The 144179-nt window shown below is 37.8% G+C and overlaps 2 protein-coding genes across 20 annotated transcripts; one reads left to right on the plus strand and one right to left on the minus strand.

The window, feature by feature from the left end:
• The first annotated feature begins 1212 nt into the window (after window positions 1-1212).
• Window positions 1213-107956, plus strand: EPB41L2 (erythrocyte membrane protein band 4.1 like 2). Of its 19 annotated transcripts, none has more exons than XM_088052885.1 (24): window positions 1213-1295; window positions 4966-5047; window positions 51198-51673; window positions 52610-52816; window positions 65605-65709; window positions 70144-70186; window positions 76039-76114; window positions 77583-77801; window positions 78253-78340; window positions 79580-79732; window positions 80782-80879; window positions 85395-85567; window positions 86951-87132; window positions 88644-89291; window positions 91229-91261; window positions 94345-94491; window positions 95851-95955; window positions 98677-98820; window positions 99753-99806; window positions 100009-100569; window positions 102403-102525; window positions 103003-103101; window positions 105150-105230; window positions 107818-107956. In XM_088052885.1, exons 3-24 carry the CDS (start codon window positions 51212-51214, stop codon window positions 107923-107925), a joined length of 3909 nt encoding a protein of 1302 aa, XP_087909011.1. In that variant the 5' UTR covers window positions 1213-1295; window positions 4966-5047; window positions 51198-51211; the 3' UTR covers window positions 107926-107956. The 19 variants fall into 19 exon arrangements, with proteins under 19 accessions (XP_087909011.1, XP_087909013.1, XP_087909018.1 ...); XM_088052887.1 differs by having other exon boundaries at window positions 86969-87132; XM_088052892.1 differs by lacking the exon at window positions 100009-100569.
• An 8867-nt stretch (window positions 107957-116823) lies between these two features.
• On the minus strand, window positions 116824-121200 carry SMLR1 (small leucine rich protein 1). The gene is made up of 2 exons (XM_088053214.1): window positions 120988-121200; window positions 116824-117604 (listed from the first exon to the last, which is right to left on the minus strand). Exons 1-2 carry the CDS (start codon window positions 121124-121126, stop codon window positions 117450-117452), a joined length of 294 nt encoding a protein of 97 aa, XP_087909340.1. The 5' UTR covers window positions 121127-121200; the 3' UTR covers window positions 116824-117449.
• Window positions 121201-144179: the final 22979 nt, after the last annotated feature.

Below are 144179 nucleotides of genomic sequence, written 5' to 3' on the forward strand. Positions count from 1 at the left end.
ATGCCTCATTTTATTACACAGCTCTGCTCTGAAGCAGAAAAATCTATTCTGTGCACTACAAAAAAAACGCATGGCCTGGTACGCACCAAGGTTAAGGAAAGGAGTTTGTAGTTGACTTTAGGATATAAAGCACCAATGGGATGAACTTGTACAGGCAACAATTATGTGCTCGATTTTGCAAAATCAGTATGACTGCGCACAATGTAAATAATTTTCTGTTTCCATAGCACTCGCAGGGCCCGCAGCCTGTGCAGCACAGCAGTTGCCATGAGTTTTTTATATCCAGGCCTTTTAGCAGTCAGCATCCACGCACACATCCTTAGGCAAGTGCAAGTCAACCCCCATTAGAAAATTCAGGTTGTAAGGAGGGCTCTCACTTAACGTGCTGCTCAACAGCAAGGCCAGCTGCGTGGTCAGTCCAGATTACTCGGGACTGCGCCTGCTTGGGAGTGGAAATCCCTGAGGAACCCACTCCCACGGCCCAGCTGTCCGCAGCATGAGTAACTTTTTCCTTACACCCAGCCTGACGCTCTCATTTCACCTCACCCCCGTGGTCCCTCAGCAGGACACTGAAGCCCCTGGCTGCCTCTTCTCGACCAGGTCCCCACGAGCGCTGATCCCATCCGCAGGACAGCCCTGACCCTTCGTTTCCCCGCACGGGAGGGTCGCTCCGGCCCCGCCACCTCGGGGTCCCGCCGGGCTCCCGGTGGTGTGTCCGTTCCAACCGAGCGCGGGGGCCCGGCTGGAGGCGGCACCGGCCGAGGGCTGCGGAGAGCCGGGAGGGGTCACCGCCTCCGCTCCGCGCCCGCGCAGCCCGCGGTGCCGCACGGGCTCATTCCGCTCGGAGACACCGCGGGACAGCGGCACCGCACCGCGCGTACGGCCGGCGCCACGCCCGGACTCGCCCGGGGCCACGGCTCGGCAGCGGCGCTGTCGGAGAGCATCTCTCCGGTGCGATGCCCACGCTGAGACGACGCTCCCGAAGCCCGTCCCGGCTCCAGGATAGAACCGCACCCCCGACGGGCAGCGGCCGCTGGAAAGGGCCCAGGAAGAGCGGGCGGGGGCGAAGCTCTATCAGCGGAGATTGACGGCCGCGCCACCCAATGGCGGCGCAGCGAGTGCGGCAGCGGGGCCCGGGCTGCCGGGCCGGGGCGGGCCCGGGGCGGGGCGCGGGGGCGGGCGGGGCACGGATTGGCCGGGGGGCGGGGCCGGCGGGGTTTTCTCCCGGGCTGGGCTGACGGCCGCGGCTGGGAACTTCGGGAGCGTGCGGGCGCCAGCGGCCGTTCCGGCGGCAGGTACCGGCGGGAGCGGTCCCGAGGGAGCGCGGCTTACCGCGGCAGTGGGGAGGGGGAGATGGCGGGAGGAGGGGGTCTGGCGACCGGAGCGTTGCGGGGAACTGGGGGCCGGGGGCCGCTTTGCCGCGTATCCGTCGCCGTTTTACTTGCTTCGCTCCGCTTGCCGCGGGATGCGGAGGCTGCGGGCGGGGCCGGCCCGGCTGATCGGGTAGAGCTGCCCCCTCCCTTCTTCCTTCCCTCCTGTGCCGGCCCCGAGCGGCGGCGGCGGGGCGGGCGGACGGGGGGCTGTCAGCGCCGCGGCCGGCAGGGGGCGGCAGCGGCCCCGAGGACGCGCGTCCGGGGGCGGCGGGGGTGAGCTCCGAGCCGCAGCCCCTCGGCCCCGGGCGAACAGCGGAGCGGCTGCGGGGGCTGGCTCCTCCCTCCCTCCTCTTCCCGCAGCCACGGGCGCTGGGCCCGGCGAGGCGAGCCGTTCGTGGCCGCTCCTCGCCGCTCGGTTCCGAGCCTCCTCGCGGGGCTGCTGGCGCGGGCAGTGCCGCGCCCGCCGCCTCCGGCCGCGGCTCGAGGCACCCCGGCCGGCGCTGCGCGGGCTCCCGCGGTCGCTGCCCTGCCCGCAGCTACCGTGCTCTTAAGTCGCCCGCCTCTGTTCTGGGGCCAGAAGGAGAGGGGTATTTTTCTCCGAAAGCCTGTCCCTATGGGTGTAGGTGTCTTTCCCTCACACGTCGTGTGAATGCTGAGTGAAGAGAGGCGGTTGGTTTCCTAATTTCCTTCCTCCCAGAGCACCACTCCTCTCGTCCTGATAACTTCATCTGTTTGCATCTTGGGCTGTTCCTTTCTTTCATTTGTGAGTTAGCAATTGCAGGAAAATGAGCTATATAGGCCTCTGCACTGAGGCTGTTTATCAAGAATCAGGTAGGGGGTGAAATCGAGGAAGACTTTGTATCCCTAATTTCCCTTCTCTTCAGGATTAGGGTAAAAATAAGTGTAGAATCCTCTTATATGGTTTGTGTCTACTGTTTTAAAATAAGTCCCCCTTTCAAGATGTGATGACCTAACCTCTGAGCATTATGCACCGAGATCTTAAAAGAAAGATATTTGTTATTTTTAAATTTAGGTCCAAATTTAGGTTCTTTTCCTATTATTGTGCTTTTGTAAGGCTTTGATTACAGTAGTCTGAAGCCTGAATACACTCAAAAGAGCTATTAACACTGTGGTAACATTTTTTTAGTGCAGCGTTCTTCCACAGGTAAAGGTCCTACTGCGTTGAACTTAATCTCTTTTGATGTTAATGGTATTGTGCACACATATGTATGCCTAGAAGGATTGCTGATTGACATAAAGGGAGTTGTTGTGAGGGTTTATCAGCTTAATGATTATGATTTCCACCTCATTGCCAAAGAACAAGTAATAGCCAGCTAAAGTAAACTTAGGTTAAGGTGCTTTGATACCAGTAATAACTAGCAAGCAGTTGAATCGCTGTGTTTTTTACTTCTTGTAAAGCTCTCCAAGACCTGTTTTAATTAAAATTATATATTCTATATTTTTTTTATAGCACATGTATTGGTTTTCTTAGCTTTACAACCTCCTGGTCTGTCTGCTGTCATGGGTGGCTCCAGTGTATTAGAGGAATGCAATGATCACAGTTCTGCGGAACTTAGCCTTCAGTAAATTCTCATAAAATTGTGTGTCCAGTCCTGCAGAGGTTGAAATGAGAAAATGCTTCATTGAGAGACTATATAAAAGAAAAGCTGTGTCCTTGAGCATCACATTTTGTACAGCAGAAAAATTGAGTCCCTAAGCTACGGAGCCAACCAGTTACAGAACAGAAGCAGTTTCGTGGCACGCTGGGTTACATAGCAATGGCCCTGGAAGGGTGTTCAGCAGAAGCACTCTGCTTCAGCTGCTGCTCCTCTCCCTTACAAGTTTCCATTTCTGCTGGCCATGCTGCTTTCTGTCTGCTGTTGACTTCTTGGAAGTTGAGCTGCTTTCTCTTGCCTAAGTTGCAACATTTTGCTGAGTTTCATTACCTTTGGGCTTAGAAAATGACCTTCCCTTCAGTGTTTTCCAAGGTTATGAATCTCAGAAATTTATATCAACAGTTTGTACCTGTGGCAGATGAGCTTGCATTGTAAAAATATAATTTAAATGGCCTAGACAAGACTTTCAAAAATATGCATATTCTCTCTGCACATTTGTTGATAGTGGAGAAGAGGGAGAGTTCCAACTTCTTAATATCCAAGTCTGTGTGGAATAAGCTTCCAGGCTTCATTCATCTGGAAACAGACCTTTTGTTCCACTTCTACTTGGATAATTTTCCAGCAACTGCAGTCAATTTATAATTTGTTTTCAGATTCAAGGAGCAACAAAGGTAACATTCTGAAGCTAGTTTAGCTTCCTGATGTCTTAATGGGGTTTCAGTGACAACACCAAAAAGCTCTCTTTTAGAGAAGGTAACCTGAAGAATAGTTGTATTACTTCTAGTAGCCAAAATTATCTGAATCAGTTTGTGAGTGTGGATATAGGCAGAATATTAATTTTTCATGGGACTAGCTCCCAAGTCATGCCTTTAAAGATGAAGAATGTGGGTCATAGGTGGAGAATAGTAGAGTAGTCTGGGAAGTACAGACAGGTAAAGAAGGTATTGTGGGTTGTGATAAATAATTTGGATATATGTTCTCTTTAAGTCGATTTTCAAATAATTGTACTAGGTTTACAAACAACATTTAAAAGATATGACAAGGTAAAAAAAAATTCAGTGGATGTGGGGTTCCTTTTTGAATTGGCATTTCCTTTTGGCATTAATCTGGGAAGCGTGTTTTAGTACAGAATATTGATCTGTTTTAGGATTAAAAAGGGAGGGAACAAATTAAAATGATGGTAGGTATACCTGTTACATGGATGAGAGCTATGAAAGTATTTGTTGGCAGAGAAATGATCTAAATGGTTTACATTTTTAATAGTTGTGTCTGTAATGTGTAGCTTGACTCTTTTGAAAGAGGAAGCTTTCTACATTTTAGTTTACTCTGTGTAAGTTTCAGTAGGTTAAAAGTGATTTTACTAAAAATTGTGGTGTATAGCAAACATTTTTGCTGCTACGTATTTCTAAAGCAAGGTTGAATGCTTTCCTGAGGAAGGTGTACTAAGTCAAACAGGTTTCATTCTGGAATTGGTCTTAAGTAGGGAGGAGTGAGAAGAGGGAAGGTGGTCTGTCTTCCTCATTGCAAGCAAAATTAAATCAAGGAAAAGCAGTGTTGGAAAACTGTTCATTGTGTACTCACACAATGGGTGGACACAAGAAAGAGGATGGGAGCAAGAAAAGGGGATGTGGAAGCATCTGGTTGTAGTCTGAGCTATATAAGAAGTCAAACTGCATTGTAAGGGGTTATTTCTGGCCTTCTATTTTGGAAGCAAGGACTACTTTAAACTTTAAGGGTGTCAGACTTTAAAATAAGTTGCCACACTTCTATTTTTTTAAGAGATGAAAATCAAAGTGCAAGTTTAATGACTGGGTGTGGTGTTTCTTTCTCTTCCTATTTGTCAGGGTGCTCACATTTTTAATCATTTAAGCGCTGTTTATCATTTTAGCACTGTTCAATTTCACTTCTCTGGTTTTCTAATTTATTTGGTGGGTTGATTTTTTGGTGTAATGTGATGCTGAATGATTCCCTTACAGGCAAGGAAGATATTGTGCTGTTATCCAGTTGTCATAGTTGATTTCACTGTGCAAATCTTCAAGATTCCTACTGGAGTGAAAGGTAATTTGTGGTTTATTTTTTTAGATCAGAAGATTTATTGTATGAATTTACTAAATAGGCAAAATTTTGTGTTCTGTTTCAAATTTTCATTTATTTTGGCTGTTGATGTGATAAATCTACATGGCTTAAGTTGTCGGTTTTGTAATATTATATAAAAAGGAATGTCTTGATGATACAGTAAATATTTGACTTGTACTTACGAATTTTGTGGTTAGACTCTTTTGTGAAGGTAATTTTACCAGTAACTTATTTCTTCCATAGACTTCCAAGACCTTGTCTTTGAGAACTTTGTAAAGATTTACAGACTAAGTGAAGGCCATATTGACAGAATATTGATTAATTACTATTGGGTGATCCAAAAATAGCTGTTCTGTTTGTCTAGTGAAATGAGTAAAGTATGTTCCATGTATAGTATAAAATTATAGACTTATGTGTACTGCAGGTGGGACAGCTTAGCAAGAATGCAGGTTTATTTATTTTAACAGACTTGGATGGGAAGAAAGGTTTTTTCACTTGCAGTAGCACCTGATGTCTTAGGGGCACTACACAAACACTGCATTACAACAACTCTGTGGTGCTGTAGAGGAGAAAGTCAGGTGCCAACCCTTTGCTGTGCACATCACAGGTGCCTTTGGTAGCGTAATGTTTAATGACTGCTCTAAAGGATGGGATGCTTTCAAAACCTGACTTCAGTGAAGATGGCCTCTTGTGTAAAAACTGTCTCTGCAGATTCTCAGAAGCAGGTAGTAGTATTTTGCTTATGTGTTTCTTTGATTGGATGTTTTTTCTGAAGGAGATAAGGTACTACTTCTACTGTTTATCTCCGTAGTGCTTTTATTAATAGTAGCATGGTTCTTCAGAGAGTTCTTGTGAAGAAGAATTGCAGGAAAAGCCTCTCTTAAAACTGGTGACTTTTATCAATGTCTGGGGGGTTAACTGGGTGTTTTACTTGATACTGTATCTACCATGGGTCTCATATTTGTCAGTATCTTGGTTTTTCTTGTGTTCTTTCTGAGGGGTGTGATAAAGCCTCTCTTTTAGCTTACCTTGCTATTACTGAGTCATGCAGCCTGTGTGCTCTGTAAGGTCATTGTTAGAAGATCTTGCCATTGAGTAGTAAAATGGGGTTAGCTAAGGACAGTTTAAAAGAGAACTGTGGATTGCCGTGGTCCTCTAGGCTTGAATCTTCCCTTTTACTTCTAACATTGTCTATGTGATTTTCTATTTGCAAAGCAGTAGTTCTGGAAAACTGTTTTGTAGGAAAAGATGTTCAGTAACCAGAAAATAAAAATAGACTAAAAAAAAAAAATTAAAAAAAATTCTAAAAAAAAGCATGGACTCTGAAAGATCAGTGTCATCTTCAATTGCTTGTGCTGATGACAAAGCGGAGTTTAACCAAATATTTATTGTTGAAGTTACTCTCTAATTAGTAGTGCTGTACAGCTAAATGTAACACTGGATTTTACTGTAATTTGCTGCTATCCCATTTCTGTGGGTAGAGAAGTATAGACTATAACTGTGGTATTCTTTATAGTGGCCTGGATAAGAATTTGACTACAATGTTTTAAGAACATAAAATGTTATTAAGAGCATGAAAAGCTTCAGTATGTATTTAAAATGCTTGATGTGCTCTCTTACCATGATGAAAAAGTAGTACAGCTTTTTCTAATTTAAAATACTCAGTTATGCTGTATATGGGATTTAAAAGATGTATTCTTAACTCAAGTTTTTGAATTCATACTAGGCAGACCTTTGAATTCTAACTGATTCAGCATGTATGCTCCTACTTCTGAAAATCAAACCAGAATTAAAATCTGGTGATAAAAATATGCTTGCAAGTGTTTCACATTTGTTGAAACACTTTTATTGCTTCCACTTACTCAGAAAAGCAGGGATTCATCAATTAAAATTTGCCATAATATATTAAGTATATACTGCAAACTTCTTTGAACACTTCTGTTTTGGATCTGAAAGTTTCACTTTCCAAATACAGCGTTTTGTTCTTTGTAGACATTATTTGTAAACAATCTATTTGCTGTTTCCTTAGCTGAAAGAAGCAGTTTTATCCCATTTAGCTTCTCGTTTTGAAGTTGTACTTAAAAGCTGTGTTTAAATAATACTGTAACTGCTGCTGTTTCATCATCAAGGAATTAAAGAAATATGTCCTGTATATCATTAGTCTGCTCTTAGCAGACTGAATCCTTTTTCTTGTATGGCTTTTTGGATACTTTTCCTGGTAGAGTATTTAATTATTTGACCACAAGTCTGAAATAAATCCAGTGTCTGGGAGGGAAGGAGGTGGAGGGACGGAGGGCAGGCAGAGTGGGGAACCCACAACCAGAACCAAAGAATGCTGTAGCATTAAATTAATTCTTGAGTCCATGGCTGCCTTGTCTCTTCTATAAGACAACATTTGTCAAAGATCATGGTGTATTATGGTTAGAGGCAGCTGTGTGTATCAAGGCTGGGATTGCTACATATCAATGTTACTGCTTCTTCTTTACAAGCCTCAGTTGTAAGTGATTTTAGTATTAAATCTGTTTTGGACCTCCAGTTATCTCATTAGTTAACTTAAGCTGTTGGGTATTTGGCCTCACTCTCCCAGTGTGCTTTCTTGACTGTGTGTGTGCTTGAGGATATATTACAGAGAGCAATTAATGTATCATGAAATTTGTGCACTTAGAGATTTATTTTTTGTTTCCCACCCTTCCCTGCCACCTTGCAGTATAATGACTTAGTGTTGAGACTGAATAGTTGAAGGTTTTTAGGGGAAAAGTTTACACTATTACCAGCACGTTTTTCTTGTACTGTGGAAGAAATTAAACTATGTAAAAGTGAAGTTAAGGAATACTACCACCCTGTGTTGTAGGTGAGAAAATTCTTTGAGGAAAGGTGCCTTCTCCATAGAAACACTCTGTAAAATGAGCTCTGTTGCAAGAGAATTGTTTAAAAACTTAATCCAAATCAAAAAAGAAATTGTGCTACAGAACACTGTTACAAATGACAGTGCTCCAACTTGGAGAGAGTGGCAGGGTAACATGGTCAAACTAGTTTTAAGAAGCCACACATATTGCTGCCCCCTTCATATTCCCTCATATGTCCACTAGTTTTAGCAAATTTAGTAAAAGGTACATGACCCTACATTCTACTTTTGTCCTTAGACCGTTACAAGATCAGGAATCAAAACAGTATTTGCAGTCATAACTAGAGACCAGGTATTACATGTGAGGCAGCTACCACTTAAGGAAGAATTTTTAAAATTTTAGCCCTGATATGAAAGGTTGACTCTAGAAAATGCTTTAATTGTCTCTCGTGTATTCTGGACTTCTGTTCCTTTTGTTTCAAAAAGCGTAATGAAATTCTATAAAAACACCCACACATTAGCTGAAGTATATTTTGCCTGAGCTGATTTGTTTGAAAAGCTAAGAAATCCAGCTCTTTGTCTTGAGGCATCATGAGATTTGATATATTGGGCTAAGAATTGAGGCTTTTATTTACTGCTTGCAATTGGATTTTTAAAGGCTAGTGTGAGAAAGGCAAAATATGCTCCCAGTATATTGGGAACAAGTTTGCTTCAATTATTTTTTTACCTTCATTAAAAAATGCAGCTTCTTTGTGTTTTTCAGACCTTCTGCTCAGTTTCCCTGATTTTTAATTTAAAAAAAAAAATTCTTAAGTTGTATTCCAAGGCAACACATAATATGAAACTGGTTGACTTAGCATAAAATTTCCCAGTGGTGGTACATTATGTATTGGGTAAAGGGCAAGACATGTGCTGTATGTAGCATGTTCACACTTCAGAATGGGACCAGATGAGAACAGTTTTTATTGGTTGAACTGTTTAGCCCTTGTCATGAGCCTAAATTTTCTGTTTTGAAACATCTTGTCTCTATAACTGTTGAATGATGTGGGAAGATTAATTTGCCTGGTGGATTTACTTGAAATAAAAGAGAGATGAAAAGGCTGGTATGTTGCTGTCCACATGTTAAGCCTATTGAAGTCAAAATCAACCTGTTTCGTTCTTTTACTGCTGTATGATTTTTGCTTGCTCATAAAGGATACTTACGAAAAATAAATCTATGGATCCTTCCTGTTCAAAAGCTCATGAGTGTGTTCTTGTTTTACTCATATTTAAAACATGTTTTACTAATATTTAAAATGTTTTCATAAAACATAAGTCAGTTTTTCTTTAATGGCTTTGGTTAAATGTTTTAAGACTTGAAGTAGTTATGCTGCAGAGATTTTTCTGCAAGTGTTGTTTTTAAAATTGAGTGGCTTTTCATGTTATATTATTCCCAAGGTTAACAACAGTACATGACTCTTGCTAGGAGGCTCAGTATGTAAGCAGTTAAACTAACAGCTTAAGACACAACAAGTGATTTTATATTCTGTGACTATTTTTAGATCCTTGGTGTTATACCAAGAAGGTGAAAGCATAAGCACTTATTTTGGGAAAAATGTGGTTTTTCTCTGCTGGTTCATTTTGGGTGTTTGATGATGTTTTGGGTGTTTTGTTTGTTTGTTGCTTTTATTTTTTTTTTAACCTTCCTCCATGCTGTCAAATGCTTTGTTTCAGGTATCTCGGGCAGTATGTTTGTATTTGTGCCCTGGTAAGTTGATCATGAAGGAAGCAAATTAAAGGAAATCAATGTTAATATTATCGGAGATCCTATTTAATGTAACTTTATTAATTGCTTAAAAGTGGTTTCTGTAGCTTGCCAAATCTTGCTTGTTCATTAATCATACTCCTGTTTTTCAGTATTAAATGGAATAAAGATGATCCCTCTGTTTTTAAGAAACAGAGTTGGTTTGTGTGGAGTTTTTTTTGGGGGGTATGGAATTTTTGATTTCTTTCAGAGAAGAGCAGCTTCTGCTGAGTGGTTTCAGATTATGCCTCCCACCAGTTTGTTGTAACCAGTCATTTATCTCCTGTTATCTCTATTGGCAGTATATGTGGTTGTGGGCAGACTGTGGTACAGCACTGAGGCATCCTAAAGAAGGTTTAGGAAGGAAATTCCCCAATTTAGTGTTCCCATTGGAAAACTCCAAACCATGTGCTGCTCGCTTCCCCATCCCCCCTTCCTTTCCCCTTCGGTTGGATAGAGAATTGGAAGCACAAAAGGTAGAGATTGTGGGTTGAGGTAAGAGCAATTTACTGGAAATAGCAATGAAATAAGAAAAGGAGCAGTAAGAGCAACAATATTAATTACAGAGTTTGAGGGAGGTGAATGAGTCACATGTGAGTGTTCTCACACAGGGCCTGGTGAACACCTGACTGCACCACCACACTACATGATGGAGAAGGGACTCCTTTTCTTGTCCCTAGAAAATGATATAGAGGTACTATAGAATAATCTCTGCCTCCTGGCCAGGCCCCCCCTTGGCTACTGTACAAATAAACCCTGTCCTTGCTCGAACCAGGATATTATCCTCCCTTTAGTCTATTCATGTCATTCATTCATGTCATGCAAAAATCCTACACTTACCAGCTATATATATATATACATATATATGTATACACACACAAGCATAGGTGTTGTTTCAGCAGTCAATGGCTATCCCTCCAAGATCAGTGTTGAGTTAATTTGGTCCCTGACTTTGGGCTCTGTCAATCCTGGATGTCTTCATACCCGCAAGAAGGGTGGTGTGCTGCCAGGTGGTTGTGAACAGGAACCTCCTGTATCTGGAGCAGACCATATTTATTGCCCATGGTAGTTATGGCATACATAATGGCTGTGTCATTCAGCAGCCAGTATTATAAAATTCAACATTACAGACTGTTCTAACCCAAAAATCAAATCCCTTTGAGGTACACATTGTTTCCCCATTCCTCTGCATTACCCACCAACTGCCCCCAGGTCCTCGAACAAAAACAGTTGTGCGGATAGGTTCGCCTTTGCTTTAGGCAGGACCAATGCAAAGTGACACTCCTCAAATGCACCACGGAGACTTTATCCCTTTCTACGGTATGTGGCCATTTTCACTGGGCAGGGCCAGCTTGGTTGGTGGAGCCTCTGCTGATAACTAAACCAGGCAGCGTTTGCTTAGTGTAGATTCCAGTGTTTGAAGGCCTCATCACCCACTGCTCTCAATGTGCTTTCTAATGGTCCATTGTACTGTTCAATTTTCCCAGAGGCTGGCACACAATAGGGAAGAGGGTACACCCACTGAATCCTGTGCTCTGTGGCCCAGGTCTCTATGAGTTTATTTTTGAAATGGGTCCTGTTGTTGGACTCGGTTATCTCAGAGGTGCCATGTTGCCACAGGATGAGCTTTTCAAGGCCCAAGATGGTGTTTTGGCAGTAGCATCAGACCCAGGGTATGTATCTAGCCATCCAGGGATTGTTTCCACTGCTGTAAGCATGTAGCACTTGCCCTGGTGGGTTTCAGCAGTGTGATGAAATTGATATGTAGGGCCTACCCATATTTGTATTTCAGCCATAGCCCACCATACCACAGAGGCCTTACCCGCTTGGCCTGCTTGATCACAGCCTGTATTTCACATTTAGGGATAACTTGAGACATAGTGCCATGGTTGAGTCCCCTCGATCACAAGCCCATCTGTGTGCTGCATTGCTTCCCTGATGACGCAAGGTATGATGGGCCCATCGAGCCAGAAATTACTTACCTGTATCTTGCCAGTCCATATCTACCTGAGACACTTTAATCTTGGCAGCGTGATCCACCTGTCCATTGTTGCAGTGTTCTTTGGTAGCCCAGCCCTTGGCTATGTGTACATCTATGAGACATACTTTTACAGCCAGTTTCTCTACCTAGGCAGTGATATCTTGCCACATTTCAGCAGGCCAGGTACATTTCCCTCTGTGCTGACAGTTGACCTTTTTCCATCAGTCCAGCCACCCCCAGATCATTTGCTGCCATCCATGAGTTAGTGTAGAGGTAGAGCACTGGCCATTTCTTTTTCAACAACCTCTAAAGCTGGGTGTCTTTTAGTTCTGCACTCTTGCTTGATCCACTCAATAGCTTCTGCAGCTCGTTGTGTAGGACTTCATATGGCAGCTTTCCATTTTCTAAGTGTGGCAGGAGCTGTCAGTAAAGAGGGTGTGTGTTGCTTTCATTTTCTGTTAGGTGATTGATACATGGTGTATGGTAGGGCCTCTTCAGCATATGTTACCTTCTTCTTTGATGATGATCTGAAATTTTTGCCTTTATGTCAGTTCTTGCTGACTTCCAAGATCCCTGGGTGATTGGGGTTTCCTGTTTGAGCTTGCTGTGTGATCAACACAACCTGCCCACTCCACGTAGTGTCAGTGGTGTGATGCATGGCAGGGACTTTCTCTTTGAACATCTAGCCCAGTATTAGCAGTCAGGGTGTCAGAAGAAGCTGTGCTTCAGTGCCAGTCACTTCTGAGACACCTCAAACTTCTTCATAAGCTGCTGGTATCTCAGTTGGGGTGTAACAGCTTTGGGATCCTTTGCATCCCTGACTTTGTTGAATTTGTTCAAAAGCTTGTTGTTGTTCAGGACCTCGCTTGATTGAGAGGATTTGCAGTCTGACTGTAATCTGGAATATGAATCCTCCAAAAACCCACAGCACCTAGGAAAGCTTGTGTTTCCTTCTTGATGCTTGGTGGGGATGTGGGTACTATTTTGTTGACCACATCCATTAGAATCTTACAATGTCTATATTGCTGCTATACTCTTAAAAATGACTTTCCCAGATGCTTCAGGTATAGTACTAGTTGATAGTTCAGGTACATAACTGGTACTTGAAAAGCTGAGTGGAAATTCTTTCTTAAGTTTTTGGGTGTTGTAGAGGCTAGAGTAACTTTCTTGCATGACAGAACATTTAGCTTGGTTTTAATCCAGAAACAAAGTTGGAAAGTTTTGCAGTGTATATGTCTTTAATAAAATTAAAAGAGAAACAAAATCATAGAATAGCAAATTTGTCATCTGTCAAAGCAAAGCTTCATGAATTTTAAATACACTTACTAGAACAGCAAGATTCTGCTATAATGGGGATTCCACCTGTACTGTTTTCCTAGTTGTTTGCTATTCTTAGGGTATTAGCACTTTTTATAAAAAAGACAAATCTGCCAGTGTATTTTTGCAAGCCTTTTTGAAGTTATATTTTTTTCAATTTTTCAGTAACATAAAGTAGAATTACAGAATTTTTTCTTTACAAATATGTTTGCAGCACATTATTAGCCTGAAATCATATGTAAATTATGATAGCACAGAGGGAAGATGTGCCACTGTGTAGGAGTGAATTGGAACTGGAGATATTTGGGATGTTTCTGACTGATTCATTATTTCTTTGTCTGGTTTGGAGAGCTTAGGGTGTGGCTTTTGTATCTTTGATCATTTCTATCTTATATGTGCAGACATTTGAATAGCAAATTTGGTCGCTAACTAGATAGTAATTCTTTTTTGTTCAATACTAACTTTGAGCTAATTGAATTTAAGTGAATCAGCAAGATGTCAGCAAGCAGCTCTGTGTCCATGGATCATGCAAGGCTGATGCTTTTGAACTATTTACTCCTATTATGGAACCTTTAAAAAGAAGAATGCACTTAGGAGGCTGAGTATCTCTAGTCAGTATGGAGGTTGTGTTAAACAGCAGAAGCTGGTTTTCATTTTCAGCAGTAGTTGTTCTGTTGTAGGGCTTTTCCCCTCTCCTCCACTTCAGTTTATGCTCTAAAGGTGTGGTTCACTGTATTTTCTCCCCTTCATCCTTTCAGCTCCAAACAAGCCCTTTGTAACCTCTTCTCCACACTTCTTTTTCTTCTCTTTTCCTTTGGTCTTCTCTTGAATTAAAGTAAACACTGCTGTTGTTTACAAAGTTCTGTGCTGCTGAAGAATTGAAGAAGGCTTTTGCTCTGCTAGTCATTGCTAAAGAAACATTTGTAGTGAGTTGAGAGTGCCCTGATGGTTACATGCTGTGAAGTTATGCAAAACTTTTTGTCTCTGATGTAGGCAGTAAATTGTTACTTGATCCACAGCTGTATTTTTAAAATGCTACACTGTTTTAGTATGGAAGGCTTCTTGTTGCTTTATGTGAAAGTGATCACATTCAGGGCTTTAGCTGGAATTGAAGCAATCACCTCAGAATACTTTTATTAAAAATAGGCAGCATAACTATTGCTACAATGAAATAATCTAATACTGGCCTCATATCAACATGATTGCAATATAAACAACCTTATGTAGAATCAAGCTGAGCCAAAAATGCTCCCATATTCAGTCAGTGCTTCTGACCTTTTCTTCTGAAAACAGCTGTTGTTCCTTTCACCTCCCCTAGACTGCCGGAGATGCCTGGTTGGCTATTAAGGTGTATCTTCCTTTGCATGAAAAACCTTTCAATTTACTGACCTGTCTTTGTATTTGAAAAGCGCTGCCAAAGGCTACACTTACTTTTCAATAGTATGCATCAATTCACATGACAGAACTGTCTTTGCTGATACCCTGAAGGCTGGTAATTCTGCAAAGGGCTTGAACAGTCTGCAAAAGTTTTACAAGTAATGCAGTGCTTTTCAGCCAAGAGGGTGTACTACTGTATTCAGTTCTCAAGTTTATCCACTGATTCATTTGTAGTTACTTTTTGGAATTATTTTTATGCTTTGTTGCATTGCTGGTCTTCTGCAAAATACACTTGAAAATTTTAGCATAGAAGTTTTGAAGAATTGAACAGAAAGACCAAACTTCAAACTCGTAGCTTGCTGCTGCACTGGGAGAAGTGATAGCAAGGGAAAAGTCACTACATGTAGAGTGCATTGTTACAGAGATTCTGGGCTTTGACTTCCACTAACTTTTCGTTTCTGGTTGCTAAATAGATCTTAACTTTTGGGATGAGAAGTATGAGAAAAGGAGGAATCTAAAGTAGCCTTTTTTTCCCCTTGGGTCACCCTGTTTTTTTGTTCTGCAGCCTTTTATGGCCTGTTAGGATCAGCTGTACTTATTTCACATAATGGATTAATGCCCATAGTCTTTTTCTCTCACAGCTGGTGGGGTTTTGTGGCTGTTTTTTGAGCTTCATAGTGCAAGTGATGACACTTAAAAGTCTGACTGGGGGCTAGTTACCCATAGAATAGCATAGAGAAACTGAGAAGTAATCAGACTTGCAGTCTGAGGTAAGGCAGCATTGCTGTGGGTTTCCGCTTGCAAGATGTTTGAGGTAGCATAGCAATGTGTGATCAGTAAAATATTTGTTACCTCTAAATTGATTTGTTAGCTCTAAATGGTTTTTATTTCCTCTTTAATATCAGGATATTTTGACTTAAGCATTTAACTTGGTCTGTAAAGGTAAAACATTTCCAAAAGATCTTCACTAATTGTTGTTGATGTTGACTTAATGCTCCTGCTTTTCTTATACAGTATGTAATTAGAAGAATTAATCTCTTCTGATTATGATAATATCATTGCCTACAGTAATACTGTATTTTTTAACTGACCTCTCAGTTAAAGAAGTTCTTGCATCAAAATGGTTAGAGTGAATTTCTGGAATCATTACTAGTGGCTCACGCGAGGGAGGATGCTGAAATAAAGTGGTGCATGGGCATCTGGAACATAACTTTTTGAGAGGAATTTAATGTAATGAAAATTATGATTCCTTTATCCTCAAAATGTACAGGTGGATACAATGTGAGATTTTTGAATGTTTTATAATTATTTTATTTTTGGTGGTCTTGTGATTGTATTATCTATGTTTGCTCTGTAGTTTACATAAGCTCAGGAGACTAGAATGTTGTTAAGTGTGAGGCATCTCCTGGCCTTTCAGGAAAGGTTGAGATGCCATTGAGAGTTCTAAATCAGATCTGCAAATCTTGTAACAAGATGTCAAAGACCCTTGATATTTTTCTCTTCTCCATAGAGTCTGAAAGATATAATTTATTTGATTTATATTTTTATTTTCTCCCAAGTTAAGAAACTTAATTAAGCAACTTAAGTTCTACAAAGCCTGCAGGTGAACTTGTCCGATGTATTTTGCCATAGATACTTCTAACATAGCCTTCTGAACTTGGTATGTTCTTCAAAAAAATATATATGGAATTTAGCATAGTCAGTTTCCTGCGTGACACCAAAGTGCATAATATATTGTTTATATTTGAAGGTGTTTTGAAACGGTCCATTAGTGCACAGATTGGAAGTAGATGGACTACCCAGCTGTGAGTAAAGGTTATCTTTTGATTTAGGACATGATACTTATATTTCCATGCACAGCTGATGTGCTTCTTGCTTCCAGGCTTAAGAGGTCACTATGCCCAGTAAACTGCCACAAATTCTCTTTGTGACAGGACTACAGAAATGATGCTATAAGTTACTTGTAATCTTAGGAATTGTTGCTGCCAAAATTTCAAGGTGACTCTCTAAAGTTCTGTGTTAAGTTTCATTCATAACCAGTGTAAGCAGACTCAGTTTGAATACTTTCAAAACCAGCATAAACATTTGACCAAAATTGTCAAACTAGTAATTCAGGAGACAGAGTTGGTTTTGTTGTTTTGTTTTTTTTTAAAAACTACATTATCCTCTGCATTATTAGTTCATACACCTGCATCAGACTTTGCATCTCTATCTTATCTCTGCTTTTATGTTCAGCTAATTATTCACATATTTGAGTTGCAGATTCTTTGGGTTAAAAGCACAAATTAGTTGGCATTCTGTAATATTGGTGGATGGGGAGGAGATGGAAGAAACCAAGTCCTGCAAGATTAATAAACTGGATTTAGAGAGCCCATCTAAATAACCACTAAAACTGGCTTACATGGTTAGATTTTCTTCTGTTAACGTAATTCAAAGGCTTTCTAGTAAATATAATAGTGTGGTAAAAGCAGGAGACAAACAGTAGAATTTTTAGGTAATGATAATGTTTTCATGTATTTGAAATACTGTTCTACTGATGTTCTTTCTCCTTTTTTCATACTCTTATGGTCCACTATACAATATTCAGTAATAGTTAGAAGTAGTGATATGGGAATAATGGCTTTAAATTGAAAGAGGATAGGCATAGCTTAGATGTTAGGAAGAAGTTATTTACTGTGAGTATGGTGAGGCACTGGAACTGGTGGTTGTTGCCCGAATATGTTGTGCATGTCCCATCCCTAGAAGTGTTCAGGGCCAGGTTGGATGGTGCCCTGAGTGACATGGTCTAGTGGGAGGTGTCCTTGCCCATGGCAGGGGTTTGAAACTAGATGACCTTCCAACCCAAATAATTCTGTGAATGGTGGAATACTAGCCTCTCATTGGTAGTGATAACAAATATGTTGTTGACCTTCTTGTAATCCTCCTCGGCATTCATTTCAGGTTTACCTAAAGAATGAAATCTTTCAATATTTAAAATTGAGTTGCAGTGGAAGAATTTATGGGACATGTTCTTTCATGACTTTTTCATGCTCTCCTTTATAACAAAGTATCATCTTTTTTTCATATTATTTTTCATATCATACTTTTTTTAAGTATCACTTAAAAATTTTTGTTCTGTCAGTACTTCTTTTCTTTGTTTGCTTATATTATTCCCTAAGTATACTTGATGTAGAACCATCCAAATTACCACTAGATAAGTATTTATTTTGTATTTTTGTAGCTGGTAGGTGCTGACAGTAAAGCTAGTAAGGCAAATAAAATAAGTTTACTTATGGGTTTATACTAGACACTCTTCAATATTTGGGACTTCTTTCCTAGCAAACTTGCTTTGCATGTCCTATATAAATTAAGTATTATTGAGACCTCTGGACCATTGCTAAATTCAGTTCAAATTGACCATTGAACTTAAACATTACTAAAGAAAAATAACAAACAGATGAACAGGCAGTATGATTGCATAGATCTTATTTCTGTAGGAAACCAGGCCAACAACTGTAAAGTTTCAAACAGCATTCTTACTGGAGTTCAAAATAACCTTTTCCATCCTTTTCTGACACATGTGGTGATGGTTGATATTTCTTGTTCTCAGTTTGATTAGGTTAATAGCTGGTTTTCTGAAATCTTTAGCCTTTTTGCCTTTTTTTTACTTTTAAGAATGCTTAATACTTTTGGTAAAAATTTTTGTAGACTGCCTTTTGCTGTCAGGCAAAGTTTTTCTGCTATATAAGCTCTTGTTCATTGGATCATATAATTGTTCGGGTTGGAAAAGACCTTTCAGATGATTGAATCCAACTGTTAGGTTAACACTGCCAAGTCTGCCATGTCCCCAAACACCACATCTCCAAGTCTTTTCAAATACTTCCAGAGATGACAACCACTTCCCTAGGCAGCCTGTTTCAGTGCCTGACCATCCTTTCAGCGAAGAGATTATCCCTTCTATCCAATCTAAACCTCCCCTGGTGCAACCTGGGGCTGTTTTCCTCTTGTCTTGCCTGTTGTTACTTGGGAGGCAGACACTCATCTTGCTTACAACCTCTGTTCCAAAAACCGTGTCAACTGTTTTGCTATATCCTCTCTAAGCTTTTATGTTCATACTGCTGAATACAATTTAGCAACTGAAGTCCCTGACAGCTTGTCATGAGTGAAAGGTCTTATTTCCTCCTTTTTTGCAAATAGGAAAAGATGTCAACTAGCAGAAGGATGTTGCAAGTTAGGGATAATACAGTTGTGATTGTTACCTTAGTAACACTTAAGTAATTTGCTGGGTACTTTCAGTGCTTAGAAACTCAACTCTTTTGGTCAACTCTGTTGGACCAAAATGACAACTGTTTCTTCTTTGAAATCCTTATGAAAGTAAGAGTTTTCTTAAGTGTATTAAGATTATTTTTGATGCAGAGTTTCAATGCAGCTATCAGTATCTCCTTCACATTGTTTTTTGCAACAGATCTATTCATTGTATTGTTAGCTACCTTTACTTTTTCCTTTATGAGGAGTTTCTTTTGCAATTCTAGCCTTGGTTTGTGTAGTATTTTAGAAGTATCACTCATGGTAATATACCAAATAAATTACTGAACATTGACACGCTACAGTAATGAAGTAAGTTTGAGTTCTCAGCCCTGTACTGTTGTCTGTTACTTCATGCCCTGATCCACAAATTTGCTTTTCTGCTTTGGCTTTTTTAAGCAACAGAAGCTATCCCTCAACTTACATATATCCAGCATCTAGTTAACCTTTCTGACTGGAAAGATTGTAGCAAAATTCTGTACTGCCATGATTCTAATATACAGGTACTCCCAAGTATTCCCTTGCTCTTTCCACCCCGGAGAGAAACTAGTAGCACAGCTCGCTGTGGAGTGAGCCCAGCAACAACTGGGACTATGTCCACCAACAAATCCAGCCCTCCAACATGTTTTGAAGTGTTTCATTAGTAACAGGAGGCAGAGACTTTTTAGATTCCAAAACTTGTCCAGGTGATTGTTATCCAAGTTGCGAAGAAAATACAGAATATGTTTGATCAAAAGAACCTGAGTATTCCAGTCAGAGAATTAACTGAGCTTCTTTTAAATGTGAAAGGCATGGTGTTTCTTTTTCTCTGGCCTTAAGCATGTGGGAAAGAAGATCATTTCTAAGCAAAGGGAAAAGGAAATTGTCTCATATTTATTAAATCCTTTTCCTATCAGGAAGTATGCATCAGGATTATATGCTTGGCAAGCAAGAGTACATATTTTGGCACATTTTTCTCTTTGTAACTTTAACAGCCTGCCAGCATTGCAGGCAGCACTAGCAGCAGTCTGTGTCCCAGACAGTTTTGATTATAAATCCCAGTCTCTGCAGCGGGGCAGAAAGCTCTATGGGGATGGGTACTGTTGTTCTCCTTGGCTCCTTTTCCCTTCCAAAGTGCACTTGGGAAAGAGAATTTAGAGGATAGATGGAGAAGGAAAGACTATGGTCATGCTTCTGGTAACTCCCTTTGCATGCTAGTTAAATATCCCGTGAATAAGTATCCTGTGTAAATTTGAGGAGAGTCCAGGCTTGTTGTGATGGAACCGATGGTCTGCGGTCTAATTGTATCTGAAAGATCTCCAATAAGCCATTGTTTGAGTGCACCAACCCCCAGAATTACAAATGGCATTGCCCACACAGGCATTCCAGAAATTGTGGACACAGTCTTTTTTTGCTTATCAAATGAAAACTTAAAGGTTAAATATCATTTAAAGTTATGTTGGGACGAAACATAATGTTGTGAACTTTAATCCTCTGTCTGTGCTCAGATGATATTGCTAATTGTGCCATTTGAGGTGGCAGTGGCTTCCCCCATTTACTCAAGAATGAGGAAAAAATAGCTGAGCATCGTTATGTTTGCTGTGAAGATTTTCTGTGAGAGGGATGACCATGCTGCTGAAATAACTTAGGTTAAATAAAACTGAAATGGGGAGGGAGTCAAATAAGGAGAGTCCTCACACGGGAAAGATTCTGAGGAAAAGGCTGGATGTCCAGCTCTCCTTTGGTTTTCAAGAAGAATTCATTACCTTTAGTGTTTGTTTCTTTCAGATACTCAAATTGCTTACATAAAGCATGCTTTAGAAGGTAGCTAAAGTGTTATGTTAATACAGTTTATGTTATGCCAACTTCTTGTTCTTCTAAGTCATTTGAATAGAATACAATTCTGAAATTTTATGGGAATGTTCCATCTACAAATTCATTTTATCATCATTCTGTGGAATGAATATGGAGAGTAGCAAGCCATGGAATTTCATGTCTTTCCAACTTACGCCTTCAAGCAGCTTTTATTGCATTTGAAACTTGCTTTAAAAAGTGTAAAGCTTGCATATTAAAATCTAGGATATTGCCTTGAATATTGAAGTTTGTTTTTAGCAGGTGGGAGAGAAATGGATATGGAATATTTTGACTAATTTTTGAGTTGTAAACTGATTTTATGGAGCAATTAAGTTACATATTTGGGTTTTGGTTAAGATGGGATTCTTTTCTGGAAAGATTTTTTTCAAAGCCAGCCAGTTTGTTCTAACACTAAGGAGATTTAAAGTTAGCATCTTAACAAAAAATGGAAGCTTATCTATTTGCATTCTTTTTAACCTCATATAAGCTATATATTGGGGTCTGTTTTTATGGTATGTAAATTTCCTGTATATTTGGTTGTGTGAAATGCCTGACACAAATTGTTAGTGCTTTTAGCTTGATTTTATCATATCTGTTGATCTGTGGCTTGATCTCAAATGTAGCTTTTTAAGTCTGTATCAAGGAAAGCTGAAGTTTCAAAAAGTGAAAACTTTGGTTACCATGTATATAGAAGCTACTCTTTGTAATGCAAAGGAATTGTATTAGCAAAGAAAATTATTTCTTTTTCCTCAAGGGCAAACTGAAGTTCTGCCAATAGAAGGACTCCTGAAATAACTGTAGTCTTCCACATTTCCTTGTATCAGCCATATGTGTTTTGTATCTTTTTAGAATCTCCTTTATACTGAAGGAGACTTTGCCATGAAGATAAAGGAGGGTTGTTTGGTTTTTTAATCTAGCATGGAATCTGAAATTGAGTTCATAACATCACAAATGTGTCAAAACTGTTTCCTGGAGATATTTTACTAGACTATATTTCCCTGTACAGAGATTGAGGAAATGGATTCCCAAAGGCAGTACCACAACTTGTCAAGATGCACCTCTAGGTATCTATCTTGAATCAAGGATCCTGAATCTCATTTCTGAGGACTTGGTATTTCACAAGAGATTGTAACCATAGGCAAGGAAAGAAATTAATTGTTACTATTTGACTTAATTGTATCATATAGATCATTCAATGAGTTGGTATTAATTAGCAGAAAAGTGCTATTGTTGATTTCCCAGATGAAGTTTCTCTTGTGTGTATGACATGAAAAGAAACAGAAATGTTTGATTACTTGTTACAATTCCTTTGGCAGCAATTCTTCATTTAGGAAACTTCTGCCACTGTACATAATTCTGTATTCTGTCTTTTCCTTACCACATTAACAGACTGCTGCTTCAACTTTCTTCACACATCCTACAGAAAGACTGTCCCTTGTTTATTTCCATTTTCTGTTTAGGTGGCTTCTCCTTAAACCACATACCTGAAATAGTTCGTTTTAGATATCAGCTGGGGAGTCACATATTAAACCAAAATTGTAATGAGCAGTTGTAGCCTTACTAGGTGGTACTCAACATCCTTCTTCTAGGTAGGGAATTGCTATTCATTTGGTTTGTTAAAAATGATCTTGTTTAGGAATGGGTATGCTTGATGTGCACTGCAATGAAAAATTTAATGAAAGAGCATTGTAAATGGTTTTTTAGGGGAGTACCAAATGGGACTAGATTTAACTGGATGAATACCATAGTTTAAAAAATGGTGCTATCCTATCTACCAATTCAGTCATACACTTGTTTGGTATTCCTGAATGAAAGTAACAATACTTACTGCTATAATAATGCACAAAAATAACTCTTTGAAATTATTACTGAAAATGCTTTATGCCTATGACATAATTCTGGCTAAGCTGCAAAGCTTTTAATGACTGACAGATTGTGGAGAATAGTGGAGTACAGTCTTTAAACACTTAAAGAATGAGCCTACGTCTGAGAAGTACTGGCAAGTTGTAGATATTGCAGATATCAAAAAGGGTGTTGAAGGGAAGTGCAGATGTTATACAATAGTTTTTAAAATATTCAGTATGCCCTGAGTCTCTGTAAAATGCAGGTAGCTGATGGCAACAGTTTAGTTAAGTATAGCTGTAAACAGAGGGACAGCTGTAAAGGGATGAAAAATTTATAGTATAGCTTTGTAGTGTAATTGCGAACTTAATGCAGAAGAATGTCTCCTGAGGCACTTCAGGAGGTTCAAGTGAAATAATTCACAGTGAATTTAGCAGTAGCTGGAAAAAAACTAACTTCTTGTTTTGTTTCAGTAGTAGTAGTAGCAATCTGCTTTCCTTCTCTACCCACCCCCCCTCCCCCCCACCCCCGCCAAAGAATGAAGTTTGACTGAAATGCTTAGTTTAAACCCCTGTGAGGGCTCATTGGAATGATTATACAAATGTTTGCCAGACAGCTGGAGTTTTATAACCAAAAGTTAATGTTGAGGGCAAAGTCATAGTTTTAAAGTTTTTGGAAGGAGGAGGTGTAAACAAAATTTGCTTTTGTTATATGCTTTGCTTAACAGTTTTTGTCACTGAATTGATCTGTAGGTGGGGCAGATAAGGGTGGAAAAACCTCAGTCTAAAACCGAAGGATAAGATTCTCTGGGTGGAGACTCTTTTTTTGTCTGCATGAATGGCTGAGGGTGCTAATGCTGAGTGTACCCACTCCTCTGCCTCTGCATCCTGCCCTGTCCTGTCCTGGCATTTGTGGTGGTGAGGGAGGGTAAGATAACTGCATGTGCTGTTGCAATAGCTCTGTGTTGTGAAAGGCAGGGGCAAGCTAGAGCAAAACCTAATTCCTACAGTATCCTTAGCTCTGTTTCTGTCCTGATTGAAGGTGGTCAGCTTCCTGGGAAGCTGTCAAAGGTTGGCAATTTGGACAGAGAGAAGTCGGGAGTACAATATCAGCAGTAAGGGTGGGGTTGTCACTGGGACTCCTAAACTATGGAGAAAGGATGGAAGTTGGTGCTGGTACTTCTGCTGCACCAAAAATGAATTAAATTGGAAAAAGCTAGTTTTGTCAGTACTCCTGAGGAGCCTTTAATTTGTGCTGCTTTGTCCCCAAACTTTCAAATGAATGGTGTTAGTCATGTGACTGGTGCCTCTTAACAGAACAGAGAAAAAACTAAATATCAGCTATGCTTAAAAGTGTCTTTGTGATTTGCTTTTGAAAATGCATTCATAATAAGTGATATCATGCATCTCCTCTGATAGCTTTTCTTAAAATAAGCTTCCTTTTTATTCTTTGGCTTATCAGGATGTTAGAAATAGGATAAAGGGTTGAATGAACCTTGAAAAACTTCAGTGTTTCAACAATGTGTACAAAACTTAAAGCTAAGGTAATTTGAGAAATGTGGTGCTTGACCTCTGGTGCTGTTCTAGTTTGCTGTTAGAATTGGAGGAACTAGCCAAACCAGTAAATCCACTGTGTAGAAAACAGTATTCTGGGAAAAAAAACTTAAAGAAATCCTTTATAAATCAAGTAAATATGTTAACAACCATTAAAGTCTTCAGTTTCTCAAAAGAAAGTTAATGCAGAGTAACTAGTCTAATACTGGAATAAAGATAGTTGTGTCATGGCAATAGAAACATTTTACTACTAAAGATTTCACTTCTCGAATTTGCTTCTTTTTGGAATTTCTAGAGGTATGAAATGTTCACCTTTAATACTGTTTTCTACTTACTTTATAGTACATCCATTTGAAGAGAATTTATCATTAATATTTGTTGTACCTGACATATTACTTGGATGCCAGTCTTGGAGTTGCCCTGACGTTGAGTTCTGAGATCATCAAATATATCTCCTATGACTTCTAATGCATGTAGAGCCATTGAAGGATATTTCTCAGTTTCTGCAATACACCATGCTTCAAATTAGAACTGATTATATATCCATATTATATTCCAAATGCAGCCACAGGTTAGAGATATTGACAAGTCAGTCATTGCAAAATAAGGTGCTGTGTGTCCTCAGATGAAACAAATTTTCCTTGAAAATTTTATTTCTATGGAATAACTCTCTCATTATGTGTAGTCAGATGCAAACCATTGTATTATGTCAGTCTATGCAAATTTTCAAAAGAGTAGGAGAATCTCTCTTGAATACAGATTTACTCACTTTTTTTTCCTTGTAGCAAGTATCCCTTTAATTATCTTGAAATTTTCAGCAATAGTCATTCTTTTAAATGGACATTGAAACAGACCTGGTTTAATCAGTAGGAAACTGAACTGTCTGTAGTTGTTTAGTGCTATCCTAAAACACCACTGCTGTTAAAGTGACAGTAAACTTCAGTGTCCCATGATTTCGCACCAAAATTTTTGTTTGCTGAGAATCCAGGAGCTGCAGACTCTAGAGAGGGAAGCATCAGCAGCAATTCCTGAGTGGGACTGCTGAGTGCAGTGTGTCTACATTCACTGTTACCTCAGGATGATCCTGTGATGTCCCTGTAGCTGGTGGTGATTTAGGTGACCTTGTCTGACATTGTGATAGCCTGATACTGATAATTAATTTAGAAGGGGACTCTAGGCTGCCAGAAGATCCATTTACTGTAGTTGTGGACTGTCTGGGACCACACTGTTGCTCAAGGGTAAAAGTTAGTTAGCTTCTGTAAGTCTTGTTTATATATATACATTTGTCTTATGCTGAAGCCAATAGAGAATATTTGAAAAACACATTACTTCAGACTTAATTCTGAAACTGAAGACTTCTGTAAAAGTGACAACTGGCAGTTTCTGTGAATTTATAGGTAGCCTGTAATAAGTATCTGTATAAGGTGTATATAGTGAGGGACATTGCCGTCAGTGCTTTCTGACAGGAAACAGCTTGGATTGGGGAGGTAGTAGGGACACACAGTTAAACAGCTAACAAACCAATGATTAAAACCCACCTTTTTTTTTTTTTTTAAGAAAAGCCTGATGGCCTGATTTTGTGGATGAGATTGCTGGAGTGAACTTTTGTCTTGCTTTTTTTTTTATTTAGAATTTACATCTATTAATTGACGAGTGGCAGGATTATATTTTCAGTGCATGAGTCCCAAATGTGAACATTGCTGAGTTAGGTGTTCTAACCATGGCAGACTTGATGTATTTGCTTATTGAGGCACTGGTGTGTCTGACCTAATTGGGTCATAAATTCCAGCTTTTGTTCTCAGCCTTTTTTTAAGGGCTTGTCAGACTTTAATACAGATCACTGCATGAAAAATGGCTTCTCACCGAGTACTCTGGAAAATTCAGCGGTGGTAACCTTTGGAGCCTGAAAAGGTCCTGAAAGGTATTGGTTTGAGTTAGTTACTTCAGTTTTTTCAGGTAGTTGCAGTGCTGCTCTATCACTTTACTGTTTTGACACCTACAAATTGAATGGTATAGTGATTTGTAGCTTAGTGGGAAAGTAACCAGAAGTTTTGCAATACCAATATTTTTGTTCTTCTAAAGAAATAGCTCAAAATGTATAATTTTAATTTAACTGGAAAAAGTCATATTTCATGATACAACATATTTCTAGAGGATAAATTTCTGTAAATGGGGCAATAGGCATGGTGCTCTTCATACCAGTTTTTATGTGTATATAGACTTTCTTAGACAACTCTGATATACTGTGGGTTTCTTATGGAAGTCACTTATTAACTTTCATTATAAAAGTAGTTGCATTCAAAGCAGATTTGCTTCTAGCAGCCAAAAATTCACTTCAAGACAAGTAACTGCCTAATACATTGACTCTGTTAATTAGCTGGAGTGCATGGTATTACATGATGGAATGTCCGTGTGAAGAATTAATTATACTCTGAATCGTAGGTAAATCTTGCTGTAATAAAAAAGAAATTATCTATGATTTGTCTGGAAATCTTTTCTGTCAGAGTTAAAGAAATATCTAATCTCTGTATGCTGTGAGAATTGCAATGCTGGCTTGGTCAGGTAAATTGCAAAACACAGCGTAATGCAAATCAGAGCATTCCAAATTGTCAGCATATGCAGTACTTCCACAGTTTTTCTCATGATAAATGTGTGAGGCTCTGGCAGACTGTACAGGGATGTCTGCCATGTCTCCCACATAGGTTGTTGCCCTGTAGCATCCTACTGCTGCCAAAAGGATGGGTGGGTGAGGCTTCTGTACCTTGCCAAGGAACTTAATGGCTGATTGCTTGAAGCGATGCTTCTTTGCTTGGGTCTCTTTTTAAGCTTAGTAGTAGATAATTTCTAGGTTTTACTGTATATCCTGACTGAAAATGTTAAGACTGGAAATCTGGACTTTTCTAGCCACTAAATTTTTAATTGTATTCTATTTTTAAAGAGATGAGAGAACTGTAAGGCTGGGTACTGTGCAAGTGTTCTGCATATGACATACAAAAAAGCAGGATTCATTGAGTTTCTCTGATTTAAAAAAAAATCCATTTCAGCAATTACCATTTGAAAATTCTTAAAAGGCTTTATCATTTATGATAATTTAAGTAATTTTCTGGTCAATCTTTATTATAGTAGCAATTTAAATGACATCACATGTAGGAGGGTATTTCCTGAGGAATCCTTGGCTGGGTGGCAGATGAGACTAGTATACAGAACTACAGAATGGCTGGGATTGAAAGGGACTCTTGTTGATCACGTAGTCCAACCCCCCTGCTAAAACAGGTTCACCTACAGCAGATTGTACAGGATCATGCTCAGGCAGGTTTTGAATGTCTCCAGATAGGACTCCACAATCTTTCCAGTGCCCTGTCACCATCACAGTAAAGAAGTTTTTCCTCATACTCTAATGGAACTTCCTGTGTTTGAGTTTGTGTCCCTTGTCCTATTACTGGGCACCACTGAAAAGTCTGGCACCATCTTGTTGACACCTGTCCTTAAGATATTTGTACGCATTGATAAGATCACTTCAGTCTCTAGGCCAAGCAGTCACAGCTCTGAGAGAAATGCTTTTGTCCCCTAGTCGCCTTCATAGGCCTCACTTTAACGCTATCCAGTAGTTCCTTGTCTTTTGGACTGGGAAGCTCAGAACTGGACACAGAACTCCTTAAGGATGAGAAGAGGGACAGGATCACCTCCCTCCACCTTCTGGCAATGCTCTTTCTAATGCAAGCCATGATACCATTGGTCTTGTTGGCCACAAGGGCACACTGCTGGTTCATGGACAGCTTGCTGTCCACCAGGATCCCCAGGTCCTTCTCTGCAGAGCTGCTGCAGGTCACCTCCTAACTTTTACCGGTGCATGGGGTTGGTTATTCTTTGCTCAGCTTCATTGGGTTCCCCTCTGCCCAGCTCTCAAGCCTGTTCAGGTCTTGCTGAGTGGCACATACATTTGTGTGCAAGTGTTTGAAAAATGTGTGTACTAACACCTAGCTCCTCCATCTTGTAACTGCTAATGCACAGTGACCATTCTTGGATTAGCAGTGCCTGGATCTCTTAGAGCTCATAGATGTTACTTGCATGACTTCATTAACCTGGCAGTGTGAGCAGGGCTTGTTAAATACATGCAGGTGTATTGTTCTGGCTGCTATTTGGGAACTCCTGATTGTCCTACAGCCTGGTAGCTCCCAAGCCTTTTAGTGTTCCTTCTACAGCTCCTGCACTTTCAGTGGCAGCTGTGCTTTTGGTCAGCACAAAGAGCTGATTCTGTCAGATGTGAGCTATGATGGGATTGAAATGATGTTTTCTTCCATAAGCACCTTATTTAGATGAGATATTAGTGTAATTTAATATTAAAATTCAAAATTTTAATTAGCCTGCTGTGTGAGCATGTTTTGAGGTAAATACTAGCACTATTGTTTCAAGGCTTTATTTTGCTTCTCCTGTGAGACTACGGTGATGAATGAATGAGACTTTTAGATTGATCCTATGGATAATCAGAGGAAAGCAATTTGTTTGTCCGCAAACTTTCCAGCAGCACTGTAATGGATCTCTCGTGGCTGATGCATGTGACTATGTTGCTTGTAAATTGACCATGCTTGAGTGCACTGATGATAAAATAAATGAGTGGATTATTTTTCACAATAGGCTGTTATGACTGACAGTGATTAAATTATGATAGAGTGCAGAACACATTCTTTGAGTGGTTAAAAAGAGAATTGTCTCTTCAAAGCAGCAGAGAAAGGACACCGGGTTTCTGTGTTCCTATTCTGAGAGATTAAAGTGGTGCATAAAGGAGATGCTGAGCACTATGACAGCAATGTAAACTGATGAAGTCCTACTTTCAGTTTTGGTAAGTGTTAGGTTTGAATTGTTAGATACTAAGGACTCAGAGTAGGTCTCCTGGGTCCTCAAGAATTGAAAACAAATGACACCTATTTCAAGACCTTGCAAGTACCATTTGGTTTGTTAATCCTGTTCATTTAGGAAAACTGGTCCCAAAAATATTGTTGGTTGTATGAAAGAAACCCAAACCATTTAACTTGTATTTTACATAGTTAGTCCAGAAATTTATAGCCATTCATTTTTACATCAGATTTTCTCAATTAAATTGTTTACAATTTCTTTCCACTGCAGTGTTACTATGTAGTTCAGATGTCCTCATCCAGTGGTAGAACTCTGAAAGCTGTTGTAGCTTTTGCATTACAACAAACAAGTGAGCATAATAAGTGTGTGCTTACAACATGTGTTCCTTACTCTTATCAATTTTATTCATAAGTAATGTGATACAGAATAATCGGTAGGTCAAGCATATTTAGATAAGAATTGCAGTTAATCACCTTAAACTTCTTGAGCTCTTTTGATCTGTGTTGCTCAGCATCTTGCCTTTCTGATGTTCCTGAGAAGTGGGGGTTTGTGGCACTCCAGCAAAATGCTTGGAGCAGAGAGGCTGCCAGCCTTGTGTAGTAGGGCTGTGCTGGAGTCAGTATCTTATGGTACTGTGGTGTTAATGGAAGAAGGGATTACAGTAAGGAGAAGAACACTTACCTAACTCCTTTTGTCTAAAATGTTTAATGTTATTGATAGATCTGATGGTTTAAAAATCTAGGTTGATATTCATGTTGGGAAAAATTAAAATTCTATTGCACATTGCCAGTAAAGATGGATTAATCTGGGTGGTCCCTCTGCATTGTGCAGAGCACTAAGCCAGCTAGATTGTTGATTCATTTAGCTGTAACTATTTCATCTGCAAAAACCACCAAATAATCTTAATGGGTAGTGAGAGGTCAAGAAAATAGAAGTTTAAAATAAAAGGTTGCTAATGTTCAGTCTTAAATTCATCAAGTAGTTACACAGCTTCAATACAAAGGGAGTAATTTGTTTGAAGTATTTTGGCAAAGTGGAACTACCATACACAGTTGTGGACAAAGTTGTTAATTTTGGTTTTATGCTATTCAGTTGCAGAGTTTCCTTGGAAAGTTTCCTTGGAGGGCTCATGATCCTGAAGTAGAAAAATACCTTGGATATTCACTTGCATGAAGAGTCCTAACTGGGAAATCAGTTTACAGTTCTTTTGAAACTCAACCCTGTTTATTGAGACACTTCAAGAATGGAAAGTTTAGTTCCATAATAATTTAGTAATTATTTTTTCTTTAATGTTTCATTCACCAAGAGTACTTACATGATTTCAAGCATGAAAAGAAATCCCTATGTTTAGGGAAAAAATTATGGTACTATTCAATTTATTAAGCTTAGCTAAGATATTAGTAGAATAATAGAATATGAGTAGTATTAGAGCCTTGTTCTGTTAAAGTTTGGGTTAGAACAGTATGGAGATTTGGTAATATATTCTGTAGGGATTAGAACTTGCTGTATCTTTTTTGGCACTGGTGATATCTAGGTTAAAGCTAGGGAGGGTGTGTTATTTATATAGTAGTCATGCTTCTTGTTCATACTGGAAATAAGTCTCCTGGCTCACTAAGACCACCTTTGAGTCAAGATTTCAGTCAAAATACTCTTACTTCTGCCTAGAATTAGTCTTTTGCCTGCTCGCTGATTATGTATTTGTAGTTTCACAAAGGTAAGGAATAGTTTAATAAGGGAAATTAAATTTGACAGACTTTCTTTACAATGGCTTTGTCTACACTCTTTTTTGTACGTTTTCAGAATTCGTGCTTGCCTTAGGGTCAAAAATGGGACTGCAGCTACTGTTAATGTAGTTAAGTGAATTGGATGAGGTACCAAAAATGCTGCAGCTTGGGGTACCAGCCCCAAAATGTAATGTGTATGTGCCAAACCAGTACACTGAGTTTTAGTTATTCTGTTTAACTGCGGTTAGTTGCTGAAGTAGTCTGGGTGCATACAGACACGTACTTACTGCTTTGAGACACTGGAGAAAAGCAGCTACGAGAACATACATTTTCTAGAGATTTGTGATTTTAAAAAAGGAAATATGCTGGATAAGAAATATGTTTTTCAGCAGTACCATTTTTTGTGATATGGTTAGATCAGCAGAAGTATGTCAAGTACTGATACTCCTAGTAGTTACCAATCTAACAACAAGTTTATGTGCTGATGTGTCCAGAATAGCGCTGTGAATTGTGATATAGCATCTTTCTTAAGTTGTATGTAGTTTGATTTGGGAATTAAATGCTGCCTGTTAAGAATTGATGTGAATATAGATATTTGGACACCAAACTTAAATTCTGAAGAGGGATAGCTGAAACATCAGTTGGATACATTTGTAATATTAAAGTAACCCACTGTGAGTTTCTACCACCCCTGGAAAACCTTATGATACATCTTCTTACTCTTCAGAATAGAACGACAGACTGTTAGTGCCATGGCAGAGCTGTAAAGGACCATTGGAATTTTCTGGTAGGTGTACAAGAGGTTAGGGAGTAGGGAAAAGGCCTTGCTGCTTCGTATACTGGAAGTGACTGTATGGATCAACCATACATGTAATTGAGTATCACGACAGCAGTGCCAAATAACAGATTACATTACTGCTGAAATAAATCCATTTTAACAACTACTGAACAAAAAGGAATAGAGGATTTTTGAGCAAAATCCCTGTATTCAGGCATATGCACACAGTTTGGCAGAGCAGTAAGTACTGCCAGCCAATTGAAATCAGAGGATGTATTCTTTAAGATAGATAGATAGTTTTATCATCAAATCAGTACAACCCGTGAATTCAGAAATCCTCAGAAATAATGCCCTTCTGCAGACTGTGCTGACATTTTGACATAAAAGGGTTTTCACCCCCTTATTTATGGTCTTGGTCAATGAATACTTTCTACAGGGCAACTGATTTAAGAGTAGAATATGTAACGCAGTGGGATACTTGTTCTAGTTGTTTAAGAAATACAACTTCTCTGTTTCAGTACATAGCCAGTTCTAGCTCTATTTAGAACATTGCTAAAAGTTAGCATCTAACCTTGAGAGCTTTTGTTGCTTTGCCATATACAGAACTTAGGATTCTTGTTACTCTTTTCAGAAAAAAACTGTTCATTTATGAAAGAGTAAACTGAATACTTTAGAAGGACTTCACTGATGTCTCAAAAACTTGAAATGTTTTTAGAAATTGGCTTTATGAAGTCTTGCAGTCCCTTCACTAATGAACTTGAAGATTTTAACATTTTCAAACTAGTTGTCAGATCTGTTTGAGCATCTATAATTAAAGCAGCCTAAAAGAATTTGTAAAACACAGCAATACAAATTTCTTTACAAAACAGCCTATTTTTTTTTTCCTCTGAAAGTCTTATAAATGTTAGCCTTTTTCATGAACTCAGTTTTTAAATGTTAAAAACTTTCCTTGGATCATTCTCAAAGTGCTCAGAGCTAGAAGAAGAAAAACTTGCTGTAACAGAGCTGCTTAAAATTTGTTTGCATTCCTTTTATTCTTGCTGTGTTTCCTGAAGGGATTAAACACTAAGTAGAAGAAATATTGCACAGCTTCCAAGAAACTTCAGTGTTCTTTCTTTTTCAGCAGGCCTGTAATGCTAGGAATTAATGAAAAGACAAATGGCATCTTTCCCTCTTACAGTTTTTCTTTTGATAATTGATTTTTGTTCCTGCTGGGTTTATTTTCATTTACTCAAGGATGTATTTATTTTCATATACCAAAGGATTACTAGGGATTAGTTAGAGCCAATTCTCAGAGTAGTGTCATGGTCAAACTTGAGAGAATAAAAAGACTGATGTTTCTGCCACCTTTGCAGGAGGTCTGCAAGCAGTAAAACCTGCTCCAAGTTGAATAATGAAGAATATATATTTTTGCTAAAACTTTTTATTTATTCTTTGAACTGGAAGATTTACTCCTTAAAAAAACAGTCCTCCTTTAGAGGGAAGATGAGGGCTATTCTTTGTCTACCGGGCAGATTGCAGCTCTCCATATATCTTAACGTGTACTGAGATTAACGTAGGCTGTGCAGCACAGCATGCGTTTAAACCCTGGCTCAGATTGAGCAGTCATAAAATGGATTGGTGACTTAGGCTATTCATCCCTGCCATGACAGTTTAAAGGAGGTCGCTGACAACGTCAACAGAGCATACAATCCTTTTCTTCTACGCCGGCTTTGCCTTGCGGTTTTTGTCAGGCAGAATCAGAACTATTTAGGTCTGCCACTTTCATCTCCATTACTCAGGGGCTGTTCTGGAAGAGATTCCATATGAAAGGAAGTCTGGTGTTCGTTTTTGATACCTGTAATCCCTTCAGTTAGGGAACACAAAGGTCTTCATGGGCTACGGATCAAGAATACGATCAATCCGTGCTTTTCAGAACAAGATACTTTGGGAGATGTGAACAGAAAAATCTGGTGATTTATAACATTCTCAGATTTTATTACCACTTGGTTTAAAGAATATTTCTGTGACTTCCCCAATTATTTGGGATGTTGAAAACACTCACTGGAATGTATGTTGTGTTGCACAGAAGAAGAAAAACCGAATATCTTCAATGTCCCAGGATATCTTTGTGGTGTGTTGGCTGAACTGGTTTCCAGTTACTTTGGGCTGAAGGAAAATCCCAATACTAGATAATACTAGATAATAGTATGGTTTTCATTAAAAAATTTGCTGCAGAAAAGCATTCTTTATTTCTGAAGCTTTTTCATTCATATGATGTCTTTGCCTGTGGGTTAATTTGTCATTACTTGAATGGCTTTTAAGTACTGCATTTGAAATATTTTTTTGTTTTGTTCAGTTGGCAAATAAGGAGCTTCACCTAATTTTGTGAACAGCTTATTTCTGTTCTTCTGTGGATAAGATTTGAAAGAAAAATCCAGTTTGCATATTAAATTGTTTATAATATTTTTGTTCAGGTGAGGCACCAAACTATCTGGATGTAAGCCAGTCTCTTGACACAGTTTGGCACCCTGGCTTTCTAGCAATAGTGATGGAATTAAGAGTGGAAGACATAGTACTTAATTGATAATCAGAAAGATTCTAAAAAAAGCAAGCAAGATTAAGTGAAGGTACTAGAGGGGAGGGAGAAGAAAAGAGGATGAAAGAGATGGTTATATGTGAAACTAATATGAAGTAAGAAGGGTTTCAGCATGTTACAAATGGTGAAGCCCACACATTGTATCTGAAAACAGCCTTGTTGCTATGTCTTGGCAATTTTAACGGATCTGTTTCCCATTACAGGATTGTGGAACTGTGTGCTCCAACATAGTTCTTTCTTCACTGTTTTCATCCAAACGTCTCTTGATTGTATGACTATAAGTATACTTAAAAGGCTTAAATATTCATTTTGGCATTGGGTAACAAGCTGGTAATACATTTTCAGAATAAGAAATACATAAATAATTTTGTTGAAATATTTTTGGATAGTTTAGCATACTTGCCATTTTATGTGAAGTATTGTATAATATTTTGTATATTTCACATAATCTTTGTGGGATAAAAAAATATCTTTTTCTTTAACAATTTTAAACTTCTACTTGGAAGTCATACCAAATATGCTGTATTACTTATCTGTGTATCTTAAAAGGAATGTCTTCAGCTTCATTCTCTATTTCCCTTTTCCAGTAAGTTTAATATTTAAAATTTTTATCTCAAGTGTTACAGTGTATTCTGTAGACATGTGCAGTCTAAAATTCATTCTCCTTTGTTGAAGAAGACAATGAAACATTGTTTTAATTGGCATGAGAAATGCTGCAGTTACTCTGTGCGGAAAGAAGACTGCATATTCATTTTGCTTCAAGTATTGAGTTGTTTCTGTGCAAATGTGGTCATGGTGATTAATGAAGTTTCAGGGAATCATGTGATGACAGCAGTACCTCATAGGAGGAATCTGCCAACACAGAATTCTTCACCTGATGAGGATTTGGTTCATTTTGTACATAAATGTGGTGAAATCTAGTTCTGTTGAATTGGAATGTATAGTTAATGTTATCTGTTTCCTCCAGACTTGAATTGGACTTCAGATTTTCATACAGCATGAATTAGCTTGGATATTCAACATGAAAATGTTGTATCTCTTGATGTGCACAAACTTTTAGCTTGTGTGATAGTTTTCAGTAGAAATTAACCTGGGAATACTTCTGCTCTTGTTTATAATTTTAAAAAGTAAAAAAAGCTCATTCCATAACTTTTTGTAGGATTAGTAACTCCCATGTAAACCGGTTCTGACACTCTGTACATGTAATGCAATTTTTGTGCCTGTTTAGACAACTTCAAAATGTAAATAGATCAAAAAGTCTTGTCTCCACTTTTTCTCTTTTATGTGCAGTTAGGAAGATGGCTTTTGTCTAAGGAAGACTAAACTTCCCCTGTGGACCATCACCACCATATTTTTGGAGAGAAGTGACCTCTGAGTTTCGACTGAAAATAAGTGAAAGGCTATGATTTTGTCTCCTTATCTGGAACAATTAGACGTACTTTATGTCAGTGTTTAAGAACACAGGCCTTGAGAATTATTTTTGTTTTGGTTCTACTACTATCATAGTAAGCATTCCTTGTATATCACTTTCTCCTCATAGTGTTCAAGTTTGTCTATCTCTAAAATTATTTTTTGCTAAAATCAGAAATACTTCTTTAGATGGGTCAATTTTATAACTGCTGCGAAGCTCATCTTCAGATTTACATTTTACACAGGTGTTTGGTCTTGGAGCTCTTCAACAGAAATGGAGATATAATTCATGATCTGTTTTTAAATCAGAAAGAAGCTTACTCTTTCTGAGTAAGAAAGTTGAATGATGAACCAAATATGTAGTTGAATTGTTGCAGCAGCGTGCTTCTAATCTTGATGTTGAGTGGAACTTAAGGATATGTAGATAAGCCAAAAAACCAGAAGGGAAGTAATCAGAATTCTGTAATTTTATGGATTTGAAGATACGGTAACACAGTTTTTCAAGGAAGTACAACTTTCCACTTAATTAATTAGGCAATCCAAAGCAAACATTTGCTGCTGAAAAATAAATACACAAAATAATTACGAGTGCAAAGGAAGGAGTACTTCGGTTTAAATCTTACAACAGAGGAGCAAGTCTTGAGACTTGTCACAAAATATGTGTACAAAAGTGAAGAAGCTACTCGGGAAGAGCCTTAAAAGTGATGTGTCTATAGATGCTGGATCTCCTGCAGACAAGCACTTGAAGGACCAATGCTTGGAGATCTTGTGGGCTGACCAGTAGCATCTATGATATAGCTTAGCCAGTACTGGAATTCTGGTGTCTTCCCACCCTGCCCCCTCTTTGGCCTCACTGCAGCTTTTTGGCTGTTAGACAAATCATGACCTTCTTTCCTGTTTTGTCTTCAGTGTCTGTTTCCTGTTTTTTCCTTCCCTCCCCCACCCCATTTTTTTTTTTTTTTTTACTCTTGACTTTCTTTCCAGTGGTGTCTACTTTTTCATTGCAAGATTGCTTTTACCCATTTCTGTCTTTATAAAGGAGAGTGAGAAAGAGTTGAGAGCTATAGCATCAATCCTCCCTTTTAGTGAGTTTTTGTATCCACTTTTTAGTAAATTTATTAAATGTTAATTTTTACAGTATTCATACTCTCTTCCAAAACTCAGGTCTATCACATGGATGTTATTTCTCCCAGCCAGATATATTTTCTAAGTGCTAGAAATTTTCACAGTTTTGTTGAGGTTCTTAAGTTTAAGCGGAATTCTGAGACTAGCACACCTCAGACCTCATCCAGACCGGAGTTCCAGTTCTTGATCTCTGACGTTTGGTCTTTGAGAACTTATCAAGTATTCCTGATTTGTGAAAGCACATGATGCCATTTTAAACAGGGATGTGACTCTTGTCCTTTTGGTTGATATATGCTCTCTACTGCTTCCGCACACAGGAGTATGGTCTTGCCAAAAACCCCAGTTGTTAACCAGTATACCATGGTAAAAAAAAAAAAGAAATTAGTTTTGTCTGTGCACTTCACCAATTTTCATCTTCTCAGTGCTTTATATTTCAAAGTACTTAGGAATTTAAAAATCTACATAGGACAAGGGAAGTCAATGACTGTGAGCCCAAACATGGTTTTGGATTTAACATTAAATGCATAAGGAGCATACCCATAGAGAACAGCTGGGTAAATACGCTTTCAAGCATTTCTTCAGTCAGCATGTAAAATGATGAGCCCAAAAGCAAGCAAGAAACCCATAAGCCAATGCAGACTGGGTGTGTCACTCAAAGGCTTTTCAGTGCAGAGTTCATAATATCGTGCTGTATGTGTTAAAATAATAAAATTGTAAGATGATAAATTACTGTCATCTTGGAGCTATGTTTGATTTGGTCTGTTTCAAAGCACTGAAACTTTTCTGCATGTACGGAATAAGCACTGAAAGTACAGCCCAAGAAGGCAGAATAATGCCTCTACTTGGCCTGAAAGCTTACTGTGACAACACACCATCCCCATTTGTATGTGATCATTAAAAAGCTTTTCTGCAATGGGTGAGGCTGCTTTGGTAAACTGCAGTTTGTGATGTATATTCTTATATTTATATGGGAGTGTAATTATATTTGTGGTTTGGCAGGACATTTTTTTCCTTTTCTACAGGACAGTTCTAAATACTCCTCCCCACCTTGTTCTTGGTGTTCACAAATGAATTATTCTTTTAAATCTTCGTTATCTATTGCCATTCCCTAACTCTCCAAAGAAAACTTTGTTTAAATAGTTACTCCCTTGGGACTTCCATGCATATCCTGTTATCTGTTTTATATTACACTCTTTCATGCTGGGAATGTCCTTCCAAAAAGCACAAAACAGCTAAAGCACTTAGATGATTAATAAACATATTAAGTGCTGAAGTCCAGGCACAAAACCAGCATTATTAGCATTGTCTTTTGCCTTGTTTCTTCATTAAACTTGTTTCTGACATCTAGATTCAGAAATGAACTAGGCTCCTTTCACTTTGTCTCGCCCATAGATGTTGCTGTGTTGTTAGTTGTGAAGCCACTGCCATGAAAAGTGGGAAACTTCTATAAAGTTGCTCATGTTTTCACTCTTCTAATCAAATACCAGCGTTCAGAAGAGCCCAAGGGAGTGATGAAATTTTGGCTGCCAGTTTTATTTGCTCAGCTAAGAGGCATCTCCACTGCTTTTTGTTGCTTGGGATTGTCAGAGTGAACTCCCACAGGAGCAATAGATCCATACTTTTTAGAAGAGCAGTGTTATCTCTAGTTTCAGTACTTCTTATCTATTCAGCAAACATATGTAGGAAATAGTTTACAGTGTTGTGCTTTACATATATCATTTGACGTGCATTATAATTATTTTGTGTAGGTGGGAAACACTGAGCAAATTGGCCCTGCTCTTTCAAGGAAATATTTCTGTTCCAGTAGCACATGAAAGACTCAGTTAGCTTGTGCTAGCTGCAAACATAAAAACTAAAGTACCAAAACACACCCTTTTAGGAGGCAAACCTCTGAGGTTTGGGGAATGTGGGAGAACAGTCAGGGAATATTGGATAGCTTTTATTCATTGCAGCAGGAAGTGAGAATTATCCTGGTTTCCTGGTTTTAACTATTGTACTTTTAATTTGTGGTAGTTGTTTTTGGTTTGGTTTGGGATATTTTTTTGTAAATTGTTAGACAATTAATAGCCTGGGTTTGCTTTCTTGCATGAGCATTAAGCTCTCCACATTCTTCAGCAGATGATTCACGTACTGGTAACAACTTACCAGCAAAGACACAGCTGCAGCTTTCTAGCAGAAGTCCAAAAATACTTAACCATATACCTTGAGACATTGCGCTTACTTAAAATTTGGACTAAGCTTGTTTAAGATGAATTGGCAGGGATGTCATTTAATCAAGTATTTGAAACTGAATTTATTATTGGTGGAAAGCGTAGCAGTATCAAATTTCTGTATCACAACTCGAATCCTGATTCAGGAAAACAGACACTAAAAGAATAGTGGCAGGAGATGATTCTCCTGTCACCTGCATAAAAGGCTTTATAATGTTATTGTAACACTTTTTCTGTTTCCCTCAGTAATGGCAAAAATCTACCACTAGTGTTCAAGAGGCTTGCCTAAGAGAACTGTGTCCTCTGTGGTGCTTATATTTGGCAATAGGAAAAATGAAATGCCCTTTAAAGTGGAAATATAGAACTGATGTTGCTGCCAAAGAAGTCACTTTTGTGGCTATGTTTAGACCCTAAAGCTTTGTAAACATTTGTCGATTGAACTCTGGTCTTGTACATGCCAGAGCAAACTGTCTTAATGCATTTGTCAGTTGTGTTTTGGCTATGGTTCCTAAGTTTGATGAGCTGAAATAAAAAGCTAGCAGGCATTTTGAATGTGATCTCAGTAGCATCCATATCTGTATGACATTCAGCCTTGATGTGCTTGTGAAAAAAATTTAATGGTTGCATCTGCTTATGAAAATTACTTTTAAATGTGTGTGTACTGGTCTCTCACTACTGAAAGCACAGACTAGTTGCTTCTCTTTTTTTTTTTTTTTTTTTTTTTTTTTTTGTCCTGACATTGAATCGTGGTGTTGCAGAGATTTCTCTTTTTGCATGCTGTTGTACACTTCCTGAACATGAGAGGGTAATAATTCTCTATATGACTTCCACTGAAGAGGAAATGGATACTTGTCAAAACAATGATGTGCATCTGGAATTCCACCATTCAGGAACTTAATTATGCTGGGGCCTTCCAGTGTGTAGTACAAAAAATTCTCAGGTACTAGTACATAATTTTTCAGCAAGTTGGCAAGTGTTTTGATTAACTATGTTATTGTGAGTGCCTTGTAAGCATACTGCATGCAAGAGTGAACGTGATGTTGTCACTATAAAATGAATCTGTGTTTAATCTTGCCAATACATTATAAATAGAAAGAATGATAGCTGGAAATGGAATTTTTTATTGTGGCATCTACAATTCAATCATCTCCAAATCAGAACAAGGCAAATAATTTACAGAACCCAAATGGGGTTGTCACTGTTCACCCCCACCCCCCCCACAGCGTCTTTATTAAGAACTGGAAAAATTTAAACGTTTGCCTGTGCTTCGGTGAAATTGTATGACTGTCATAGAACCAGCTACTTGGCAAGGTGGGATAGAGTGGGAAGGATAGGAATTGAGATCAGAGGGACAGCATTGCTCGGAACAAATGAATACTTACTGCTGGTTTTAATCTTTTAAAATTGTGGTTATCATGAGGGTTTAATGTGAACAGCCAAAACCCACTGTAAACTTGCAAAGTTGATTTTAAAAACAGGGCAGAGATTTTTCTCAAAATCTCTGTTGTTCTTAGTTTGTTGGACAGATAACAGGAAAACAGAGCTGTCTCTTGACCCATGTTCATTTTCTGTCTGCTGGAATGCATTTGGAGCTAAATCCCGTTTTTCCACTTGAGCATGTCCTTCTCTAGCAGTGTCAGGGCCTGGGTGGGGTCACTTGTTCAATACAGCTTTTCAAAACGACTGTTGGATTCTCATCAGATTACAACATTTTTTTCAGTGCTGGGGAAGAGCACAAAGCTATCTTGACAAACAGATTGTATTTGTGTATATGTACTCTGGCAAAGACAAAGTTCTTGATTCAAATTACTTTGCTGTTTGAGACTTATTTTTTGCCTTGATATAGCAGCATATTTATAGACTGAAAATACAGAAGGAACAGATTTGTTATTTCTGGGCATGGCAGAGATAGCACCAAGAGAGCTGCAGGATGTATATTTGCTTAAATGTGACCTCAATTTCCAATGTGGGCATTGCAACTTGGCTACATGTGGTATTTATGTTCTGATTTTCTTGAAAGCCTTGGGGTTCTATTTCACATGTTCTACAGCTGCTGTTACAAAGATAATGCAGTATTCAGTGAATTTCATCTAGTTTGGGAAACAGCACTTTCCAACATTATTTTCTTTGTTTTATTACACATATTTAGACTGCTGCACATTGTCAGGAGATAAATTTTAAAAAAATAGCTTTTAAAGAATTCTCACTGGTTTTCATGTCTTGTAGTATTATCTTTCCTTTCTGGAGTTTTCCTTCAACTGGCTTATCCATTAAAACTAAACCTTTAAAGTAGTAGCTGGATTTCAGTAACCAACTTATTTACCAGGCAAAATGGAGATGGCCTCCAGCAGGTGTTTTATGAGAAGCTGAGGCACTTGGGTGCTAAGTATGTGTTGTGCTGCTTTAAAAGGAAAAAGGATTTTAAGAAATAGTAATTTTCCAAACAAAGAAGCCTACAGTTGAGGTAACAAAGAGTTGAGGTGACTTCCCCAGAGTTGCTTTACAGAAATTTGTCAGCCCAATAGTTTTATTGTGAAAATATTCTATCTAAACTTTACTTCTGTCTAAATTTTAATTTTTTGTCATGTTCACTTTGCTGTCTGTAGCCTTGATTTTTTTTCTTTGTCTTCACAGCAGTCTTCAGAATTACACCAGTACTTGTCTTACGTTGTTGTTTCAGAACTACTTTATAAATTCTCGCCAGCCTATGAAGGAACTTGACAGTGCTTTTATGATGAGTCGTCAATGTTCTGTGCATTGCAATGAATGGTTACACAACTACAATCATTTTCTCACAGTATAAAAATGAGTTCTAAAAAATTCAATATTTAAATAAGGACAAGAACATGTTTGGAAGGGAAATATTGCATGTTTGCATGTTATCAAGTGTATGATGACATGGATATAAACATGAAGGCTAATAAAATAACTGTTATTTTTAATAGTGATTTCATTATCTAGATGAAAGGATGCTTATAAGTACAGTTTCTATTGGCTCAGGGGCTGCTAGTCACTGTGACATGCCTGTAATTCCCTGGCAACTAGATTTGATAGGCATAAGATTCTTTGGGAGGACACCATTGTGTGCCATTTCTACTCTTGGAGACAAGCTTCAATATGTGTATGTATTTAGACACACATGTGTTCATGTACATGTGTAACTAATTTATATTGTCATGAGTCATGATTCATTGTCTGGCTCTGAAGTTATATTTTTTAAAATATGTTATGTTAATACTTCCATGAAAGCATTCCATCACTTGTAAACTGGGAATTACACTTGAAATTGGAATGTTGTTGCTGTTTAAAGTTTGACCTTTGAAATGTGCTACTGACTTTCAGAACAATTATGGCACCATCTGCTGACCAACACACAGACTGGCAATGTCAGTTTGCTCACCTGGTTACCTCCTTGAGAATAAGCTCTCAGTTAGGAAGCTGAAGGACAGTCATGATGAGAAAGGGCAATTCTTTTACGAGCTTACATTTGGGAAATTATTTTTACTTGGAGATATTATTACAAAGACACAAGTCTGAATCAATACAGATTTTGTTGTCTACTCACCTGAATCATTGAATAAGCTTCTTCCATGAACTGTGAAGCTTTAAAAGAAGGAATATGGGGTTTTTTTTGCTAAATATGGAATAGGATTGTTCTTGGTAGTCTGGTTTTCCATGTGTTACCTTCTTAGCCTGCAATGAAGAGCCATGACAGTGAGAGATCTGTCCAGGCCCCAGCTCTGGTGGTCTTGTCACAGCCTGAGAAAACAATGGGCTCTGACAGGATTCTGCCCTGTGGCTACTACAGAGACTCACAGAAAAGCTGAGTCTGCAGTCTGTCTCTTCAGCCTCTGCTGCTAACCTTGATTTTTGTGGACAGTGTTCATTGGGGAAGGAGCAGACTGGAACAATCTTTGTCATGTTCAGTGTGTAAAGGCTTAGGTTGGGGTTCAATTGCTAGAGATCTCTTTGATTAATCATTTAAAAATAGGTAATTGGATTTTATATGTATAAAACATGTACCCATTCCTTCTGCTTTTTCTGTTGTAGCTTTATCATACCAGTTTGCTCAACTTGATCTTTGACTTTTGTATGATCTATTTTGTTTTAGGAATATGCTTAAAAATTAATGTAATCCAAATTATTAGATTCAGCTTTCAAAGCATGTTTGTATTTACAAACACTTGGGTGTATTTATACATCCAGAGAAGAATACATGTTCCTATGGGAGAACTGGGGTGTGTTTGGGTTGATATGACTGCAGAACAATGTTTAATTGGGAACTGTATGATGTAAATGTTGCAGATTGATCTAAGCCAACTTTATAGATGTTTTTGTTCTCTTAACTATCTCAAAATTGATAACTTCATTCTTTAGTAGAATTTATTGCTTGGTGTTCAGAGCACTCCATCTCTTTAAAGAGGACTTTAAACTAGGTTTGAAAGGGGAAGGGGATACAGCTGGGCTGTCTAGAAGCAGGCCCAAGGGTGGAAAGCCTGAGAGGTGAAATCAGTAGCCCAGCTGAGGTATGTGTACACCAATGCATGCAGCATGGGTAACATACAAGAAGAGCTGGAGGCCATGGTGGAACAGCAAAACTATGATACAGTCGCCATCGTGGAAACGTGGTGGGATGACTCACATAGATGGAACACTGCTCTGGATGGCTACAAGCTCTTCAGAAGAGACAGGATGGGGAGAAAAGGTGGAGGGGTGGCCCTTTATATTAGGGAGGCTTTTGTCGCCATAGGTATTGAAACTAATGATGATGAAGTTGAATGCCTGTGGGTAAGAATTAAGGGGAAGGCAGACAAGGCTGACATCCTACTGGGAGGCTGTATTGTCCACCCAACCAGGAAGAGGAGATGGACAACTTATTCTATAAGCAGCTGGAGAACGTTTCAGGATCACCAGCCCTTGTTCTTGTAGGTGACTTCAACCTGCCGGACATCTGCTGGGAACGTAATGCAGCAGAAAAGAGACCGTCCAGGGAGTTCTTAGTGTGTGGAGGACAGCTTTTTGTCACAGCTGGTGGGTGAGCCCACCAGGGGAAGGACTATGTTAGATCTGCTCCTTTGCAAATAGAGATGGGCTGGTGGGAGATGTGGTAGTTGGAGGCCACTTGGGGCATAGTGATCATGAAATCATAGTTCTCGATATTTGGTGAAATCAGGAGGAACACCAATAAGACTTTTACACTGGACTTGTGGAGGGCAGACTTTGGCCTGTTTAGGAGACTTATTCAGAGAGTTCCTTGGGAAGCAGCCCTTAAAAACCAGGGAGTTCAGGAAAGGTGGCCGTGCTTTAAAACAGATCTTGAGGGCACAGGAACAGACTGTCCCTGTGTGCTGAAAGATAAGTCAAGAAGGCAAATGTCCAGCCTGGATGGGCAATGAGGTTTTAAAGGAACGTAGGAATGAAAAGAGGATGGATCATCTTTGGAAGGAGGGTCAGGTCTCTCAGGAAGTATTTAAGGGAGTTACTAGAGGATGTAGGAAAAAAATTTGGGGGGGCTAAAGCTCAGTTTGAACTTAAAATGGCTACTTCTGTTAAGGATAATAAATGTTCTTACAAATATATAAATGGTAAAAGGAAAAGCAACTGTTCTCTACTGTATGCAGGAGGGAACTTAGTAACTGCAGATGAGAAGGCAGAAGTGCTCAATGCCTTCTTTGCCTCAGTCTTCAGTGGAAAAACAACTTGCCCTCAGAACAACTGTCCTCTAGGTTGGTTGATGGTGTCAGGGAGCAGAATGGTCCCCCTGCTATGCAGGATGGGGCAGTCAGAGAACTCCTGAGACGCTTGGATATTCATAAATCTATGGGACCAGGTGGGATCTATCCCAGGGTGATGAGGGAGCTGGCAGATGAGCTTGCAAAGCCACTCTCCATCATTTACCAAGAGTCCTGGCTCACTGGGGAGGTTCCAGATGACTGGAAGCTGGCCAATGTGACACCATTCACAAAAAGGGAGGGAAGAAGGATCCTGGTAATTATAGACCAGTTAACCTGACCTCAGTACCTGGTAATGGAGCAGTTTATACTGAGTGTCATCACACAGCACACCCAGGATGGCCAGGGTATCAGACCCAGCCAGCATGGGTTTAGGAGGGGTAGGTCATGTTTGACCTGATCTCCTTTTATGACCAGTGACCTGCCTGGTGGATGTGGGAAGGGCTGTGGATGTTGTTTGTCTGTGTGGACTTCAGCAAGGCCTTTGACACTGTCTCCCACAGCATTCCCTGGAAAAGCTGCAGCCCAGGCTTGGACAGGAGCACTCTGTGCTGGGTTAGGAACTGGCTGGATGGCCAGGCCCAGGGAGTGGTGGTGAATGGTGCTGCATCCAGCTGGGGGCCAGTGACCAGTGGTGTCCCTCAGGGGTCTGTGCTGGGGCCAGAGCTGTTCAATATTTTTATTGATGACATGGATGAGGGAATTGAGTCTTTCATTAGTAAACTTGCAGATGACACTAAGCTGGGAGCATGTGCTGATCTGTTGGAAGGTAGGAGGGCTCTGCAGAGAGACCTGGAACAGTGGGGTGGATGGGTGGAATCCAATGGGATGAAGTTTAATAGGTCCAAGTGCTGAGTGCTGCATTTTGGCCACAATAACCCTGTGCAGTGTCACAGGCTGGGGATGGTGTGGCTGGACAGTGCCCAGGCAGAAAGGGACCTGGGGGTGCTGGTGACAGCAGCTGGACATGAGCCAGCAGTGTGCCCTGGGGCCAAGAAGGCCAAGGGCATTGTGGCCTGGATCAGGAATGGTGTGGCCATCAGGAGCAGGGAGGTCATTCTTCACCTGTACTGAGCACTGGTGAGGCCACACCTGGAGTGCTGTGTCCAGTTCTGGCCCCTCAGTTTGGGAAGGACATTGAGATGCTTGAGCGTGTCCAGAGGAGGCAACGAGGCTGGTGAGGGGCCAGGAACACAAACCCTGTGAGAAACAGCTGAGGGAGCTGGGGGTGTTTAGCCTGGAGAAAAGGAGACTCAGAGGTGACCTCATCACTCTCTACAACTCCCTGAAAAGTGGCTGTAGTCAGGTGGGGTCGGTCTCTTTCTCCAGGCAGGAACTGACAGAACAAGAGGACACAGTGTTAAGCTGTGCCAAGGGAAATTTAGGTTGGATATCAGGAAAAAGTTTTTTAGGGAAAGGGTGATAAAGTACTGGAATGGTCTGTCCAGGGAGGTGGTGGAGTCACCATCCCTGGGTGTGTTTAAAAACAGACTGAATATGGCATTTGGTGCCATGGTTTAGTTGAGGTTTTAGGGCATGGGTTGGACTTGATGGTCTTGGAGGTCTCTTCCAACCTAGTCATTCTGTGAATTTTCAATTGTAGTAATCTATTTAAATAATGACTAAAAGGAGACAGTGGATTTAGTTTTTGCATTGTCTGCTAATAGAACGTGTATAGGTTATATTGGCACCTTCAGCAAAACGATGTTACACAGAATCATGGTATACCATGAGTTTTCTTGTGAACCAGTGATAAAATACAGGTCTTAAAGTTAGCAGAAATCCAAAATAAAGTTATTTAGTTAGTACTTTCAGCCAAATTTGAAGTAAAAATTACTGTACTCCACAGAAAAGAACTGATTTATATTTTTGAAAAAATCTAGTTGTAGTACCAGCTTCCTCAGATCTTACCTAGTTTTTAAGCCAGATTCTTTTACAATCTAAATCCTGTTCCAGCTAGGAACTTACTTCTTTATAGCTTTTATATCAACTAGTCTTACATGTTGAAAAAGCAGCAAGCATGAATGATGTGTCCTAACCAACTGTGAAATGCAGATCAGGCTTCTGCTGCCTTCAGATTAATAATATGACAAGAAATAAACAACTTCATTTGGGAGTTTTTTGCTTTGTTTTAGGCAGCTGAAATACACCTGACCTTGTTTCAGATTTTAATGTATATTTTTGAGATGTTAGAAATTTTCTTTGGTCTTTTTTTGGATTTCTTTTTATGTGTAGCCCATGTGAAATAGATATTTGGAATATTTATGAAGGTAGTGATTTAAAAAATAAATTATTAATACTATGGTGTCCAGAAAATTACATGACTTGCACAGACACACATTGGCTTTTAGTGCACTGAGCTGTAATTTATTTCTGTAGAAGTAGGTTATTTTTTTTTCCTTTTGTTTCCATGACATGATGGTTTCTTGGTGAATCCTAGTAGACTGATGGAGATACAACTATCAAAGTGATTTTTATTTCCTGAGTTTGCTATGAATTTCAGTGACAAACTGAAAAAAATAAAAGAAGAAACAAATTTAGGACTGCATTTTCTACTTTTATATACTCAGAAAATAAGTAAAATGAGATCCAGAAATGTATCGAAAAAAGATCTGAATTTGTTCCTCTGTGCTGATAAATAAGAAATATTCTAACAGAAGCAGTGAATTAAAGCATGCATCACCAAAGAAAACTTCATTTCATTGCAGCTGGTTTTAATATTGTCTTTGAGCTATATTATTTTCTTTTCCTCTCTCTCTTTTTTTTTAAATTTTTTTTTATTTTTTAAACTTCATCCTGTCTTCTCTTTCTAGTTTATCTATGGTGGCAGTAATCCTTTTGGTCATAAGATTACATTTCAAGAATTTATGCTAGAAACTGGAAGAAAGGTACCAACCAGCTGACCAATCTACATCCCAGAGAAGAAAGAGTGTAAAGAGAGAATGTAGCATCCTTTTCGGCTTTCAGCTGTGAACTCCAGCCAGCACTGTTTCTTCTCTGTGCAATAAACAGAGAGAGGAAGGGATGAATGGAGGGGAGTGAGAATATCTGTTCACTTCAGTTGCTTCCTGGTCTGCATCCTTCCTTGGGGAAGCTGGTGGAGTTATAAATGGGGCAGGTCATCTGCTTCCTGTAAAAGTGCGATCTGTTTTAACAAACTCACCTTCTCTTCAGAAACCGTGAAGTGTTTTACAGCACTTTTTGCCATCCCACCCCCACCTTCATCCTTGCAGTATAGGTAGTCATTCAGTTGGCATGAGCCAAGTTTTCTGGAGGATTACAAAAGATACAGCTGTTACCACTGTGGTTTAATGTCCATAGGCTGAATGGCAATTGCAATATCTAAGATTTTTCTTTCTAGTTCAGACAACGTAATCCTTTATTTGAGCATCACTCCGAAATTCCTTCTCTTTAGTCTACTCTTGCTGCAGTATTGTTATTCTCTGCAATATTGTTATTCTTCTTTCTTCATTCAAAATGAAACATAGATTTAATGTTACCTTGCAATACAAAAAAGTTGAGAGAAGGAGAACCCTATCCTGCTACAGTTGTTACAGAGCATACAAAAGATGATAGGGTCAAAAATATGTAGTGTGCTGATGCTATAGTAGTAAGTATAAATGAGAGTTTACTTGAAGACAGGAAAGCAAGAAAACATACAGTTCAAGTTGGAAATTCTAAATTTTCAGTCTGATTCATTTCTTCCCGATATAACTTCTAAGACAAATGCTGTCTGTTGCTTGTTTCCATTTGCTTTCTGGCACACTGTTGGCTGTTAGGCCAGAGGCATGTGAGATCATGTGAGGTCTTCCATACCAGGACAGGGGGGAATCAGGAAAAAGTCACTTTGAGAAAACCTAGTTTCTTGATTGCTTGACTATAGTGAAGGTAACACCTGAGGCTTTACAATCTGCAGTAGACTGATGGCAGAGCCTCCAGTGTTTTGTCCCTCCCAATCTCTTGTTTTTATTGTGAACTACAAAACTGGAGGATCTGACAGAGCTTTGAGACAGGGAGTGTGAGACCATATTCTGTGTTTCTTAAGGGATAGCTAATATTTGTAACAACATGGAGCTCTGGAAAAAAGAAATGTATCAAGCTAATGTGGTAGAGAAGGTAGGTGTTTAGGAATACTGTTACTTACACTCTTGGTCAGTACTCTTGTTTAGTTAGCTCATCCCCTTCACAGTTAATTCAGACTGCTGGGAGTATACAGAAATATACAGGCTCAGCAGAGATGTGTGCTTCCTTGTGTAGGATTCTCTTGTCTGTTCCTCTTCTTTCCCTCTCTTCTCCCTGCCCCAGAAAGCACTGAAATTACAAGCTTATAGGAAATTGAGCTCATGAAAGAAATCCCTCCTGCTGTGTGCATCAAATAAAGTCATTAAGTGAACATGGACAGATCTCTTCAGAGAGGGGCTGTAACAAGTTTCCCTTGCTTCTGCAGTGAAAAGCCAAGTTCTCCTTGTAACTATGATTATGAAAACCTGGGCACTTGGAGATGCAAAACCTTTCTTGTTTCACACTGAGCAAGTTTGTACCACACACTGCTATTCTGTCTAAATTTAATCTGTTAAGATGTGTGACTTCGTATCCTCAGTTTCTTTTATTGTTAGAACAATATCATAGGGATGTGTTTACAGGGTGACTTATTTTGCTTAGTTCTAAGGAATTTTTTGGATATGTCTCCTTTTCAATTGTATAATCAAATTGTGATTAATTTTGAAAGTGGCATATAATGTTTTTTTATTAGTTTGTACATGTATTTCATGCATTTCTGCATATTTTGAAAAGTAAAACAAGTGCAGGAGATATAGTGGCTTCCCTATAACTTCTTTGAAGATTTGTATATCAAGTCTTATAAAATTGTTTTAGCTACTTTCTGAGAAAAAATTGCTTCTTTCTTAGAGATGTATGAAAAAAAAATCACCATCTCTGTTAATAATGAAACCTCCCTTATGAATTTGTTAAGCAGTGTGGATTGATACTTTCTGATCAGCAGAAGTTTCAGTTTTTCTCAGGGAAAGCTGAGCTTGGTTTTCTAGATATTGTTCATTTTTTATTTTGATAATGAAGTTTTACATTATGTTAATAAGATACCATTCCATTTGAAAAAAAAAGGCATTTCTGTGTAAGATACAAATGTAATAGCAAAATGTAATTTAATTAGTAGCAGCTTGGAAGCTTGTATACTAATATATGGCTTTAAATAACAAATTCTTTAATCTCAACAGTGAAATGGCAACCTGCCTTTCAGAGGCCAGTTACTTCTGAGATAAATAGTACTTACATGTTTCATACTCTATCACAACAAGCTTTATTAGTAGTATTGGAACTTGAAGGGTTTTTTAAAAAGTGGTAGAAATGGCTGCATAACTATAATATTTAAGCTTGAAATGTATTCAGAAGTCTCTAGTGTAGCAGTAAAGGTACTAAATTTTAATTTAATTCCCCATTGGGGAATGCTTTGATTTTAGATAATGAAGTGTAAAATAATGAATAAAAATTCCGCACACACCATGCAGCTACTTAAGGTTCAGGATGCTTAATGTGAATTTGCCTGTAGATAATTCTAGGCTTCTTAGTAAGATATTGTCAAGATGGTATTTCCTTTGGCCCAGTATTGCTCACCTCTTTGGCCAGAATGGCTTCTCTTGTATATTTAGGTCTCTATTAACTTCCTTTTTTTTCTTTTTTTCATGCTAGGGAATAGTTTAGTTTAACTCTTTCTGACTGCTGATGGATGCGCTTTGGAAACCTGGTGGCCAAGTGTTGCTGCTGCCTTGTGATCTAAACTAGTTCTCAATTGACTTCAAGTGCAGTTTAAAGGGGCTGTGCAAGTTAATTGCATCAAGCCTGAGCTAGATAACCTTCTTGGCTCTTCTTGGGCAACGGTGGGAGCAGTTGAGTTCAGCAAGAGTCCTGAACCTAAGAGCCTCCTGCCTCTAACAGCATGTGGTGAAGATAATCATAATGGAGAAGGTTCCCATGTTAAAAATATATAAATATGATTGTAACTAACCTGCTAAACTTTAGGCCAGAAAAACAGACCATCAATTTAAAATTAATTGTTTTCAGAAGATCATAAGTAAATACCAATGATGAATAATGAAATCTAACCATTATAAATTTTTGTTGGTCTCTTGTATGCTTATTTTTGTTGGCTCACTTCAATATATTGGAAAAAAATAGTTATACTACATTTTTAAAGCAATGCAGCACAATACAGTGCCACACAGATAACATTTGTTGATGAGAGTGTAAGAGCTGTACATGATTTTATGTTGATTGGTATGAACTTATTAAGAACCCAATCTTACCTTAATTAAAAGTATATGCTCTCCAACATTATTAGTAACTTCAACAATATCATTGATTTATAATTTACCAATTTTTATACTCACCATCATGTTCTCCTTCCTTTTGTCATATTCCTTGGTACTCTTGCTCTTTCACTTCCGATTTATTTTAAGTTGGTGTCGCCAAACAGTAGAGGGGTTGTATCTACCAGTTTTACTAGAGAAAGTGGGTGCTCTTCTGAAAATTCATTTTCTGTATCTGCCAAAGAGCTCAGTAGAAAGAGAATTAAAATTCCTTCTGAAATAATATTGGCCAATAACTTGCCCAATAATTAGAAGTAGTTTATAATAAAAAACAAATGCCTTTCAGTGAGCACACAAAATTTTATAATGGAGAAGGAAACCATACATCATTTTATCTGCAGAGCACTAAGTTTTAGCTCACTGGTCTTACTTGTGAACTCAAAATTTGAGAAGTATTTCTTTAACCCTAGTAAGTTTAATAATATATAGGAGTTTATGAATTACTACAAATTACTGCAAATGATTAGTTAGTAAAAGTAGTGATGCTACATAACAAAACTATTTTTATTGTTGCTTCTTCTAGTGTCAGTTGTGATAATGACAACTGAAGTTGGTTCAGAGACCGAAGTAAAGAAAGATTCTGAGCAGTTGGGAGCAGACAAAGCCAAGGACAAGCCTGAAGAAGCATCAGAGACTCCAGGAGATCAAAAGTCCAGGGAAGCATCCTCTGGAGAAGCTCAAGATTCTTCTGTCCCAGCACCAACTAGCCAAAGCAGTCCAAGTAGCCAGAAGAAGGAAAAACCTTCACCTGAAAGCAAGGGTATTTCTCGTTTCCTTCCCCCTTGGCTTAAGAAACAGAAGTCATACACCTTGGCAGAGCCCAAAGATGAGCCCAAGAAAAAGACCACAGGGGAAGAGCAAGTAGTTGAAGAAAGTGAAAGCCAGGCACTAGAGGGGGTGGCTCAGCCAAGAAAGAGCTTGGAAGAAGCAGCTGAAAACCGTCAGAATGCTAAAGCATATGACAAAGAAAAGCGCTCCATCAGTAGTGCTGAAATACAGGTATGTGTGGGGGAGGCTCACAGATACTTTGGAGTAATTTTAATGAAACCTGATTAATGGATTATGTAATTAATGTAATGCTTTTTTAGGCTCATATTGGGGAAAAAATGACAGAAAAAATTCCAGTTGCTAGGTTCCAGTCCTGCTTTTTGTGAAGCTGCACGTCAGTTCTTAACATTCAGACTTTATATTCTAGGATGGTGAAGGCACATTGAGAGTGTTTTGTGCCAGGAGGGGCTGAGTGTAGAGAAGCCAGACCCTTCTCAGTGGAATACAGTTAGATGACAAAAGGCAAGGAACCCAAATTAAACCCATGAAATTACATTTCAAATAGCAAGAAAATATTTTTTACTCTGATAGTGATAGGACCTTTCCTTGGCAAGGAATGTAGCCAGGTGGTGGTGGTTCAGATGATAGGCCTCCCAGGGTGGTAAAGGGGTGAGTCAGACATTCAAACAGGTTGACGAGAGATACTGTGGAGTCTTTCCCTATGAAATTATCCAAAACGCGACTGGATATGGTCCGGGACAAATTGCTCTGTGTGGCCCTAGAGGCACTTGGGAGTAGATCTCAAGAGATCCCTTCCAACCTCAACCATTCTGTGGTTCTGTATCACTTGGCTCTCATAAGCACTGGGTCTAGTATAATTCCTGGATCTTAATAAACTTGTTTCTCTTTGGAAGAAAGCCAACAACTTCATATTAAAAAAAAAATCAATCGTCATTTCAAGGAAAGGGAAAAAAAGGTGCCTTCTCTGGTTTGAGAGCAAGAATATCTGATCCCTAAAGGAAGTCTTTAATGGTTATGCTGGTTATTGTGTTTCCAGCGTGTGTATAACTATAACGAATGGTTACTCTCTTATTTATTTGTAGCTTATAAAAGGAACGAACTGGTTAAGAATATCTTCCGTCCTGAGTTTAACTGTATTTTTTATAGCCTTCCAAAGAAGATGGTAAAGAAACAGAAGTAGGGGAAGTTGCAGAGAAAAAGGAAGAAAAAGAAGAAGAAAAAAGGGAGACAAAAGAAGTGCAGACAGCTGAAATTAAAATAGATAACATTCCTCAGAAGTCTCCAAAGAAAATCAAAACTGTGCAGTGTAAGGTGATGCTTCTGGATGGCACGGAATACAGCTGTGACCTAGAGGTAAGGTATCAAGTCATTATATAAACAGCTTTTTCTATAGGGAAAACTTGCTTTCATTGTACTGAGTGTTTAACGCTATTGCTAGAAGTCAGTTACCATTTCAGTTTAAAATTCCATCTTTAAAACCATATCAGTTTATTCTTAAAAATGCCCTCTGTGGTACACTAGCTGATTATTTGGCAGCTCAAACTTGATTGTTTTTCTAAAACATTAAGGTTTTCCTGAAGGTAGTCTGACATGTGCTGATGAAGTTTACTTGAGTGCATTAATGTCGTCTTAATTATCTCAGCTGGAGATAATTTTAAACCTTTTAAATTTTAAAATTTAAAAATAAATTTTCTTGATAAAGAAAAATTTAGTTACAGGTATAAAAAGTATTTATATTTAAAGTTCTGTTCTACTTCCACGTTTTCACAAAAATTGACTGCAGGACAGTAACTCTGTCCTAACCCCATCCTAAAATGAGACTTAAATGAAGTGGTGGCTTATCACAGATCTAAGAATATACCATTTTGTATTTATAACTACAGTATTTTAAGTCTGTCAAGATTCAGTTAAGTCATTTGGCAAGAAATAAGTTTTCTCATTATTTACAGTGAGTTTCCTGTAGGAACAATAGTAAAATTAATTTAAGAGGGGAAAAAAGTGGTGAAGAAACAATTTGGTTTATATATTCATTTGAATTATTTATAGGACATGAGGAGTGCTGACTGCAATTTTATGGATGAATTCATGTTCTTATGTACATGTAGAGTTTTTTATGCTCTACTATCATATCAAAATCCTTTAAGTCTCAGAAAGCTATATCAACTGATAACTTACATTTCAGTTTGTGCTTTCTGCAAAAGCTCCTAGTGTATTTCTGATACTCTTTTTTAGTCTTCCTTCAATAGTGTTTGGGTAAATGTCGATTTATTTTTGCTTTTACAAAGTTACTGAAATGGTCCAAGAATTAAAAAGCAAAGAAACAAAGTTTTTGCAGTCAAATCCCAGTTTACCGTGGTTGATTTTCTAGTAAACATGGTTTTAGTTTGGGCCAATTGTCATTACTTTCACATTCCTGATGCCTTTTCCAGTTTACTATGGACTGTAGATCATCTTCTTTATATTTAAAATATATATGCTTGCTAATGGCAAAGTAAAACTGAAAAATACTGTAAAATGAAAAAGTTTTCATTACTGCTATTTGATGGCTTTTCATGGAATCCTGTCTTTTTCTAATAGCCATTCTAAACCTTCATGATAATCAGTAATAAAATCTGAGTTAATACACTATTGGGGGCTTCTCTATTTGACTTGCAACCCTATTTCTTTTTTCTTGTAGAACTGCATCGATTTGTATTCACATAAATTAAAGGGAATGTGAAAAAAAACAAAATACGAAAACAAAACCCCATTAATTTAGTCCCTGTTAATTTTTTTCAGTTGTTCCTGCTGTGTCTTTATATAAGACAATACCTGGGAATGGGCATAAAAGGAAAGAAAGCCACGATGCAGTCGCTTCAGTGTCAGCACACAGATCAAGGCTGATCAGGATTCTCAGTAAATAAATACTGAGTGTTTTGTGGCCATTTAGTAGATTTAATTAGTAAACAGTGCTGGATCATAATATAAGGACTTAATACTTGAGTTCAGCTATTACATACCTTAGATTCACTAGAATCTAAATGGAAAATCTTGAACTAATGTTAATGCTTTGTTTACTAAAAAAAAAAGTGTTGATGCATTATTCTTAGAACATAAGCTGTTTCAGTCAGAAAAATGTTACTCTTCCAGCTTGAGTATGTTCTGATCAGTAAATGGTTAATAACAAAAGATTGAAGATGTGATTTGGAAACTAATGGAAAAAGGGAGGGTTATGGTTATATGTGGGAGCATTTGAGATAGAGAGACAAGTCCCATGGGACATTATAGAGTACACCCACCAGTGAGTGAGCTGGCTGGTGTTGCTTCAAGGCCAAACTTGACCATATGGGCAATGTCCCAGCAGGACCCTACCTGGGATATTTGGGGGTGGGGGGTGGCAAAAGGCAAATTTCATTCCTATTTTCAAGAAGCATTTTTTAATGCCATCTTAGATTCTTAAAATTCCTAGTTTTGTGTGTGGCCCTTTTAGCAATATGGTTAGATCTCACTTATTTTTGCTTGTAGGAAAAAACAATGCCATTAAATGTCACCTGTTCATCATGGTTGTTTAAGTGTCTGTTTTTCTTTAGTTTTTTGGTGGGGTTTTTTTGTGGGCTTTTTTATTTTTTGAAGTAAGGTAAAATCCCTAAATAATTGAGAGTTCTTAGGCTTGGTCTGCACTTGTACAAGCCTGCACTTTAAGACTTCGTATTGTCTAGAAGGGCAGATGAGTTCAGGTATAATATCCCTAGCATTTCCTATCAACAGCTTCTAAAATAGCAGCTCTTTTGTTACTGCTCATTGAATTCCATGATATATGCCAGTCATTTAGTCTGAGAGCTCTCTCTTAATTTCCTTCTATTTTCCCTTACTTTAAAAAGCATTCTAAATATAGATTCAGGTGCTAGATGAGAAGTTCTGACAGATTTTTTTTACTTTATTTCCATTCTTTTTTTTCTGTCCATCCTGTTTGTAATTTTTCCTGAGAGAACAGAAAATCCACTCACAATAGTCTGTGTGCTTAGGAAGAAATGCCATTTCAGTAGACCAGAAACTGCTCTCTAAACTCCTGTCCACGTGATAGTTAGATTTCTATCTTGCTTATATTCCCTTTTGCTTTGTGAGATTAATTTAGTTGTAGACATATTTGTGGTTATGTTTCTTCAGCTCCAGTGATTTAAAACATTTCAACATACTTAATTTTTTATAACGTGATTTTGAATTTTGAATATGGAAAAAAGGAAACATTGTTTCATATAATGTCTTGTACAAAATCCAGTTTTAACACATACACAACCATCTCCTCCCTCACTTTGTTTCTCCCCAACACTGAAGCTGATTTTCTTCCTTATTTTGCAAAGTAACATTTGGTGCTAATTAAGTTAGAATAATTTCTCAAAGATGACTGAAATAGATTTCTCTTTTTCAAGCTTAAAAAGATTGATATTTCAATTCAGTAAAGTGTTAGTGAGCTTTTATAGAGCATATAAAACAATAGTATTACAAAAGAGGCTACAGTTTGTGGTTAAGGTTGGTGTTTAATGACAGTTCATCTGGAATTAGTTCTTTTACAAATAGATCATCTCTGAGACTTACATTACGCAGCAAAAGCTCTGTAGAGGTTGTTCTGGACCTGGCTCTCCATGCTTCACTAAATATTTTTAGAAATGTAATATTTACCAAGTGACAAGTGAATATCCTAACTTGCTATAAATTGAGTTCAGCTATATTCTGAAACATTTAAATTCTGTAGTATGAAGTTGACATAGGCAGAGGGGTTAGTTGAAGTGAATTGGTGAAGTCCTATAATTCTAGTGTGGCTGAAGTGAATTTGTGTCTGTTGACATACTGTTTTTTTTTCTGTCCTGGCTACCACAGATTGGTTTTTATAATCATAATTTTTATATTCTCAAGGATCTCCTTGTCTTGGTAAGGCAAGATCCCCTGTAAGCAAGAGGTTAATGCTACATTATTGTCAGCTTAAAAGGACCTGCATGGAAGTTGGTTTTGCAGAAGAAAATTGTATATTGTGTCACTTTTTTTTTTTTTTTTTTTACTCTGGATTCTTCAGATGGGAGATTTTGGAGCAAATATATGTAATAAATGGAATACATATAGGATATACATGTATGGACTATTTAAGAAAAAAATTATAAACCAGCAAAAATTGCAATCTAGTTATAAATTTAATTATAGCACAAAAAATTTTCATGTATGTGCATTTTGTTCTAACTGGAACTAGATCAGTTTATTTTGGATTAGGTACATGGGCAAACTTAGTATCTATTATGTTAATGAAAAAGGGATTTATTACAATTTAAAGTCTAGTTAATATGAAGTTGATAAACTTCTGCCTAATGAGGCATTTTCTTGGAATGTATATTGAGTTAAAGCACCATTTGGAAAATATGTTTCTCATGCGGGTTGCATTGAGAAATACATCAGAGTGAACAAAAACTGGTTTCTGTGACAAAATGATCTGAAAGTGGATTCCTGTGTGAGTGGTACAGAATAGAAATTTATGGGAGATGCTCACTTGGGAAAAATACAGCTTCAAGTTGTCGAGATAGTTTAGTTATGTATGAAATTGTGGGGAAAAAAGAAAATCCTGGTGAATTAGCATGTTTTTAATGGGCTATTAAAACATCTTTGCAAATTACTGTAATTTGATGCTGTTCTTCCATAATTCAGAATTTTTAATCAAATGTTGCTGTAGGAGTACCAGGTACATTTGAACCTGTCTTGTTTCTTTGCCAGTTGGGTTTTGTGTATTGATGATTACTTTAAGTTCTTTCTTTCAGCCACCTAGTGTTCTTTGACAGTGGAGTTATTTCTTGTCTTGTTTTTGCATGTATTTCCCATTGCCCCAGGCATGCCTGACATGGTTGATCTTTAGATTTCAACATGAAGCCAATGTCAGATGTTTTTCTTTTTTGATGTTACTTTGTAAATTAATTTATCACCTCTGAGAGCCATCTATTCTCTTCACTGAGAACTCTTTATTTTTGAACCTTAGTAACAAGTTCACTGGTGTGAACTTGCCAGTTTGAACTTTAAGTCAATAATTCTTTATCTGTGTAACTGTTTGAACAGATATTTCAGTTTCTTTTGTGATTTTCTTTTTACTTCTCATCTGTCCTTGTACTTTCATTACCTTTGAAGATGCAAATTTAATGAGCCCGATTTGTAATCTTTCTGGAGTATAGCTTCTCCAAATATCCCTGTCTGAATGTCACTGTGGATACAACACCTAAGGTACTCCACTGTTGCCTAGAGAAGTCCATGACATGAGAGCATTATTAAGCTAAACTTTGTGCTGGGTGAAACCTGTTCCTTAGTTCTTTGTAGTCGGAAATTCTCACTGTAGTGTTTTGTGTTTTTTGATCTTTCTCAGAAAGGAACTGCACTTAGTTCACCAATGCAGAGATGCTGATTGTAATCTTGCATGGTTGATAAAATGTGGTCTGTAAATAATTACCCTGCATCTTAGCGACTTGCTCTGGGGAATTAAAATTGTGTGGGAGTAGTGTTATGAACATTTATACCAGCCACTCATCAAACTTGCTTTATATTGTTACTGTTCATTATATTGTTATTTTTATTAGGCAGCAAAATATCCTCCATTACAATGTTATATTAATTTCTTTTAACTTTTAGTATTTTAGTTCCTAAAGTCCATAGGTTCCCTATTAATACAATAGATTGATTTTCTGTTCAGTTGCTTTAAAGGAATCTCTTGAAATAAATCACAAAATAATATTGCATGTAAGTCCTGTACTAAACAACGAGTTACATGTACACAGTATGTGCATTCATAGAGCATGAGCAATTAATTTAATTATTTTAAGCTTAAAACTATTGTAACTCCTAAAGATAACACCTACCTAGCCTCAGAATCTTCAAAGTAATATGTGAATGCCGGGAGAGATGGAAAGAGGAAGAAGCTATTGTTGAATAGTTCTGGAGGAGCATGACTTAAAGCAACTTTCACAGGCTGTGAACTGTTAAAAAACTTTCAGTTACCGTTCATTACTTTAAAGAGACCTAAAGGAATAACAGCCTGTTATCTTCTTTTATCAGAGACAGTTGTCAAGGTACTAAGGATGAAAGCTAATGAGTGGTATTTGCCAAAAACTGAGACTGAACCTTTGTGCTTGCTTGAAGTGATAGAACCATATTAAAGGATAAAATAACCTTGGTTCATAATTCATAGTGTAATATTTGAGATGTAATGGCAGTTGAGTTTTAATAGCTTGAATTGCAAACTATTGGAATGTTTAAGACTTAATTTTTAGGAGCAATTTAAATTTTTTTAACACAGTGCAGATGGTGTAATTTTGACCTACTCCTTTCCTGATAATTGATCTCTGAGAGAGGTATAAATTCCTAATATATTACTGTGAATTACGTATCTCTTGCTTTCGTGAGGGAAATAAACTTGCTTTTTTCCATCTCATTCTGTGGTTTTGTAGATAGTTGTGAAGAAATTCTATCACTGAATTTGGGATCTACAATAAAGACTAGTTCAGATTTTGTTTTGAATATAAACTGTGTTTTAGAAGAGAATAACACAGTTCAAACAAACAAAAAGTGCTAAGTGCATAATGATTACTAATTAGAAGCAAATGAAGATCCTATTGGGTTTGTTTACTGCATTCAGTCAGTGGTCTAATTAAATATTTATGACAAGAGGCATTTAAAGGATGCCAGCACTGACCGTATTTTATGCACGTATGAACAAGTGAAATATATCGGAGTTGACACAGACTCTATGGTTACTTACAGTTTGCTAATACAAAGTAAAAATATGTTTGCTCAATGTACAATTAAGATCAGTCTTTAACCCTGAATTAAGAAAACTCTGAATGAAGCTGATATGAAACAGATGTTTAATTGTATCTGAGTTTTGATTTGCAAATCTTTTTTCTGGTTGTTCAGATGTCTAGTCTAGGTTTATTCAAGCACTAAGTGGTCTGTTTAAAGTATGACATCTTTTATTTAGAAAAAGGAAAATAGGGATGATGTTAAATTTGGCACATTTTTAAAATATTTGTCTGGATTCAACAGACACCACTGAAAAGAATGTTTATGTATGAAGTCATCTCAGTCCCTGGGGATTTTCTGCTTTTCTCTGCAGCACTGAGCACGGCCCCTTGCCAACTGCTCCTTTGGGCCATTGTGCCTATGTTCTCTCCTGCTGCTTTTGCACCTCCAAGGCACCATTTATGCCCTTGCCCTCTCTGTCTTTCTTTGCCACTCCAAGTTTGTAGCAGGAATGAGCTCCTGTATTCCCTTGGTTTGATTTTCCCTAGGGTTCTTGTTTGTACAAGGCAGTCTGGTTTGCTGCAGCATCAGGAGTTGGCACTTTTCAGCTCTCCCTGCATGCAACACAAGTGCAGGCCAGGCATGAGAGCACTCTTCATGCATCATTGGCCGAGAAGCACAGCAAAGCAATTTTTTGCAGCCAAAAAATATGCTTGTCATGGATATGTATCATACTTTTGAAAGAACCCAAGCTGTTGCACTCTCCTCTTCTTTTTTATGTGACTAGTACCAGTCCTTATTCTTTAAGTCTCAGGAAACAAGGACTGCTTGGTTCATATTCTGGCTTCTCCTTTCTGTGGCCTTGTCTTTGCCATACTGCAAGGGATGTTTTGATTTTTTAAACAAAACTGAAGAATGCATTAGCCTGGGCCTGGCTACAGAATTGTTTTGTGTTAATGCCTGTGAGCATTGGCCCTTAAACCAATTCAGAAAAATAAAATTAAATTTAATCCTTTTCCCTCCTGTAAATGTGTGTCTTTGGAAATGTTTTTGGAGCTGAAAAACCCTGGAATTTCAGGCAAATACCAGTCTCATCATTAGTCATCTCCTGGGTACTGCTCCTGTTCTTGCCTGTAGACATTTGTGGTTAGCCATTTTGGAGATGGACCCTTGCTCTGGAGCACTGTTGTTTTCAAATGTAATAAAATGTTTCATTACATTTCTCCAAGGGAAATGACCCAAACATTTCTAAAAATGAGTACAAGAAGAAAAAAAATCTCTGGGGAAATAATAGGTTTTACACACTTCAAAAAGTCACTCAGTTTGGGACCACATCCTGCATTAGGCTAAGATCTCTGAAGAGATATGTGGAGTTTTGCTATTCTGTAGAAACCCAGATTAACTGACTGAACACAGAAAACTTTTTAAAACTGTACCTGTTGGCTTTTTTTTTTGTTTTGTTTTCCAAATTTCTTCAAATGGTTCAATTAGTTTTAGTTAATCCATAGCTCTCACACCCATCAGACTGGACATACCTCTTTCCACATAGAGACATTCAGTGCCTAGGCTGGGACATGATTACCCATTCAATTCTTTCTGCTAGTGCAGGGCTGGGAAGAAATGTTGAGAATTTTCCTCTGTGTGTACTGCTAGAGCAAGGACAAGGCAGGAATAAGAATAGAATAAACTGTTCCAGGTGGAAAGGACCTCCAGTCATCATCAAATTCAGCTGCCTGATGATCAACTCTTTAAGGGCAGGGAAGCACCCATGTCACAAGTGCTGACCTAAAGGTCATGTCCAAATGACTTTTAAATACTGACATGCTTTTGGCATCAGCCACCTCCTAGGAAGCTATTACACTGGTTGTTCACCCTTGTGGTAAAGAAATGATTCCTAATGTCACATCTAAATATTCCATGGTGCAGCTTTGAACTGTTCCCACGTGTCTATCACTGATCCCAGGGAGAAGAGCTCAGCACCTGCTTCTTCACCTTCCTCAGGGAGCAGTGAGGCCACCCCTTGGCCTCTTTTTCTCTAACCCAGACAAGCCTGAAGTCCTGAGCCAGTCCTCATAGGACATTTCTTCCAGCACTTTGCCCAGCTTTGTTGTTGCCTCCTGGACATATTCAGGGACCTTCTTAATTTGTGGGCCCCAGAACTGCTCACAGTACTCGAGGTGTGGCCATACCAAAGCTGAGCGCAGCAGGATAATCACCTCTTTTGTCTGGATGGTTGAATACGGGGTTTGCTGCACCCCAGGGTGGGGTTTGCCCTCCTGGCTGCCCGGGCTCTCTCTGCTGCCTCACACTGAGCTTCTGCTGACCAGCACTCCCAGATCCACTTCTGCAGGGCTGGTCTCCAGCCACCTCTCTCCCAGTTTATACCTGTGCCCAGTATTATTCTGTCCCAGGTACAGAATCTGGCATTGGTTAAATTTCATGCTACTTATTGCCCAATGCTCTGATCTATCCATATTGCTCTGTAGGGTTTCTCATCCCTTAAGGGGGTCAGTAGCACCTCCCACTTGAGTATCATTAGCAGACTTGCTAATGATGCATTCAACTCCTGCATCCCTATCATAGATAAATGTATTGAACAGAACTGGTAGCTGTGAATATTTATATTGCATCAGTAGTTGGCAACTCTTATTTAGCCAAACAGATCCATGACATCCTAATTCCCAGTTGCATAGAAATTTCCATTGTATATATCAGCTGCAAGTGCTTTGCTCAGGTTTGCTTTTCTTTGAGGAGGTAAAGGACATAAAAATGCTACCTCTGGTTTTATGAGGTGGTTGTATTGTGAGGTGGCATCTGTGGTGTCTAAATACAGGCTTGAAATTGGTACTAGAATAACCTTGGTTACATGTGTTCTTTTTATGTTCTCACTTGAAGCATAACTTGGCAGCAATACTGCTAATTTGAGTCTTCTTGTGTTTTAAACTGCTGGCTCTGTGACCATCTCCTCACTTCTCAGCATCTTGGTATAGCTAGGTTGAATGTGCTCCCCTTCTTGTGGGAGTAAGGAGAGATTTACATTTTTACTGATATTTCTGCGTTATAATTTGGAATATGAATATTGCCTTGTTTTCAGTGCTAGTATTTGTTGTGCTGTAAACACGTGTGTAAATACAGATGCATAATTGTATATGTATGCATACATAGAATAAGAACAGTGATTATAATTTACATATTGGTTGTGATGATCACTTGACATCTCAAACACCTGGTAGAAAATTAAATGGAATCCATTTTTAAAAGTAAGAAAGTGTGCAAACCATGATGCTGCCTTCTTAAGAGTGCCCTGTTCTATTAAAATATTCCTAACTTCTGAACTGACTGGATCACAACAGTTATCTTCCATTCATGTTTAGAGACATTCTACTGAGAACATGACATTTTCCAGAAAAGTTTTGTTATCATATAATTTAAACTGTGTAGTAATGCCTGTCCCTGAAGAAATTGCACTTGAAAAGTTTGATTTTGCAAATTAAAAAATCTTTTAGATTTTTTAAATCTATATATCACTATATATAAATAACTCAGAGTCTTTCAGTTTTACAAGTGGGATTTTATAATGAAAACTTTCACTGGTACTGAGAGGCTTCTTATGCTTTTGAATCCATAACAGAGCTCTTTAATCTAGCTGCTGATGGAATAACGTCTTTTCATTTTGCTGCTCTCTACGTAGACTGACAAACTTAGGCTTTGTGACATGGTGGTGTTTGTCCTTATGTGGAAGAACCATGAACTGACAAAAAGATGTTTAAAGACACAGTGGATGCTGCTAGTGTATCCAAGCTCTTCATTGATTATGACTTCCAAATAAGAAACTGTGCAATATTTTACAGTTATATTTGCAATATATTTCCTGTAGATTTGCCTGCTTTATGTTTCTATATGTCAAAGACTTAATATTAACTGTGGGTTTTAGTATATAAACATTATAAAAAAGCAACTGATTCCAGATGTGGGTTTGGTATGATAGCATATATTATTTTGTGCTAATCTATGTATTTTCTTTACTGGAATTTGTATAACTGAAACTTGCATTTTCAAGGTGTGATCACTGACCTGCACGTTGACTTTGGAAAAAAAGTGGTATCTATTACATGGATCTAAGATTCTTTGAACTCTCTCTTGCTTTTATTTTTTCTGCTTTTAATTTACCTCTTTTCTGTATTGGTGATTTTTCTTACTGAGCTGAAGGTGAAGCTGTCAAGAAAATTAAGTGGTTCAGGTGCCTAGAGGAAGTAGTCATCTTTCTTGAGGACTAAGATTTTTTGGAAGTACAAAACAGACTTAAAATTCCCTGCTCCCTATTTCAGAAGTCACTCTGACTTCTACTTTCCACTGCCTTGTACTTGGGCTACTAAATTGTGGTCATTTTATAATTTTGCTTCTGTGAAAGCTTTCTGATCTTCCTGAGTAGAATGTCTGCTGGACAATGCGATTTTGAATAAAGCTCTGGATTCTTGGGGAATAAATCAACAATGCCTTCACTCTTTGCTCTGTGCATACCTTCCCTTCTCCCCTCTCCCTCCGCTCTTGGCCTTTACCGCCCTGTGCCGTGGAGCCGAGCTGCGGGAGTGCCGGAATGGGGCACACGGAGTGCTCCACCACTCTCTGCGGGGACAATGGCCACAGTGTCACCCGGGCCTACACAGGGGCTGCCAGTGGTGTTTCTGTGGAATGGCAGTGGTGTGTGGCATCTACTGAAATGTGGAGGATAAGCAAATGCAAAAATTCCTATAAGCTGACAGGCTTCTGAAAAGGCCATGTTGTGGCCTCTGTGATAAATGCCACAAATAGCAGAGCTGTCATGAAGAGTTGGTTCAAACTGGAGACGGCATGCTAGTCATGGTCAGATTTAACCATTTGATTATGGAAAGAACTCCTCATCTTCTCACCCCTTATAGAATGTGGTGTGAGCCATCTGCTCTAAATCTTTGTTTCCTGTCAGCAGGATACAAAGATTTTCCTTAAAACCTGGCACACAGAAGTAGAGCCTGGACCTGCTTTTCATTACTGGCACTACAGACATATGGAATGTTTACATTCCCAGTCTCAGGTACAAGAAACACAGAATGATAGAACGGTTTGGGTTGAGAGGTACCTTAAAGGTCTTCTAATTTTTAAATCTCCTGCTTAGGCCAGGACACCTTCCACCAGACCAGGTTGCTCAGAGGCCCATCCAAACTGGCCTTGAAAATTTCTGGGGATGGGTCACCCACAACTTCACTGGGAAACTTCTTCCAGTGCCTCACCACCCTCATAGTAAAGGATTTCTTCCTAATATCTAATCTACACCTACTCTCTTTAAAACCATTACCCCTTGTCCTGTCACTACATGCCCTTTCTTTCCCTTCTCTTAAGCCTCATTCAGATTCTGTTGGAAAAAGTCACAAGAAGAACAGATAAAACTTCAGGACTGACTGCCATTTGCTTAAGCTCTAGTAATACTGAGCTCACCGGGTGAGCTTGAAAGTTGCCATTTTAAAATGCTTTCTAAGGGTACATTGAAAAGATTATCAGTCTTTAATTACTATATTTATAAAGCAGCAGACTGTGGTACTGAGACTAACATCAAATAAAACCTTCAGCTTCTTTCCTTTGTTGCTAACTTCCACAAATAATATTTTTAGGAAAAATAAACTCCATGAAGATTTCTTATTTTAGAGCATCTAATGAATTTGTTGGCTACTGAGATTTCAGAAATACACAGAAAGCAGCCATCTTATTTTCTGCCCCTCAAAACAAACCACTGTAGTACAGACAATAGACATGTTGGATATGTTCAGCTTCTGCTGGTGTGAGCATCAGCTGTTAGTGGTCTGCTTGTTCTTTTTGTCTTTTGAAGATAACACATTTTATTTTTCAGTGCATTCATATCATGTGATTCATAAGTCACTGAGATGTATACCAAAATGATAAAAATGCTAAAGTTAACACTATAGAAACTATTAATTTTTAGAAGATAATATAGAAAAAGTTGGTTCAAATAATGAAGTCTTCTGTTATTTTAAAAATAAAGATCTAGAAAAACCTAAAGTATTTAGTGACACTTAATAGTGCAAAATATTTAAATCTTTCAGGTTTTTACTGGATCTTCCTTGTGTACTTACATTGTTGTTTCAGGTTTTTTTGATGTATTGAAAAAAATGTTGAGCTTTCTCTATATTTTGTCAAGGATATGTTTAGCTTTGAAATATGGTGAACAGTCTTTGTAAGAAAGCTTATAGTTTTATAATCTGCTTTATGTACATTTGAAATTTTCCTGAATAATATCATCAAATAACAGTACCTGTAACTAAGGACTTTACTGATTCACTTATGTTAATTTTCTCTTTTTTCTTGTTTTTCCTTATTTTTTTTCCTTCTTCCCTCCCACCCCTCAGAAAAGAGCAAAAGGACAAGTGCTGTTTGATAAAGTATGTGAACACCTCAATTTACTGGAAAAGGACTATTTTGGGCTGTTGTTTTATGAGAATTCAGAACAGAAGGTAAGCCCGTATGAGGGTTTTGCTTGTTTTTCATCATTGCCACTCACTGCAATAATTCAGTGAGGTATATTCTATTAAATGTTTACCATTTCAAACACTTCAGTAAATTTTGCTGCCTTTTCTCATAGATGTGTAAGAGTGCTTTGTTCATGAACATGAAGGGAATCTAGCCCATAAGTCTGCAATGACTAGGCCTTTGAGTTCCTTTATTATAAATTTCAGGTTTAAAGAAAATTTCTATAATTTATAAAGAGACTGATGCTGGTCCATCACTGGTATTGGATGCTAATTCTACAAATCAATGGCATTTGAGATGACTGCATTTGAAAGGATTTCTTAAATACCATTTTGTAACTTCAGTCTTCTTTTGCATTTGCTTTTTTGTTGGATGGTTGAGCACATCTAGATTGCTCAGCTGAGGAAAATTTTTAATCAGTGGCAAGTGCTCCATTAACTACCCAAGTCCAATTTTTCTTTTTAACATCTTAACATTTTTACTTATGGGCTGGGCTGCCTGTTCCATCCTCCATGAAATAAAGATATATGTGTGATCATCCTTTTCTTCATAAAAATCTCCCAGGTGAATAATTACAAATTGGAGCAGGAAAAACTGTATTTCTTTTTAATCTGTTTCTAGTAGGAGCATCATTACATCATACTGCATCTAAAAGTTTTTGCTTTTTTCCTGTCATCTTTCTCTTAACACTGTTGTTTTTTTAATTAAGTGTAGTTTCATGGTAGGAATAAATCTGAATTTCTGACAACTTCCATTCTGATTAAGCTGTTTGCTAGAGTTATTTGCTTTGCTGCAAAGCTTTCTGTGCTGTATTGAGCAAAATACTTCATTCCTCTATGTTAAAAATCCCCATATACAAAAGGAGCTTGTTACGTTATTACTTAGATATTTAATTTTGGTTCTTGATTTGTAAACCATTTCCAGACATAAGATCTTCTAACTGATATCATAATCTTAATATTATCTGTTATTTTTGCTTGTTGCTTTATTTGTGATTCTCACTATTGAAAAACTGTACACTGTACAGTGTATTGAAAAACACAACAAAATAACAAAAACATCTCTGGCAAGAGAGAAATGGTCTAATACTAGACCTGGTATCCTTGACCTGTACCAGAAAATAGCCCACCAGAGTAGATTCTAGGTGGTAAAATAGGGAGCCTCAGGTTTTTGAAAGTTCAGTAAAAAAGTCTGGATTGGTGTAGTGTTCTATCTTTTTTTTTTTCCTCTCCCCTTTTTTTTTTTATTCCTCTAGTTAGACTAAGACTTTCTTGGTATTCTTCAGTCATTTGAATAGAGAAACAGAAGTCCGCTCTTTAAAAAGACCCCATCTGTTTTTTCATGTCTTTTTCTTTGGAGATACTAAAAACTTGACTGGATATGAACCTGGGCAAACATCATCTAATTGAAAACTTGCTCTTGAATCACACTTGCATCAGTTATGTCCAGTGGTCTCTTTCAGTGTGAATAATAATGAATTCCTTATCCATTGTCTGTGAAGCAACATTCATAATTATTTACATAAATTAAGAGACGTTTACATAAATTGAGAAATATCTGATGATGGGGTCCTTATTCAAAAGTAGAATAGATCACTTCTCACCTGAGTTATGGACAGCAGCAGGCTTTTATTTAAAAACTTCTGGAGAAATCTGGTCCTTTTTGTTGTGAAGATTAAACAACCAGAGTTACTGGATTTTGTCATCTGCATACAAATGCATTCTAGTGTTATTTGGAGAAGTTTAAAAAAAACCTCTTTCCTAGCATATGTATGTTTCACACCTCCTACTTTCTCAGAACTTTTGCTGGGTTTAGGGCCCTCTTTTTTGTTCACCTCTGTATTAAGTTTTAGTTACTTTTTAATTTTTGTACCAGTTCTTTCTGATGCTTTTCTTTTTTTCTCCTGACTGTTGCCATTTTAGATTAAAACGCCCCAAATCCCTGACCTCCAGGCCAGGCAGTACTAAATGCTGAATGATGTGTGTTTTTCCCATTCTTGTGCACTCCTCACAGCCACCCATTTATGAGCCAGCTGTTGAACCCGACGGCAGCTGTGGCGTGTGGCAAGTGAATGCCAGGCAAGCTTTTGAATTAGAGCTGCTCCCCAATGCACCATCGGGGTACCATTGGAGGAGGAGTCCCATTAACTCTTCTCCATGGATGCTCTGTGCAGCTGGGAGAGAGGTTATGTCTTCCAATCAGACTTATTTTTGTTAGCTTTAATACACAGTTTAAAACTATCTAGGCCAAATTAGTACTTAATGATTTCTTTCATTTTTTGCAAATGTTAGATTTATTAGCCTGAAGTTTAGTTAGAGATTTCATTGCATTGTACCCTCTAGAAGTTCATGAATGCTCCATTCACCCTTTGGTCTGTAGTACTGTTAGAAAGCTTCTGCTTTTATTTTTGTATTTTAGTTTTGGGCGCCAGCTGGAAATGCTGCTTTTCGGGATTTGTACAAAATACTTTTGTACTGGTAGAGAACATTTTGTTCTTTGACAATACATTACTTTGTCTTATCCATAACCTTACCATTCACAAATTAAACAAATAGATTTCTGCCTACTGGAGGAAAGTAGTGTATATACACTTTGTCTTTTGTTTTGAAAGACAGACCTGTCTATTCTGCATTAAGAGCTTTAATTTAGGGTAGATTTTTGGTGGTGTTTGTTTTCATCCATGACAAAAGACGCAGATGCAAAAAAATAAAAATCCACCCTTGTAATTATGCCTATAAATGGAGTATAAGCATCTGATTTTATTTGACAAAGCAGTAATGAAAGTTGGTGGCTAAGTCTGCTTCCAATAAGCTTATTTCAGGCTTGGAAAAATCAGAAAATTAACTGTACAACTTGTGTAAAGAAGGGATTACTCCTATAATCTTGCAGCATAGTCTGTATTGTATGTTTTTTTCTCTGCTTTTTAATGATACAAGATGAAGCACTGAAAGTATTATGTACTCGGAAATCATATTTTTCTGTTGTAGGTATTCCATGGTATATTCTCTATTTATTTACTTGATGCTGTGTCTAAAATAAAATAAAAAGTAAAGGTTTACGATACTTCTAATTATTGTAGTTGCAAGAATATGGCTGTGGGTAATTTCAGAATGGAATTCTTGCCAAAACTGAAAACCTAGGATAACTGTAGCTGAGCTAAAATTATTTGAAGATTTACGTTGTCTTCCAAGGCCTTTTCCATGTCAGGGTTCTTCTAACAGAAAGCTATTTTCCTGACTTAAGAACGCTTAAGTGGTTATAAATGGTATCCAGGATTTTGGAGAAATGCTTTCTAACTCTTCCTGTGTTATAAATGTTATGGACTTTGCCTTCTCTGGAAAAATTATCATAGCTCTGGCAAGTAGAGATCACAGACAAAGCAAGAAATGTGAAATTAATGCCTTTTTTGAAAACATTACAAATGTAATAAATGATAAAAAGGGAGTCTTGCTTTTAATTTGTAAATAATATTCATCTAATATATACATGGTGCACTTGTGATAAAATCTACTTGGACCAAGGTAATTTACAACAACTTGATGTGTTGGTCTGTATTCATAGGTGACATTCTCTGTCACCAGGCGTGATGTGTGTTAAAGATTTGTACTACTGCAGAAATGTAGTTCCACATTCTCCTAATTTGCACAGACCTGTGAAATAAGACTAGCATTTTTGTCTTCTTGAAAGAAGATGGATTTCAGGTGCAAAAGCCCCTAATAGAGACTGAGGGAATACGGTATTGGGAAACAATGTTGCACCTGGGATTTGTTTGCTACCATAGACTGTAAAAGTGGATCACATTATACCCAGGATGTTCTGCTTTGCTAAGTTAGGTGAGAAACATTGGTAGAAGCAAGCCTTTGACAACATTTGTGCTGGCACTGAGGTATTATTCCCTCAGACTTTAAAACTGCAAGTACCTGCAGTGAGCTGTGAAAAAGCCTTGGAATTTTCCTTGGCCTCACAATCTAACTCTTCCCTGCATTTCACATCTGTCTGTGAAATGTTGGAAGATCTGCTGTCAGGCTGGCTTTGTTTGTTTCTTCCTTGAATGCTCTTGTGTGTGCTTGTGTGGCCATGGGAAGTAAAGCTTCAAACTCAATGAAGGAAAGTCTCAGTAACCGTAGTTAAAGGTTTATGTTCCTAGTCTCTCAGCCTGTTTTCTAACATGCATGGGTAAAACTAGCAAACCAGGACTGTCTGAATTACCCATGAATATATGTTACAGATTCCTTAGTCTCACTTCCAAAAGTTAAGTTTTTGGATGACCTGTCACAAAACAGTCTCTTTGCACGTATCAGTACTGATCACAACTGAAATGCTAAAAGCCATTTAATAAGTTGCACAGATTATATCAAAATATTTTTATAATTGAGGATTTTAAATGCTGGCTGTGGTTTGCTTGTTCTTTTTTTCAGAACTGGCTAGATTCTTCAAAGGAAATTAAGAGACAAATTCGAAGTAAGTACTTCTGTATTCAGATGTTATGTTTCTTCTTTTTCCTCACAGAAATATTCTTCATAAATATAGTAGCCTAATGTTGTAGTAGGATGTTGATTGCTTACAGCTTTCAAATAATTTCTATGTGGTGAAGTGATGTAATCACCTTAAAACAGTAGACAAATTTTCTATTTCCATACCCTGTCCAAGTAGGGGAGAGGCAATCACTCAGCATTATGCTGTAGAAGTCAATAATTATACTATATTATGTGTTGTTATTATTATATTGCTATATTATAATGAAGAATTATTATTTTAGAAACTAATCAAATATATTATTTCCTCAAAATTTCCTCTTGTTTGAGTAATACTTGATAATTTTGCATCCTGAAACATACTCTTCAGCTTTGTGCTGATGGTTGGTTATTGGATGGAGAATGCAATCCAGTGCAAAGATGGTCATGATTGTTGCCTTAGGACTTTCTTCAAAGACTCACCAGAAGAATATGAACCTACAAAAAGAGAATTAATATGTTTTACAGAAAATGTATATTATTCAATACTGATGAGCTCACCACTGACTTTTTTGATAATGTCCATCATTTTCAGAATGGAGAAGGAATAGAGAGCATAATCTTGGAATGTCTTGCTACAGTGCTTTTCAGACTGAATCTGCTTGAAATGCCTTTCTGCTTCCTATATTCAGTACATGATGAGTAATTTATTTTACTCTGTTTGTATTAAGCTCTGTCAAAGCTCTTCACTAGCTGGGTAGCTTTTGTAGTAAATGGGGAGTGTATGGAGAGTAAATCTAGGTGATACTCTGCCTGAGTCTACATATGACAAAATAAGTGGCCACTTAAACATGCTAGACAGCCTTTGCCCTTACTGAACTTACTGCCATTGCTTTACTCATTTGTGGCCAAACCAGGATTTTTGTTGTTGTTTTGTTTCTAATGGAAACCTTTTGGGTAGTACCTGATAGGAAAGTGGGGAGAAGAGGGTGATGATAATATTTAGAAGCCTAGACTTACAACACAATGAGAATTTAAGCCTAGAAACTGACTGTATTTGTAATTAAGAACAGCAGTGTGTTATTTATAATGACAAACAGATGGGTTTTTTTACTGCTGTTAACTCTGCTGTTTTAAAGCAGTACTCATTTTTTCCAGAAGTCATAGTGGTGTTAATTCCTTTTTTTCTTCTCATCTTTGCCAATTGATGAAATCCCTTAATAGGAAGGTTTATATTTTGTATATAGAAATGAAAGTTAGAGAAGCATCCTTGGAAGCTGTTTTTTTGATCCAACATGCTCTTGTGTAAGCAAACAAGACCTATTAAAACAGCGAATGTACTAATATGCAAGTAGCAGCCATACTTAATTATTAATTCTTTTAATTAAGAAAAAGTTACTGGTATTGGAACTTCTGCAGGTCTTCAGTGAAAATCTATTAGTTGTCCAAATATGTGGACTAAAGGATGTTTGGTTTGAATAAACTACAAAGGATGACATATGTTCAAACTTTTTGTATCAACTTTTTTGATACAAATGTTGGTATCTTTTTGTCTTCTGTAGCAATTTGTATGCTATCTAATGTACAAGTTAGTGTCACAAGTGTAAGAACTGACCTGAAAATTTTTTGGATGCACTAGACAAAGTTCTTTTTAACACTGTATCATATGCACTACAAATAAAATATGTTAAGGGGTTTTCATTTTCCATACAGCATGAAGACCTGTATTTTATACTGGAGAGCAAGTCCAGTTACTGAATCAGGAATCATGACAGGATGGTTTTTTTTTTTCCTCTGGTCTATAGTATTGCAGAGCTGATAGGTATAATAAAATAAACAGTGAAGTAAGAACATGATTTAAGGATTTTTAAATGACACTTCCTTACACCAATATGCAAGTAATTAACATATTGTTAGTTGTGTTCCTCATCATTAGTCTATTAAAGTTTCCGGATATTGGAATCTTAATGCAGGCACATTTAATCCTCCAACTACACAAGTATCAAGTAATGAGACTTCTTTTTTTTTTTTTTCAGGCTTAATTCTAAATATATTTGTCTTTAATCAAGAATGTAAAAAAAACCAACTACTCATTAGATTTAAGATACCTGTAAAACCTTTTAGTCTGTTTGAAGGTTGGAAATGACAAAACTCTTGAACCTGAGATTAGCTCAGCTAGATAGAGCCTGGTGCTAAAAAAAAAAACAAACAAGCCAATGTTGTGAGTTCAACCCCCTCTATGGACCATTCACTTAAGAGCTTGACTTGCTGATCTTTGTGGGTCCCTTCCAACTCTAAATATTCGGTGATTTCTTTTTCTCTTGTATGGTGCAAACTGAAGCACTAGCATGCTAGATAAGTGTGTTTGGACAAATTCATTGATCTGAACACACAAAGGTGACACTTTCAGAAATGTAGTTCAGCACATCAGTTTGCAACATAAAATTTACAACAATCTCTGTCTCTCTTAAATGTGGGCAACACTAATACTCTGCACATTGGGCATGTGTATACCACTTGTGACTGGGAAAGACAAAATAAGAATCCTGTAGTCTCCCCCAGGTCATGTTCTGCAGGCTGTGTCACAGTCCTCAGCCCCTCTGTGCAATCTCTTACTTGTACCAGGTTGGCCTTTGGCTGGGCAATTATGTTGGATCTCAGCAATTACTGATGTTACTTCAGCTAATGAACATGATCCACAAATTACTGTCTCTGTTCTCAGGGCTACAAAGGTGACAAAAATCTTGTTTGCTTTCAGCCAGCCTGATCTCTTCAGGAAAATGAATTCTTGACTTTTTTTAACTCATGTACTTGGCTATCCACTGGCATGTGTTAAAACCTCTAATTACTTCTTTCAGGGACAGGTAGGTAATTACATTTCTGTCACTATCTTTTTGAAAATTGGTACATCTCAAGTGGATTCAGGCTTTTGCAAAACTGAGAATCACAGCTAGAATACTGTGCTGATACAAGCAATAGCAACTGACCTTGAAATAGTTAAATCTCAGACTACACAGAGGGTCTGTTGGGTCACCCTTATACCAAATTCAATTTGGGAATCTATCTGTTTAAATGGAAGGTAATATTATGTAAATTTAATCTTTTTCTAGCCTGCAGCATGATTAGTATTTTTACTGAAAGCAATACTTCCACATCACATATTCTGTGTTCTGTTTCTTGTAAGAAATGGAGAGTGTTCAGATGTTCTGAATACAGAATAGGCTGGGGTACTAAGAAGTTTCAATTAATTAGGAAAGAGCTTGCATTTTAGGTGCACTACTCTGGCTGTCTGATTTTAATGCTAACAAATGTATGGGTATGCTCAGGCATCAAAACATGGTGGTCACTTTATGCAGGTTCACTTTATTTAATATCCATCTATTTTATATATATTTAGCTATATATCTGTAAGAGTTCTAGCTAATTTTGACCTAAGCTGATTACACTAGAATGCAGATTGTTATTGTTGAAGAGAACTAATTACCTGTGCCGAAGGAAGGGTTTTCTTGAAATGCTGACATACGAGAGATCATGAGTAAAAGCCAGAAAAAGCCTTTACTGGGAAAAAAAACCCCTCACTGATTTTTCCCAGTTTAAATGGGATGAATCATGTTAATTGTATGCTGGTTATATTGCATTCTTTTTCTCTAAGAATGTGCCTAAAGTTGCCACAGAAGCATTTTTGATGTAACTAGCTGGCTAGAAAAATTTTTGACATTTCTGTAGCCCATACTGCTGAACGTCAAAACAGAGAGCCTTATCAGAGACAGAATGCTAAATATAATTTTAAATCAGCTTTGGGGTTTTGTATTTTTTTGTCTTGGCTACCAACTCTATAAAGAGACAGCAATAATGTGCATTATTATGTGAGGACAACTATGATTATATGCCTCGTTTGTGCAGCTATAAAAAGTATGCTTTAGTGAGGAGTAGAAATATAGACTGCACATTGTAATAAACTTGCTATTCTGTATCTAGGGGATAAATGTCCTTTCAGTAATCAGGTAAAATACATAGTCATCAGCTGTCCAGAAAATATTTAGTACAAAATCAACTTCAATATTTTTTCAATAAATTGGAAATGTAATCAGTATGAGTGTGAGTATTTTTTTTTTCACGAAGACTACACACAGAGGATTTACACACTTTTTATAAAGCATATAGAATATTTTTTCAGGTATTTTTTTTTCTTCAAACCACACCTAAGTCTCCTGGCTGTAGTGCTTTCTGAAAGTTAGCTGTAGAAATGCTGACAAGAAAGAGCAACAGTTAAACAGGAATTCATATGTGACTACTTTAACTGCAATTTTAGACCAGGAAAAACTTGAAGACCGGTTTAGTACCGGTGAGGAAGAATACATCCTTCATCCATTTGTCTACAGCTCTGTTAACATGACCGCTCTCCTTGAATGCTTTCTGCGTAGATATTTTGGCCCTATTGCTCATACTCATCACTTTGGTTTAACCGATATCAGCACCTTTTCATTAAATTATGCTGATTCCCTGGGAGATGATGGAAGTAGGTTAATCTATTCCATCTTTGACTCTGTTTATTATGCTGTAGATATTCATTACCGTCAGACTTCTTTTTCCCCAAGATATTTTTGTCTTAATTCTGTTTTGAAGTGCATTGCAGTAGACGATGCAATGATAAATGAAACCTAATTTAAGGGTCCTGCCTTATATTGTACACAAAATTGTACAAAAACTTCATAACTGGGAATGCTAAGATACACTAAAACCCTGAGCTCTCAAAAAGAAATAGTGGCTTAGCAGCCAGCTGTAGAATGAGGTTTATACCTAAACAAAAATTGAAGTGCTTCAGTGAATAGCCATCTCTGAAAAACCAAAATAATTTTTAAATGTTGGAAGACATTAGAAATTTGGACACACCTCTTTACTATATATAGAATTTCAGAACAATTTTTTTTTAAAGAAAGTAACCTTAAATAACGTCAGCACTTTTTTCTAGCATTGTGTTGGAAATGGCATTTCAGTCTTTTTTTGTTGCTGTAGAAAGACACATTTTTCAAAGCATGATTTATCTGAGTAACACAGATTTTGAAAATAATTTACTGTCCAAAAATCTAACATTCTGAAAATGTATTTTAATTATTGACATGTGACTTTGCTTTCAAACCTCAAAAATTTATTTAAAAACAGAGACATGACTAAAGGCAACACTTCATGCTTTTTAAAATTATTAATTTAGTTTTAAGCATGCTTTTACTTAAAAAAAATACATGTGTTATTAACAGTTGTAACACATGAGAATTTAAATTTCACTGCTATTGCAGCTGTTTAATCTGGTGTTTACCAGAAAAATGTTTTAAAGTAGGAATGGCTAATATTTTTGTCTTCCACGCAGTCTCAATGAATAATATATTATCTTTCTGTTATATGCAACAACACAGAGCTCATTCCAATAGTTCATGTTCACAGTTACTGTGCAGTCTCTTGAACTAAGTTTAGACAGGAGGAGACTGTTAGCCTGGGAGGAGTTGGAAATAAACACAAATTCAATGCAAGTACCTTTGAACAGACAATATCTTAAGAGGGCTAATATATTCCGGTTGTTTTCAAATTAAAAATGTCTTCTGATATTTGTGTAACTTACTGTAAAACATTATTTAAAAATAATTTTTAAGCATGCTTATCATTCATTATGTCTGTAGGTCTCTACCTGCTAATGAAAATAATCTATGCTTCTTAATAATGTACAGTAAAAATCAAAAAAAACTTCCTTTGAGATTTCAGTGATTAAGTTTTATTTTACTTTCTAACATTTTTCAGTAAAGTTTTTTTTATTGCTTACTTGGACTTATTTGAGATTAACTATCAGCTATTTCCCATGTATAGGTTTACCGTGGATATTCACCTTTAATGTGAAGTTTTATCCCCCTGATCCGTCGCAGTTGACTGAAGACATTACTAGGTATGCACAGGTCCTAACTTTAAACTTTAAATTACTGTTAATCTCATTTAAAAGACACATAAAATTTCTTCTTCAATTTCTGGGTACTGCACAATATAGATATTCATACATACATCAACTGCTTTTAGGAGCAAGGTTGAAAAGGTAAAATTAAAACTTCTGGAAGAAACCTGAGCAGGAAGAATTTAGTGGTAAGTAGGGATATCATTTGGGCAGCAGGTAAAGTGTGCATGGTAGTATGTGAAAAAAGCCAGTGGTTTATTGACAGACTGCTCCTTTATTATGAAACAAATGAAAGCATGGGGGTCTTGAGCAAAGCTCAAGGGATCCTAGATACTTCAGTAATAATCTAGATTAGGTTGATGAAAATGTGGGTTTACACATATGCTTTAAATAAAGCCATAAAACATAATAAAACCTGAAAATAACTATCTTCCAGACTTAGAAAATACTTGGAATGCAGTAGATACTAAGCACCTAAAAATAGCATTGCAGGGCTGATTACTGGGGATAGAATACAGGGAACTGATTAATTTTTCTCACTAGGTACAGGAAACCTAAATACTTCGGTTTGGAGTCAACTGACTCTGCTGAGGCAGGATATATGTTTGTACTACATGTTGCATTGCATAAGTCTTCTGCATAAAATAAGATAGTTGTGCAAGTGTGCAGCTAATATATTACTACAGATAGTGATTTGTAGGATCATAAAACACATTTAGTACAGAGTGTATTTACAAGAAGTTGTGTGTGTTTTCTTTGAAAATTTTCAGTGGTTCAACTCATAAAAACATCCTTTGGTTATATCTTCAATCTAAGTTTCACTAGTAAGACTTTTTTCACTTACATTTAAAAAAAATCTCTGCTAAAATACAATGTCTGCTGATGTTTAACTTGTTAAATTTGGTAGAAGGCTGTATACAGTGCCTGAAAGATTGAATTCTAATACATACATGATTTAAGAAAGGCAATTATGGTTTCAGTACTAGATTAGTATCTAGATCTAGTACAGGTTTCTTTTGTGTATTACATGACACGATTAGCTTGTGAACTGCAAGGGATATAAAAGTTCGACTTTCAAAGCAAAAGGAAATGTCAAAGAAATGCATAGCTTATATTTCTAAACCATAGATACCTACGGGCTACAATGTGAACTGAACGAGTTCCTAAGTCAGCTTTTATTTAAAACTAGATAGCTTTTTATTCATTTATATTGGAAATCAGATTTTTTCCTACTTTTCACATTGTTTATTAAACTAGTATTGACTCTTAAAAATCAAGTGAAATTTACTGTGTAGTAATAATGCTCAAATAATAGAAGGTCATTATTAATGCATTCACTTACTTCAAAAAATGCTTACATGCATCTTGATGAATTCTGCCGTATTTCTCATTATCTGCCAAAGGTAACACTTTCTTTTTTCTTCTTTCTCTTTGGTTGTTTTTTTTTTTCTCCTTTGTCTTGCAGGTATTTCTTGTGCCTACAGCTTCGCCAGGATATTGCATCTGGCCGACTGCCGTGCTCTTTTGTGACTCACGCCCTCCTTGGTTCATATACTCTGCAGGCTGAGCTGGGTGATCATGACCCAGAGGAGCACAGCAGTGATTATATCAGTGAATTCCAGTTTGCACCCAATCAGACTCAAGAAATGGAAGAGAAAGTGGCTGAGCTACACAAAACACACAGGTATGTGAGATACAGTGGGATTAGAAGAAGTCATCTTGCTTCGTCACATTTATGTCAATTCTCCTAAGAGTATGTGTAAAATTGCTGAAGTAAATTTATTGTTACTCTGGAAATTGTTTTTTATGTAACTGAAAGTTCTTACTTTGATGTGTTTAGAAAGCTGACTTTGAAAATAGTAGTTGCACTAAAGTCTTGGTAGAGAACTTCTGGAAAAAAGTATTTTTATATGAATTAGGTTAAGCAACATACAGATAGTTTGAAAGAGTAAAGGTGGAAATCTGTACTCAAGTAAAATAATATGCTCTGAAAGAACACTTTTCCGGTAGAACAAAAATTCTATTGATACCTTATAAACTGAGGCTTTTGTATCAGTCTGAATTCCAGGATTCCATTCAGTTTTGACTCTTGGTTTTTTTTGCCAATAAACTCAAGACTTATTCAATGGTTTTAGGGGCTTGACTCCAGCACAGGCGGATTCCCAGTTCCTAGAAAATGCTAAAAGACTCTCCATGTATGGAGTGGATTTACATCATGCCAAGGTATTGTGGATTTGGTTTGTTTGGTTTTGTTTTAGAATACATGTGCTAAGTATTAAAGAAAATGTTTTATACATAGATTATTTTTAAAAAAGTCATATGCTTAATTTTTTGTCTGTAAGCCTTTATCTCTTGGTTACAATAATTACACAATTTACAACTCTAACAGCAGTAGAATTTTACAATGCATAGACATGTGCATCTTGGAAATAATATTTCACTCATAAGAGCAGATAAATACATTTAAAATGTCATATTTTCTGTGAAAAGGAGATGCAGAGCCAATAAAGTAAAGCCTAAAGGAACACGTAATTGTTTTCATAGTACCACGAGAGTTAAAAAAATAGGGGGGAGATCCTAAAAAATAGGGGGAGGATTTTGATGCCTTTTCCACTTCCTGGGTAGGTCAAATCAAATTTTCATTTCAAGTGTGAATTTATTTTTTTTTAGTTAAAACCCCAAAAGACAAACTTATAACCTCTTCCCACTCCCTCTCATTAATCCAGAGTCTCAAATCATTAGGAAATTTAAGGTCTTGTAAGCATATCAGTCTTGCATTTTAAAAAGAAAACCAAGACTTTTAAGTACTGGAGAAACATTGTTAAATTTTATTTTTTAGTTCTGCCAGTGTTGTGTTGTCTCTGTAATGACAGTGTTGGCATTTGATGTAGTTGATCTGTCATTGGGGAGGATATGAAATTCTCCTGTACTGTGTAGTGTATCAGTAAGTCATTAGTTTTGTATCTTGTAAAACTTGCATCAAATGCTGTCAGCGAAAGAATGCTCAGAAACCAACCCATTACCTCCTCTATCTTTGTTGGAATAGTATGTGACTGTAAAAGACCATCTTGCTCACCAGCTTGTTCAGACTTTCACTGACTGCTTTTTTTTTGACCTGGTATTCATTTTTCTTCTTTTAATATTTGTTGAAATTATTGCTAGCACACACAAAGGCCATACCTTTCCCGCTTTTAAGTTGTTAACTTAGTACCTATTACCAGAATATTGAAGGATTTCCCAGAACTGTGGCATAAGAATGCCAAAACCATTACTTAGAGTCCAAAGTCTTTCCTATAAAATGGATATACTTGACTATTTCTAATTTAAGAATGTCATTGTCAGAGTCAGGTTTGAATATTAAACATGTCTCAGTTACAATATTCCCTCAAGGTATGTCAGTAGTAATTGCTTGTTTGGAATGTTATTGAAGTGATTTTTATGAAATTGTCTCATACCTGGTAGGATTCTGAAGGTGTGGATATCATGCTGGGTGTATGTGCTAATGGTCTGCTGATTTACAAAGACAGACTCCGGATCAACCGCTTCGCTTGGCCAAAAATTCTGAAGATTTCCTACAAGCGAAGTAATTTCTACATCAAAGTCAGGCCAGCAGAAGTGAGTAGCACCTTTCAGTCTTGTTTCTTTTGAGAAATCGTTTCTATCCAGCAACAAAAAAAAAATCCTCATTTTTTCCACAGTTGTCCTCATAAGCTTATGTGTTCAAGCAGAACTTATGAATGCTTTTTCCTCTTCAGATTCTAATGATTGTATTAAATGCTTGTCTTGATTAGTAAAGGCAAACCAGGAAGATTTTTTTTTTTTTAATAGAAGCTGTCTAGTTATTTTGTTGGGTTTTTTACACAAAAAGCTAATTACATTGGCCATATTCTGACTGTGCAAACTTACAGTCCTGGGAGAGAGCCAGCTGCTCCTCTTTGGGTATAATCGTTTACTAAATGTCAGCACATTAAGTTTGTGGCTGTAACCAAAAGCTTGAGTTGTGCAGTAGAATGTTATAACTTTATTAGCTGCTATGGAAGTAGTGGATTCAACTTTCTCTTCAGTTACAGCTAAAAGTTTCTGGGAGTTGCTGAAGGGGATGTGTGCATGTTAACATTTTGAGCCCTTTGTAACAGGAAATTTAACAAAACCCCCAAAATGTCAAATACTGTAATGCTTTTTTAGTTTATACTGTAAAATTTTTAAGGTGGCTTTTACTGTATGAATAAATAAGACATCCAAGCACCATTTTTACAATATTAACATTGTAGTTATGTAAGTTTTCTAATGCAGATGTATTGTTCTTGCACTGACTGATGCTTAGATGAATTATTTTTGCTAAGAAAGTCTTATATCTAGTGATACAAATCATGTGAGTTTAACACTGCCGTATGGATTTTAGACTTTCAGTAAATCCAAGCAAAGTGTAAAGCACAATCTGCAGTGCAACTGCTTCATGCAATTTATCCATCATGACATAGCCCAAAAGTATAAATCTTTTAAAAGGCTGGAAATTCTGATATTTTTAAAATTTTAAAAAAAAATCTTAAGTCTTATGACAGGAGTATTACAGCTTGATACTTTAATGGAACTATCTGAACTCTACCTATGAATTAATAGCCAGCTTAAGGAAATGGGTTAATTTATTTGTGGATTCTTTCCAGCTGGAACAGTTTGAGAGCACTATTGGGTTCAAACTGCCAAACCATCGGGCTGCTAAAAGATTATGGAAGGTTTGTGTGGAGCACCATACTTTCTTCAGGTAAATGATAATTCTCTCCTTCCCCTACTTTGCAAGGTATGCTAATATCTTTCTTTTAAAGGATAGGAGGAAAGTAAAGATTTTCCCCTTCTTTGCCCCTTGAGTATTGCCTCTTAGACAGAAGATACCCTGACAATAATTGACCCCAAATTACCAGTTCCTAAAGTCTCAAGCACAAATAATTGCTTTATCAAAACTTTCAGAGTGCTGAGAGGATGAAACTAAACAAGTGGTCATGGAGCACTGTATGTATGCAAGAGCTGTCTGGCCTCAATCCTGTGCCATGTGCTCTGGAATGACCCTGCTTGAGCAGGGAGGTTAAACCAGACAACCCACTGTGGTCCCTTCCAATCTGACACATTTTGTGGTTTGTGGTAAGATTTCCTGAGAGACTGACTTTTCAGAATGACCATCTAGAAAGCCCTTATACATCACAAGAAGCTCTTAGGGCTTGACACTAATCTTCATTGAATTAATTTGAACATTCTGCTGAGTGTAAATGCTTCTAGCTGAGTTTTTCCTTATTTATGAACTAGGCTGAGTTCAGTCATTCTTCAAAGAACAGAGAATCACTTTAAACAGACTATTTGTTTATGTAATAATCCATAACATCCTCTGCATTTTTTTTTCTCCAGCAAGGAGGAGCACAGAATTCTGAATTGATCATTGAAACGATGATCTATTTGTAAATGAGCACCTAAACAAGAGGCCACAGAGTTGTTCCTCTGTGTACTTCCTCCACTGAAAAGGATTTTGACGTCATTTGATTTTTACAATAACACACATTCCATTAGAGTGTGCATGTGCCTCCTGCAGCCTAGGAGTCACAGGTTTAGGCTGAATTTCCTGTGAATTGGATAGGCATTGAATCTGAGGTTTTTTTCTTCAAAGTACAGTACCTAGGGTGTGTAAACGGTAAGCTTTCTCCTTCAGTAGCCTGTGGTGGTTTTTTTTTTAAAAAAAAAAGGTTTGTTTTAAAGTAGATGCAATCCTGTTGCTGAATATACTTGCTAGGCAGAACTTCAGAGAACCTGGGGACCAGGAGGCCTAAGGAGATGAGTGCTGGAGCTGTCTCATTGGATGGTTTTCAGTATTCAGATCTTCATTGAATGTAGCATGTTCTTAAATGCAAAGGTAGAATTTATGCTGAGATTGCAAAATCTCAGCATAAATCAGTCTTCAAATGATTTATTTAGAAGCACTTCTTATTTATATCCTGACCAGAGATTTTTTTTCATGTTGATAGAATTTGTTTATTAATGTAGTCCAGCATTCTATTCTTGAAGATTTGAAGTCTGCTTTGGCTGCTGGTGTCTATTACCACAAATAGCATGCGGTTCTGTTCGCAGTGAAAAGTTTATTAATACTCTTCGAATAACTCATGCAGTGATTTGCTTTGTTGGTAAGATGCATTTCCTAGTTTTAAAATAGACCTCAATAAAGAAAAAGCACATCTTATGGAAGTCAAAAATCCTAAACTGACAACTACCATTTGCAAGTCTGAAAGCTTTCAGGAGCATTAATAAGTATGAAATAATCTTACTACAAAAATTCAGACATAATAAAAATAATTGGATTTTTTTCCAATCAGAAGTGGCTTTTCCTAACCAGGACTGACATTATAACAAGAATTATGTAACAAATACTTGAACCATTCTGTAAATCCATATACTCTGATGATGTCATCAGAGAGAAAATCCTCAGGACCTCTCATCCTGATTTAAAAACAGTAAAATAAAGCCAGCTCTATTTTCCTTCAAAGATAAAAAGCAGAAAGCAATTGCTAGTCCAAGAGACTGTAGCTCATTCAGAGCATGTGTAAAGCTTGTGTATGATGCCACAGTAAATTGTATACAGTTTAGATGCATATTTTTAGCTTCCAAATCTCTTAGCATGTCCTATATAACATGATAAGATTCCTTGTGTTGTCTTATGTAATGTTTCAGTTTGTCTCAAATAATCACACTAAGATCCATTTTCTTATAATGTGTAGGAAATTCACCACTGTATGAAGTTATTTATAAAAATTGTAATGAACTGTGTTGAAAATGACTACCAAAGGGCATTGTATTCACTTGTTATCAGCTCAAACTTAGAGGATTCCAGTAGCATTTTCAAAGAGCAGCAACCTACTTTAAAAATACAGTCAAACCATATATCTAATAAAAATTTTGAGGTAAGCTTAGTTGGCAGCTCTGGATCATAACCAGTGTCTGCAGAAACATGCTTATATTTTTGCCTTTATTGGTGTTTTATTTGATATTTTCATGATTTTTTTAATCATCTCCTCCAAATGTCTTAAAGGGGTAAAAATATAGATTTCAGTTATTTTACATAATTAAACCTGTAATACAAGAATCCATTCAAATGCCCTTAATCAGGAAGTAATTAGTTCTCCTGTTTTTTCCACATTAAAAGATTAAAAGTTTATCTCAGCAGGGTGGAAGATAAAAATGGCAGTTAATGCTGCAACCTTGTCAAGACTGGAAAATCAAGAACTGAAGGAACCTTGGAAAAACCCTTTTAGCCTTCTTCTTCTTAGTACATAATGCACTCCCTCTCAGAAATAATGGGGGAAAGACTTTTTTATTGAAGCAATGAAAGTGAAGCCTTAAGTTCGTAAGTGACTTCAATGCAGAAGAGTGGATTACTTTGTCTTGAATTGTTTTATTTATAAATGTTGGAACAGATTAAGATTCAGGTGCATGCATATGCATCTTAGACTTGGGGAATTGTATGCTTCTGGTTAGTGCCCCAGTGAACATCCCCTCTTAGGAAAAAGGGGGAAAAATATTTTTAAGATTCAGGTTTACTTCTCGTTTCCTACCCTGATTTGATTGACAAGAAATTAAATTGATTTGCTCCCAAGTCTCGTTTGTTTTGCTCACGAGGGCAATTGGTGAATGATGTCTCCCTGTCCTTATCTCACCCATAAGCTGGTTGTTACATCTATCTCTTTTGTCCAGCTTAGAAAGGGGAGTGTATTTGGTGGGGCCCTGGCATCCAGCCAAGATCAGCTCAGCACAGTAGCTCACTGTTCTGTTTGCTAGGTATCTGAAAATTCTTCAGTTTTGCTGAAACACTTTTAAAATGACTGTTGTAGTCTTCAGAAGCTAGTAGTGGTTACTGCCTTAACATATATTGGGTCAGATTCTGCTGACACAGATATTTCTGTGCAAATGCTTCAGAAGGAGGAGGACAGAGTCAGCACAGTTTGAACTCTCACTTGCCCATCTGTCCCATCCTCAGTACAAATGGCACATGAATTACTGGTTCTGCTTGAAAGAAGTTGATGTTCAGTGAGCTGCTCATTCTTTGCAAATTCTCAAATCAAGAAGCTTTGTCTGCAATAGTATGATAGTTTTATACCCAGAGAGAGTAGGGGTGAGCATATATTTGCAGCTTTACATTGATCCAGGAAACAATTTCAAAGGCCTTTCCAGAAAAGAGGGGACTGGGGAGAGTTCTTGCAGTGATGACTGTTTGCCTTATCAGCAAGGATGGCGGTGGACCCTTAGTGTTGCAGTTGATGGTAGGATTTCAAAAACAAAGTACAAGCAATAGGGGTTAGATGAGTACAAACTTGAAGTCCTCATACTGGAGGAAATCCAGGGATGTAGAGAGGACCTGTCTTCAAACTCATGTGATGATGGTACAGAGTCAACCAGGTTGAAAAAGACCTTGGAGATGGACAACCTATGACCTTATCAGCTAAACCGTGGCACTAAGTGCCACATCCAGTATTTTTTTAAACACCGCCAGGGACAGTGACTCCACCACCTCCCCAGATAGCCCTTTCTGGACTTTCTGACAAGGACTCCAACGCTTACGATGCAAACACATGTACCCTGCATTAACAGTACATGTAACTCTCTTTCTCACCCTTTTCACAATATGCTTCTTTCCCCCACTCCTTATATCTAGTGAACATCAACCTATATAATTTTATAAATGGCAGTGTAAATAAACTACAGTCTGAATGTAGACTGTTAAACTTGTTGTTATTGGGTAACAACTCTCCAGTCTTCTCAATCTTTTTCACTTGATATTCCCTTCTATACAGCTTTGAGATACCGTTCCCTAACTTTGAGGAGGAGCTACTGCTGTATGGGTACCTCAGAATACAGGAAAGGCACTGGAAGTGTAATGTATAGCTTTTACTAAAAGTGGCATTCCAAGGAGAGATCTGAGAGGTATTCTACATGACCTATAATGGCTTCAGCTTTCTACAAAAAATTAAAATTTAACCAAGATAGCACCAAAAGATAGGAGTCCCAGATGCTTAGTCATACTGTGGAAAAATGTGATGGTTATCAGCATCACTTTGACTCCAACTTCAAACAATAAATAACATGTATTGTTTTAAAGGTCTTTGGAGAGCTTACAGTAGAATCCTTTGTTGGAGAGCACAGATTACGCACTGTGAACTGAAGTACAATAAGTAGCTTCAAATTACGTTATTAAATACTTAAAATAAAACCTTTTAAAATTACTTTTCTCGTATTTCCCTTTTAGACTTTTATCACCAGAACAGCCTCCAAAAGCAAAGTTTCTGACCTTGGGTTCCAAGTTCCGCTACAGCGGCCGTACGCAGGCGCAGACACGGCAGGCCAGCAACCTCATAGACAGACCAGCTCCGTACTTCGAACGCACTTCCAGCAAACGGGTTTCCAGAAGCCTTGATGGAGGTATGAAATCCAACTTGTTTTTTCAGTGTTGTATTTACATTATGTGCTGTCACTCTGACCTGACCAATGTTCAGAAATGTTAACATTACGGATGGCCAGAAGGTCGTTTGACAGATCTAAAGCCGCTTGAAGTACTTGTCAGCTTTAGGTGACCTACATATTGAGTTCACTTGCTGCCTAAATGGTATGGCACTGCTGTGAATATATGGAGTTCTCTGTATTGGGTTTGTAGCATCTGTGTACATTACTCATACCTTTTTAAAGGCATAGGCTATATGAATATATAGTCTATAGACTATATAAAGTTGTTTGGTCAGTGGCATCTTCTGGGATCTGGGTTGGCCTGAGTGTCTCTAAACAGAAAAAGCTGAATGAATTATGTAGAGTTTTCCATCATTTTCTTCAGTATATTGCTATCCTGGTATATTTATTCAGCACTTTAGTGTTCAGTTAAAAACTTTTACGTTGACTTTGAATAGCTTAAGGGTTTTATTGTCATTACTGGTATTTGGTCTTTTTGAGCAGAAATACCTTCTGGCTTGGAAATAGGCACTCTTTCCAAAGGCAGGTATAGCAGCACTATGTGTGAGAGATGTAAAATCCCATGTCTTACTCAAAATCACTTCTGCAATAATATATAATAGAAAAACACTTCAGCAAAATAACATGAAGCTTGACTTAGATTCAGGCATGTACAACTTCACTGAAGTAAAAGTGAGGTATGACAGTGATGTGAGTTTAGCTACAATTGAGCTGTACTAACAACAGTTAGTCCTGCTATGCTGAGTCAAATAAGAGATAATTTAAAGCCTTTCACTCTCTTGTGCTTTGACTACATTCAAGTATACACGCTTAGTATTTCCCCCTGCCATTTTTTGCAAGCATATAGGGAGGAAAGTTCTTACTTTCACTGAGCTGTTTGTGCAGTTTTGCTAAGGTTCCAGTGAAAAATACTGTGACAGTTATATGTGTAGCTATTTCTGGATCGCATTAGTCCTCTCAAATAGTGAATTTCCTCAAAATGCTCTTGAATATTTCTCTCTCTTTTTTTAATGGTGATCTACACACCCAAAAGAACAATACCTTCAATTTATCTTCCAAGACTAATAAAGAAGTTGATAAGTACTTGTCTGATACTGTGTGGGTCTTTTCCATACATAATAAGTGCAAGTTTTATGACAGGGGTGCATTGCTGTTCATACCAGTGCAATGGGAATGACAGACTTTTTGTAAAGCCAAGAAGCTGAAAAATACTGTGTCAATCAGCAACTAGCTTGTATTGCTCGTTGCTGATATAATCATAAAGTGCTTTTCCTAATAAGATTTAAAACAAAAATGATTCAGCTTATCCAAATGAACCAAAATTATTTTGCTCTCTAATAGCTCCCATGGGTATTTCAGACCGAAGTCTTCTAAGAGATTTCTCTGCTACTGGAGGGCAGGCTGCTGGAGATAAAATCATTGATCTTGAAGCTGCTGGTCAGGCCAAGTTAAAAGAAGGTGGCAGAGAAGAAGATGAAAGTCCACTCAAAACTCCACAATTAGAGTTGACTCAGGATGGAAAGGTATGTCTGATTTTCATACCAAAATTATTTATTCATGTGATGTGTGTTTCCATGTGTAGTTCTTTAGTGTCAATCAGTTCTGAGTATCATACAGAACACTATATTAAAATATTAAAGGAAAATTGTCAAGTGCTTTCTGTGTATTTAACTTAATGTATGCATATGTAAGAGAATACAAACTTCTAAATGGCCCTGACTGAGAGTTTCCTTTATTGCTGTAAATCTAATTTAAATGCTCAATAAGCTTGCATGAGTTCTTGAAAAAATGTTTCAAAGGGTAAATAATTGTTCAGACTGGAATAAAAATGTTATTATACCATGGTTGTGTACACTCTACAAAGTTGGATATATGATTGAGTTTAATTACCGTAGGTAACAATTTTGTTTTAGTAGCCATTGCAGAATTATTTCATCCTTTAAAAACTTGTACGTTGACTAAGGTATAGATTTCTGTGAAAAGTTAAGTACTGTGATCTGTTCCTGTTGCAAATGTTTGCTTGTCTTGTTTGCTTGAGCTACTGGGGGAATAGGTAAAAAAAATTTATACTTTGTATGATGCGATGTGAAAATTTCCTCCTAAAGTGTCAGGTAAAAATCTCTGCTCTTTCTCTCTTGGAGATCATTTCTACTTCAGTAATTTCTCTACTTCAGCAATTTAACAACTTAGTTAAATATTTAAAGAGTAATTTTTTCCTCAAACATTTTTGCAAGTTAGCTACCCATTTTATTCTTAATGAGTCTGCTGTGTTTTTCTGTGCAGTTCATATGTTCCAACTCCATTCAAGTGTAGAAAGAGAACAAATACCACAGCTGCATATTTTTTTTTTGTTTGCTGACGAGTTGAAATAATTTTGAAACAGATGAGAAAAAAGGGACACACAGTTTCTTTATGGGAGAAAAATGGTAAAATAAATTACTATGTTCTACCTTTGGGCTTGGTAAGATGGTGATTCTCCCTTGTTTTCAAAACTGGTTGATCTTTCAATATTTCAACCAAAACAGTGGAGGAGGGGAAGGCAGTATTTTGGGAAATTGTTCCAGGAAGCTGTTCAGTATGGTTTTGTTACACATGCTTATTCTGTGAACAGCTTTTTTCTTTCCCCTAGTGCAGATGCTTCTTTTCCTTTCTGGTTCTCTTTAAGTCTTAGAGAAAACAGTTATAAACCCAAGAAGTCCCAGCTTGTCTTTCGTGTACTGTCCTTTGACCTTTCTGCCAAAGCTTTGAGTATCTGTCTGCTTCCATCTGTTTTAAGTGACTATTACAGTTCAAAAGTGCACAGTTCTTTACAGCCTGAGAACAAAACATTTGTAATGGGTTCCTTTCATAATCCACTGAAGTAAACAAGTTGGATGCTTGTAAAACACAGCGCGATTTTTATTTCTATTGTGTTAGTAAAGCTATCCCTTCTTCTAAGTAAAAGTTTTCACTAACTAATAATTTCTCTTTTTTCCCCTCTTCATGTGCTTCAAACTTGCATTTTTGTTGTGCTTTCATTTTCCACTGTGCACAGAATTTTTTTCTTCAGCTCACTCACATACACCCATCATCACTGCCCATCCATTCTGTGTCATCCCATCTCACAAACTTGTCACCTGTCCCTGAGATCGACATGCTTTCAGATATTTCAGAGGAAGATCCCTTTGAAGAGCCCCTCCTTACCATTCCAGACATTTCAGAGTGCAATTCCATGGAACAAACATCAGATCATAACAAATCTAGAACAGCTTCACCAGTTAATACCTTTGAATCTATGAGACCCCTAGCTAGTCGAGGCTCCCCTGCTGTTGAGAGAAGAATCCATACAAATGACTACAAAAGCACTGAGTTGCGCGTCTCATGCAGCTTCTTCAGATGCCTTTCTTTTAGTTTCCGTTCACTGCTCGATGAGGATGGCTATATTACTTTTCCTAGCCTTCCTGATGTTTGCATTTCTTTCCTTCCACCTGGTCTTCAGCACTATATTCCTATTACCTCTCCTTCCTTCATCCCCTCTTTTCTCCTTGTCTTTGTCCTGCTTCTGTCTGCTTTCCAGTCTATTCCTTTTTCACTCACATTTTCCCTTCCTCTCGCTCTGTCCCTCTGCTACCTGGAGCCTAAGGTGACTTCCTTTAGTAGCTCTAATGGCAATGACCTGAATGACAAAGGAGAGGAAGAGGAGGTGTGTAATTTTGCTGCTTAAACGTTGACACTTGCACATTGCATTTATGCTTGTTCTCACGAGGCTTGCTCAGTTTTGCACACTTCCTAGTTTAGAGGTATGTCTGTGTATGAGCCTGTAAATACATATATAAATACGCAAATGCACATGTGTATATCTGTATCTTTTTAGCATTTCTCAATTGTGAAAAACTGCCATTGTGAGATTTGTAGTCAATAGATAACTCATGGTTTTTCTGCCTAATTTCCTACAGCATGCATAATCTCATCAAATTCCACAGATACTGAGCTGCAGGTGGGACTTGCATTGTAGTTGAAAATGTTAGTGAGCACATAAATCTGAATAATGAAAGTACTGTGTGTAACAATAGATATGTTATTTGATACTATTTGCAAATTCTATTTGCGCTGTAAATTGGTTTTAAAATGCCTGTCTCCTGCATGCATTGACTAGAATGCACATCTCTGAAGTTGTTTATTTCTGAGAAATGAAATTCCTAAAAGCTGAATTCAGAAAACTTGCGAATACTTTAAAATCAGTGTTTTGTTATTCCAAATTTCAGATGTTTCAGCTCTGCGAGGGTGTGTGCAAAGCTGAGTCTGTCCAAGTCACTTTTTTCTTTTTTTACATGCTTTGATGAATCTCTAGCAGCAGTTGAGACTGATTTCATTCCTTAGCTGGGATTACAAGTTGTGTCAGACTATATCACTGAAGTCTGAGCCTTCTTTGGAATACACTGCTAAAATGTACAGAAGCCTCAGTCACACCAGTATGTTGTTCTGATCATCTGGAATGGCTGACAAAATGCCTCATTTCCTTATGTCTACTGCACATGTTACAGCAATACCACTGGAAAAATGTCTTCGATTTTCATCCTCAAAGAAAATATTAAACCAGTTGTAGAATCAGAATGGAGGAGGATCTGTTTAATATTATATTTAACAAAGTTTGCTAAACTGATGTACATATTAAAGATGTGGTAACTATGACACAATGTCATTATAATACCAGTCTAAGTATAAAATAATGAAAAACATGGCTTCAAGATTTTCTCAGTTTTTCTGTAGCCTAATTCAATTAGTAATTTGTAGTGTAGTTACTGAAAATGGAACCCCAGATGAGTCAGAAATTAATAAAAACCTTATATGTATGACATCATTCACACAGAATCCAAAATGCAACGGTATGAGCAGTAAATCCATCTTCAGATTTATGGACTTGCACAGTGTTGACTTGTAAATGTATCTTTTCCTAAGGTTACCCGTTGATATTTGTACATGTGGAAAGACAACCAGGAAGTGGTTAACTTTTTAAAGAATGCTGTTCCTTAAGGCATTCTGAATACTTGGAGATGAGATATGAAGATTAGCTACAGAAAATTACCGACAGAATGAATTGCAGTTTAAGAATAAATATATTCACTTAACAAGGGGTGGGTGTGTGTATGTGCAAATAGTTCATCCCAAGACAACATTCCTAAAATTTAAGACTGGTTGTAAATTCAGTGTTTAAGTGTTTGACTTGAACCCTAAAATCTTTTCCCAAAACAACTCCTGGATTAGATTAGATTCCATTTTCCCATCAATTTGTTGCAGAATTTAAATCACTTACCATAGAAATTATGCATATCATTTTTGTTTGTTACTCATTCTTAAATTTTCACCTGGAAAACAATAAAAAGTGCAGCAAGAAAGGGACACAGTGTGCAACTTCCATTTTTCATGCCACTTATGCCAAAAATTACTTCAGCCATTCTACAACAATGTAGGTGCAAGAAGACCCAAGTCACTTAATTTCGACATCTGGGGCCGAAACAGTAAAGGTCTGTAAAATCCAGCACGCTTTGCAGCATTTACAAAGAGATGAAGTCTCTGTGTTAGTCTGTAAGCCGATGTTAACGCTTCCTTTTCTTGATGATTTGTCACGTGCTCACACAGGTGGAATATGAAGAGGAGGAAGCGCAGCAGAAGGTGCTTGGTTGTTCTTTTACAATTGAACCTGGCTGTGGCTGCCTGCCTTGTTAGCACCCTAAATTTTCTGTGGGTTTTGTCTGAATAGTGCCTTTTCATCTCACCATTTTATTTCCTTTGTTTAACTGTCTGATTATAAGGATCCTTTTTTATTTACTTGCTGGTCCATTTTATGTTCTTTGTTTTGTTTTTGTTTGCTTTTTTTTTTTTTTTTTTTTTTTTTGTTTATGTGGCTCAATTTCACAGATCAGTTCCTTGAGAGTAGACGGGGAAAATATTTATGTCAGACATAGCAATTTAATGTTGGAGGTTTGTATGTAATACAAAAAGTACTCTCCATTCTCACGGGCTGCCAGGCTGCATGGGATGGGAGGTCACCTGCAGGCTGTTATGGACACACTGCATGAAGTGCATGGGGAAAACCGGCTTGGAAATGTTGCATGTTACCATTCTAGTTTCTGAGTTTAAACAAAAAACAAGCAAATGCAAAATACCCACAGCCAATCCTCAGCTTGAACACTGAATGTAAATTTGTGTATTTTTGCTAAATGTTTTCAAGGTGGCAACTGGGAATAATAGCCCTATTTAGAGCAGACACATGGGTGCAATTCATAATTCTAAATGGATTTTTGTACATTGCACCTCAATGTTTGCATCTTCTGTTGAGTAGAGTTTCCAGCTTTTTGCCAGTTTAATCAAGTTTCCTCAAATACATTAGCTGAATAAATAGACTTAGTAAGGGGCAAGCAGTAGAAGTATAGAAAATTAATTCTGATTCTGACACTGGTTTTAGGAACATTGAGCAATGATACAAGGATCAAATATTCAAAGGGAATGTTTGGATATCTTCTGAAATATTTATTTTTTCCTTTTCAAATGGAAGTAAATTTTGCTTCTTGAAGGTTGGTTTTCATTGTAGATGAGCAACAGCAAAGAGCTTTGAACAGTATGTTCACATGTAGTGCATTGTCACTGAAGTAGATATTTTTATTATAAGAATTTTCATGTAGATTGCTAATATAAATTATTTTATCAGAGACTGTCTGTAGTTATTATCAGTATCATTTAACTTGTGGTTAATAACTTAAGGTAATAACTGAAAATGTTTTAAAAAATCCTGCTGCTGTATATTTTATCCATTCATATGGGGCTATAAATAATTCCCTTTGTCACAAAAACACTTTTTAAAAAAAACATTGGTTTTGCTCAGTAATAGGGAGGAGATGTGTGGATTGCAGTAACCCAACTAATGTTTTATGGCTTTTTGCAGCTTTTGATCACTATTGAAACTTTGCTTGTGTATAACTTACTGAAGCACTGAAAGTGTGCATTGCATAACTGTGCTTTGATCAAGTCCAAGAAATGTGCCTTGTGTCAAGCCAAGACAGGTCTTAAAATAATGATGGGATTGTTACGAGCTTCAGTTGCATAATAGAATGCCTTTGGCATAAGATTTTACTTCACTCAGGAAATACAAACTTTAGGGGGACGTATTTAATGTCTCATTTGTTAGTCCAGGATGAAAAGTGGTCCTGTGGCAATACAAACCTGCTGAATTGCCAGAAGGGGAGAGGTTCAAATGTTCAAAATGCATGCAGGCTTATCCACAATGTTAGGAAATAGATGTGCAGCACCAAACCCTTACTGGGGCTGAACATGCAAGTGAAAAAAAACCAGAAACTAATGAGCTTGGGGTGTGGGTTTTTCATGACTTAATGTGAAGCATCTTTGCATTGTGATCATTGTATCAATAAAAATCCTAACATAAATGGTAGATTTTGGAACATTCTGCTAAAAAGTATTTAAAATCATTGTAAAAAATCCAGATTCTTTATCTACATAATTATTTCTGATTACATTCTTTTGACGAAACTTCCTTAATAATTATGTCTGCACTGATAATATTTCATTTCCATCTTCAGTCTTTTATTTCTTTACTAAAAATGGATCCAAGGCTTAAACTTGAATAAAACTATAGAACACTACTGAAAAAATATTCTTGTGTTAGCATGAGCATAAGCAACATGGGCTTTTTTTGAGACCTGGAATGGTGGAAGGAGGACAAATTGTCCAAGTAGGGTGAAATCTGCCTTGCTCACCAAATCCCAGCCATTGTATTTAGAAGACAGTGAATTCCCAAGAAGGCTAAGCATATATATTTTCGTCTGGCTACTAGAGCATTTATATTTTGGCATAGCACCTGAACCTTACCTCTGCCTTGTAGCTGGTACAAAGTGAAAGAATACCTTGTAATTATTTGATCCAAGGTGCTGCAGTTTGGCCTCAATGGTCATGACAAAATCTAATTGATAAAATTGGTATTCACGCTGTGGTGTCCCCTTTGGCACTGATCTTTGGAGGTGCAATTTAGATAATTTGTTTTGGTACTGGCATGCACAAAAACTATTCCTACTTATCTGTCTGCTGTTAGGTTCTTAAAAGTAGAATTGGCAGGTAACAGGTTTGAAGTCTTTAAATCTGATCCTTCCAGTAAGTTTAAGCCTGTGTGAGAGGCACAATGAGTTATCCCTCTGAAGCTAAGCAGGTGTTAGCTTGCTTGTATATTTGGCCTTGTGTTCACAGATGTATTTTTCATGGAGCTTGTAATAGCAGGAAAGACACATTTTTATGCTCCTTGGGTTAAACTATTCTTTCTTACAGCTACCTTCAGTTATGTTAGCTGTGCAATATCCTGAAACATTTGCTTCTGTGCTTACAAATTTTAGGTGAAAGCAAACAGCTTCTGGAAATTATTATTGTTTCAAAGGGCTAGTAGTGTCATGTTTTGGATGAAAGTAGCTATTTGCTAAATAACCACATACAGCATTATTCTCCTTTGCTTTAAAATATGGAAGAAACAATAATTTTCAGTAAGAACTTCACAACAAAAACAAAACCAGAAAATCCTGGTCCCTTATAGCCTTAAAGATTTTTATTTTGAGGCACTACAAAGGAGGTCACCATTTCAGACACAAGGCACTTTTCTTGGTTTGGTTGCTTCTATTTATTTATTTTTTTTTTCAGTTAAGTTTGCTTTTTTTGTCGTGTTTTGTCCTACTTTGTTTTATGTTGCGGGTTGCTAGGACCTGGATAAGACCCAGGACGACTTACTGAAACACCAGGCTAGCATTAGTGAGCTCAAGCGCAATTTCATGGAATCCACACCTGAACCACGCCCAAATGAGTGGGAAAAGCGGCGTATCACACCTCTGTCCCTACAGACACAAGGGGTATGTCACTGCACACACCTGTCTGCATGCCTTTCCATACAACCCTCTGTCATACAGCAAATGCAGTTTGTCCTTCAGGTTAACACTTTATTTGTCTGATATAATATTTGTTTATACTAAGTATACATTAACTTTTTTACTGTTACTATTGGACCTGACTTCAAATAATGGGTGGAATTTTATTCTTCCACATGAACAACTGAATTAGAAGAAAACAGAAGTGATGGCAGCTTTTTCCTGTATGTTAAGGATATCTTAAATTTCACTCTGATTTACATAGATTGATAGAGATAATTTTTCAGTGACAGTAGGGCTTTTCCTTCCTTTTCTATATATTTATCTCTTCATAAACAGCTTGTGCATAAATACACACAGTCCATGTTTTGTTTCAGAAGGACTTTGTGATCAGTTAATCTACAGTGTTGACTTCAGGACACATTTAATGTAGTTGTTAAATTTTACCTATCTTAATCTTTAAAAGTCTGTAAAATGAATTTATCTACTTCTTTCTACCTCTCCTTTCTGACTGAACCTTGAAACAGCAGTATGGAATACAGTTTTCCACAAATATCACCCTCGATGCATGTAGCAAAAAACCTACCCAAATTTCTCATGCTGTTGTGAAACTTCTAGTTCTACTGGGTTATTAGCTGTCTCTTTCATACAGTAGATAAGTAAATCAGTCTTTTAAATAAATCAGTTTATTGTGTTGTTGCTCCTTGTCTATCACCATGGTTCCCACTCTTCCTTCCTTAAATGTATCCTTGTCTTGTCCCCTTAAATTCTTCAGCTTTCTTTTAGTCCAGAGAAAGGTGAGCTTTCAATTAAGCAGGCCTGATGCTACAAAATTATTTTTGATAATAGGACATTATTTCAGTAAGATCTGTAAGTGAACTGAACTGTGAGTATGTGCATATAGAGAGCACAGCAACTAACTATGCATCACTTCTTTATTTTGTTAATTTGTCGTACTGCCAAAAATTTCCTTAAATTTGAGTGGTACTTTAATATTTCTACATATAGTGGTATAGGCACAGATAAAAATGTTGGTCATGTTTTCAAACATTCATGACACAGTGATTCATTTAATAGCTATAAATATATTTTTGCTTGTAAGTGACATTTATGTAAAAGTGTAGCTTAATTTTTGTTACATGGTTGTGTTTATTTTCTCTGTTGATTTCTTTCTCTTGAAGTTGAGGCCCCTGCAAATTATTTTATATCTGGTGGTTTGGGTTTTTTTGCTCATCTAGTATGTTCTGTCACTTCAAGATGATTTGGTTTTATGTTTATGTATAGTGTATGTCTGTCTCATTGCTTGTTGATTTACACTGGTTTTATAAAATGAAAACCAAATAGAAAAAAGGAGACCACATTTTCCAAGTGAAAACACTGCCTGGGAAGGAGAAACAATGGATTTCAATGCCATGGATTGCTGGAGCAAAACCAGAGAAAACTGATAAGGTGGCTGCCCTGAAACCTGCTGCTTTTTTGCTGCATCTGCTGTGGGCTAGCTTGGTGGCTTGGGCACTTCTTCCTTTTTCTCTTTTATTTTTTTTTTTTTTTTTTTTTATGAAAATAACCTTTTAAAGCCAATGCTAAAAGGAGAATGTTGAGTTGTAAACCAGGATCTCTGTGTGTATATGAGTATAGATACACATATATGTGAATGCCAGCAACATTTTTCTTACACATCAAAATAACCACGAAGTTCTGAATGGCCGCTGAAAATAACCCAGTTTTTCACTGGAAAATTACTGTATTTGATGTGACTAGGATGACAGCAAAACATGTATTTTCATTCTATATGGAAATAATTTATTGCAGTTATTTGACACTTCACACAAGAACTTCTGCTTTGTGTGTTCACTATGTAATCATTATTTAAATCAATAATGCTGTGTAAGCAGTTTCATTTCAAAAGCAACCTGTTCTGAACTCCTCTGCACTTCTGTACCTCTCTTTTCATTAAGGAAAAGAGGGGGGTTTTGTTCCTGATAACATCTATGCAATGAAAAGCACTCCAACCAGTGGGACTAGTGGCAGTGTGATAGTGATGATGAGTTGCAATTGTGATGTTGCTTTTTTACATTACATTTTGTCTATTAGGTTAATGTGAAGCTGGCAGTCCTATTTCACTAATATATATATAAATATGACGTTTGGGGAACTGTGTTTCCACCTTGAATTATTTGTTGATGGATGCCTGTTGATCCTTGCCTGTCCTTTAGGATAGCTGAATGATAGATGAGAATAAAGCAGGGATAGCACTGCTAATATTATTTTTCTTCTTTTGCTTCAGCAAAATTGCTTACAAATAATTTTCTGTGTCCTAGAAATGTTGTTTTGGGTACATCTCATTTTGATCACTATACTTCTAAGTCCACCATACTCTGGCAAGTGCACAGCATCTGTGACTTAATTAAACAAAAACTGACACATTGATATATATGTTGCAAATAGGAGAAATATTTTTGTTTTATGGATGCCCACAATTTTTTTTTCTTTAATCCATATCCCATAGCTTGTAAAAATATTTCATGTTAGAGTGTATGACTATGTAACAGAAGAATTTGCCAGGAATTTAAACAGAGGCTGATACAAAATTGATTAATTCTATCTATACATTTAACCCTTTCTACTAAATGCTCCAGGGAACAGGGGCTACATTATCAAACTAATTGTGTGACTGGGGTTTTAATTTTAAAAGACTAGATGACCCGCAAATTTGAAGGTGGGAAAGTGCTAAAAGATGGGTGGTATGTGTCTGTCTAATTATATATATAAGGGGGAGCAGGGTTAGAGAGAGATGAACACAGTCTGACCACCTACCACATAAAGATTCTGGTTTTCTCCTGCTTTTTTTTTTTTTGTGACTGCTTTGAGCAATCAAAAAACAAGGTACCAGAGTACAATGAAAGGAGGATCATGAGCATTTTTTCCTTTTGATGTAATCTGTTAATAGATTAATGTTTCTTGGGTGGGAGTAAACTAGGGAAAGATAGTAGGGATAAGGAACACATTGCCCTAGTTGATATTCAATATTGCATGAAGGCAGATTTAATAACTTCTGGTTAACTCTTCTTAGCCACCATTGAAATAAACTTTGAATTTTACTGTAGGGAAAAAAAACCAAACCCAACAAAAATCCAGATTAGGGGTTCTTCTTTTTCCTCTGTTTTTCTGCATACCATACACGTTGTAGTGTCCGTACAGCAGCATGGTGTAACCTCTGTCCTTTCATAGTTCACATACATCACTGCTCACACGGTGAGTCCCCATGGCTGCAGTCGTGTGCATGGCACCTTGGCTTTCCTCTGGCACCTGCTTCTGGCACGATTCTCTGTAGTGCCCTTGAGGAAGTGTATCTCTTGACATGTTGTCAGCGTGTGCGTTATGTCCATGTTATGTATTTGTATGTTGTTGGCTTTTTATTTTAACCACTTTTACTTCTTACCAGAGTTTGTGGAATGAAATCTGAAATAGAAGAATGGTAGCCTTTTTCAGAGGCTTGTACCCACATGAACTTTCAAAGTTTGCTTAACCATACAGATATATATAGCCCTACAGAATATAGACCAGATAATGAACATAACTTATGCTTTAAAGCAATGTGTCCCTTTTTATGAATGTTTGAAAAATACGGGTTTTCCCACTAAAATGGGGAAAACTTTTTGAAAACAGATTTTTAATCTACCTGAATTTGCTTTAGGATATTTAAGTATTTTAAGTATATAAATATATGTGCCATTTATTATAAAGATGTAAGAAATATTTTAATATTGCAGTGCTGTGGGTATGTATTCTCAGCAAATATGTCTTGACAGCCCTAAAGCTCTGATCAAGCTGGGCTTTGGAAGGTGTCAAAAATGGATTTTAAAAGGGGAAAAAAAAAAAAAAAATCCCAGTAGTAAATACGGAGTTACCAGCTAAGTAAGCTGTGCTGTTTGTAGGTCCGTGTAGATGTCGATGTGTAAATGTCGATGTGCCACTGTCGATGTTCCGTTCCCACGGTGCGCGGTGGAGGAGCAGCCCCAGCGCTCGTTCCCCTGCCCGCGCCCCCTGCTCCTGCCGAGCCGCTGCCTTTGTCACGTCTCTCTCTTGCCAAACCTCTCCCGTTGTAGGTGGCTGCCGCTCCGTCCGCCGCTGTCTAATTCTGTCCTTTCCCTTCTCTGACCCGTCTAGAGCCTGGAAGAGGAGATAACCTCCATTTTGTTTAGTAAGGAGCGCTTCGGCGCCGGCACCAGCGGGCCCTTCGCCGCCGCCAGCCCGGGGCCAGCAGAGGGCGCTGCGGGGGAGCAGACGGGCGCCGCCGCGCCAGGGCCCCAGGTGCTGCTCGGGCGCGGGGACACGGACAGGGACGGGGACGGCTCCGGGCTGCTCCCGTCCGTCCCGGCCTGCCTTAGAGCGGCGTGCCTGCCTCAGGGCTTAACTCTGCATCTGCAGCACGCCAGAAAACAGGGAGGAATCAGCGCTTGGCTAAGCTTGCGCTCCGTAGGTGCTGCGCTAGGTAAACAGCAGTAGGATTAAGTCACAGATGGTGTGTTGATTTTTGTGTTCCTTTCATTCGAGCTCTTAATTTTGCCGCAGACCGTTCACTAAAAGTATGTTCGATTAAAAAACCCTGACAGCTTAATACATCATTTACTGTGGGCTTTCAGATAGCCGTTATTATTTTGTTATGGAACAAATACTAATATAGCTGCTTTAATAGCATCCTTTTGGCTCCAGACTAAGTTCTTATGGGATCTTCTTGGTAATCGTGTATTGCTATTCTGACAACATGCTACCCTAAGCAGTCTTCCTCTCATTTTCTATTAAGTTGTATCAAGTAACAGGCCAAAGACAAACAACTACTAAAACCCTCCAATAACACCTTTTTTACTATTTTTTAAATTATGGCAAACTGGTAGTCCAGCATTATTTTTTCTGTTTATTTTTCTTTAATATTATTTATTCTTAATTCCTGATTTAACTGAGAGCAATAACTCCCTCGGTAGCATCACTAGCTAGTACATTCACGCTTCTTATTTTCAGGCTTTCATAATTCAATTCTTACACCAATAGTAATTTCCATAATTCTTACCTACTTTAGATTGAATATTTTGATAAAGTGTAACGGAACTAGCATCTTGCGGTGAATACATAGCATCTCTCTAGTATCATGTGTATACATTCTTAAAAGCTTGCTTGGAGGATATTGCACTGTTGAAAAGGGTTATGCATTGATTTTTGTCCTCTGATTGCTTTTTGTTTCACAGAGACATGCTTCCAGAGCAGAAGGGCCTTGTACTGGAGTCAGCGATGCTGATAAGGTTCTGCAGATTTTTTTCCATGGCTAAATTTGGTTCTAACTCTTCCAATCCATCTTCATTCTTTCCTTGCTTCTTTTTCCAGTTAACCATCACAGCCATCTTTTGTCTTCCATATGACATGAACCAGCTAATTTTGTTTTCCGCATTTTAATTTATTCATATACTCTACTTTTGTTTATCCTCATCCATGTTTTTTGTGCAGAGTTCACATGAGACTCTGGACATAGTGGAGGAGAAGAAGCAGGCAGAGTTTGGGATAGAAGAAACAGTAGTCGTAGACGAAACCAACAAAGGGAAAATGCAAGTTGCCACTGATGCTGGGGAGACATGTAAGGTGGAGCACGTGTCAAAAAAGGACTCTTCATCATTGCCATCAGATAGTAGCAGCAGCAGCAGTAGTAGTGAGAGTGAGGATGAAGAGATGGGAGAATACCAGCCACATCATAGGGCAATTGAGGATGTCATCAGGGAAGAACAGGAAGAAGAGGAACACATGAAAAAGAAAGAACATGAAGAAAATACGCAACATGTGGAAGCCGTACCAGAAAGCAGTAAACTAAATGTACCAGTTGAGCACACACAAGTTACAGCTGAAGATTTGGTCCAGGAAAATACAGTTACTGTAGCTACAGAAGAGAAGAATTTGTCAGAGCAAATTAAGCAAGATTTAGGTGAAGAAAAAGAGGAGGAACAGCTGAAACTCAATGGAGATGTGTCTCATGTTGACATTGATGTTGCACCACAATTAATTTGTTGTTCTGAGGTAAATGGTAGAACAGTATGACAACTAGATTAAGCAGAGATATTTCTTGGGGTGAAAATATACCTGCCTTTCTTCTTCTCCTATTCCTCCACATCTTCTGGCATCCAACAAGATTCAGATCATTTGGAAGGGGAAACCATTGATGAGCAGTGAAATTCTGTCTCCTTCAGTTATGGTTTCTGACTTTTTGCTAGAACTGAGTGAAAATCACCAGTAAAGGCAAACCTTCCGAAGACTGAGATCTTTTTTTTTTTTTAATCTCCTCCGTATTTTATATGCACATACATAATGTGTATTTATTATTTACATGTTTCCAGTGTTTTAAGTCTTGTCTTGTCTATTTGTCAACTGTTTTTGACAAGTCCATGACATATAATTGTGATTGGAAAACTATTGCAAATTGAAATTAGAAAGCACCTGACACAAATTTTTGTTCCTTTTCCCCCCCCCCCCGTACTCACTCACTGTTTTTCTTGACCTTTTTACCCTCCTTCAATAAAACATGACAGATTTGTAGGCTAGAATATGTATGGCTAGAAATTGCATAGGTGAGAGCACTGCACTGTTACGTGGTGAGGCTCGTATCATAACGTTTCTGTCAAATCTTCTAGGGCAGTAGATTCTTAGGAAGCAGGCGTGGGTTCCTGTCACAACCAGTTGTTTTAAGCCAAGCAAGGTTGAAGAGTTCATTACTGGGCAAATTATAAAGAAGCAGAGAGGGAAAAAATGGAAGGCAGGCATGTATGTCTTTGTCATGATCTTCTGCTGAGTTTTTCACCAGCTTAGTGGATTTTTTGTAGTTCTCTACCTGCTTATTCTTGTAATGGTGGCAATCCTTTTTTTCTTCAGTTTCTAATCGAAGCAACTCACATTCTTTCTTTCCTTGTTTTGCAGATATATAGCTGTTCTGATTAGTGATGTGAAAGAATTCGTTTACTAGACTTTTAAAATTTGCAAGCACCCCCACTTCCTAAAAGCATAGATAGTTTGGAGAAAGGGAAGGAAGGGCTGCTGTGTGTGCAAGCATGAAAGGCAGTTTGGTTTTTTTCCTAGGATTTTACCCTATGTGTGTTCAAAATCAATATAAGATAGCAGCTGATGCATCTAGAAAAATATCAAAAGGCTTTAGTTCTTAAATCTAATGAAAATCTGCTCCAATAAGTAATGAGTTCACGAGCTTACAGACCCCAGGTTAACTGCTTTGTTTGTGATATTGCAGAGAACACCACTAGTTTTCTCAAAATTGTTGAAGTAGCTTTTTAGGATCTTTGTCTAAAGAAGGCATTGACTTCCAGAAAAATTTAGACTGCTTAAAATCCAGTTTTCAAAAGCTTTTCTTTTCCAGAAGTAATCCATATTAAAAAGTTAAACTTTTACAGAATTTCTGGTCCTGATTTGTAGACTGAGGAGGTCTTTTCCTGATACTGATAGGTATTTTCCCAGATTAGTTCAGATTACCTCAAAGCTGTCAATTTCTTTATGCAAACTAAGATTTTAATTTTTTTTCATAGTGATACTTGTACACATTTTCAATACAGTATTGTAGCTTTGTTTTAGCAGTTGATCTTTGGTATGTGCTGTTGACTGAAACACTGAACTTTGGAAAGGTTTTTAGGAGATTAGATTTTCCTACAATGTAATGGATATCCTAGAGGGCTGATGTATTAATCTTCATTTCATTTTGCTTATTTATTGCATGTTTTTTGTATGGGAAGTCAGTAAAATATTTATCTTACTGTTACGCTTTTCTTGAGCTTTTGGTTGTGTTTTCTTGGTCCACTTCCCAAAACTTCTTTTGTCTTTTGAATTTATTGTTTATTTCTTGCATCACAGCCTCCAGTAGTGAAAACAGAGATGGTAACCATTTCAGATGCCACACAGAGAACTGAAATCTCCACTAAAGAAATTCCGATTGTTCAAACAGAAACTAAAACTATCACATATGAATCTTCACAGGTACCATGACTAGTTTGTTTGAAGTCTTATTTTTATTCCATTTATATAGATCAAAATAGATAATGTCCAAAAATGCTTTTCAAAAGCATATCCTTTTTTCGTAGCAGATAAGATTATACTTTGGCTATGAATTAGGTAAGTGAAATGTTACAAAACTATATTAAGAAGTTCTAATTTTCTTTTTCTATATAAGGACTTAGTTGCTGTCTGCAAAAGTATAACTAACTTTAATCCAGTTTTGGAAACTTGATTAAAATATCTCATTGCTCCTAAAAGGAACATGTAACTGTGACCATGATTTCTCCACGGGAATGGGCCATAAGAATAGCCTTACCTGACTCTGTGAACTTGGATGGCTTCTATTTTGATTTTACTTCTAGATGAATTAAAGAATGCATTCAGTTAGAAAACTAGCCTGTTCTCCTGTGAAAACATTCTTTAAATGCCAATATACAATAATACCTTTTTCTCTTATAGCTTGATGGCAATGCTGTTGGCGATACCGGTGTGCTGGTGAGTGCACAGACAATTACATCAGAGTCCATTTCTACTACCACAACTACACACATCACAAAGGTAAAATACATTTCATGTCTTTCTTAATTAAAAAAGACACCAGACCCTCAAACCTCACAATTTTACATGAAGTTTCTTGTAGATCTGCTAATTCATTGAGGAAAACTAACTTGAAATGGAAGAGATTTATTCCAGGCATGTGTGAGAGTTAAATCTTTCTGTACAGATTTTGAAGACAGAAGTCCTAATGAATAAGCAGGAATATCTGGGAATAGGACATGGAAAGGGGGAAAAATATGCTTAGTTGTTTTTCAGTAGTTCATATAGGTGTTTTTTCAGTGTTTGACAAATGAGTATGTAACTAAATTTTTACAGATTCAGTCCTGTCCTCTCCCACTGATATCCTGCAGAATCTTTGCTAGTGTAACTAACTTGTCTGAGGCCCACTGGAGCCCTGCTGATGGCACCATGATGAGCTGAAACAATGTTTCCCAGACTTTGTGTTGATCCTCCTTATGCTTCTAGGTTTAGGGTATATTTAAAAACAGAACATTCTGTTCTATTACTTTGCAAGCGTGTTTGGGTGCTGAATCATTTCCTCTGCAATCCATGCTTGAAAAGGAAAGGAAAACTCAGTGTTAACAGGGCATCACATCTGTTCATGGAAAGCATGAAACATTACATGTTTCATTTGTGTGTTAGAACTACCAAAGCGTAATGATGATTATTGTTATCACTAGTTTAAGTAAATATTTGTCAAATTTTAGGCATGCCTAAACACAGTTTTCAGCTCCTCTTTGAACTCTTAGCTCCTTTTTCTAAGACAATCGTAGAAAGCATTGTTTAGCATAAAGAAAAATGGAAGAGAGAAACAAAAGCATGAATTCAGGTTTGCCCCCCAAGATACAGAAGTTTTACAGCATGACAGAATTGAACAATAATTCCCTGCTCACCGGATATATTTTCTAAAGACTGAAATATTCTAAAGATTGAAAGTCATATGCACAAAATGGTAGTGGAAGAATAATATTGGAAAGTGAGTCACAAGAAATAAAGTAAGCTTAGAATTAAAAATGCGTATGTTAAAAATGCATTTGTTATAAAGCCTACTCAACAGATCCTTTTCAGACTTCAGCTCCTTTTTGGAATCATTAAGCCACCACCATTTTAGGAAAAAAAAACCCTTTATTCAATTAATTGAACCACAGTTTTGACAGGAAGCGTACATTTTCTTGTCAAGTTCACATGTCAAATAGTCTTGCTTCTTGGAAGAAACAATTAAAGAAAATGGTTTCAGTCTTGTCTTCTACTGAAAAATTACTGGAATTACCATGATGCAGCAGATCTGTATCTTTTTTGAATTGATGATAAGCCATCAGTAGCAAGATTGAATTTCCTAAGTTGACTTTCGATTTTACATTGCAAAGTGCTAATTACTGGTAAAGGGACCTTCCAAAATAGTTTGAATATTCTAATGGCATTCTTAAGAGTGTCTTCTTGGCTCTTCCCTAGTATGGTCAGTGTATCTTTAGTAGTTTATTCTTTTCTCATACATAGGTTGATTTAAAAGGCAGATAACATTATTTATGTGAGAATTTTTTTATAAGCTTAAGTGTTTTAATCATTAGAAAAAGAAGTGAAGAAAAAAAGCACAAAACTATTCAGCAGGGTGAAATATGTTGAAAATATCTGATGAAGGTCCTTGAAGGACAGAACTGAAAACCAGATCATCTTTGTATTTAGTGTCATAGGATTATGACTGTGGAGAGGCCCATGGTTGATGGGTTGAAATAAAAGACTCCTGGACTTTCCAGATTTATATGGCAGAAGAAGCTGGAATTAGTTTGCCAAACATGGGCTCCAGCAAAAGGAGTAATTTTCTATTGCTTGATTTTTATCAAGTTTAGCAATTGTTAGAAGGTGGCCAACTGCATAGCTGAAAAAGGAGAGGATGGTTTAGCACGGAACACTTTTACTACTAATTGCAACTCAGACACAGAACAGCTCAGACACTGTTGCTTCAGTGCAACAGAAGGTTGTGCTTTGTGGAAATATGGAATAATTACAGGGATGTTTTTCTGTTTGTTTGTTTTTTCTGACATCTGCAGATGGTAAAAGGTGGAGTATCAGAAACAAGAATTGAGAAGCGCATTGTCATTACTGGAGATGCAGATATTGACCATGATGAGGTGAGTATGCAAACTTAACAATTAAAGTGTGGGTTTTATAGTCCGGTGAGATGATCTAGATGATGTTTCAGAAATCTGAAGTAAGAGAAAGGTAGAAAAATTAAATAAGTAGTTGTGTTTTGCTATTAAGAAGCCTTTTGAATATATGTGAAAGAAAAACAGCATTTGTAAATTTGCATCACAGATCATGTGAATGGATTTTTGCTATTTTTAGAGGGATTACTTTTTTGGAAGAGACACAGTTTATTTAGTGCAGCTTTTGTACTGGGAGGAAAAACATTACTGAAATAATCTTCTTTTGATATGCTGACCTGGATTGATGGGAGTCTCTACTGCATTGTTTCAGAAACATCTGAATGCAGCACTCATTTTGATTGAAAGCTTTGAAATACATTAGAATATTAACTACTTGAATTTAAAATCTATGTTTTTTTTGCCAGTATTTGTAGAATTATGTGAAACAAAAGTAATTGTTGGTCTGCTGTTATTATATTTACCTTTTATCTCCCATCAGTATTAAATCAGTATTTTATGATATCTTAGAAAGTGAGGTTAAAATCACTTCTATGTGCCCAATTAATAAGGCTGAATTTTTTGCGCTACACAGGAAAATAATTGTGAAAATTCAATTTCTGTCTTTGTAGTGATGATTACACAGGGGTTTTTATATCTAAGAAACTATAGTAGCAATGGCAATCAGCAGTCATTGGTTAATACAAATGGAAAAGCCTGCCTTGAGGTGAATAAATTTCTAACTTTGTGCAGGCTTCACAAATCAGCATAACAGGGCACAGTTTAACTTATGAATTGTAATATATAGAGAGTTTTCAAGGAATTTACTTTCACATTTTGATTTGTGTCCAGAAAGTGTCTTTTGGCAAGTTGAATCTCTTCTTGAAATTCGTAATTAAATGACAGGGCTGCTTAGCATCAGGCATGGATGGTTCTTTTTTTGCCTTGACACACATTCAGTACACTTCAAGTGTCTCGAAAGGTCACAAAATATCTTTAGTTTACCAGACAATTCTCAAAGCCCTTCTTTAATTTGGGATATGTGATTAATGAAGTAAAAAATGAAATTATAAAAAAGTACAAAATACAATTTTAATCACAGAAGTTTAAAACAGCAGTGAGCAGCTTTTAAGAGATTTAAGAAATATCTACCATTTTTAAAGTGAGTATGGAGCTTCTGAAATGCCCAAAATACATGCTGGATGTTTTTTATTTTGTCTATTAGCTCCCTATATCATTGAAACAGTTTTCAATAGGAAAACAATATTTCAGTTTGGAGTTGCAGAATACAAATGTATTACTTGTTGTAATTTACCAGTTAGAGTCTTAGGGTTTTTTTATTTTTTATGCTTTGATTGTTATAATACTGATATTTGCTGTTTTTTACCAATGCACATTGTGTCCTGCACGTATTCCCTATACCAATGCACATCATGTGTCCTGTACATATTCCCTTAATAGGATTTCAAATTCAGTGTCACATAATAGTTAGGGTGCCTAATTGCTGGTATTTTCAATCTCTCTTCAGAGTTCGTTACTTGTTTTCTCAATACCTGTAGCTAGCTCAGGAAATAAGTTACTTTTCTAAATCAAGATGAACTTGCTTGTTGCATTGTATTTTTCTTGCTCCTTCTAGTATTTTGGGGGATTTTTAGTTGCATTTGGTACTAAGGTGAACAGGTGAATTGTTGCTTCTGAATATCTTCCCATGTTTTCTGTTTTTTTCTTATGTTGGGTTCCAGCAGTAATGCAGCTCACTGGAACAAGATGTGTGCTAAGATGTGGGCAAGAAAGAGAAGGTCCCAGGTGCTGTTTCACCTGTGATGATTCAGGGAATGTTCTTATTTGGCTGACTATGATATAAAGTAAAATACTACATTTCAGTTGGAAGGGATCTATGATGGTCATCTGATCCAGCTGGGTATATTGGTACATCTCTTAAGATGATAACATTTCTTAAAAGGGGCAGGGATTATAAGCAACTGAATGATACTTGCATTTACACTTCCCTGAATTAAGCTAGAGATATTTCTCTTAAACTAGTACAAGGAGAAAAATGGGATTCTTGTGCTGAGACATTTCTGTTATGAGCTTATTGCAGAGTTACAGTACCATACTTAGTATACATTTTAAAGTATCTTTCTGTTTTGTTCAGGAAACTGAAGGGCACTCTTGTTTTTCTGTACTCTCTTATACTCTTGCTAAGGTATTATTTGTTAGATCTTTTGCAAAAGTTGAGAAAATTCCGAGATCTAAAAATACTTTCTTTCTCTAAAATGAGCTAGGAAGTCATCTTGCAGCTTTACGGTTGTTACTTCCTGGAAATCTCAGTATATTTTTAATATGGTGGGGTTTTTTTTTGTTGGTGGCTTTTTTTTTATTTTATTTCGGTTTTGTGTTTGGGGAGTTGGTTTGGTTTGGGGGTTGGTTGGCTTTTTTACCTTTGATCTCAAGTTCAGGAATTTACAGTTCCGCAAAATTTTAACCAATTTTTCCAAAGGTACTCTCCTATTCTCTGGCACCACATGAATGTCCTTTTGGTCTCATTAAGTCCTTATTTCAAATACATTTGCAGGCCCTGGCACAGGCAATCAAAGAAGCCAAAGAACAGCACCCTGATATGTCTGTGACAAGAGTGGTGGTGCACAAAGAAACTGAACTTGCTGAGGAAGATGAAGACTAAAATGAAAAATGCCCTCAAGCAAATACTTCAGGTAAGCTTGTGTATATAATTAACACAGGAAAGCGTGGCATCAGTTTTCTGTTGCATTCATGTCTTTTCATCTGAAATATATGGGTCATCTTTAAGATAGGCATTCACAGAAGGGTGAGTTGAAACAGGTGCTAATAGAAGACTATTAGTGTAAGAATGTTTATCTTGGGTCTAATCTGACATTAATTTCAGTTGCAAATGTTCCCTATATAAATCACCCAGTTTTGTCACAGGACTCTCATGGCATTTTCTACAATGTTTGGTCAGGTTGTTATAGTTTATATTGAAGTGAGTTTGGGCTATAGTTTATATTGAAGTGAGTTTGGGATATTTCTGCAAAATATGAACTATGTCAAACTTTTCTATTAACCTGCACAATTATAGTTCTTGCCTAACATCTTGCTTGTTTAGTGAGAAGACTATGTATTTTCCAGTAGTGAAAGGACACACTTGGACATTTGAGTTTAATCAGCTAATCCTTAATCTTAATCACACTGAAATTTTTGGCCTTTTATCACTTTCCCAGGCAAGAAGGTAAATGTATTGGAAGCTCAAGTTTCAAAGCCTTTTATCAGTTGAAAAAGCTGATTGAAGTCTTGTTAGTTTATTAGACCCTCTAGGTTGAGGAAAAAAAAAGAAGGAAAAAACCACAATGCAGTTTTCCTTCATGTATTCAATAGGAAGATCAGGATGAACACTGAGTAAATCTGCTCTTGCACTCATTATAGGCTAATGTCTTAATGCTCGGTGACCATTTGGGGGTGTAAAGCTTCAGATTTCCTGTGCTTGTCATGCTGCTGGTATGAGACTCAAGCTTCAGGTTTTTTCAAACTTGATGGTTTTGTTAATGGTCGACTCAGATTCAAGAAAAAGGCTTTGTTACTGGTTAAATGGTTATATCAGTGAGAGAGATTTATAAAGAAATGACATTTAAAAATCAGTGGTTTAAGCCTTCATTAGGAGATCTCTGATTTTTTACTGACCAGCCTCTGTATTTAGCTAGAAGAGCAGCACTATTATTGGAATATGTCAAGAAAGAAAATTATTTTAGTACAACTTCAATCTTTTACTATGCACTTTGATCAATGTTGATGTAGGAGGAGACAAGGTAAAAGAAATACATTTTATTTTAAAGAAATGAGAATAGTCATGATTCTTATTTCCCTGGTTCAATATTTTAAAGAATGGTGGTTGTAGCCCATGGACAAGAGACTTCTGTGTCCTGTGCAGGCTGGTATTCCATTAGTATTGAACAAAATTCTTTACCCAAGGAAACTAGCCATTATAAATTACAGCCTGCAGCTTTAGCTGAGTTGAACACAGCCATGAAGTGCCAGGAATATATGAAAAGTGAGATACTGACTTGATTTCAAATGTGTTGTAAGCTATTAGAGGGGAGGGTATTTTTCACATAATCCTGATAATTTGTCATGTTAAAAGGATCCATTTTATTGCTGTGCCTGAATTTCCTAAAAGCTGGAGATTTGACTGTTGAGTATCACTTCTGGGGTCCAGAAGAGAAAAGATTCAGGGATCAGTTGAGGGGATATGAAGTGGATCTATCGGATGCTGTTCCATGGAGCATGACCTTTGTCAAGGAATTGGACTCTTCCTGTGCCAGTCTGATCACAGATGCATATTTTCAGCTGAAAGACATAGACCAAAGCCTTTGTTTATTTCATCTACATATGGGTGTCTCTTTTCTTAAATCAGGATAGTAGTGGGGTGCCTGTGTGTGGCCGAGGGAGTGCTAATATTCATTGCCAGCTGTTGACATGGATATGGTCAGTTAAGAGGCTGCCCATGGTGGGGTATTGGGGTGAGAGTTTTTCTTATCTGCTGGCAGAATTGTTGGATGTCATCACTGTATGCATAACTCTCCTGAGAGGTTGTCCTGAACTCCGGATGTGTGCAGTACTGCATAGAGCAGCAATGCTGAATGCCATGGAGAATACGAGGATGAGAGTAGGATGGCTTGCCCTCTGCCTGCAGGCAGGAAGTTTATCCATCTTCTCTGTCAAAGTGCTTCCAATTGCCCTTCCTGACCTCATACAGGTTGCACTAGAACTATGATGTTTGTTTTGGTCATGTGTGTTTAGACAGGATTTTCTGCCTAGTTTTCCTCTGAGCTTTTCAGCATGTAAGTTTACATAATTTTTCAGGATGTAAAACACAGTAGAACTAAGTTTGGTTTGTCTCCAGAAAATTTCTTCAGATTTGGTCAGATTATTGTGTGTTTGAAGAAGAAAATAATAATTTTTGTTCATAAATGTACAAGCCACAAGAAAACATTGTAGCATTAATACTTTTAAAAATTATTTTCACATTAGACAATGCTAGAAACCAAAAAAAACCAATGCAGGTGGGGTTGCTTGTGAAGGACATTTGGGGAAATGACCCAAAAATAAGAAGCACTGCATAAATGTCTGTTTTTATATTGTACCTTTATTTCAGTGTTCAGTTAGGTTTGTTTCGTGGCTTTGTTGCTTAGTGACACTGAAAATGAGTATAACATGTATGCTCCAACTTTGGTTTGAAAGCACAGGAGAGGACAGAGAACTGTACTGAACTGTGAGAAAGGGGGGTGTTGATGAGTCCCCACATGACTCATAAATGTTGTAGAAGGCCTGGAAAAATGCACATCACTTTTGTGAGAGCTGTTTGCAGTAAGGAGAATGCCTGTGCTCTGGGTGATTTCACTGGTCCCTTGGTACACAGCAACATTAAACATGCACACTCAAACCACCACTTGCATATTTTCAGCACTTCCATCACAGGATCTAAGGTAGAAAGATACACTGAGACAGCAGAACAGATGGTTTGGATTTGCAGGATTTTACTGTTCTATGTGTTACCATCACATTTTGCATTCATTATTAATCAGCGTGAATTTAAAGGTCTTGGGAGCAGAGATTGCCTTTTCTCTAACGTGTGTAGAAAGTGCCAGCTTCTTCATGCTACCTTAATCCTGAATCAGTGTTCAACAGGATCTATCCTATAGAAGTAATTACATCTTTTTAGAGGGGTCTGGGTTGTGGGAGGAAAAAATTATCTTGGCTGGTTAGCACCACGTTTCTACATTAGTGATGAGCTGCAAAGTTGATTCTGTTCCTTCATCAAGTATTTAACTACTTTGTAAAAATTTTATACAGGGGAGAACATTCAAAGAATTCCTTCCATTGTCTGAGGAAGTTTTTTTTCTTTTTCATTTTTGAGAAACATATACATTGTTGTTTGCAAAGGACTGGAGTGTGTCAGACTTTTCTCCATGCTACTTTTGTGTCAGACCTGAAGACTTGTTTGACTAATGATGCCTTTCAGTTAAACCTTAGGGAAAAAATTTAGTCATATAAACAAAAGAAAACCACCTGAAGTGCCTTGAATATCTGTCAAGAGCCTGTTGCTCTCCTGTGCTAAGGCAATGAAGTCATGCAATGAATTTTGCATAGTTGTTTCTGAGGCGATGAAAGCTCTGATGACTACAGCAGTATTTTTTGTCTAGACTTGTTTTCTCTAATAAAAGTAAAAGATACTGCATTCTGATTCTGAAGGATTACTGAATTGAACAAGTACCTTCCTTTTTTATTTATGCTCTAGGTTGTGGATTAATTTTTTCAGTAAACTGTTAAAGCGACTGCAGTTGTAATAACATGAGAATTTTGGGATGGGAAAAAATGTTCTAAAGAAAGATGAGTATTTGGAGAAAGTGTAGTACTGTTTGCCTAATGACTGAAGGGGGTTTTAGTCAATGCAATATTTTTTTAATGAAAAATGAAAAATTTTTAATGAAACCTTCCCTTCCTGTAAAAAAAAAAAGACCCCTGCATAGAGAAAGTTACTTTCTGATTCTGATGTGACATTCACATGGTAAATGTTACAAATGCTTATGTAACCTTCCACAATGTTTTTTTCTTGCAGAAATAAAAATGTCACTGACCACGAAGAACTGTAGTCATTCCAAGTCATCATGACTCCACTGAATCCACCAGGCCTAGCAACGATGACCAGTTGTTCACAACTTAAATGCCAATACCAAACTCCATTTTAACATCTTTGGTCTATATTCCCTTAGAGTATTTCTTGTTTATTTTTATAACCACTTCTTAACAGTCTTAGAGTTTTGGTTTTTTTAAATGAAGTTCTAGAGGGTATGATCTTCTTTTGCACAAATACTTGTATTTTCGAAACTGATTCTTAATTATATGAAAGTGAACAAAGGAAGTCTGGAAATCATTGTTCACTGGAGGAGGTGGTAATTGTGCAGGAAGGAGGATCTTTACTAATTCAGATATAGTTTTTTTCAGATATTTCAAGTGAAATCTCTTACTGGAGTAATTTACAGAATTTTTTTCAGATTATTCAGGTAAATATATGATATCACATAACGAAGTTTTTTATAAAAATAAAACATTTGCTAAAATTTGAAAAAATATATTTCTGTGGATAAATTTTATACTGGTATCTCTGTAACTCTTTCTTTTCCAAGGTTCTCCTCTCTGCAGAGCAGAGATGGTGTGGCAGTCTGTAGAGGAGAAGGAGTTGCAGACAGATTCTTCTGACTGAGCACTGTGTTCTTTTTGCACTTTGGTGCCAATGCTCAACTTTTTGCAGACTTTTTGCTGTCTGCAGCATTCCAGAAAAGGAAAGAAGGAAGAACAAACTATCTTTCTCTTTTTCCAACAAGAGATGATCTAGGCAGCTTAAAACCGTAGTGCTTTTTTTTCTTACTGTGTCCCAGTTTCAATACTTCCATTATTTGGATACATGTGTAGAGTGCTCGCTTGCTATTAAACCTCACTGTGTCTCCATGTTAGAACTGACATTTCTGTTACAGAGAAGGTATATGTTTCACTTGCTTCCTCTAATGGTTAATGCAGGTTTTTAGGCTACTGAATAAAAGGTGTAAGATGGACTCCACTCATAAAGTAATGAGAGTACCATCAGTTGAGACTGCCATGGCAAAAAACCTGTTAATTATATTGGGGTTTATTTTTAACTTGTTCTTGCAGGGGGGGTTGTTTGTTTGGGTTTTTTTTTGCTGTTGACTCTGTGTATAGTTAAAATGCCAAATTAGATTTATAGTAGCTTGAAGTTGTATTAAGTGATATTTTGCTTTCTGTAATTCTGTTATAAAATAAAGTTGTTTATTCTCTGTATGACTTTTGGCACTCATACATAAGCTTGGAGGATATTTGAAATGAGCAGATTACTTCTGAGAACTGCAATTCTAGAGGTCACAGAACTTTGAAAAACAGGGATTAGTGCAAATGGTCTGCAGGGCTGCCAGAACGGTGGCACGATTGCCTAGTACTTAAGTACCAAGGTTTTTTAAACATCTTCCAATAAACCTCCTGATTTCTATAGTTTAGAGAAGAAATCTTCAGCTGCTAAAACAAAGGAGATTTGAACATCACCGTGGAAGTTGAAATGCCCCTCTGCAAGTGGTTCTACTGAGTTCATTGAGATATGATCTACTGTGGTTTTCAGATAACAAATCATGAAATTTCTCATTACATTCTTCTTCACTTCTGAGCAATGTATTTTTGGTGCTATTCTCAGTTTAGACGGCTGCCATCTGTCAGCACGCTTGTGTAACAGAAGTTCTGGTTAGCTTTGTCTCTGCGTAGTTTGGATAACATATGACAATGGTAACAGAGATGTTAATTTCTGTACATATGTAGGCATTCTCAACTGCATCCACATTACCTGGAGAATTAGCAGATAACAGATAAGCTGCTTTCCTTCAAAGCCAGAGCTGTTCTGCTTTTCAAAAAGGGGAAGAGAACCCCATCCAGCCGGATAACATAACACTGCCACAACACTGCGAACAGGAAGAAGAAGTGTCCAGTTTGGGATATGTAAATGTAGGTCAGAATGGACACACTTGGATTTAGAAGGATGTCTTAGTGGATTTTTCCTACAAAAGTGTAAGAAAAAGCTATATAAAAATCTTTAAGGTATTTGATATGTTGTAGTATTAGTTGCTGATCTTGTTTGATGGGAGGAAAGCATATTACTTGAGTTCATTAATTTTGGATTGGTCTGATTAGTTAGACACTAGATCAGTATTGGTTCAATTTCAATTGTATTTAATCCTTAAAACTGTAAATATTCTTGAAACAATATTATTTTCACTGAGATATGTCTTTCTTCAAATAGTAAGAGAACCTTTTGTCAGTGAAAAATTAATAGCATTTTCAGGTCAGCATAGCTTATGCATAGCTGTCACTTGCACTGATTAAATATATACTAATTGAACAGCCATTGTCATGAAGAAAAACATAAGCCCTAAGTGTCATGCAGAAAAACAGAAGTCCTAAAAATAGTCAAGGTTTGTGGATTCAGGTTTTATGCATTTGTTTAAATATTCTGGAATACTGTGCAGTTCTGAAGTCTCATTGTTACCCTTTTATATATATCTACAGCAAAAACTACAACATGCAAAAAAGAAATTTTCTCAAGGCACTTCACAAGCCAGCTTTATAATACATGGGCAATTTCAAATACAATTACAGTAATTAATTCTGCTCAAATACTTAGAGAAGTGAGTCATGTGGGTCTTACAAAAAAAAACTTAATACATCTTCCTTTTTAACAATGATAACCTCAGGGTTCATAACAAATGTTGGACTTGTTCACAGATTATTTCGTAGATAAAGCTTTTGTGAAGGGCAAGCATGCAACTCCAATGAAAAACTCTTTAAACAAAAGATTTATTGCTCAAAGCAATGAGCAACTATAGTACAAAGTGTTTCTTGATGTATTCTACTTGACAGTCAAGCTGAATAGCAACTTTTATTTGGTCCACAAAAGACATCAAACAGATGGAATAAAATACTGACTACACCTCTGGAAGGTTTGAAACTTCTGATTTTCATGCTGCTCAGCATTTTGGGGCTTTCATACTGCACTTGGAAAAAAAGAGTAGTAATATTAATACAAATTACAAGCATTAGAAATGCTTTGATAATTCCTTTTGTGTTAAAATCTGTTTTGTTTGAGGCAATTCTACTAGAGTTCTTGGAGGTAAGTCTATATGAATGTCTCTGTTGGGGACAGCTAAGTGACTGTTAACTCTCCCAGATCTGTCTCTGAGGCTACTGGTCTTTGCCTTGGGGTGTGTGTAACTATGATTGCTATATTAGAAAGTAGTACTTTCCCAAATATTCTTCCAGTCTTGAGTGATTTTAAAAGACTTACTGGTCTTTATCAGTATTTCTTTGCCTCTGGATTTTTGGCTGCTTTTTAAAAATTTCCTCTGGCAGGCATTTTAACTCTTCTGTGTGTCTTAAGGAAAAAAAAAGAACCAAAAGCACTTTTGTATCTTTTGAATCTGCCCCTGTTCTAGCATCCTTGGACAGCATCACTGCAGACACTGGAATAAACACCTATTAATCACTCTCTTCAGTCATTCCCCAGCCAAAAGTGGTTTCACAATCCTTTATTACATTACTATCTCAGTACCTTTCCAACTTAAATGCTGAGACTTTAAATTGTTCTGGGAAGCAGTCACAGGCAGGAAGGTTTTTAATATGCTTACTGGTTGTAGGTGCAGTAGGATCCTAACTTCACATTATTGCTAGAGAGAGGAAGGGAGAGGACTCTTCAGTGACACCAGAAATTGAAGATAAGTTATTTCCTTGCAGTTACTCTCTTCATATATATTTATATAATGCTTGTATAATTTATCAAGATAAAGATGTCTTTCTATGGTGTTATTTAAAATATATTTTCCCTTTTTGAAGGAATTACATGGGATACGATGGTGAATTTCACGCTGGTAGCATGAAAACATATTTCTTGACACTATTCAGTAATGGAACAGAAAACAACAAGGCCTGAGAATTTTCAATGCATGTTACTAAGTCGTGAATGTCAGCTCCTCCTACATGGTAGCAGTTACAGCTCAATAGGCAGTTCTGTCAAAGCCACACAGTGTATGTATGTAGCATTATTTTTGGTATCCATACCACCATTTTACAGTGGAGTGCTGTTTAAGAGTGTTACCACTTCTTGGCATTTCAAATTTTCTCATTCTCAGACACACTGTGGCATTAACAAAATCAGTTTTCATTCTGTATTTTTTCATGTGGTCCTGGCCAGTCTTTTCTTGGGCAATGAGAGAGTGAGTATTTGGGATTCTGTATGTTAGAATTCCTTTAGCATCTGATCAATATCCCAGATCACTGCTTTAAGAAGACAGCATCCTTCTTAAATGTAGAAAGTAATTCTTTGCAGCAGCTGTCTCAACTCCCTGTAAAAGATTGTTTGCAATTTGAAACAATTGCCTCTTTACCTGTGCAATGTATTCCATGTTATTTGCACAGATATAATCCAGTGTGATGAATTATGTCTTTTTAAATTTGGGTAATGTTAAAATGGGAGAGAGTGTAAGGGTACTTGCTATTTAAATTCTTTTTTTCTCTACAGACTGATAAATTACAGTGGTTTTTTAAACCTGTGGTCATGGCCTCATTGCTATAAAATTATTCCAAGGAGTTCTTAAAATTCTATGAAAACTGAAACTGCAAACCACACATAATCTCTGACAAGTCATTACCAGTCTTGCAGGATGGGCAATGACAAACAGCTTTAATGAAAGGTAATTGCAGACAGGGAGAGTAAACACTGAGGACAGTAATGATAGTCACTTCTTATTCCTTGCCTGTTTGGGTTTAAACTTGAGAGTTGGAATCTAGATTAGAGAAGCTAAAAGCCAGTAGTACTTGCAAATAATTTGAGTTGCATTTTTGTGGGCTGTCTGCCACAGGCAGTCTGAGATGCACTAAAAACTGTACAGCTACAGGGGAGCAGGGAGGAAGATTTTTTTTTTAAAAAGTATGTCAATTGACACACCAAAAAGATAACTCCATGCTTATGCAGTTTTTTATTTGAAAAAGTCATCCATTTGTCCTTAAAGGAGAATAACAGCTGTTTTGCAGAATACTAACTAAATCTTTCCACGATTTCAAAATTTGGCATTTTTGGTCAGCAGAGAGAAATCTTTTTGTTTCCTGTTACTGTTGTATTTTGCTTCCAAATTCTGTGGAAAGGATACTTTACAAAACCCACACTCTTTCCCAAAGTGTACAAGTTAATAAATGTCAGTTCCCCTTCAAAACCCTTTTGAATTTCCCAGATGTCAGTGCTCGATACCAACTTGTTATTTAGCATCTCAAGGCTGCCTGCCTTGTATGTGCCAGCTCAGCTCTCTCAGGAGCCCCTTATGTCACTTTCTCCTTGGAAAGTCAGGGAGGGGCTGGTGAGTAGGGCTCTGTCCCTCCCCCCAGATCCTGAGTCACATAGGGGAACCAGTGCAGTTCATTGCAGGAGGCACAAAGGGCTGCTCAGCGCTTGCAAGAACTCTTGGATGTGGCACCAGCTGTTGCATTAGGACAGCACAGCACTGGCTTCTCCTCTCCTGTTTTGTTTTCCTGTGTGGTATTTATTTACAGTGGTATTTATTGTTAAACCTGCAGCACTGAGTACTGGGTTTAAGCTTGCTTCCTGAGACGTGAAGCTCCCTTAAATGTCCTTGAGTTCTTGTATCTGCTCTCCTTTTGTCCGGCTCTCCTGGGTTTCTTCCACTGGCCACGGTGATTCTGGAAGGCATTCCTGGAGTCTTGTGCCATGACCATTTCCTCCTCAACTGAAAAATAATCCAAACAACACAAAAATTCCATAAGAATATGCTGATTTCTTATGGTGAGTTTTTATATTAATAAAAAGAGCTGGCATATATTAAAAACTAATTTTATAAGGTGAAAGTGTCTAAAGAGCACACTGGAATTAGTTGGCCCATGATCCTAGAGGGAAGTCTGAGTGTGAGTCTGGGGCTCTTACTTAGTGAAGTGCTAACATGTACTATTGACATCAGCAGAAATGCTCTGTTTCCATTTGCCTCCACAGCTTTCAATCAGAATAAAATCCTTAAGCAACAGCAAAGAGGATATTTAGTTTATACTGTCAATTAGTGTTCTACTTTACAGAGCTGTGGCTGTGCTGTGAGAACCTCAAGCTGGCCTGATGCTCCCCATGCTGCCTGTGGTACAGACAGACCAGAAAAATGCTTGCTGCCCTCATAACTGGACATCTTCAGACCACGGCTGTGCTGTTGGAGGCTTGGAGATCATTTGAAGAAGGATGGAGAAAGAGAGAAAATTAAAAAAAAACCAATATAAAATACTTGTCATTGCTAATTGTTCAGGAGAAATGTGTGCTGTTTTGTTTGGTGATTTAGTCTTATTCATAAGGTTTTTATATATTAATATATTTATGCAGAGCCTCTCTCTTGCTGCACAGAAAAAAATGCCTATTTAACAATGAAGCAAGGCAGCCTTGATTTTAGTAATGAAAAAGGATCACCTTTTTTCCTTTTTTCCTTTTTTTTCTTCAAAAAGAGATCTAGGGAAATAGGCAGTTGAAACTTGCAGAATTTCTGTTGTTCTGTAGGAGAGATAGCATTTGAAGGAGTCTGTTCTCAGGCTTATCTGTGGCTGTTTCTCTCACCTGCTGGTCTTAAGCTGAAGCTGGCTCCACTTGCTTGTACAGGGAGAGCTGCTCAGACTGTTTTGTGTAAGTTGGCTGGAGGCCAAAACAGTAGGTTGGTCTCTGACAGCTCAAGAAAAAGAAGATCTTGGAGACAGAGCATGGAATGCAATGCCCAAAGTATTGAATAGACAGGAATTCATCTCACATCTTCTTTAGAATCCCAGCCAGAACACCTGTGATCTGCAAACTGAGCATTTCCTTTCCTGAGGCATTGAAAACCCAGATGATTCCCTTCAAGCATCCTTCTTGGTTGTGAGAGAGAGAAGCGCAGCAGCAATGTTCCTTTGGCGAATTTGTCTGCCAACTACCTCATTCACCTCTCTCTTACACCCTTGATTACTAATCTCAGAAAATTTACAAAACCATTGCTTGCTTAGACTCATTACAAATCTAAAGCTAAAATTTCTGTGCTTTAAGAGAAGCAGAATTTAACATCTGGTGCTGTAGATTATTTACAGACCTGCAGAAAGTATCTGAGGAGGATATTGGTGCTGTGAAAAAAGGCAGGATAGTCTATTTCAGCAGTTGATCATGCATCATGAATGCAAATGTCTATGGGTGTTTTTAGATGGGTTCATCTGGCTTAATGAAAGTATTGTCTGAGCCCCCAGCAAAATACCTGAACTGATGGGATCAGTAGCCCACCTGCTTTTGCTGGCATGCTTCATCCTAGCTGGAACAGAAATGTGAGAGCATCACCAGGTAACAGGGAGTTCAGTAGCAGCTCCATATGATTTCATAATAACTAATGTCAGACTTACAAATATGAGCGCAAAGCTGGTAATTTACCGAAAGAAAAAATCCCTGCTTTTATCTGAAGTCAAATGCAATAATGTCACTAGCTTTCATTTCAACCACTTTCAGGAAAGAAAACTACCCTCTTAGTACTTAGCTTTCCTATTTCCTCACAGATACTGTATTGCACAATGCTTTGGCATTGTACTGTTTTTTGTTGTTGTTATTAGTGTGTGAAAACCAACAGCACCTTGCTCTAAGAATAATCTATAACCCAAGGCAGGACTGGGTTAGGCATGTGGAGTAGCCTTTCCCTTGCAGATTAATTCAGCATCTGAAAGCATATCTTGAACAGGAAATGGTTGAGTTTTAGCAACCTGAAAGTAACTTGAAGTGTGTGCTCATATGCAAACAAACACCTTTCCTCTGTTAAAGCCTTGGATCTAAATGCCTGGAGATGTTACACAAAACAGGAAGTTAGATTATTTTACATTTCTGGCTGCATCTGACCTTTCTTACGTTAAGTGGCCAAATTTTCAGGATAGAGCAAAATCTGAGTGCACAACTTACAGTGTTTGGCCTGGCATCTAAGTGAGATTTCTTTCCTGACCTTGCACTGGTGGGTAAAGCCTTCTGTTGGGCTGATGCACCCCAGGCCAGCTCGGTGCTCAGCTGATCTGCAGAGCCCCTTGGACAGGACTGGCCCATCTGCCCCAGCCCAGTCTGTGCTAGAGCTGAAACCTGCAGTGGGAGAGTTGGGAAACATTGTCCCAGGCAGGGTTCTCACCAAGCTATATCAAGAACCATCTGCAGTTCACAGAGAAAATCTGAGCTGTCCTCTTAGCTCTCCTGACACTCCATATGGAGAAAATGTTTGACAGATAGATAATCTGAGGAACAAACTTAGCCCAGTGTCAGTGAGAGTGCACTTTCAAAGAGGAGAAGGAAAGAATGGTTGAGGTCTCCGATCTGAATGTGCCCCAAGGCTGGCTTTGGCAGCTAGAACCCTGAAACAAGAGCATGTGTTAATCTGCTGCTGCAGCTGGGACCCAAATCTGGAGGGCATCCATCAAGACTGGATGGTCTGAGGTAGAGGATTTTCCTGACTAAAAGAAACTCTCTGCCTGCTACAGGTGTAGCCCAGTTAGGCTCTGTGAGCAGTCTTGATTCTCAGTACACAGATGTGTTAGAATCACTGCATATTTGCATTAGGGTGGGTATTTGTTTCGGTTTTGCTCAGAAGATAGATTTTTGAAGTGAGTTTAAGCTGATTTTAAAATAGAAAAGGCAACATGGCAAATGTGCACTTAGGTACAAAGTAGAAGCAAATACATGTTTTGAAAGAACACAGACACATACTCAAAGCCCAATTACTTACAGGGTCTAACTGCTGATGCCTGTCTCACTGAAGACTGGTACACCGTAAGCATAGAAGAAAATGATCTGTACTTTAACTGCCCTTTTATTTTCTTTTTTTTTTTCTTTCTGGTTGCCCTTTCTATAATGTAAAACAGTAAAATCTCCTATAGTATGGTATATAAAACGACAACATTTAAAGTGAGAGGTCAATCCAAGTTCTAAACGAATACCTGTAGTGTTTTTCAAAGTGGTCTAAAATACAGTACAACTTCATGAAATTGTTTCTGATCACAGTTGTCTTCAGTTTAGTTAATGGTGCAAGCCTAAGTTGTCTGTTGAATGAGGTTTGTCCGCCTCCCCAGTCTTTGTCCCCGAGTCCTGACTCACCTTCTCTCAGTTTGATCCTGAAGTAGGCAATTAGCAGCAGCAGGAGTAAAGTCACAGGCATAAAGATCCCAGCAAAGAGAACATAACCAGGGAGCTCCCTCACAAACACCGACAATACGTAACCCACTGTCATTTTCATCTCTGGCAACCGTGCCAAGCCAGATCCTTAAGGTCTCCAAGTTTGGACCTTATTTATCCTTTCTTCCTTTTTTCCCTGATGGACATTCTGCCCTTTGCTCAGGCCATTATCTCTTTTTGGACTTTGGTTTGTTTGTGTAGGTCTGTGATCCCAGCAGTTCTGGAGTTCACTCACAAAGTTACTCAACAACAAAGTTTAAAAGTGTGTATTGAGGTAATGTAGGGCTTTGAAACCTTTGGATATGTTGGGCTGGGCAGGGCTCAATATGTGAGGCTGCTGCTGCCCTTTGAGCAGTGTGGGTTTTGTCATCTGCCAACACTGTACAGGCCATTCTGAATAATAAGCACCCTCTTCCTAGATATATTATTAATTTTAGAGTAGATTTCAAATGTACTCTCAGGGTGAAGACCTTGTTGTCCATTCCACACAGGCACAGGTGTGCTCTCAACTCTGAAGGGTTTTCAGACCCAACTACAAGGCAAGTGACAAGAGGAAAAAAGAAAGTGACTGTGGTGGTGCTGTACCAACAGCATTCTTCCCAAAGAGCAGCTGTGGAACAGAATCTCGGGAAGGTTTTTCTTAGCAAAGTTGAAATGGTATGATTTTGGGGACTGGGGGGTAGATGTGCCAGAGAATTCACCAACCTTTTAAATGACTGAGTAGTTCTGTTTTTCCCATCTAGTCACCAGCCTATGACAAAACTGTGCCTTGCATACGTTGATCTTCTAAATCAATTTTTTAAAAGGTGATTAGTCATTTTATAGTCCTCTACACCTTCAGGTTTGTATTGAGAGCAGTTCTGTCCAAGCATCCAGGAAGATGTACAAGATTTGCTTCATTTATTGGGTAGGTGGGTAGGCTGGAACCAAGGGGAACTGCAGTAGATTTTTAGACGTTCAGGGGAAACAGGTATTTCTGTGTTCACCTTGTTTTCTTCACCTATTGTTTTCAAGAGGCAAACAACCTCACCGAAAAAATATTTGAAGTTTGTAATTTTTTGAACTGTAAGATATTTGAGAGTCTCTCTTTTTAATAAATGATGTATATATATAATATAATGTTTACAGGCAGATTTCTTGTTTTCTTAATTACCTGCTGTTATAATTGATAAAAGCACAAATGTAGTGTGTCTTATTTCTTGCTTATTCTTGTTCAGCTTCAGCTTTTAACCATTATATCTTATTCTGCCTTTTCCTACAAGATGTTTGACCCCATTCATAAAGTGCTTTATGATCTACTGATGAAAAGCACGGATTAAAAGCCAGATGGTGAAGATATTAATATTATTATAGGCCCATCTGTTGCCAGATAATTCCTTCCTTGAATAGATACCTGTCAGCTGTGATCAATAAATTCCTTAGACTTTTTACTTTGTGCATGAAAAGTTAATACAGTTTTTTTTTTAGACTATTGTGATTGTTCTTGTTTGGCCTTGCAAAACAGTTACAGTATTTGATGAACATTCTTCTGACGTATTTTTTAAATTCCTTCCTCACTGATGTTCTTATATAAAAATATCTTGAGTAATCAGAGACCTCAGTCTTTGAGAGTGACTGAATTCTGAGCACTGTGGCATTATAGAATGAGCTGGGGGATACTTCTATTTGATATGCCTGTTATGGACCATAATGACGTTTATGGGTGCTAAATACCTGCATACAAGGGCGAAACACTCACTTGGATTTTTTAAATTGGGTTACTTTGTGTGCCTGTGATACAATTTCTTTCTGTCAAATGCAAGTCGGGGGAGGTGAAGTAAGTAGCTTGACTTGCTTGTCACACCTGCCTCTCATGGTTCAGGCAGCTGATGGATTGGAAACGATTCATTTCTGCCCTGGAAGAATAAGAAAATTCTCAGCCCTCCACATTTGTACGACCTCCTTGTGAAATGGCAGCTCTGGTCTCAGCAGCAAGGAACAAAACCTGGCTCGTGCCTGCTCAGTGTGGCAGACGTGTAATGCAAGTTGCCGTATTGAAGCAGGACAAACGCAGTGAAAACGAGATGAAACACATTTTTGCCATGAAGGCAGCTCATTTCCTACCCAGGCTGGCTGGGATGGTTTGTGTGAAGCCAAGGGGAGCTCTGCTGCTCGGCATGCAGTGGTGTTTGCAGCAGCAACGCCTCGCGTGTCGTCTGCCACGGCCAGGGGAAAACTGGGAAATGTGGGCCGGGTGTGGATTATTAACACAGGAACATATGGTTTCCTGGCTGATCTGTGGAGCTTGGCTGTGTTGGGGAAAACAGATGGATTCACAGGCTTTATGAACTTGTTGCTGACTTTTCACCCACTGGAAAAAGAGAACTGATTGCTTGTTACCCCTACAGCACTGCAGGGTGGGCCTGCCCAAAGTTTGCTTTATGGTAAACAGGGATTTCAGCCATTTCAAAGTTTTCCTTTTGGCTTGAATCAGAAACTTAATTTCCTGTGAGAAGGAATTTAAGGAACATTAATTTTATAGCAAATAAAACTCTTATTTCAGCTGTGTCATTTTGATTATTTGCATGAAATGTGAACACAAATGAATTAATTCAAACATCAAATGACTTTCTATTTTCCAAACTTTTTTATTTTGCCAAATAACACCAGAAATTACAAACATCACACCTACCATGTTGGAAGAGATTACTTTTACTGCTCATCTTTGTGTGTGTGTATGTTAAGGACACATATTTTCACAGACATTCTTGTTGAATATTTTGTTTCAATCACAGTTTCCAAAGGAAAACGTTCTCTTAAGATTTCTAGATGGCTTTAGGAGGGAGTATAAAAAGGTAAAGAAGTACCTATTGGTGCTGAGGGAAAAGAGTAAGATGTGCCTGTGAGGACTGAACCACAATAAATAAAGGAAACCTGGTTATTGCAGGTGTTCAAGAGCCTTTTGGGCAGAAGCCAAGATGCTGAACTTTCGTACAGGCAAATTGCCAGTGTGCACAGCAGATGACCCAGCAGAGCTGAGGTTGCACTTTCTTAGAGAAGACACTGTAAAAATTGCTGTGAGACTGAAACTTTGTAAAAAAAAAAATAATCAAGATTTCTGTGTTTATGGTGGAAAGAAGAAGCAGGAGTTTGCTGCTCAATAAGGACAGAGCCTTCCAGCACACATCAGTGGGTCAGAACACTTGTTCTTCCCTGAGCCAGGGTTGGAACTGGCCCCAGAGGACTGGATGTTCCCAAAGGTGTCCCTAGCCCAGGATAGTATTGGTACGCTTACACTGCTCAGAAAACACATTTTGGATGAAAAAAGAGCTGTGGTTCCCAGGGCTATCAAGACACAAGGTTTCCTGAAATGTATATAAAGGTTATTAAATTAAAATGGTAAATGAGCATTTAGATCTATCCTTATCCTGGATGTTTTTTAGAACACCAAATTTGTCTATTCCCCTTTCCAACATAAATTCAATAAAGATTATTAGATTGGGTAGTTTGATATCTTTATTATTACAGGCAATTTCATTTCCTTCCATGTCCTTTGCAGAATCCAATAAATTGATTGAGGCTTGTTTTCCCAAAAAAGCACTTAACCTTTGTTTGAAAACATCAGGAGGCAGAGAATCATCTGTCCCTTTCCATGCCTCGTTCATGGTGTAAAACACCCACTTCATGTCTGGTTTAGAGCTTGCTGTGGTTCTGCTTTCAGCCATTTGTTCTGCTGCGCCTTCCTCACTGTGTTAGGGAGTTTTGGGAGACCTGTTATTTTTCCCCTCTGAAAGCACTTATACTTTCAGTGTCATGTCTCAATCTCTTTCCTGTTAAGATACCCATTCTGGTCTCTTCATTCCATACAGCAGGAAATTTGGAGGGTTTGCCAATCCTTGAAACTTCCTTGTAGGTTTTTTGTGCTCTGTCTATTTTTTAAAGGTATCTTTTGAAATGTGGGCATCCTGACAGTTGCAATCTCATCACAGTGTCACCTGTGACGCTTCTAGAGCTAATGTCTCTATTCCCACTTGTTAATCAATTTTTCATTCATTAGGTGGTCTTGTGGGGCCCTGATTGTTAGGGCATTTGGGGGCACTTGGATTACACACCTGCTCTTGGTCTCAGTCCTCTTCAGGATTGCTGTTGCCCAGAGCAAGTTTTAGAGATGACCTTTTAAGCTTGTTTCTAGATGGAAAATTTTTGTTTGGAAATGTTAAAATGGCTTGTGTCGTGGTAAACCCAGCCTTTCACAAATGATCCAGATCACACAGCCTAACTGCTTATTACTTCCCCTTACTGCTTAGCATGAAGCCTTTGATTATCTGCATCTTTTAGAAGTGCTGATTTTATATCAACTTCCACCTGAGGTTTCTTTTTTCCTTTCCTACTTTTCTGATTTTCTACTTTGTTGCTTTTCAAATATGAGTTTTTTGTGTCTTCATGGTGTAAGTTGCTTCAAGTTATTGATGCAGCTGAAAAGCTGCGTAAGTTTTTTCTGGGCTTTGAGGGAAAGTGTTAGTGAGATTATTGTGAAACTGGATCCATTTTCTGGTTGAGTTTGGAAATGGCTTTGCTGCCGAATGCGTAACCATCCCCTCACCAGAAGCACTGCAGCAGCTACCCCGTGGATATGACTTTAAAATCCCTGCAGCAATTCCTAATTCATTACTTGTGTGCTCTATTGATATAGAAAAGTGATTACTTTTTAATGAGCACATCTTGTGCTATTGATTCAAGTGCCTTAGGACTTGTAGGTGAATTGAAGCTGTGGCTGACTTTATCAAACAGACTTGTAATCTCATTAAAAAAGTAACATCTATTTTGCATAAACCGTGCTAAGAAGCTAATTTATATTCTATCTCTTTGAACAATCTTTGCATTCTTCATGGCTTGCATTTAGTTTCCTTACCTATAAATAGGCCAGATTATTTGAACGTTGGCATGAAAATAATGAGTTTCTAGGCTTCTCAATACTGTGATTGAGATTTATGAAAAATTAGCTGAAGTGGAAAAATGCCAAAACCTTCTTGGCCAACTTCCAGGTCTCTTTCAGGCTTCTTGATTTTCAAAGTTCAGTACAGGTTATTTAAATTTCAGCTTTGTAGTTAATCACCTGCACAGGTGAATATTAATCTACCTGTGCCCAAACATCTGGCAGTGGTACAAATGGAGGAGCCTTTTCTTTGAGTACAAACCAATTCATTTAGAGTAATACATTCTATACATTATTACTTAAACCCCACTGATACGAGCTGCTGTCAACATCTCTCTTGTTTCTAGTACAATTTTGAAAGAATAAAAAATCTGATTGTTCCTAATCTTCTGACCATGGCATTTTCCATAGAGTCCATTTTTTATATTCATGGCTTGTGATGCTTGTCCTTGACTTGAAATAGGCTTGAGAGAGATCCAGTATATTTTTCTTTGGGAATTATTTTTTGCATTTCTGTTAAATACAAATTTTAAAGTGTGTTGGATATTGTAAGTTAATAAATATTTACTCTTTCCATTGAACAATTTTGCTAAAAATTTTGGAAATGGGTTGATGTCTATTACCCAGTTTAGTGTGTACAGTGTGTTTGTGTACAGTTTCTTGTTCGGGCTGCCCACTGTTCACCTGCATCTAATGAGACGGTTTCCCAATGACTCTCTGTACCCAGCTGCTCTTCACCAGTTCCAGCACAGGGACTATTTCACCTGTACCTGGCATAACCCAGTCCTGCAGCATCCCTCCTACACAGCTGAATCCCTTTCTGTTAGAAGATCATGGATCTTTAGGAGCTACATGATGCTCTCTGCAGTATAGACTAAGTATATAGTACTTATATAGTAAGTATAGACTTAGTCTATAATACAGACTAAGCAGTATATTAAATGGAAGGGTATCCTTATCTTTTTAATTAAACACTGCAAAAAAAACCCCAATCTCTTTCTGTCTCATCTCTCAGACAGCTCATGGCTGCCTGTCAATGTGCTTTACTCCTTGATTAGTAAAGATAAAATCAGTGTAACCTTTAGGCAGTGTAGATAAGTGAGTGAGTGATGAAAAAGGGTGCTGCTCTGATTTGCTGGAAAGACAGAGCCAGGTTGGCCTGGGAATTGTTGTACAGTGGTAACACAGGGCTGTCTTTTTGTCTTACCCATAATGGCTGTGGTGGCAGTTTGCTGTATCACTGTTTGCTCACTGCCAGCTTGCTTTTCACACAGCAACAAACAAAGCAAGAAGATGTGCTTCTAGAAGCTAGGAGAGGCTCAGCTTTCATTTGGTGTCCTGATGTGTAACTGATCCTGAAACCGCTATGTAAAGGTCCAGAGAAGTGATCACAGCAGTTGTAAAATCTAAGCTGACTTTTTTTTTTAGCTGGCTTGATTTCAAATGTGTTATGCTATTTGGTTTGTTTCAATTGAATTATGCCATTTGTTGTCTCTTGGTTACCTAATACCTCATGATATTACTTTACAACATGTCTGCTTCCCTAGTGTTGCTACCCTACCATACCTCAGGGAGTTTTGAGTCACCGTGTAGCTGTAGAGTAATGCAATGTTTCTTTTCCTGTTTCCCCATGGTAAAAGATGATATAGAGAAGGCTACAGTGGCAAGATTTACAGCTGTGCCCAGCCAGCTGAAGAGGCTGAACTGGAAATTTTGCGTCTTGGGCAGCCTGACCCCAGCCCCAGCTGATTTTTGGAGTTGTCCTGTGCAGGGCTAGGAGCTCAGGATATTCTATGATTCCCTGATCCAGCATGGGTCTGGGGCAGCTGCAGAGTGGATAGTGAGGGAGGCTGCTCAGCACCACAGATAGGTTTTAAACCCTGTGAACAAGCAACAGAGTGGGATTAATGCAGAAGCATTTTATTTGGTGGCTAAACGTGCACAGCTGTATTGAATTTGCAAAGTAAAAAAGTGGCATCTCCCAGATCAGAGTGATTTCTAGGGCACGTTGGTTTATCTGTGCCTACTTGTGTGCCCTAGGTGACCTGAGCCACAACACTTCAGCTGCTTTGCAGGACACCTTAGGATTTTGCAGTATCTCTGTGTGTCCTTATTAGGCATACCAAAGAAACTGCTCAAGTTTTGTAGAGTAGATAGAGCTGTAGAAAACTCAAGATTCACATTAGAAGCGTCTGTGCCACTGTCGCTGATAAGCCAAGTTGTTTCAAGTCACTCATTACAGGTTTGGCAGACATTTTATGTGGGTTTTCCCTGCAAGACTCCCTCATAGGAAACTGAACTGTGACTGCCTCCTGTTGCACAGGCTCCTTCTCTGAGAAAGAGGGTTGGTCCTTAAAGGGATCCAAGCTGCTGGTGGAATAGGGGCAATCAAGAACTTACTGGGCTAAGGCCTAAAGTGACCCCGGGTGAAAATAACCAATGGTGAAATGAACAGTACAGGGAGCTCCTCAGCAACTCTGCAGAAGTGAGTGTGTGTGCAAAGAACTGCCTCCTCTGGCACAGTGTCTGGAAGGAAATGAAATCTCTGTGTGAGACAAATTTTCAGCTGCTGCCAGCAAAAGCTATGGTTAGTTTAACGCATTTTGTCAGCTATCTAGTACTCAATTAATGTGACATGAAATAAAATGGCATGAGCACATATCATTCTCTGTTATGTATTTCTGGTGAGTGCTAATTAATTTGTCATTCCACTTTCCACACTGTACATTTACACAGTAATGAGTTGTAGCCATCTGCTGGCATGAAATGATCTTTTTTTTTTTTCTCCTCTTCCCAGGAAGGAGATAGACAGACCGCCTTTCGTGTTTTTCCTTATACGCTAACATATCCAGAAAACCTTATGTTTAACACTGACATTGGCAACAACAAATGCTAATTTACACATGCAACCATGTAAAATCAAGGAAAGAGTTTTTAACCCTACCTTTTTGATGATTTAAAACAGTTATTGTGGATGTTCTGTCTTGGGGAGTTTCATGTAGTGGTTTAAGAGAGCAGCAACTGCGTTTTTTCCCCAAATGAGAAATGCATTCTAAGGTCTTTTGCTTATAAGAATGATAAGGCAAAGATAGTCCATCCTCATCAGAAAACTGCCCCATAGGCAGCAGCTTCTCTAGCATGATTGTTAAACCATGCAGAGCAATGGAAGTAGAATAAAGGAGCTTCAGACTGGTAAAATAGAAAGAAGGGGAAATAATTGATGCAATAATTCCTATTTGAAAAGGGTATGGCTGCTCTGAGCATCTGCTGCCCCAACTTGCTGACTTTTCACACTGTATTGAGAATGCTGATAGACCTTGTAAGACTCGACTGATACGATGACAAATATGTCTGTAAGAGGACCAATACTCTTAAGTTGATTTGTACAGGTACCTCAAGACATTGATTGCATAGCTGATCCCAAAGTGAGAGAAAATGAAATCTCTTTTGCTTAAAATAGCAATTTTACTAATTTGCCTTTTACACTGGAGTTCCCAATGTCTCTTGTAAAACTCACTGTGTTTTTACATCATCAAGCCCAGATAGCAAGACAAGTTTTAAACAGTTACCCACCATTGTTGGTACCTCACCTACTTCATCCTTGATTTCTCTTAGAAGTCCTCAGGGAATAAGGCATATGTTAATGTTCATTTTCACTATTAGTTCAGTATCTTTGTCTACAGCCTACTTCAAATTTCAGATATTTGCTGCTCCTCCTTGTTCTCCACCCAGGAATTCCAGCATGGGAGTCTCTCCAGTTTATTCCAAAGTGAATACTTATGAAAGGAATTAATTTAGTTTCCCTGCAGTGTCTTGCCAGGGGTTGTCCTTGTAGCGATATCTGATCCTTATTCAAAAAATGCATTTAGTACTCTGACTCCTTGGAAAAATAGAAGTCACAAATGTCAAGAAAATCAAATAAAACAGATAAGCAAGAGGAGCTGCAAGTATGTTTAATGTATTAAACACACTGAAGACTCTACCTCACAGTGTGCAATCAAGCAAACTTTAGTTTGTATGGACTGAAAAATGTATGAACACAGAGTAGCACTCTGGCTACTCAGCCATGTGCCCCCTAGAAGATTTTTCCCTGTCCTGTCAACATGTGATGGGTAATCACTCTTCTGGTGAGCTTGTGCCTGTCTGGGCAGTAATCAGGGAGTAGCTGTGAACCCACAGCCTGCTCTGCCTGGTGACATATTTTTGTGTTATGTGTGTGTGCATGCTCAGGTCTGAAGGCTATGATTTATCAGTCTTGAGTCTGGGCAGTTTTATTGTTTACAAAAACAGAAACAATATAGCATCTGCAGAGCTGCAATCATCTGTAATTATTTTTGCAGCATGCCTCTTTGGTAGGTTGAAAGACTGGGGAGAAACTAGTGAAAATACACTTTTTAAAAGTTTTTTTAAAATTATTTTTCTTTTCCAATCACCCACACACTGTTTCTTCCATTCATGCTGTTTTTATCTTGGTGGCATTATCTGTTTTCACTTATAGTTAGTTGTGTGACAGCGACCCGCTGATTTTTCAATGGCTTCCAACAGCACTTATTATCTAGCACTCTTCTTCAGTCAGGGGATTGCAGAAGTACAGTGCACTCAGGGATACTCAGATAATGGGTTACAATCAAACAACGTTACAGAGACGTGTTCTCCTGTCTTTCTGTAGTGCTTATTTGCACATTTGGCAGAGTCATGATACCGACATTTGAAGTTCTAATAGGGTTTTCTATCTAAGAGTCCCCAAACACTGTGCAAAGCACTGAGAGATTCACTCCCTTAAATATGCTGGCACTTCAGCACCTTCTGGGAGTACTGGAATTCACAATTCTAATTTTACAGCAACAGAAGAAAGATTTTACCTCATCTTCACAGATTTTTAGTAAGAAAGCAACTGCTTTATCTTCTAAGCACTTCCTGAGGTTTCCTTGATGGGGGATGCACAGGGCAGCTGCAGTTGACAGATTTCCCTGAGCTGGATGGAGGCAGAGAATAACCTCATTTAATCAGTAGCAGAGTAACTTAGTGTATCTTTGGTCATACCCAAAAACCTAACATCTCCCATATCACAAATCAGTGGGGGAAAGGTGGGATGGCACACTGACAGAAGGGAGCTGGGACTTCCTCTGGTCTCTGAACACAAGGGAAGGTAATGGCTGTAGGCTACTGGGGCCTGTCTGCTGAGTGAGGAAGAACAAAAGCATAAGGCAGTAGGCAAACTAGGGAGATTAATTAGAAGAAGTTTTTGATGGCTTAAGCCTGTGAGAAACTGTATTAATGGCGTTGTTGGCTACTGAGAATTTGGAAAAGCAAAGCAAGGTCCACTTATTCTTTGATTATTAAAAAGGGTCATATTTCTCAAATATAAATAAACATTTCTATCCCTACTTCACTTCTCTAAATAATTACCTTGGAACTGTTCACTACCAGCTGAAGTGTGAAGAGACAGAAAGAATGTCTCCTATAACCTACTTGGTAAAAGAGGATAAGGAGCACATATGCTGCTCCTGTTAACTCTGCTTGCTGGGAGTAAGGAAATGGAATTTAAACCTTAGTAGTCAAAATGATCAGGGAAAAAAGCAGGAAAAGTAAAAGCAAATCACTCAGTTTAATGTTCTAGTCATTATTTGGAGTTTCTGGGAGTAGTACTAATAATATGGGAGGATTACTCTATTCCAGATATTAGCAATATTCCAGTACAACTTAGGGAAATTTACCTAAATGCTCTTGTCACTGTCACTGCTGATTGTATTTAACAAAACTAAGTTACCATCATCAGGCTAAAAAAATACTTAATTGAAGTAATTTTCTGTACCTTTATAAAAAGTTCACAGAGTATTGAAAGGCTTTCAGGCTACAAGAGTATCTTAGAGAAAAAATTTACTCTGAAACATTAGGCTTACTTTAAAAACACTCTTTAAAGGTGATACTGTGACCTTCTCACTGGCTTGTTGTCTCAGTGAATCTGAAATACTCTTCTCTCTTTATAAATTTACTGATGGCTCTGAAATAAAAACCAAAAACTCTTTCCCCTCTTGCATTAACAATTTTATGCAGGTAACTACTGAAGGGAGGCTGAGATGGACATTCAGTTTCTCTAGTAACCATTTGGAGATCTGCTTTTTTTATTTGCTGAATTATTTTGTGCTGCCTAAGAATATCTCTTCTTTTAATTCCTTCACAAGCACCCCAGATGGTCTTTGTCATTCACTGTCCCTCTGCTATGATCACACAGATAACAATCTTTGGACAGCTATAATTCTCACTGTAGGTATTTTCCAGCATTTGAAAGTAAAACAAGACATCAAAGAAATATCACTGGAAAAGTTTTCAGGAAGCTGTCTAGCCAATACCCATCCTCTGAGGCAGGGTCAGGAGCAGCTGTGTCTCTTGAACATGTCAAAATAATCTATCCTTAAAACCCCCTGAGGCTGAGGCTCCACCTCCTGAGGTACTGCTTCCCTGGGGTACCATGTAATGAGTGGTGTTCTGAGACTTCCCTGCTGTCTAGCCTAAGTGGCCCTTACTGCAAATTAAGTGAATTATTGTTCTATCTTTCAACAGCAGTCTACTGCGATTTTTTTATTTTTTAATTTTTTAATTTTTTTATTTTTTTATTTTTTTATTTTTTGACACATTCTGTAACTTTGTTCTCTGGTTTATGTGTCCTTTCATCCCATTTTTGGGAAAAGCTGTTCTCCTCCCCACCTCCCCTCATTTGTTACTGTTATTTCCTTACCTTATTTTTGAAAGCTTTATAATTGTATCTGTTCTTCTCTGAATTATGCCCAACTTTTTGGGAATAACCACAATATTTGAGAATAACTCAAACTCCAGCTGGAGGTCTCAAGTATTCTTCAGACTGTTTCTGAAGAATACTTTTCTCTGTCTGCCAATGTTTTTTTTCTAATATAGGACTTAGGCCAGAACTGTTCATTTAGGGTATACTTTCAGTATATCCTTTTTTGCAACTGTGTCTCTTCACTTTCAGGTTTTAAGCCACAAAAACCGCCAGGGCTGAAACATATCTTGGCTATTGTCCATGCTGTATGTGTATCATTCAGTTTTACTTGTGGCATGGTCCTTCGTACTTTGAATTTTAGAATTTTCAGACTATCACTTCAATTGTTCACATTCATTTTAAATCATAATCTTCTCATTTTAGCATGACCTACATGCTAACTCATCACCCAAGTCATTGATAATGATATGAGATAGATTTGTCTTGGGACAGGCTCTGTGACCTCACTTGAATGACCCTCTCATTTAAAGCAGATAGTCTAACATATAAATGTGCATTTACCTTATAGGCTTTATTTCAAGATCTTTTCTGAGAAAAGAAATGGGACTGCATCAAAGGTGTGCTAACATCAAGACATACTGCATCAGTAGTTTCTTTCCCTACATGAGACTAGTCATCTTTTCAGAGCAAAAGATGAAAAGGTTTCTTACAGCTCGTTCCTGACAAATGCAGTGTTGTTGAGGAAGGACCTGCTTTCAGGGTTGGAAACTCTGCAGTGACATCAGACAAAATTGTAGAGCATCAGCTTCCTTGATAAAAAGGTAGTGGGGTTTTTTTCTTCACTCATATCTTTAGACAGATGCAGCTTTGACATGCTCTTTCCATTTAATTTCTTGTCAAACACATATGCACAACCATTTTGTGAATAAGTTAGCTATGTCAACCCCGTTGACATTAACGGGGGATTTTTTATTGCCATAATTGGCCAGGGGCCTGACTGGCTACAGCTGAGAGCAGTTTCCATGCCAGCACAAGCAATAATTGTGCTCAGCAAATATTACATCCTGGCAGCTGCAGCTGAACCCTGTAGCTCAACTCTATTTCAGCCTATACGGGTTCAGTTAATAGTTATTTTATCTTGCAGTAACCAAGGTGGTTTTGAAGCTATTTTGTCCTTGATATTAAACTATATAAATAATACAAATAAGCTGAAAAATATATTTTTTTCTATTAGAGATATTCAAGTAAGCATAGAATTAAAGTAACTTTACATGCTTTTCCTGTTCTCCATTAGCCCATGCAATAGCATTGGATGTCCAGTTTGTATGGCAGGAAGCAACATTAAAGCCCAAGCAGTTTTTAAATAATTTCCCTGTATGTTTCCTTTCTCATATATTTCCTATTCACCTTTTCATTGTTGTTGTTGTTGTTTGGGGGTTGCTTTGTTTTGTTTCTCTTCTGTTGTGCTGTCTCATGCTCTTGTTTTTCAATTGAATGGTTTGGCTATGGTCTGTTCCCAGTCTGTCACAGAGGCAGGAAAGGAAGTACCAGGAGCTGAAGGAATGGCTCAGCAGGCAGTAAAGCTGCAGTGGAGGGTAGAGGAGCCCAAATATTCTTGTGCATGTTGGGGTGTGGGCTGATCTCAAGAAGCTGGTGATTGTTGGTGATTGCTTGGTGCAACTTCTTCTGCCCCCCTCAGGTGCAGGAGCTGGTTTTTGGCTTCCCAGGAGCTTTCAGGGCTTTCTCATCACTCCTGGATGTAGGTGCTGTCTGGTCAGGGACTGTGTGGCAAGGGGGTGTGAATGGACTGGAATTATCTGATACAGGTCATTATCACTGAAAGTTAATTGCATGTCTATTCAATCTCACTTTGAGGTGGAATATAACAAGCACACTCTGCTTTGTGTGCTTTGGAGGGTAGCAATGTCTATTTTCAAGACAGACCTAAGGGGTGAAGATCGGGTAGCTTGTGAGCTTTTCTAGGCATGGCTGAATTCCAGAGCAAGCCTATATTCCTGCCAAAGAGCACACTGCTGCTTGGCATGCCTCTTGTTCCTCCTTTCCCAATGGGTTGTGTTACTGTTATGTTTTCTTGTGTAATATTTACCCTTTGTCTGCAATCACAATTGTTAGGAGGGACATTGGCCTGCCAACAATACATTTGATGGCATAGCATGCTCTTAAATTAAGTGTTAGTATTTGCAAGAACATAAAGTGTGCTCTAGTTTCTAGGCCTCCAGCTATCCCCCATGGCTCCCTTTATTTATCCCTTCATCAGAAAACTGGAAGGCTTTTTCAGTAATATACTAGGAATTAAAAAGAAAAAGGGAACCTGAATGTGTAATAATAGAATTATATGGTATAGCTTGTAAAGTTCAGTGAATTTGAAACTTGAAATGGAAATGTGCCTGCCACTGCAAATTAAAAAAAAAAATAAAATAATAAAAATTTGAGTATTTCCATGCAGACACATGGTCACCTTCTCCTAAAAGCCAAGTATCAGTTTTGACCTGAAACATGACCATGGTATCCAACGTCTGGTAAAACTGTGAGCAGTAATGTAGTAATAATTCATGGTTTAATATTCTTTATTGGTTTGTTTTCTTTGCATGGAGTGATTACATTCTCAGTTCTTAGTTTTGTAGTAATCCCCTTCTCAATTTTTATTTTCACCTCTTCTTGAAATATGTGCTGTGGGAAATTGAGTGTTTTAGTTTTGCTCTCCACTATTGTGAAGAAAAGTGCTCTTACCCAAATAATAGTGGAGCTTTTCTTTTTAAAAAACTTCATAGGTGGGTCATACTGCTTTTTTACACCAACACCAGCACGGTTTGCAATGTTGGTTAAAAACATTCTACTGCATTGCATTAATCTACTGCCCATCATAGACTACACATACATAGTTCTGAAAGCATTAAATAGAACTAAATATAAAAGCAGCTTTGGGGACTGTGTAACCCAAGTACAGCAAGAGGAAAAAGCCCAGAGAGGAGACCACAGTAGTCAATGTAATAATCAATAGACTTAGCAGAGAGCACAGCTTGTGGTAGTTGTCGTAGCAAGGCAAGTTTTAAGAAGTAATCTGAACACAGTCATTGAGGCAATTTTAATTTGCTACCTTCTGGTCACCTTCTATACATAAAAGTGTATTCATTTGGAACCCAGTGGGTATGTGACACAAACTGACATTGTGAGCCTCTCAGTCTCTTGGTGTTGTTCAGAAAAACAGGTCAGTCAGGTGGGTCAGAGTGTGGGAAGTCTTGGAAGAGAAAAGTAGTCAAGGCTGGATGTTCTGTAGCATACAGAAGCAGCAGCATGGATAGATTGCAAGATGAGATTCCAAACTGATGGTCTAGAAAAGCAGATTTTGCAGGTGTGCTCTGCGTGGACACGAGCAGATGGGGAAGAGGATATGGCTGTGCCTCTCTGAGCCAGGGAGGAGGAAGCTGCAGAAACAGAGGCATGGAAATGAAAGCCTCTCACTCCAATCCTGAACACACAAATGCCTGGTTAGATTTTCATGGCTTAAAGTGCGGACTTCAGCTGCCTCAGTAATCTTTCACGGATTAAACCACTGTCACCAGAGAGACAATTAAGGCCAAAATGAGCTAACAATGTTGGATTCACACTTTACTGTTAAATCATAAACAAGTTGAGGTTTCATAGTGGGGTATTTTGGACTTTACTCTTAATCCTAAGAGATTCACAAAGAAAATATCTCTTGAAAAATGTAAATTATGCACAATATCTACATTCTTCTGCAAAGCAAATTGCAAAGTTTATGCTAGCTTTCTGTGCTACAGACTTTGTTTTCCCCAGAAGATACAAATTTTCCTGAACTAAGTTCTGGGGACAAAGAGGGTTTGGGACTCCCCTAGAATGAGAGGAGTTAATTTCACATTGCACTTGCCCCATAAAAGTTCAACAACTGCTGTGCTGTAGGGCAGCATGTATGGTAGGAAGGAAAAGAGCCCTCCCTCTCTCTGCTCACTGAAGCTGCACAATCTGAGGGGAAAAAAAGAGAAAAAAAGGTTTGGGAATGAAACCTCAAGAATTAAAGAAAATTTGGTTCTAAGTACAATTTTTGATTAAATTCTTGTTTTCATGCTTGTATTTGGGTAATTTTCTCAGCTCCCACATGATGTACATGTTGCTTTCAACCATCAGTAGAGCTTTTCCTAGCCATGCAAAGAAGTTGGCAGTAAATTACAAAACTATGACAATGTTCTTTTTTCTTTATCCCAGTGGCATCAACCTACTTTACTACCTCTAAAGTCAAAAATGCACCACAGTTAATATAGAATTTCATATTCATACATACAGTTGGTAAAACAAAAAAGCTTCTTTTTCAATTTTTTTTTATTATGCTCTGTGAAGTTCTTGGCTTTAATACAAACACCTGTCTGAAAATCTGCATTGACCTAATATTTCCAGTGACGCATTTTTGAATGGACACATATCCTGTCTCAGATTATTGACCTGGATAAAGTATAAAACAGGTGTTAGAAGCTGAAAGCTAAGGTTTCATGTTATCCTTATGCCAAAATCTTGAATATATGTATTGGAACAGCAACTATTCCCACTGTTTTCACATCACTCTTAAAGGACATAATATCAGTCTGTCTTCTAATGAATATTGCAACATATGTCAAATCAAGAGGCAGTATGAAAGCTTGATGTTAAGTTCTGTTTAGCTTCAACCACTAGTTACTTTGCATTGGCTTCCAAAGTACTTAAAATGTTTGGAACAGGAACAAAAAAAATTCAGTAAGACTTGGTAGGAATTCAATGAGAGAGGGGAATTCAGCACACATCTCTTATAATTGATGCTCTCACAGGTCAGGCATTCAAGCATATCTTTGGACATTTCTAAATTTCTGGCAACCACCACTTTGAGATGTGAGCTTGCTTGATAATGAAATTATCAGATGAAATTAAAAGACACTACACAATCTAGTACCAGTTTACTGTGCATATTTGATGTTTTCCTTTGAAAAACATCAGTGTCTAAAACTCTCATGAATTTCTTCCTAATTAAATATATCATTCTAAAGTCTCTACTGAATGGCCTTTTTAAGTATGGTTTGTCACTTTAAAAAAAAAGAAAAACATTTTGTAAACAAACTTGTGAAGGAAATTAAGGAACTCCCCAGGGAAGGGAATGGTTTTGCAATTTTCCACACTGTTAATTAACTATGGGTTTAAAATGACAACAATGTCTTGGGGAGGGTCCAACAGAGTTGGGGAATTCTCCATATTAAGCAGTTAGCAGCTGTCCCATTCCAGCTGCATGAAGGACAGATAACAGAGACCAATATTTGAAGGGAGAGGAAGTACTGCTATCTCCTTTTAAATGCAATGGACTGGGAGAGGGAGGCTAAATGGCTGGCCAAAGGTCAGATGGGTGGACTTTAGTTAGTCAGAAATAGAAGCTGGACCATAGAGTCCCAAGGCCATCCCTGCTCTCTTATAACCTTGATTGCAGCTAAGGTGCTTGTTCGTTACATGAAAAACCTCAGAAAGGTTGGCTCAGAAAAACATTCATTCCTCTGAGAGCTTATCTCAGCCTAACTCAAACTCTCTGACTCCTCTGAGCTTGCAAAGTGGAAGTCTTGAAAGAATTTTTAAAAAAATATGTTTCTGTATTTTAAAATCCAAGCAAACTAACAGGGATAATAAAATTAAAGATAATGTGAAGTCAATAAACTAAATTTCAAATCCCAATATGATTTGATCTGGCAAATTTTGGTGAAAGTCACTGTGGTTTCATTTTTTTTTTTAATTTTCCCCCTTGCACTGCAAAGAAATGGAGCACTTCCTCTGACCCTCTTTGGTGAGCTGTCATACTCCTTGGCTTGTGAAGTGCTGCTGTCCAAGATGTCTTGATGGGATGTGGGAGCAAAGGTTCTTTCACCCAATAAAGTCTCAGTATCAGGCCAGGATACACTAGGGATCAGATCTTACTGCAGGATGCAGCAACCAGAGACCGTGACTTGCTGACCCTGTTTTGTGCTGTTCCAGCCCAAAGCAAAAGCTCATGTCCTGCTCATTGGTGGACTTAGTCTTAACTTTTCTACCTTGTCTCAAAACACCCTCACCCCTCTTGTTAGGCATCAGAAATGTCATAACAAGGTCTGGAACATGGTTCTAAGGCAGACTACTATTCTGGAGGGACAAGACAAAAAGCCACTTAGCAGAGAGATGCACAGATGAGTTGGTGTGTTTGAGTGCAACATCTGCTGAAAGAGGCTGTCCAAAATGAGCCATTTATTTGCCATTGCTGTTGCACATTTTCAGCTGAACTGCTCCTGGCAGGAGCATTCCCTAAGGGATGTAGCATGACTGCGCTGCATTCCTTCTCTCCCAGCCAGCCAGAGGAAGAACTGGATATCGCTCTCTGATTTTTGGGTAACATTAGCTCAGTCCAGTTGTCCAGTTCTTATAGACCTCTTCCTCCTCAATTTGTTACCATTTGAACCATATTTAATGACAGTGGAAGGCTGTGAGTTTTCCTGGGTAAGGATAGGACCCAGGGATTTTTTATCTGCAAATTTCTCTTAGGGGAAGTGTCCTGTTCAGGTATGGTTTCTCTAAGTGCAGACCTCCTCTAAGAATCTTCCTCCACAAAGTCTTTGGGGATATTGAATTGACATGTGCTCTAATGATTGCTTTTTTTTTTTACTATCCTTACTGAGCACTGGCCTTAAAAATAAATGCTTAAAATGCTTCCTTGCTTTTTCTGTCCTTTGAATGCCAAGATCTCCTTTGATTATCTCTGAAATATCTTATTTACTTGACAGTTGTATTTCTGGGTGCAGACTTTATGGGATGTTAAATGCTCTTTCTCTGTGGTCAAGGCCCCATGGTTTATTGTAACACAAGTACATTTAAATTAATAAACCATAAATTCATGACATGACACTGTATAAATACTGTTTGTAGGTTGTGAGAGACTGTTAATGTTTAATGACTCAAACCAATTGTCTATTTGTGGAGGCTCCAGGGTGCTTTGTTGAGGCTGTGTTTGCACTCTCAGTGGGGGGAGGAGGAGGTGAGTTTTTGGGTGTGTGGTGGCCTTTTGTGTAAGACAGAGGGGGCTTTGCAACTCAGGCTTTCAGGCCAATAAGAGACAGATCCTACAAGGTGGGATGTTTCAAACCCATTTTCCTTTCCTTTCCTTTCCTTTCCTTTCCTTTCCTTTCCTTTCCTTTCCTTTCCTTTCCTTTCCTTTCCTTTCCTTTCCTTTCCTTTCCTTTCCTTTCCTTTCCTTTCTTTCCTTTCCTTTCCTTTCCTTTCCTTTCCTTTCCTTTCCTTTCCTTTCCTTTCCTTTCCTTTCCTTTCCTTTCCTTTCCTTTCCTTTCCTTTCCTTTCCTTTCCTTTCCTTTCCTTTCCTTTCCTTTCCTTTCCTTGCCTTTCCTTGCCTTTCCTTGCCTTGCCTTGCCTTGCCTTGCCTTGCCTTGCCTTGCCTTGCCTTGCCTTGCCTTGCCTTGCCTTGCCTTGCCTTGCCTTGCCTTGCCTTGCCTTGCCTTGCCTTGCCTTGCCTTGCCTTGCCTTGCCTTGCCTTGCCTTGCCTTGCCTTGCCTTGCCTTGCCTTGCCTTGCCTTGCCTTGCCTTGCCTTGCCTTGCCTTGCCTTTTTTCCTTAAGGTATATTTTTATGCTGTCACATTGCAATATTGCTATACATAATAATATCCAAAATGGTTGCATACTTGCTTTCCTTTGCAACCAAATTGTTCTAAAATAAACCTTACATATATTAAAAAAAAAAAAAAAAAAAAGCCACAAATCATTTAGAGTCATTTCACTCTAATCTGCCCCAAGGGACCTATTAACAAGAGGCTGAGTTACCCTCACCTTCTGGTGACTGTTTGAAGGGAAATACAACACTCTTTGGCAATGATGTAATTGCTGCAGAACCTTTCTCGCTTCTATCACTGTTCCATTTTTTACACTTAAAGAAAAACATAGTATTTTTGTGTTTAAATCATATCCTTAGCCTCAGACAGGTGTTAGTCATTACACTATTAGCATATCTCATTCTACTGATGTATCTCCTGAAGAGCAAGAAAGGTTATTCACGGACAATTAAGCAGTCAAGTACTAGAGTTTGTCTTAAAAAAGAGATTTATTTTGCTTAATAAGTTGCTGATAGGCAGATGCTTCCTGAATCAATGAATAATCCCTTTGATTTTTTCATGACTGCAGTGAAAGCTGAAGCTCATCAGCCCTTAATAAATTGCAGACCCACAGAGATCTGCTCTACTAAAAGTCTACAACAAGAGTGTCATCTTCCTAAGAGGAGCTCTGCCCACAGCTACAAGCTATCCTAATCCAAGAGAGAATCTCCTTCCTCTGGTCTCTGATCCAATTGTCAGATGACACAGAAAGTTGGCCTTTGAAATCATATGTCTTGTATGAACTATGAAACTTTTTATTGCTGCTCTGGGGTTTATGATGTCTTCATCGGCAACAATAATTGCGTATTAAATGTTGCTCCAGCTTCTATTTAATTTTGGGGGCTTTACATCAGTAATAGAAGGGCAGGCTAACAAGAAGGCAGCATAATTATGTGAGAAGAAATTCCAACTTAGCAAATCATTGAAATACTATTATGGAGCAAGGTTCCTTAACAAGTTAAAACCTGGGAATGCAGCACAAAATTTCACATTTAGATCACAGTACTGAAGAATGTTTGTGCTGCTCTCTGAATGTGTTTCAGGTATTTATCAAAACTCAAAGTGGTCTTGAATGTTCTTACTTATCCTCCTAAATGTACTGAGAAATACAGTGCTGAAGCAAGGAGGGGTTTTTTGTGTAGGAAACATGACACTAGACAATAATTTCTCCTTACTATTTCCCTAGACCTTGCTTGATTTGTGTACCTCTCTTCGTGCCTGTGCCCACCCAGTCTGAATCTTAATGTGACAGTGTAGAGGGAAAATGTGGTGTAGGGTCTGGGAAGTCAGCCCTTGAGAGCAGCTGGAGGAAGGACTTTCAGGCTGAGAAGGAAGTGCCTGGGAACTGGATGCAAAGAGAACTCTGGTCCTCCACTGCCCATGCTTGACACTGCTCTGAATCCCTGATTCACATGGCAAAGTTTTCCTCTCACCCTGCCCTAACTTCATACTTCATACTTGTTCATCTCACAGGGCGATCCCTGAGGCAATGCTTTCCTTGGCTGTTTCCAGGCTCAAGCTAAAAACTGAAAGCAAAAGTCAATACATCCAACACAGCTCTGAGCACATGAACCCTTGCCACTTCAATGACGGTGGCAGTCCTGGGGATTCCCATGAGTGCGCCTCCTTGGCTCTCTTCTTCTTGGTATCTCAATTGCCTGGGGGAAAAGCTGCTCTTAATTTACCTGTATCACTTTAGTTCACCCAGCAGCTCTGGCAGCTGTGCTGTATGTGTGGGCATAGGAGGTCTTGATGGAGTTACTGCCCAAAAAATGGGACAGCTCATCTCTGCAGTCTCCGTGGTCTCTTGGTGAACCAGAGATGCTGCTTGGCACAAGGTGTACGTGGGGCAATATGGGAGCAATAACTCTGCTCTCTTTCAGAAACTCCTGCTCAGAAGGGTCAGACCCAGAGGAGTCCAAGTGACCTTACAAATCCATCAGGATTAGTGAAGAGATGAGTCTCATGCTGTGGTGTGAAAACCGAGGAAGGGGAATTTATTCTGCTGCTGTCACTGCTAAATGCAAAAAATAGCGATGGATGCATGAACTGGTGAGAATAACTTTTCCCACAGAGAATGTAGGACTCTGTCCCTAAAAGTCTGCTGTGTATTTCCAGTGTGTTTCTGCTCTGACTTGCCAAGTTCTGCCATGCGTAAGACCGCATGCTATGTTTTCCAGGCACACTGTTGGGCACGGTGGCTTCAAGGAAATATGTGATTTGTCATCGTTAAGGAGTATAGAAAATACTAAGGGGATTAAATGCTGTTTTAATTTCCTTGCAATGTTCACATTGCAAATTTTCTTTTAGTACTTCTGGGCAAAGAGGTCGTAATGTCTAAATAAATTTAGAAAGCTGCAATAATTGCTCTTATGCTTTAAATAAATTCTCAGAGCAACATTAGTACATTGGCATCTTAGTTTCGAGTTGATTTGGGAAATTTACCATGTGATATGTAGTCAAATTAAGTCCTGGAGTAATGAAAAAACCTGTTCTTGGATCCAGGGAATGACAGTGCCAATATCTGGAAGAAAGCTTTTCCACAGAGGGCCTCTCTGGCTGTATTCTTTATTACAAAAACTGCTGTGAAGCAGACATGTGTCTGTAGTCTTGTGTGTTGATTCAACAAGGAGGAAAAAAATGCATGTTTGAACTTCCATTCCGAAATGATGTTCCCTTACTTTGGGTCAAAGCTCAGCCCTATGAAGGGGCAGAGAATCTCCTGTTGCCATTAAAGAGTCTAAGAGGTCTGTCCACCCCTTTAGTTTATCCTTGGTGGAACAATGCCAGGTAGAGCCACAGCACAGCTCTGCCTCAAACCATTTTTCTTCTTTCCAAGATTTGTTTTCAAGATATCAAAGTGCAACCACAGCAACTCAGCAAACCTAAGATGTCAACCTCCTAAACAAATTTTGAAAAATCAATTATTAAATTAACATAAATTTCAGAGCTAAAAAAAAAAAAAAATCTGTTCTGGGATTAAGTACACACAGCTGCTTAGTTTGTAATCCAGTTTTCTCTGCAGTATCTGGCAGTTAGAGCATGAAAGGCATTCTTGAAATTAAAGTTTTTCTAGGACTCTCATACACAAAAGCATCTGGATACTTGGAACTTAAAAAAAAAAAGGGAAAACAAACATAACTCAGACACTGCAGTTCTTATTGAAAGATAAATGCTTTCCAGGGATGTATTGCTGGTTAATACAATCTTGAAAAATCTTCAGAAGACAGTAGATGTAGAGAATGAATACAGCTTTTGTGGCACAACCTCTCCTTGTAATCTGCCCTTGCTTCAAGCAAGAGCAATAGTTTAAGTTACCGATTCCAACTAGTTTTCTTGGAAGACAGAGTTCCATTTACATTTATGACTGCCTGAAGCTATTTTGAGGAATCCAAGTAAAAGTATAGCTAGCCTTCAAAGCTGTCTCAGAAATGACACAGAAAATGTTAAGCATGCTTGTGGCTTGCACTTGTGTCGTTTGTTATTATCAAACTTACATTGCCTCTGGTTTTGAAATCTCAGGGGAACATTTACTCTGAAAAGTGAGCCTCAAAATGTAAATGTGTTTTCTGAAATGCACTTTGTTATTGTTTCTGAAATAGTTTTGATTTTTTTTTTTTTTTTATTTCTCCTTTGCAAAACAAAAAAAAAAACTTGCAGAAAACAAACACATTCGTTACCCTTACAGTGACAACTGAGGAAAGAAAGAAACCAGCCAATCAAGAAACCTTTTTATGACTTTGGAGTTGAAATAGTTGTCATAATAGCTTTTGAGAAATG

The sequence above is a fragment of the Pseudopodoces humilis genome, chromosome 3 (genome assembly GCF_049639895.1).
Source record: "Pseudopodoces humilis isolate 2021_Gansu_Grassland_sample_001 chromosome 3, ASM4963989v1, whole genome shotgun sequence".
Taxonomy (NCBI): Eukaryota; Metazoa; Chordata; class Aves; order Passeriformes; family Paridae; genus Pseudopodoces; species Pseudopodoces humilis.

Coding starts and splice junctions, on each gene's coding strand:
- EPB41L2 (XM_088052885.1), top strand. CDS start 51,212: ATGACAACTGAAGTTGGTTCAGAGACCGAAGTAAAGAAAGATTCTGAG. Junction 91,262..94,344: donor AGGAGGAAGCGCAGCAGAAG/GTGCTTGGTTGT, acceptor GCGGGTTGCTAG/GACCTGGATAAGACCCAGGA. Junction 100,570..102,402: donor AATTAATTTGTTGTTCTGAG/GTAAATGGTAGA, acceptor CTTGCATCACAG/CCTCCAGTAGTGAAAACAGA.
- SMLR1 (XM_088053214.1), bottom strand. CDS start 121,126: ATGAAAATGACAGTGGGTTACGTATTGTCGGTGTTTGTGAGGGAGCTC. Junction 117,605..120,987: donor CAGGATCAAACTGAGAGAAG/GTGAGTCAGGAC, acceptor ATTATTTTTCAG/TTGAGGAGGAAATGGTCATG.